At 42.1% G+C, this 144179-nt stretch overlaps 6 protein-coding genes and 2 pseudogenes across 19 annotated transcripts in view; 2 read left to right on the forward strand and 6 right to left on the reverse strand.

The window, feature by feature from the left end:
• The window catches only part of LOC115160767 (transcription factor Sp3), a 4955-nt gene extending 4938 nt beyond the window's left edge, over positions 1-17 (reverse strand). For all 8 annotated transcript variants that reach the window (XM_029711162.1, XM_029711161.1, XM_029711156.1 and 5 more), the window contains exon 1: positions 1-17. This exon is cut by the window's left edge. The gene's annotated coding sequence lies outside the window, so the exon portion shown is untranslated.
• Positions 18-12283: 12266 nt separating this feature from the next.
• LOC115160769 (obg-like ATPase 1) lies at positions 12284-57808 on the reverse strand. Of its 4 annotated transcripts, none has more exons than XM_029711166.1 (11): positions 57708-57808; positions 57245-57405; positions 52137-52280; positions 51073-51200; positions 33323-33498; positions 30259-30339; positions 29807-29904; positions 18523-18663; positions 17853-17949; positions 15578-15700; positions 12284-12795 (listed from the first exon to the last, which is right to left on the reverse strand). In XM_029711166.1, exons 4-11 carry the CDS (start codon positions 51077-51079, stop codon positions 12691-12693), a joined length of 828 nt encoding a protein of 275 aa, XP_029567026.1. In that variant the 5' UTR covers positions 51080-51200; positions 52137-52280; positions 57245-57405; positions 57708-57808; the 3' UTR covers positions 12284-12690. The 4 variants fall into 4 exon arrangements, with proteins under 4 accessions (XP_029567026.1, XP_029567024.1, XP_029567025.1 ...); XM_029711164.1 differs by lacking the exons at positions 57245-57405; positions 57708-57808 and adding exons at positions 53663-53754; positions 53867-54270; XM_029711165.1 differs by lacking the exons at positions 57245-57405; positions 57708-57808 and adding exons at positions 53663-53751; positions 53867-54268.
• Positions 57809-57913: 105 nt separating this feature from the next.
• LOC115160768 (transcription factor Sp9) lies at positions 57914-60675 on the forward strand. The gene is made up of 2 exons (XM_029711163.1): positions 57914-58138; positions 58685-60675. Exons 1-2 carry the CDS (start codon positions 58118-58120, stop codon positions 59969-59971), a joined length of 1308 nt encoding a protein of 435 aa, XP_029567023.1. The 5' UTR covers positions 57914-58117; the 3' UTR covers positions 59972-60675.
• A 2294-nt stretch (positions 60676-62969) lies between these two features.
• LOC115160770 (corepressor interacting with RBPJ 1-like) lies at positions 62970-68120 on the reverse strand (annotated as a pseudogene).
• A 1713-nt stretch (positions 68121-69833) lies between these two features.
• LOC115161485 (secernin-3-like) lies at positions 69834-78509 on the forward strand (annotated as a pseudogene).
• A 3557-nt stretch (positions 78510-82066) lies between these two features.
• On the reverse strand, positions 82067-95772 carry LOC115160771 (integral membrane protein GPR155). 4 transcript variants are annotated; one of them, XM_029711168.1, is made up of 15 exons: positions 95691-95772; positions 94411-94936; positions 93815-94214; positions 92869-93040; positions 92617-92772; positions 89726-89809; positions 89404-89524; positions 89151-89235; positions 88958-89048; positions 88650-88872; positions 86910-87040; positions 84426-84521; positions 84261-84325; positions 84025-84162; positions 82067-82315 (listed from the first exon to the last, which is right to left on the reverse strand). In XM_029711168.1, the coding sequence occupies exons 2-15, from the start codon at positions 94835-94837 to the stop codon at positions 82120-82122; spliced, it is 2385 nt and encodes a 794-aa protein (XP_029567028.1). In that variant the 5' UTR covers positions 94838-94936; positions 95691-95772; the 3' UTR covers positions 82067-82119. The 4 variants fall into 4 exon arrangements, with proteins under 4 accessions (XP_029567028.1, XP_029567030.1, XP_029567029.1 ...); XM_029711170.1 differs by having other exon boundaries at positions 94411-94928; positions 95691-95739; XM_029711171.1 differs by having other exon boundaries at positions 82144-82367.
• Positions 95773-96204: 432 nt separating this feature from the next.
• Positions 96205-102159, reverse strand: LOC115160772 (acetylcholine receptor subunit alpha-like). Its single transcript, XM_029711172.1, has 9 exons — positions 102005-102159; positions 101054-101196; positions 100904-100948; positions 100449-100558; positions 99869-100064; positions 99414-99651; positions 97702-97925; positions 96900-97139; positions 96205-96807 (listed from the first exon to the last, which is right to left on the reverse strand). The coding sequence occupies exons 1-9, from the start codon at positions 102048-102050 to the stop codon at positions 96676-96678; spliced, it is 1374 nt and encodes a 457-aa protein (XP_029567032.1). The 5' UTR covers positions 102051-102159; the 3' UTR covers positions 96205-96675.
• A 3959-nt stretch (positions 102160-106118) lies between these two features.
• On the reverse strand, positions 106119-121208 carry LOC115160773 (N-chimaerin). Its single transcript, XM_029711173.1, has 8 exons — positions 120974-121208; positions 120490-120819; positions 118655-118739; positions 110990-111163; positions 110263-110340; positions 109308-109445; positions 107179-107284; positions 106119-107032 (listed from the first exon to the last, which is right to left on the reverse strand). The coding sequence occupies exons 2-8, from the start codon at positions 120742-120744 to the stop codon at positions 106861-106863; spliced, it is 1008 nt and encodes a 335-aa protein (XP_029567033.1). The 5' UTR covers positions 120745-120819; positions 120974-121208; the 3' UTR covers positions 106119-106860.
• Between the last annotated feature and the right edge of the window lie 22971 nt (positions 121209-144179).

Raw genomic sequence — 144179 nt, forward strand, 5'->3', positions numbered from 1 at the left:
AAAGGGTGGGGTCTCCAAGATTGGGTAATGCACAGGAAATCCCGCCGTTCTTCTTAAACCCAATTGGCTACCGTATTTTATTCCCTACATTATCATTCGCCAGTGTACATGTCAGTCATCTTCTGACGAATTCCTTTCCTGTTTATTATTCTCTCAACAAGAAGAAATGGTGACAAAAAATAATATGGAGCCAGGAGCTATGCTGTCCATTGATAACCGTTAATGTATACAAGCGTTCTGCAGCCACAGTGGATTTTAAACATACTCTTAATTGATTTCAGTGACCTCTCAATTTAGGTAATTTATGCCTAGCTAAACTTAAAGCCAGCTAGTGTAACTATTAGCCAATTAATCTGTCATTGCATGGAGATTTTAGTGCAGGTCGACCCTTGGTTTATCAAAATAAGATGTGATGGCTGCATTTGTAGCTAGATACTTCCCTTGTGTTGGGCAGCTAAATAAAATAGATTTGCCCAATTTAGATGTCAATTTTCACTAATCATAGTATTGATTGTCAACTGTTCATCACAGTGATTTTGCCAGTCTGCCATGGGTGCATTCGTAAATTCACTTTGGCTATCTACTCTCGTCTGAGTGTGCCAGAGCGCAGAATCGCTGATTAATTTACGAACGCTCAACACCTGTTGAATATGGCCGGTGTCAGTAAACACCGGCAAAACTGTGTAAATAAATTGTCGTCAGCAGCACAGTTACCAACGCTCTGGATAACAGCTCTGCTAGAGCGAGTAAAATGGTCAGAGTGATGTGTTCTCTCATTTGTGTCTGGAAGTAGCTAGCAAGCTAGCCTATATATATATATATATATATATATAAGCTAGCCAATATTAGCCTGTTAGCTTGGGTGCTTGACTAACGTTGTGAGGTCAGAACGCTCGGATCAACCATATTCCTCTGCCAGAGTGTTCAGTGTGCGCCCCGAGAGCGAAACGGTCTAAATTTACGAACGGACAATCTGACAACGCTCTGAATTTGCGAACTCCCAGAGCGCACTCTGGCACAGAGCAGACCCTATGCTCAAAAGCTAGGAACACCAAAAGTAGTCATACATCATTGTACACTGTTATACTCTATGCACATTTAATATTTTTCTTTCTCTAATAAGTAAACTGTTCATTTATATAATGAAGTATGGCTGTGGTATTTTATGTTCATATTGAATGTTGATTTTGGAATTCTCACTGGGGTGAGCTCATGCACTAAAGGTGACCTTTCTTACAGTAAGAATAATACATTCTACCATACTTGTCATCATTTCTAAGGAAATGTCATTTCCACCTTGTTTCTATCATGGAAGTTAGCAAAGAGGTCCTTCAAAAATACTGGTACAATAAATAAACGGCTGCTATCCAGTTCACTGCTAGTGCTTTCCTGTAAAGTGAGTTATAGCATGTATCTCATTTTTTCATTAACTATCTTGTACATATAATGCAATATTGGCAAGATTGCGTTGAAATTGAATATAATTGTTTTGTATTGCCTCTCCTCTGTCTGTGATGCAAGGCCCTCACTTCTCCAGAGCATTATTTGCGGTGTGTCAGTTCCTCACAGAGTGCGACCAGAGTGGGGCCATTTCTCTCAACCTTCAATTCAAACTTGGCCCATTACAAGCAGACTACAAAAGCACTTTTCTGGCACTCAGGAGCTCACGCCAGTGAATGGTGGATATTTCCAATCACTCTGCTGTCAATCCAAGTGTCAGGTAAACACAGGCCTACGGAAACAGCCTTTAGAAATTCTTGCAGCTATGTCTGTCTGTCTTACTCCAGTCCAAGGAAAGTTATCAGCAATTTCAACAAAGAAATCCAAGTTAAAAGGGAAAGTCGAATATAGATCCTAATAAGAGCAGACATCTAATCCAATATCCTAGAAGACATGAGAATGCCATGAACAGACTAACTTTTCATAGCAATTACCCAGTGGGAGTTTTGATGCAACAACGAGCAAGCTGTTCAATACAATGGTCTGTATAGCTCTGTACAGTTCCATCAATATTCAGTTTTATCTTTCAATATTACAGTATATTTACACCAAATGTATGTTGAATTAAATGGCATCACATCTTTCACTACTACTGTATTTTAGCACTGCAATTGATTGCGTATTCAGTAACAACAATAGCTTACAGTGGGTTAAAGAGGAAAATGACATAAGTACAAGGTTAAACGATGCTGGATAAGATTAATCATATTAATTAAAGCAGCCAACCCCTGTGATATCTGTCATTGTCCAGAATTAAGCATTGAGGCAGAGCGTGTTCTTGGTCAGCCAGGATGAAAAGAACAGGATCAAAACTCATATTAACGTATTGACAGTTGTGTCATGAGGGCCAGTCCAAGAGAGAGGTGACCCCATGGGGAGAAACCGCCCTGCTGGAGACACCTTGTGGGACACTGTAAATGGCGCCTCAGAGGGAAAATGTAAAATGGTGCAAAGAGGGAGAATTGTGGGTAGAATACCAAATGGATCTGGATGACAACTTTGGGAAAGGCGTGAATACGGACACAGAAAAATTATCCTGTATTTCTAAGAGTCACTCGGGTTCAGCTGTGGAGCAGGAGGTCCAAAGTGTAGGTACCCACAAAGTGTAGGTACCCCATCCTGTATTGTAGCAGGTTGGATGTATTCAGTGAAAGTCACTCCCTGATCGTCATTTACGTCCAATGAAACCCGGTTTACTTTATCAAGGGCAAATAACACAGGCCTGCAATGTACACAACAGCCTCCTCTCAGAACTTGAAAAAGGGATATATTCTGGAATGATGCCCCTTTGGAAAAATAATCATATTTCTTTCCATTTTGAGTATAAAATGTTACTTCATACTTTCTGGGGGAGAATCATATTCAAATGAATTCCCATCTGTCAGATCAGCCTGTGACCTTTGGGTCTATCAATAAACAAACCGATTTGGTAAATGTAAAGGAATGCTAGATCTGTCAACATCTTGCAGCAAGCCATGGACACTCCCCCACATGATTTCTTAAAATGAGTAAAAAAAATGGCATTGACTTTATTGTAGGTTTGTTCAGCTTGAAGGTGACAGTAATAAATCAACTTTAATTTATGCTCTTCCTGTTGTAACAACTTCTAAATGGAAAGCTACTGTGCATCGGCTTTGACAACAGCATCATCCCGGATAACCTAGACCCACTCCAATTCGCATACCGCCCCAATAGAACCACAGATGACGCCATCTCAATCGCACTCCACATTGCCCTTTCCCACCGTGACAAAAGGAACACCTAAATGAGAATGCTGTTCATTGACTACAGCTCAGCATTCAACACCATAGTGCCCACAAAGCTCATCCTAAACTAAGGACCCTGGGACTAAACATCTCCCTCTGCAACTGGATACTGGACTTCCTGATGGGCTGCCCCCAGGTGGTAAGGGTAGTGAGACTAACGTCTGCCACACTGATCCTCAACACTAGGGCCCCTCAGGGGTGCTTGCTTAGTCCCCTCCTGTACTCCCTGTTCACCCACGACTGCCTGGCCAAACACGACTCCAACACCATCATTAAGTTTGCAGATGACACAACAGTGGTAGGCCTGATTACCGACAACGATGAAATAGCCTATAGGGAGGAGGTCAGAGACGTGGCAGTGTGGTGCCAGGACAACAACCTCTCCCTCAATGTGACCAAGACAAAGGAGCTGATTGTGGACTACAGGAAAAGGTGGGACAAACAGGCCGCCATTCACGTCGACGAGGCTGTAGTGGAGCAGGTTGAGAGTTTCAAGTTCCTTGGTGTCCACATCTCCAACGAACTATCCTGGTCCAAACACACCAAGACAGTTGTGAAGAAAACACTTTTTTTCTCCTCAGGAAAAGATTTGGCATGGGTCTCCAGATCCTCAAAAAGTTCTACAGCTGCACCATCGAGAGCATCTTGACCGGTTGCATCACCGCCTGGGATGACAACTGCTCGGCATCTGACTGTAAGGTGCTACAGACGGTAGTGCATACGGCCCAGTACATCACTGGAGCCAAGCTTCCTGCCATCCAGGACCTATATAGTAGACGGTGTCAGAGGAAAGCCCAAAATATTGTCAAAGACTCCAGTAACCCAAGTCATAGACTGTTCTCTCTGCTACCGCACGGCAAGCGGTATCGGAGCGCCAAGTCTAGGACCAAAAGGCTCCTTAACAGCTTCTACCCCCAAGCCAAAAGAGTACTGAATCAAATGGCCACCCGTACTATTTACATTTACAGTCTCCATGGAATTTCCAAACACATATCCCTTGTGTGGGCATTGTTTGTACTCAACATGTCAAGGTTATTTATGTGTTTATTTATCATCCCATAAATTCTTTGTAAATTCTCATTCTTTTGGGGTTAAGGCTGAACTATTATGACTATTGTGGCTGCAACCTGGACTCAGGGGTAGATGTAACATAGTAAATACAAATCTGGACACCCAAATTAGTATGATATGTTACGTTTGGTATGGTTTGTATTAATTTGTGGATATCCATCATCCATTTCATATGATATGTTACAAATTACAATTCATAATATGTTATTGCAATTCCAATTAGTTGTTGCTAACGTTAGGTAAGTGGCTAACGCTAACATTAGCTAGGTGGCTAACGTTAGCTAGGCTAGGGGTTAGGGGTTAAACGCCCACATCAGTAGAAATCTACTTTTTTTGAGCTGAAAGACGATGGCCAGAGCCTACCCATGATGTTGCACTACGATTTAAGTCAATAAGTCATTGTTTTAATCAAAGTAGAATATATTTGGGCTTGAATGCCAAATCCGAACTGCCCACTTCGTGCAAATCCATGTGAATGCCATATCTTTCCCTATGATATGACATACAAATAGTTTTCAGCCTACATTTAGTTTCAGGTCTGGGATTTATTTGAATGTTACCACCCACCAGCATGGCGTTGTTTATTAATCAGAAACAGCTGCAAAGTTCTTCCTCTTTGTGACTGAGATGAGCAAAACAGCCTTGTGTCCAATTGGCTGCATGAGCCAGGGAGCAAATAAAAATAAGGTGTGGTTTTTGCACCTCCTGTTTTTAACCAGAAAATTACAATAAATAATTGGATAATTTGTCAATTTTCACTTATTTTTGAGGTAGTCTGTAAAAAAGAATAATAATAATAATATATATATATATACACAGTATCAGTCAAAAGTTTGGACACACCTACTCATTAAAGTTATTTTTGAAATGTTTATTTTTAGTTTTTATTTAACTAGGCAAGTCAGTTAAGAACAAATTCTTATTTACAATGAGGGCCTACCCCGGCCAAACCCGAACAATGCTAGGCCAATTGTGCACCACCCTATGGGACTCCCAATCACGGCCGGATGTGATTCAGCCTGGATTCAAACCAGGGACTGTAGTGACTCCTCTTGCACTGAGATGCAGTGCCTTAGACCGCTGCGCCACTCGGGAGCCAGCTAGACTGACATGCATTGTAGAATAATAGTGAATCTAGAGGCGAAAGAAACACACACCTATTTAGGCGAGGTGCTGGCTAGCGGAGTAGAACACTTAAAAAAATACTATAATAGTGAAGACATCAAAACTATGAAATAACACATATGGAATCATGTAGTAACCAAAAAAGTGTTAAACAAATCCAAATATATTTTATATTTGAGATTCTTCAAAGTAGCCACCCTTTGCCTTGATGACAGCTTTGCTCACTCATAGCTTTCTCTCAACCAGCTTCACCTGGAATGCTTTTCCAACAGTCTTGAAGGAGTTCCCACATATGCTGAGCACTTGTTGGCTGCTTTTCCTTCACTCTGCGGGCCAACTCATCCCAAACCATCTCAATTGGGTTGAGGTTGGGTGATTCTGGAGGCCAGGTCATCTGATGCAGCACTCCATCACTCTCCTCCTTGGTCAAATAGCCCTTACACAGACTGGAGGTGTGTTGGGTCATTGTCCTGTTGAAAAACAAATGATAGTCCCACTAAGCACAAACCAGATGGGATGGTGTATCGCTGCAGAATGCTCAAGTGTGCCTTGAATTCTAAATAAATCACACAGTGTCACCAGCAAAGCACCCCACACCATCACACCTCCTGCTTCACGGTGGGAACCACACATGAGGAGATCATCCGTTCACCTACTCTGCGTCTCACAAAGACACGGCGGTTGTAACCAAAAAACTCAAATTTGGACTCATCAGACCAAAGGACAGACTTCCCACCAGTCTAATGTCCATTGCTCATGTTTCTTGGCCCAAGCAAGTCTCTTCTTATTATTGGTGTCATTTCGTAGTGGTTTCTTTGTAGCAATTCGACCATGAAGGCCTGATTTACGCGGTCTCCTCTGAACAGTTGATGTTGAGATGTGTCTTTTACTTGAACTCTGTTAAGCATTTATTTAGGCTGCAATTTCTGAGGCTGGTAACTCTACTGAACTTATGCTCTGCAGCAAAGGTAACTCTGGGTCTTCCTTTCCTGTGGCATTCCAAATGAGAGCCAGTTTCATCATAGCGCTTGATGATTTTTGCAACTGCACTTGATTCTTGAACATTTTCCAGATTGATTGACCTTCATGTCTTAAAGTAATGATGGACTGTCGTTTATCTTTGCTTATTTGAGCTATTCTTGCCATAATATAGACTTGGTCTTTTTCCAAATAGGGCTATCTTCTCTATACCAACCCTACCTTGTCACAAATGCATTAAGAAGGAAAGAAATTCCACAAATGTACTTTTAACAATGCACACCTGTTAATTGAAATGCATTCCACGTGACTACCTCATGAAGCTGGTTGAGAGAATGCCAAGAGTGTGCAAAACTGTCATCAAAGCAAAGGGTGGCTACTTTGAAGAATATAAAATATATTTTGATTTGTTTCACTTTCTTGGTTACTACATGATTCATATGTGTTATTTCATAGTTTTGATGTCTTCACTATTGTTCTACAATGTAGAAAATAGCAAAGATAAAGAAAAACCCTTGAATGAGTAGGTGTGTCGAAACTTTTGACTGGTACTGTGTGTGTGTGTATGTGTATATATATATATATATATATATATATCTGTATGTATATATATATATATATATATATATCTGTATGTATGTTTAGATATGTATACACACACTACCGTTCAAAAGTTTGGGGTCACTTAGAAATGTCCTTGTTTTTGAAAGAAAAGCACATTTTTTGTCCATTAAAATAACATCAAATTGATCAGAAATACAGTGTAGACGTTAATGTTGTAAATGACTATTGTAGCTGGAAACAGCAGATTTTTAATGGAATATCTACATAGGCGTACAGAGGCCCATTATCAGCAACTATCACTCCTGTGTTCTAATGGCATATTGTGTTAGCTAATCCAAGTTTATAATTTTAAAAGGATAATTGATCATTAGAAAACTCTTTTGCAATTATGTTAGCACAGCTGAAAACTGTTGTTTTGATTAAAGAAGCAATAAAACTTCTTTAGACTAGTTGAGTATCTGGAGCATCAGCGTTTGTGGGTTCGATTACAGGCTCAAAATGGCTAGAAACAAAGAACTTTCTTCTGAAACTCATCAGTCTATTCTTGTTCTGAGAAATGAAGGCTATTCCATGCGAGAAATTGCCAAGAAACTGAAGATCTCGTACAACGCTGTGTACTACTCCCTTCACAGAACAGCGCAAACTGGCTCTAACCAGAATAGAAAGAGGAGTGGAAGGTCCCGGTGCACAAATGAGCAAGAGGACAAGTACATTAGCGTGTCTAGTTTGAAAAAAAGATGCCTCACAAGTCCTCAAATGGTAGCTTCATTAAATAGTACCCACAAAACACCAGTCTTAATGTCAACAGTGAAGAAGCGACTCCAGGATGCTGGCCTTCTAGGCAGAGTTGCAAAGGAAAAGCCATATCTCAGACTGGCCAATAAAAATAAAAGATTAAGATGGGCAAAAGAACACAGACACTGGACAGAGGAACTCTGCCTAGAGGGCCAGCATCCCGGAGTCGCCTCTCCACTGTTGACGTTGAGACTGGTGTTTTGCGGGTAAAATGGTATAATTGCATGATATGATAGCATTGCAAACCCACTCCCCCCGTCACCCCAAGATGAATGGTTTTGGCCACTAAAGTATTTTTTCGTTACGCGCTTCACCGCTTTCTTTGGTGTAACGTTAGCTAGAAACCACAAGTGTCTATCCAGATAATGAAAAGGCACCCACAAAAGAAAATTCAAGGAACTTATAGTTGCAAGTCATTTGCTGCATGCATGATCATGAGCAAAGTCATTGTAGGCTATCATTTCACTTCCCATGTGAGAACCATGAGCACAGGCTGGCTTGACTTTGATGTACGGAGCCTGCCAGCAGCCTAGCTACCAAAGGTTACACTGTGTCCATTACAATGTAGAAAAACGCATATCAGCTATCTTTCAACAGTTATCCATATTACCGTAGCATCATCTCATCTCATAGAAATAGATCATAATCATCTATTTCTATGGCAGATTCGTGGCCGCAATTAATGGAAGATACCAAAACTTTGGATATAACAATAGATGGTGATGTCTAAAATAGGCCAGTGGTTTCCATCTGTTTAAATCCAGCTCCAGAACCAGCCATAGAGCCAGCTGTCTAATCTTTTGAATACGGTGTAGTAAAAAAGATAGGTTAGCAAGATAGCTAGCTAGATAAGGTTAGCATGCTAGCTATCTACACTGACAGCTGTCAGTGGCCTATTTGTTGATGTTAATCAATTCCACGTGGAAATTCTCCCGATTTGTGAATATGTATAAGTAACCTTCGTCATTCTTCGGAGGGGGAACCTAAACATGCGTTTCCTCACTATGACAGGAAATTACATCAAAATAGAGGTGGCAACTTCCTCTGTGGGGAGTCCTTTAAGGTTAAGGTTAGGGTTAGGAGTTAGGTTAAATGGTTAGGGCTAGGGGAAGGGTTAGCTAACATGCTAATTAGTTGCAAAGTAGCTAAAAAGTAGTTTCAAAGTTGCTAATTAGCTCAAATGCTAAAGTTGTGAGATTCAAACACGCAACCTTTGGTTTGCTAGTCTTTCACGTTATTTGTCATAAGTAACCTTCTGTCTTATGTAACCGTACCAAACGTAACATATCATACTAATTTCAGTGTCCCAGATTTTCATTTACTTTGTTATGTCTAGTCTATGAGACCAGGCTGGTGATTTACAATAGCAGGCTTTGGTCTTTCATGAGTGCACTTTTTAGAACTGTCTTTTTACTCTCTGCCATTCTTGATTTGGTGCCATTGTGGTTAGCCTCTGGGCGGAGTGGCACCACTTGATTGATGATGCTGACAGAACGTTTGTACCAATAGACAGAGAGGGCCCAAACAGCTACTAATCGTTGTTGATGTCCCTACATCCAACTACTGTCCTTCATTCTGTAAATTCATTGGAATTGATCTAGACTTAAAAATATAACTACTTTCAACACATTAAATAATTTCAATGTCAGCTATGATACCACAAATTGTTAAACCAAGTGTGAAATATGGGAATCATTTTTACAGTAAAGCAAGCAGAGAGATCACTGTAACGTCAAAGCTGTTCTCCAATAAAGTCTAAAAACATTCACTTTTTTAATTAAAAAAAAAATATTATTTAACCTTTATTTTATTTAACTAGGCAAGTCAGTTAAGAACAAATTCTTATTTACAATAACGGCCTACACTGGCCAAACCCGGACGACGCTGGGCCCATTGTGCGCCACCCTATGGGACTCCCAATCACGGCCGGTTGTGATACAGCCTGGATTAGACAGCTAAATTAGACAGCTTGAATTATTTGCCTTTTGCTAATGGAAACTATTTAACAAGACATGATACACAGGCAGATGTGGAGTTCCCTTACAGAAAGGAGAAATTAGCCCTGTTCTGGCCCTTTGATAGCAAGCTTGTTAGTATTAAACACTAAAATGGCCTACTTATGACATGATTAAAGACCATCATATTTTTATTGTGTTTTATCTTAAGGGGTACATCTGTATGATTCTAAATAACTTTATTACCTTTCCTAAGAAATGTACTGTCACTGCATTATATGAAAAACAAAACACTGAAGGCAGACCACAGAGAGCAATTTGTCAATCCAAGGACCTTAAAACTACACTAGATGAACGGGCCTCAAAGTAGGGTTTGGGGGTTGGCTAACAACAACAACAACACTCTTGCCTGAAAAGAATGTGAAGGAATGCCTTTAGCCCCCGCTGTAGTCCCTGGAGAAACTTCATGGTTTCACTCACACAATGATTAACCTAAAATACCCCCAGTAGCTTAACTTACACAAGCATATAGAACATACATGGCAACTATGATGGCTAGTGAAAGTTGTTGAGTGTTCTTAATGGGGCTACTGTAGGAGGAACATTTGTAATGCTGCAAGACCTACAATGGCGTGAAAAAGTATTTGCCCCCTTCCTGATTTTGTCTATTGTTGATACTGAATGTTATCAGATCTTCAACTAAAACCTAATATTAGATAAAGGGAACCCGAATGAACAAATAAGAAAAACAAAGTGTACTTATTTTATTTATTTAATGAACAAAGTTATGCAACACCCAATTCCCCTGTGTGAAAAAGTAATTGCCCCCTTACACTCAATAACTGGTTGTTATTCCTGTAGTTGTTGATCAGTCTCTCACATCGCTGTGGGGGGAATTTCAGCCCACTCTTGCATGCAGAACTGCTTTAACTCAGTGACGTGTGGGTTTTCAAGCATGAACTTCTCGTTTCATGTCCTGCCAAAACATCTTGGGATTAGGTCTGGACTTTGACTAGGTCATTCCAAAAATTCTAAATTGTTGCTTTTTAGCCATTTTCATGTAAACTTGATTGTGTGTTTTGGATCATTGTCTTGCTGTATGACCCAGCTACCCTTCAGCTTCAGCTCACAGATGAATAGCCTGATATTCTCCTGTAGAATTCTCTGATACAGAACAGAATTCACCGTTCCTTCTATTAAGGGAAGTCGTCCAGGTCCTGAGGCAGCGAGCATCCCCAAACCATCACACAACCACCACCATGCTTGACCGTTGCTATGAGGTTCTTACTGTGGAATGCAGTGTTTGGTTTTCCACAGGAAAAATGGGACCCATGTCATCCAAAAAGTTATACTTTTGACTCATCTGTCCACAGAACATTCTTCCAAGAGTATTGGTGATCTTCCAGGTGCTTTTTTAGCTAGATTTAGTCAACTTTTTGGACGAGATGGGTCTCATTATGTCTGGCGAAAACCAAACACTTGCCTTAATAGAAGGAACCATGAATTCTGCACTATATGAGAGAATTCTACAGGAGAATGTCAGGCCATCCATTTCCCCCCGCCCTCAACATCCCCCATCAAACATGATCCTAGTTTTTGCTCATTATTCTATTTTTGATTATATCTTGAAGACAATAATACAACTTTATTTCAATGCCAAACACTATGCTTTGTAGGGTTTGTGCAGTCTTTGTTTGGTCAACACACAATTTCTTTAAGCTAGTGCATGCAATGCACTTCCAAAGAAATGACCATTTTTATTCAATCTTTGTGCCTCCGTGAGAAGGCCATTTTGTTCTCTGCCGAGAGGGGTATTTATAGAGGCAAGATATTCAGCGAAGGAGCTTGATCCGCTCTGTGCTCTCACTCCTGTGGAGCAGGCAATTTCACTTTGCAGCACCGTCCGCAGCTCCAGCCATACCATTCCATCAGCATAAATGCCTCAAAAACACTTACACACAAAGTATACAGGTGAGAAAAACACTACTTCAGTGGGACTAGGAATGTTTTTTTTGTTGTTTTTTTTTGTGCTCCTGAATTGTGACTTCTATTTTCTTTTCAGAATTTGATGTGAAGACTATTCGAATGGAAAACAATTGGTTGAGTTGTTGCATTTTCCCGGTCATTCAGTAGCATGGCGACACAGAGGAATTATTACAAAAACAGCCACCGGCATACCTAAGTGTAATGATAATGGCTAATGGCACTCTCATTAATAATGGGGTGCACATTTATAAACAGCCTCTTTAAATAAAGAACATCTCAGAATATCAGGACTAACCATGGAGAGGAAAGGTTCATTCAAACATAATTTCACCTGACCAATTCTCTTGTATGAATAATCAATATCCCACACATAGCCCTCTACAATAAGAATCACTTCACAGATACAATTATGGCTGTCCCCTCTCTGCCAGAGCCACTGTCAACTGTGTTTTTTAATTCTGTAATCAGTTGCCAGCAGGACCCACTATCGCCGTCTGCAACCCGCGTGCCAGTCAATACAGACATCCCCAAACACACACAGGCTGGTTTTGTCAAATGTTTTATTGAGTATAGACATCTGGGCTACTGTAAAACATGCATTATCTCTGGAAGGAGGAGAGGAGCAGGTCGCATTGTCCCTGCTGTCAGCTGTGTCAGGCCTGGCACCAGTGATGGAGATTAATGAAGTATCAAGAGAGTAATACGCTTCTTCAAATGCTCCTACCAAAAGCTGTCAACGTTTAGTGGACCTGTTCTTTGGCAAGGGGGACTGTATGGAATTCTCCTGAACCAAAAACAAACAGGGATAATGTGGCAGAGTGGGCAGTAGGTAGGACTGAGCCGACCTGGCAGGTATCAATCACAATCTCCAGCTTCATTCTGTCTAAAACAAAGAAGAGGAATTATCTAACGGCACAGTCCATTCTGGTAGCCGACAGACCGCGACTGAGTCACTTCTTAGTCTTGGGCTGGTTCGGCGTGTTGAATTTGAAAAAGATGACGTCTCCGTCCTCCACGACGTAGGTTTTTCCCTGTTGTCTGTATTTCCCCGCTGCCTGTAAAACAGAGAAACACAACACCTAATTAATGACAGTAATGAAAAACAAGAAATAGCTAGAAATAGCAAATAAACAATGAACGCACGTGATCATCTCACTCTTTCCTGAAAACAGCATATATACACACACACACACACACACAGTCATGTTTTATTCATGGGGTGACTAGATTCCCACTGAGTGAATAACCCTCTTCTCTGTCAATTTCCATTCATATGTACAAGTAAAATGTTAATAACGCTCTTCATTATAGCAGCCTCACACTCCTCAAGGAAACAAAATTAGTTCCAACATTTCTTTTGTATACATTAGATCTGTTTGTTCCCCTTCCCGGCAAACTCAAAATAATTGACTTGAAGTGCTAATACGGACGGGTTTATGCATTCTGGTTCTGCACAGAGCACAATTAATTAGAAGAATCAATGTCCCTTTAAAGGCTCAGGAGACCATTTAATCCAGACTCTATAGCACCAGAAACACTGCTTGGAGAGGGGGGGGGATCAATGGCTATTTGTGATTCCAGAGTATGTATTAAACCAGACACGTCTAACTGGTTCATTTGCACTTGAAAGCAGCCATCTGGAGGAGCAAGCTTGGCTTAACCAGATATGATTACTAATAATGTGATATCCCTGTACACTGGCCTATTCAAACAGCCCATTCCCACGACTGACATTAACTAGCATTGGCCTTAATGCTGCAGTCAAAAATGCTCAGTGTCCATATATACACACGAGGGAACGGGGATTAGAAAGAGAGCATGCAACAGGACCTGAGGCTCTGATGTCAGGCTTCTATAACAATACTGTTCAAACCCCTAGAGCCCTGCACATTTCACCCTCCACTGACACATTAGGAACTAGTCACCAGCAATACATGACAGAGGATTTATACACATTTTACAAAGAATTGAGGTGAAATATTATTGAATTATTCAAATGTTTTGGTACTTTCCGGATCCCTATAGGCCTAGTAATGTAGTGCGTGAATATCTGCCAGACAGAGGATTTGGAGATCTACTGGGTGATATTAGGAGTCAGTATGCCAAGCTCTCACTACTTGCCAGTGCTAATCACACATCTCCTGCACGGGATTTAGGAGGGATTACTGTCTGATACTCATCTAGAAACTCTGTGATCTCGACTTTGTCCACAGCCCTAATTGTTTAATCCTTATACTCCATTGGTGAAACAAATTCTTACTGTTACTTTTAGACCTGCTGCATTTTAAACAGAACCCAGGCCAATTTCAGGTTAAAAAGTATCCAATTACCACATGGTTTGATGTCATCAACAGCTATTGGCTGGTGGTCAAGTTTAATCGTGTTTGAAGCTTAAGTACCACGACTATCTACATAATAGGACTGTGAAGGGCTTTGTACCCACTAATAACAGACGCCAGTCAAGGTTCTGGAGGTAAACCAATAGAGGCACTTCCTCCAGACACGTGCTAACCACTGACACGGACAGATTCATGTCCTGCTGTGTCAAGGGCAGGACCATACAAGACAAACCTACAGCTTCAGACACTAGTCACAGTGGGTGTCGGGAAATTGCTACAATCCATTGTGTGACATGGAACACTTTGGAATGTTGTTCCTTGCCCCCGAGCTTTCTTCTGAAAAAAGGAAGCGCAAGACCCAATAGCATTAAATATTGGCGGATGAGAGGTGTTGTAGATGAGGCCAATGTCTTACAGTTACCCTGAGCATTTCCACACACTCATAGACTGAGAATAAAAACGTTTAAAGATCCAATGCAGCCGTTTTTATCTCAATATCAAATCATTTCTGGGTAACAATTAAGTACCTTACTGTGATTGTTTTCAATTAAAATGGAGAAAAAGAAACAAAAATAGCTAGGACTGTTGGGGAGTGGTCTGAGTGGGGAGGGGCAAACTCAAAACTAGCTGTTATTGGCAGAGAGATTTGGATCTCTCTTTCTTATTGGTCTATTAACCAATTTACCGCCTGGTGATGTTACCAGACAGACCAAAACTCCATCCTAACAAAACAGGCTGAGATTTCAGGCAGTCTTTTCAAACTGCTCTTACACTAAAAGGGCATTATAATCATTTTCACAATTTCACAGTATTATTCCAACCTCATAGTGTGGAAGTATATACAACCACAGGCAAATCATGTTTTTGACTGCACTGGGCCTTTAAGCGCTCAGCGACGTAACCTGCTGTATTTATCGCAGAGCTATTGTCTTCACAAATTCACCATGAAGTACAGTGATTACATTTGACAGAGCAGAGCCCATTTAAAAGCCACATCCCAGTAAAAAGGTCAAAACAAACATTGGCAGTTATAAAAGAAGATATGCAGGCCACACTTATGCGCTGTTCATCTGTGAAACAGTCTTTATGTAAAAAATGTCACACTTTATTTAACTTGGCTCTTTATATCACTGTAACAGTGCTGCTACAGTGGCTTGGGGATTTGGCGGCAAAGAGTGTAAAGCTAACGGTCCGCTCTATAGATGTGGCTGGTTAACGCCTGGTGGGGTACAGAGAGCTTCCTCTGAGCGGCTGGTCTGAGGTATAAGAAAGGCCTACCATGAGCCTGTTAGAGCAGATTGGGATAAAGATATGCGCAGCAGGAGTAGAATTGCAGTGTTTAGAGACGGAATCAGTTGGCTTGTCAGGTGTGCTGGCGGAGTGTGTGCAGTAATTTCTTCCCCCGAGTAAAGGTGAAGAGCGTTTGCAGTGTGGCGACTGTCAGCTCCACTGATCACAGGAGACTTCCCTCAACTCCTGGCGCACCCCGACGGCTCACCTTGACAGCGTTCTCACTGCCTCCCTCTTTAAAATCCTCAAATTTCATTACTTCAGCCATAATGAAGCCCTTCTCAAAGTCCGTGTGGATCTTGCCGGCTGCCTGTGGAGCCTTGGTTCCTTTCTGTCAGGAGGAAGAAAGAGAAAGGACACACAAGGTAAATTAATTGTTTTGGAGAAGATGGATTACAGCACAGGGCTGACATGCTGTTTGATAGGGGGGATGGTGAAGTGAGCATGGCTAGGGGGTGTGTTGTGGGGTTATTCTTACCTCGCTCCTGATTTTTGGATAGCACTACACACAGTTGTGCATTGGTAGAGCAGCCTTGAGGCCGATAAGGAGTCAGAGCTGCTATCAATGCCCACCAGCAGTTTCTGATTCCCATTCCAGGGTGCTATTGATTTCTGTCCAAGCAATCTTGCCTCATTGTGGGTTGCTGCTCTGACCTCAGGTCGTCAGAGAGAGAGAGAGGCAGTGTTGCAGCGGGAGAGACACTATATTGACCTGGCTGTATCATACCTGACCATTTTGAAATGGAAACGTTCACTATATTTGATATACAGTGTATACTGTCTGCCTATGTATTTGTAGAATATTATACCGTCCTCTCCTTTGTCGTGTTTGAACTTCCTCAAAATGTTTTCACAGCACAGCAGATGATGAAAGGTAAAAGGTCCCTTTATGGAATATACATTTGAATTTAAACGGAACTTACATTATAATGGAATAACTATGGAAAATATCAAATTGGTTGTTTTAGATGTCCATTCCGAGAACCAAAAACAACTGTTTTCCCTTACTGTTTCATAAATTCTTTCTACATTAAATCCCATTTAGCACTAGAAGTCACAACTGTCTCTGATAAAATACGCAATTTATATGCATTGAAATAATGCTGGGGGAAATTGACAAATGACCCAAATAAGTGACATCCCTGCTCTGCATCATTATGACTTGTGCCTGTCGACCTGCTCTCCCCCTCTCTCTGCTCTGTAGCACTGTGCCTCGAAACTGTTGAGCACCTTTAATTATGTATATAATCAGGTTGGGGTCAACATATTTCATGCCAAAAGAATGATGTGTATTTAATGACTCCAATACATTACCATCCCTATGCAATCTCATTGACGGAGTGCTTGTAAGTTTAACTACCATTAATCAGCATCAAGGTTTGTCTAGGTGGAGAAAAATAGATTAGGGGATGATTTTGTCCTATGCCACACTACAAGAGGCACACATCATAGTAGTTAACAGCTATGCAGATCAGCCTGATAGATAATGGTCACCTCGAGGCTGCCTAATAAAGCATGCTAAAGGGCTTAGCAGCACCACCTTACAGAGTGTAGTTTTTACAATGTAAGATGTATTGGGTTAATATAGCTACTCACTGATGCTTACCAGACTAAATGCCTCTCACACACAATCAAGGCTAGCTGTAGTCAGTTATGTCAAAGGAGACAAGCCCATAGGAGAGAAAGGCTTGGAGGACTTCTGTTACTTTCCTAATCACACTGAGGACATCACTCATGTCTGGGAGGAGGTGGCTCATATATTTAACCACTATGTCTCCCAAATAAAATGTTGCTGTTTATTGTCAATCTAAAACTTTAAGCTCAAAGTCGTCTTTTTCTTAAGAACATACTGCACATACTTTCAGTTGAGTTAGTTGTCTTAAATACTGCTCACGTTACTTACACGTGTTAGGATGGGCCAATGCATCAGTATGCTACTCCTGACAGGTAGAATGCATTATTAGGACGGCCCTTAATCCTTTTATTCCCTCTAAAATATTTGCACAATACCAGTGTGCCGAGCCAACATCTGTATCGATGTCAATTCTCCTGTGATTCAGTGTCACCCAGGCTCTCGGCGGGCTCAGTAAACTGAGACACAGGGAGGAGGAGCCCCCAGCAGGGCCCACAAATGGTCAAATGAAAAGCCACATCAATTTCAGCACAGACAACCCCCGTCACACAGATTAGGCAGGCACAATGCTAGGGCCCCTTATCTCCCGCGGCAGGAGGAGGGCAGGCAGATCTGCGCTGGATGGAAACATTCTCAGGACGTAATGGGCAAAATCAATTGTTGCCCTCCTCAATCAATGTAGCCCCCCACTTTCACTGTTCAGCAGCTCACCAGTAATTGAAGTTATCCTTGGCCTGTAATGACTAGCTAAAGCAGGACCATGACAAAGTTGAAAGTGGCTGATATCAGGCTGGATGCCAGCAGAGTGGAACGGCGCGCGGCGCTGCCAGCCGCTGGGACAGGGTCTTACCCGGATGGTCCACGCACGGACCTCGTCTGGTCCAGCTGTGAAGAAGTACTCCAACTGTAGGGCTCCATAGCCAGCCTTGATGATCCTTGTCAGAACGCTGTCAGAATAAGCAGGGTGAAAGCAATATCAATTTTCATGTTGTTCACGGTGCTGTAAATGCTAGGTCATTTAGGGTATTTTAGTATTGCTTTGATTCGTAGCCACCTCTCTGGCAAGACCACATCAATCCCAGCATATAAACTCATTAAATAAATAAAATAGGATCACTTCGTTTAACATAGAGCATTTAATTCTCCAGTGATTTTTTGGGGGATTAATTGGCACGCTTGCCGTCTCATTTAGCACCTTTAAGAATTCATCCCAACGTCTCTCAGAGCTCGGGAGAAAAAAAATCTGCTGTCACAATTTCTCTTCCTCCATAGAGGTTTTCACATACGAACAATACACCCGAAATGCCCAAGTTATAATTATACCTGTAGATGACAGATGACAGTTAAAAACTTAATTTAGAAGAAAACCCTTTGACTGAGTTGTTCCCGTTAAGAGAGGGATCCTTGCTTTATAATGGTAATTACTCTACCATTTATTATTCTATCAGCGCACGCAATTAAAGGAGTGCGTGGAGGGCACAGTTGATAATAAAGTGTGGGGAGACTGAATGCTAATTAACCTCTGAGTCTTGTGCTCGGTGCAGTACTTCTGAATCTCCTCTTCACTCATGTCCTGCAGGACACTCTCCACTCCTCCGCTGAAGGGGATGACCAGCGCCCCGGGGTCGTGACTGTCCACCCACTCCTTGATTTTCACCAACCTGGACAGTAGACACAACAACACAGGCAGGATGGAGCTTCGTGCTGTTGGTGTTGACTGACAGAACAGAACAGAGTAGCGTTTGTTATCCGTCGGCTGGCCTATGCATATTCATGAGAGAACAGCCCGGCCTGTTTACCATGCCGTTTCGGAACATTGCCTTGCCAAGGTCGCCCTGCGATTGCACAGTTTCACTTTGTTGCTAAGTTTCGGTTATTAACAAGTTCCCAGTTCAGGAATACGTTTATGTGACATGTCATGTGTAGGTATGAAAGAATACACGCAATGACATCCCATTAAGAAAAAGCAGATTGCCATTTTAACTATATCACTGTCAACAATGTTTTACCCCAAATCCATCCTTACTGTAGGTTGAATCTTTACTGTAAAGGACAAGTAGATTTATTTCAAACCGTTAGCACCCAGTCCAATAATTGCTCTAAGGCCTGCAGGATGGACGGAAGTATAGTGTTCCCACTTATGAACGTCTTAGTCATTCACTTCCCTTAAAGCCCTTTTAAAGAGCTTTTTCTGCCCTGTGACTCAGCGGGACACCTGACATTGCAGGACAAAGATATCCTCACAGTTAATGGTAACTCTCTGCCAGAACAATGTGTGGGGAGGGGGGGTCGGATAATTATGAGATTAGCCCCACACGCTTTCAGCCTGGCCTGGGATTGGACGAAACCCAACGAGCAGCATCACACAAACCCATTTGAACACTTTGGGGCCCGACAGAGAGAGCTCCCAGACTTCTAGATTGATTCTCAAGGCCCCTGTCATTATCTGTAATCCTACTTTCCTGTTTAAAAACCTATAAGAAATCAAAGGCAGGGAGTGACCGCACAACCTCAACGCCACAGCTATTCCAATAACAATGTCAACCGTTTATCATCTGGCTATTGGATCACTGGTTCAGCCAATCAACTCTAGTGTATTTCTACCGCTTACAACTGAACAATACAATCAATGCTAAATATGGGAGAAGAATTACAACGTCAGGGAAATGTCATAGTAGCGTCATAGCGACGGTTGCTTGGATGCTTTTTTTGATCATTCGATTTATCTTATGATGCCAAAAGCGCATCTTACACCATCAATGGATTCTATGTGCAGTAAACATAACTATCTATCTAGAACCATCGCCTAATATTTCCCTTCCTGCTAAGAGTGAGGCTGTGATGCGCTTAGACTAGAGCTGAGGATTTGACAGGCGCCACTATGAGCTGGCCACCACTTCTCATGAAGGGAAAGAAATAACATTTAGTGGAAACCTCCAGCTTGAAAGCCAAAGAGATGACTGCCTCTCCAAGAGGGGAAACGAATCCAATCTGGGATAATAACAGCTGTAGCCTGTCACTTTTAGGAGCCCCGCCGTCTATTCGCTGGCAGATTATTTGCATTCCTCAGGTATCGCATTCTCTACAGGCAGCCGAATAATGATTCACAAATCACTCTCCCCACACCAGTCAAGGGCTGTGATCCTGTGAATAGACCATTGTACCTGCGACTGTAATTGGTGAAGACTTGACAGAAGCGAGCTTCGCCAGCCAAGTAACAAAGAGGCTCTTGGTGGAGCGCTGAGGGATGATTTTAATAATGCGGACGCCGAGATGGAGAATGTGAGCGCCAAATGAGCACGAGGGTCCCCGGGTCCTCGCATCGAGTGACACAGGAGCAGACAAACACCTTGCCACAGGAACAAGGTACACCCCCTTCTCCCAACAGAGGCAACGCAGCACTGTCAATTAAGAGATTTGATGTTCTGTCAACATGACTTCTCCGACCAATTTCAGGAACTTCACCACTGTCTAGTCACGCCACTTTACAGTAGTATTTACATCCTCTCCAATTATTTGTGTGAGAACGCATCTTGACAAATGAATCAGGTAAATGTTCATGCCAAAACATCAAAAATATTGCTTCTCTCCATATTGCTTCTGTTCCATCACGCATACATTGGTAAATAATGACGTACAAAGTGTCATGTGATGTCAGTCATGTCAAAGTCGGACCATGCGGTGAATAAGTGAGAAGTTGTCTGCAGTCAGATGGGTCTATGTCCTGTATCTTAATGTGCTGACAACTTGATACTGAGTCTGGGCCATCTGTCTCAACTATGCACTCTACAATCTAAGCAATGGCGAGCTTAATTCATCAGAAACCGGCAAATAAAATGTATATTCCATTGTGGAAATGTTTCACGTTCAGTATACAGTTTACACAATGTTGACTCAATCCAAGAATGCTTCAAAGTACCCGTACTATTTAAGAAACAAATATGTTCCTTAACATGCTGTGCAATTGAGAGTTCAAATGTGTTGTTTGTAAAAGCAGGGTGACCACTGTCAAAGATGCCAAAATATCAAAGTAGTTACTATACATTACTGGGGGAGAGAACAAAAGACTATGAAAGAAAAGACACTGTGTGTGTGTGTGTGTGTGTGTGTGTGTGTGTGTGTGTGTGTGTGTGTGTGTGTGTGTGTGTGTGTGTGTGTGTCTTGTCACTGTCCCATTATGCCTCAGTATAGAGTGCCATCTCTCACAGCTCTGCTAATAGAAAGATTCAGCACTTTCAAATCTAGATCTCCTTCTCTGAACAAATGACGCCTGAAATTTTTATTCTTTTTATAATGGAATTTCAATGGCCTTCGCTGCAAATCTAGTGGAAATTTTTGCATATCAAGTAGGAAAAATGAAATGTTAACCACGTTTTAATGTGATTAAGGGTGACAGGGACATTATTTCTGCTAATCACTCACCGGCCTAAAAGCCTCAAACAAGACTGGGGAACGAGCCAGGTTTCTGCTGCTTTCCCTGCTAGTCTCATAAAAAACAAGTATGTATATATATACCCAGTATATAATCATTTAAAAGCAAATATAATATATCAATATTTTCTTTAAAACCGGCCTCCTCCGACGATTTCTATTTCTAAATGTATTTATTTTCATCTCTATTCAACCTAATATATATTCGTCAAATGATGCATATTTCTGGTATGTCTTCTAAAGTTATTTTCTTCCGGTTGTTTAGATTATTCAAAACAACCACATCCTAAACATGCTGTTATTCGATAACCTAATAGCCTTTTTGTGTGTAGCCTACATATTTTATTCCACAATAAGCCGACAATACCTACACCTACATTAACACAGGTTGTTAGCTCTACAATACACGCCTGCAGCAATTAAAATACGTCTGTCTATTCAACGGAACAACCTACTAAAAACAAAAGAGCTTCCAACACACAGTAGGCTGGAATGAACACTTCCCACAGGGGTGCCTTGTCTATTTGTCTTGTTCTGTGAGAGAATCCTGAAGGGGGAATAACTCCTGTGTTTCCGCCTGCCTGGGGCTGCCCTTTGTCACAGCTTTGATCTGCTTAAACGACTCAGGAGGGAGGACACAATGGGAGCTCCTAAAGTACAGGTGCAGCTACCTGAGCCCGTGACCTGGGCCTGTGTCTGCCCTGCATTCATACGGACCGGCTTCATTATCACTGCTTAGTCAGGTAAGCCTGTAAAAGGTGGGGACAAAGGGACCCAGCACCTAGGCCCAGAGTGCCTCCTTTCAGATGCAATTGAATGCTGACAGGACTGAGAAGTAATCCTCTAACAATCTCTCCCTCTCCACTACTTCATTACTGACCCACCCACAGGTGGACAGACACACAGCCAAACAAAGCTCCTCAGCACTTGAACCTGGATATCACGCATGTGTGCGCACGCACACACACACACACACACACACACACACACACACACACACACACACACACACACACACACACACACACACACACACACAGCTGAAGGATTCCCCATCTGTCTGCTGTTGCTGGCTTGCATGCCATGCACCAACTAATACAATAACAACCCAGAGGCTTTTACCCCCCCCCCCTCTCTGTTTCTCAGTTCCCGCTGAACGCTCCGGAGCACACAGCATCTCGACCAGCTCTCCACCCCTCCTCCCTCAGTGGAGGGGGGAAATGAGAGGTATGAGCTCACGGTGCCGTTTGAGGCTGGGAAGTCAGGGGCTCTGTGGGACGCTTTTCATCCTCCCAGTGGTGCACTCCTGTGAGGACATGAGTGCAGAAGCTCTCTGCTCCTCGTGGCCACGGCTGGATGGAGAGGCGAAGAGAGGCAATACATACAGCCCTGAGAGGCAAGCAGCCAGCACAGAACCTCAGCCTCTCTCGCTACTTTCCTCACATCACAGCCAATACTGTGAACTTGTTTCCCTCTTCACGGCTGAGGGAAGCAGAGCGGTACCGGCACAATGGGAAGAGGCTTAATTAAGAGCATCCTCTTGCTCTCTTTTCTCAAGCTGCACAACAAGGCCATGCTAACAACGGGCTTTTTCGATTGTTTCTTCGCTAACAACTTTCTTTCGTGAAGTACAAATACTTGAAAACAAACAGATGAAATCCATAGTGAATTTGGCTTTATTGAATGAACAAACACTCAATTTAAAAAAAAAACGAATATCACGATCAGAAATTCAAACAGTAACTCCCAGGAGTACATACTACATCACCCTAAATAATTCTCTATACGGGGCAGCAGGGCTGTCATTCATTGCAATTGACTGCGAGCAAGAACACGAGGGGGGAGAAAGTCATCAAGATGTGACAATTGTGACAAGAGCAGGCAAAGTGTAGCGCAAGCAGCAGAATGTAAAGCGGTGGATTTCTCCATCTCTCCCTCTCTCTTCCTGGATGACAGCTTAATGTGTACCACATGCAATATTTATTCTCATCTTGTGTCAGACTGTCTACCCGTCCAAGGGAGTACAAAGAATGGCACTTATTAGAATAAAAGCAGAGGGAAGGTAATCAAGGACATATGGAACATCAGCCAATCATGCCCCCCCATCCTTTTTTTCCCTCCGTTTCCTTTTTCCATTCATAACAGTTCAACAATCACTCTGATAACAAGCTTTCAGGAGCTGTATGAGGCAACAATAAATTCATTAATTTATCTCATTAAAGCTGCCAGGCTGCAGGACACTTGCTGTGACATGTGTGTTTTGTTTTAACCCTTATCACAAAGATAATAAACAGCACAACTTGCCACAGCCAAAGCTATCAAAATATATCATTAGCCTGACTTAAAACACACAGAAATTCTTATGCTCTCAATAGCACAAAGAAGGCTTCCGAGGGCTTCTTTTTTTCCCACCACAAGAGCTGCTTCTGAATGCTTTGGAAGAGGTTAGCATATTGTGTTACAACAGAAATGGCTATTCTTCTCAAAAGAACAGGGACAGAACTGAATGAGGCTGTGATTATGTATTATATGCTGACACACATGCTTTAAGCAGCGGATTCAAACCAAATCCAGTGTTGTCACGGCAGTTGATCTAGTTAGTAACACAGAAAGTATGGCAAAAAGTAGTGACACAATAATCATTATGTGTCCTACGAGCGGGTCAAGAGCAAGAGGTAAGCGAGCTTTACTCAGTTAAATGGGACTTCTGATCAGTATCTAACCTGAAGCTATTCCCTCTGGTCAAGTACGTAGCCTGGTTCACCCACTTGGCATTGTCCCAATCTTTATTACACAAGGGGACCGTTTTGGGGAACAAGTCGCTGTCTCGTGAGGTCAACAGGGAACAAACGAGTGTCTACTTTGTTCCTATGGCCAGGAAGGAAGGCTGTGACACTCACCGTTAGGATCTCATTAGTGATAACAACAACCGAACAGAGCCGTCCCTGCCTGCATGTCTTCCCCAACAAGCCCCATCAGACCCCACCAGACCAGACCACAACAAAGGCAGCCAGGCTACCCAATGTCTTCTACTAATCCAACATGGTGAACAACAACAGTGTGATAGACCAGGCAGACAGACCAGGGAGGGTCAATAACAAAGCCAAGTGAACTGATCCTCCGGGACTTTATTAGAGACCATCTGGTTATGGTTTACTCTTCTCCGAGCCTCTCAAAGTCATCCACACTCATTACAAAGCCTAACTGAAGGCTTCCACCAGGAGTGTGTGTTTTCAGCAGGGTACATGTCTTCCTACCACGGGAACGTGGTTTTTTTCTCCAGGATCCCACAGTACACAAGGGGAGAGGGGATGGCTGTGGACAGAGTGAAAGGGGACCCACTGATCATATATCTCCCACATCGCTTTGAAAGACAAACCGTGACTCCCTAGACAGCAGTTCCTTAAAACTTGGATGGAGCCAGCGGTTTTTGCACTCAATAAATGTTCAGTTCTGTTTACGGGAATTATGGTTTGGAGTAGCAGAAGTGGGCTGCTGCCACCGCTTTCCTGTAACAGTTCTCAGCAGACCACAACAATGCCTTCCCTCGGTGACAGTCTGCCTCAAAATCTCATGGGGACCAAGATGTGCTCACTTGCCAGTTCATTAACAAATCCTCTAACATTAAAGAAAATGTACAGTTATCATTACTCTGCACCAAAATAAAAAAGTTAAACATAAAGTAAATCCTGAAATCAAATGAATAGAAGACCTGAACAAAACATGGATGAGTAGGTTGTAGAGAGAAACCGAGGGACAAACGGAGCACATCCTCTCAGACAGTGGGATCTTAAAACTAAACGTGGCTCGACCATCACCCTGCTGCAATTCACTGCAGAGGTGCCTTTACTTTAATTGTCAAAGCACCATCTACAGGCTAGCCGGGGTAGTTCACTAAGCAAACATACCTGCTGGTTCACTTTCCATATCAAGAGAGAAATGAAGAGACAGTCAGTAAGAACAAAGTAACATGTCTGGAGACGCACAACATAAGCAGAAAGGAAGCAATAAACATACGACCATTCCGCAGACAGACACGTGCCAGACACACACGCGCAGACAGAGACAGACAGACAGATACACCCCTTGCATGTAAAAGCCCCTGTGAAGAGCCGTACTACCCTGACATTCCTCTCCCCGCTCACGGTACAAACGCTGCACACTCAGAGAGGTCACGCTTTCCGGTTTTCTTAAAGGTCAACACACCTACTTAAGAGGCTCCAATTTACTTTAAAGCACATTATGAAGAGAAAAAAAAAACTCTTCAGCAAAACAGGCTGGCTCTCAAGTGGAGCTTTGCGTTTACTAAATGCGATGGCAGTTGGTTGTCTGCTAAGGACATTGGATTAAATATCTGATAATATCGAGGCTAATAAAAATATTAAAAAGGTTGAAAACTCCACCGACCAGGAGCTTTTAAATTACCAGCTTGTGCCTGACAAGTGAAAACATACAAACAGCAGACAAACACCCACATTATAAACTGGAGTAATGACCCTCTCTAATACACAAACTATGTAACGCAGACAAAAGTGTTCCAGGCAGCCTACTGACGCCGAGGGAAGAGAAAGCCTCTTGGTAGACTCTTGTAGATGCCATTTCCTATCACGCAATGCCTCTCAGTCATAAACACATGACAAATGCGGCCTTAATCATTTTTTACGAGCGGGGATGTGCAGGGGGCAGCGCATGGCTGGAGGGGAGAGGGGAGCGGCGCGAGCAGCAGGCAGCCCCCGCTCCACAGAGGAGAGGGCCGCGTGGTAAAGGCTCCTCTGGAACATCACTCGGCCAGCCGGCCTTTGATCTCCACACCGCAATTACGCCAACATCCAAATGAGCACGGAGTCGCCTCGGCAACAGACTTCAAACATGCACATGTACATTCTCATACACACGCACTGTACTGTACTGTATGGAATTATACCCACGTGCTCCTCTCTACAGTAAATGATGTACCATCTCCAGCAGAGAACCTTGGGATGAAAGGGGGCCCTGTTCCCTCTCTGATCCCACCATTAATGATGGCTGCTTGCTAACGCTAATACAGTTTATTCTTGTTGAAATGAGGTCAGCTTGGTATGTAGTGGTTACAACACTACACTCCAAACAGGGATATGATGGTCTAGCAAATGGATGTGTTTTCCTCTGGTAGAATTCTTTCCCTACGTTATATAACATGGAAGTATTTCGCTGATGTAAAGACATACCGTTACAATAGTAGGCCTATATCTGTCAGGGCCTTTCGGGGGGCAGGTCCAAAATGCTTACTTTCCTAATTCATTACTAGAAATTCATAAAATACAAATTGTCTCTGTATCAGAACATTTATATTAAGGCCTATTTATTTTCTGCAATATCACATTCGTCACTCATTGTAAGCAAGCTAGAGCCAGTGACTCCTAGGGAAGTGGCCCACTAACTAGAGATGAGATGAGTGACATCAGAAAAGTGTCTACCAGCTGACCATAACGGATGATGATGTAAATCTGCTAGTTCGCTAGCTACTTAGCGATGCTGTCAAAACAAATCATTTTACTTGATGTCAGTTTGTTCTGCTGATGACATTTGCTTATTACTACCAAACACTTGAATTGGCCTCTTCTCTGTCCATAACAGTGAGAGACACACATAACAGGTCCAACTCAAAAGTAGCCTACCAGTAGGCCTATTCAAACTATCCGCCCGGCGCCCGTAGCAAGCACAGTGCACTTCATGCAAAAGTCAGGCGAGTGCAAGCTTGATGCGGGAGGGCGGGGGAGGATTTATGAGCTAGTTTGAGTTGCAATTCGTTACATTTTTTTTTTTTTATATAAAATTAAAAATAAAATAATTCCACCTAGCTGCAAAAGCACTTTCTCATAGGAGGGCAAAAGGGCGGGTGCTCGAGCACTGGTTGAGCCCTATCTGTGCACGTGCCTGTCTGTCACTCAACAAAAGGCCTTTCCATTTGCAACGCTATCTGAGCATGGTGATCAAACAGGAAATGATTGAAAAGGAAAGTGTGTAGCCAAAACGTATGCTTGTGACAAAAATATGAGAACATACCATCAACAATAACAACTGAAAAGTCTGCCTGAAAGTGAATATGTGATTAACAGACATTGCAAACACTGTACTATGTAAGTGAACACAGTGCTGTGGGCCTGGAAAATGGCCCCCGAGTGTCCCGAACCTAAAAAAGACAAGACTGGCCTGTTTACCTTCTACAGCGCTCCTTTTTCTTCTCTGCTCACATTAAAAGCTGAGATTACAATTTGTCTTGCTGTTTGCTTTGAATAGTCTTTAACCGTATCATCATCTCAACTGTTCTGGGGGAAAACACGGGAGCATGGCGACAGCCAAATGGCAGTCTGGCGTCGCCACAGCAGACTGCCTGCTATTAGGGCTGAGAGCAGCATTTAGTATACATTTAGGGGCAGCTAAATCTACCTGTAATCATCTCCGTACAGGTGTGGGCTCCACTCTGGACAAGGGAAGTGGCCCATCACTTGTCAATCAGAAACACTTTGATGTCTGCATTGTTCCACGCTGAGCCCTCAGGATACAACGGCACTACTTTTTGCCAATTTGAAAACGCCCGAGATTTATTGCATTTCTCACAGTAAAAAAAAACCAGAGGTAACATAAAAATTAAAAGAATCCTGCCCATGATTTATGTTCCGCAACGTCATGATTCATCAGATTTATGTCTTTCTGTTGCAGCGTTCCCTCCTCCAGCTGTCTGTCAGACACAGACAGACAGACAGACAGACAGACAGACAGACAGACAGACAGACAGACAGACAGACAGACAGACAGACAGACAGACAGACAGACAGACAGACAGACAGGTCAGGAACATTTTGAACAGACAGTCATCAGATGAACAACTTCCCTCCGAATCGAACGCGTCTGCCAAGCGAAGCAGAGATAAACAAACGCAGGAACAAACTGTTTGACACCAAATCCTAGAGGGCAATTGAAAAAGTGCGATACCAATCCACAAGTGAGTGGTTATTGACAGTATGGGACTGTTGCGTAGATAAGACAAGTATCCCTTTCACCTGTAATGGCCATCTCCCACTCTGCTCTCCCTGTGGCCAGGGAAGCTCCACTCTCCTCAAGGTGCTCAAGTGAAAAAGCCCGGTCTCATCACCCTTATGGCCACACTAGCACTCTGCAACAGGCCACGGCTATAACATATGGCCCATATATCAGGTACTGCATGAATGGGACATCGAGAACACTGTTTACCAGACCAGAGCTACACAAATAGATTTGGAAACATTCTGACACAATCTCATTTAGTATGAGTTCACCTCTAGAGTTTATGAGACAGAGATAAGTCAGGCAGGGCTTGAGATGACAAGTCAAATAGAACCGCCTGATTACACCAAGAACCCCTCTGACCTGTTTACTAGGAAATAAATACAGTAGTTGAAAGCACATGTTTGTGAGTCACTGTGAAAATCTAAGCTGCAGATGTCAATCTGATCTCACTTGAATTCCATGTAAAATATGTATTTGGAGATGGCGAGTCAACCCAGTAAGACATAAAGTATTCATATTTTCGAAGAAGAGCAAACAACACACGTAAACAGTGAACTCTTCAGACAAAAGCAAACATTTGTGGGAAAACAATTGTAGACATCATAATATTTAAAGAGAACCATCCTTATAATTTATTGGCCCTCTCCATATGACATTCATTCCTATTTTGGCTTTGAGTCTATAAATGTTCATTTATGTTGTCATTTAAAGCCTTTCCCCCTTTGATATCGTATGGAAATGTGCCATTTTTCATGGAAAATGGAAACCATATGGTCTTAATACTTAATGAAGTGCAGAGTTTGGGGGCTGCTTTGGTTTTGCAGGGTTGACTGTGACTGGAGTGTCAGAGCGGACTGAGTGCCATCCCCCAGGCAAGTCCTGTCACAGAGAGACTATCTTATTGGTCTGGAGTCAGTGGAGCAGCGTGGGTACTGTAGTAGTAGACAAACCAACTCCACAGTGACTGAGGGATCACTTTAGCATGGGGAGAATAAAGAAGCTTCACAATAGGACTTTATTCTGAGCACTGTAGGCCTATTGTATCTAACATCACTCATAACTACCTGCAGTTACTGGTTAGAAGAGGGACACGCTTTAAAACTGTTTTTGAATATTGGAAATTGACAATGGAAGTTCTTTGGAAAGCATTTGTTAAATGTCTCACAGTTTGAGCTGGTATAACATAAACTGAAAATAGGAACCATCAATTCATGGTTATGGATGGGTGAGATGTCAGGGAGGCAACAATTAATCAGAAAATACACATTTTGTAAAAGGTCCATGGTTGTCCATGCTGTATGTAAAGTCAGTGGGGTTCCTCCCTATTTCTGAGCACTGACTTACCATTTGTTCTTTCTTCTGATGTAGTCTTTCTCTGAGAGGTTAATGAGGTAAATCATTGGCTTGGATGTCAAAAACAAGTATTTGTTCAACACTTCGATCTGTGAAAGAGAGCGAGAGAGAGAGAGGACAAGAACTGAGGATCCAAACTTTCCAAAGTTGCCTTTGAGGAGGATGCGGAATAAAAAGTGAAGCCAAATCAAATTAGGATCTTGTCTGGACTCTGCAGGGAGCCTCTATAAAGCGTTTAGATCAATATCAGGCCGGACTGATGTCATTAGTTTGTTAAAAAAGTAATATAGAAATACCCCCCAAAAAGACAGCATGCACATTCAATTGCGATTTGCATATCAGACCCATTTGGCTCAAAAGCAGGAGTCTGACTTTCAGGCCAGATGAAAAGATAAAGCTGATAAATGGCATTAATACATTTGAGTGTAACATCAAAGTCTTACCTCCTTCTCAGTCCAATCGCGACAGTAGCGGACATGTTTCTTTTCATCCGCTACCCAGTTCTTGATTTTGAGCATTACGTCCTGTTCGGCATTAAAAAAAAGAATGAACAAGAAGCCATTAAAGGAGATGAAAAAGAATATAAACCCAGCAGGATACAGGGTAATTATTTCCTAAATGCATGGCATCCTGATGACCAAATGAACAATGCCTGCTCGTATTGAAGCAGGAGAGGCCGGGCTTTGACAGGGATGGCACGCACAAGGCCCCCCTCGCTCTCTTAAAACAGAATAAAATGCCCTCTAGTGAGTCGCACTAAGTTCACCTGTTTGGCACACGCCATATTCAACAAGGACCATCCAATAATAAAAGTATGAAGAGAGAAAAGGTAAGGCTAGTTGGTTGGTAATGTGTGTGTTATTTGAAACCCCTCAGGCTCTCTGCAGTGAGCAGTCATTGAATGTGCACTAGTCAGGTACTAATTACACACCGTTCCTCGTGGAGAAAATATTAGGCTTTTCCAGCAATGTTTGCCACATTCATTACTGAAGCAGTTGTGGGTTGAGAACCCACAGGCAAGACTGGGCCATGACAGGATCTGGGAGCGGGAATGGGTGGGAACATGGGAGGGAGGCAGTTATAAAAATTTGTAATAAAGAAATTGAGCCTATTATTGTTGATCCGGCCCCCACAGAAATTAGCGGAACACATTCTTTTTTGTTCCTTTCAACTTAGCCTCCCCCTTCATATAAAACCTCCTCCACCCCCTGCAGCCCTCCCCCTACCTCCTCTTCCCTCCCCAAACCCTCGCAGCACTCCACAATCACACAACCCTTTAAAGAACAGAGGAAAAGAGCCTGCCAGAGCCTCAATTACACAATGGCAGAAAAAGCTCCACACACTGACCCCCAGGCAGCTGCATTCACTCTCTGCACATCTCTCTCCGCAGGAATTCTAAAGGCCTTTTAGTCAGGCAGCCAGAGTGCGGCCAGCAGGAGAGAGAGCAGGAAGAGCGCCGCACAAGTCTTCACAGAGAGATTAATCATGTGTGAAATGGAAACAGCAAACGGCCAGTGACATAGGCTGAACCCGCTCCAGGTTTCCCTCATCAGCTCTGGGCCTCCGTGCAGCGCTCCTCTAACAGGCAGGTGTTAATAAAAGGCATATGGGTCCCACAGGGGTCAAACACATACGCCTGCCACCAGGAAACACTGCTGGGGGTCTTAGCTGCTGACTATTATTGTTTGTTACGGACAGGGAATTCTGGGATGAAACATTGTCCTTGTTCAATGTACATTATGATCTCAAATGGATTGAAGTGATCATAACAACAATCTTTTAATATGAGTTCGAATAGCCCATTGTGTTGCAACATAAGGCCTATACAGTGTTCCACAATATACAAAGACATATTTGCTTGTGAACCCACAAATGCATACATGATTCAATTGGCCGAATATTCTCAGAAAAAGGCAGATGGCATGGTTTCAATCCCTTTTGAACAAGTGCAGATATCATGTCTATTTTATAACAGGAATAATCAGCTTCAGTTATAAAACACCCCATGTTTGTCTCAGTCCTATCAATACCGAACACGTGTAGGTAGCTATAGAATATTGAGTAACATCATTATTTTGTATAGAAATGTGTATAATATGTCACACTACAGAAATGTAAATATCTGTATTTAAATGCGTGTTAATTCAGTATTCAGGTGTATTTTCGAAAGAGAGAGGACTAAGTGAGGAGCTCTGGGAAAACAAGCTGCAGCTACAGAAATCAGTGCTTCGTTCTACGTTCTCGTTAATTACTCAGTAAGTGCTAATTATTACCGTTTAAATTCAAATACATGGTATTTACCTGGTTATTTTATGGTACTCAAGGCACTATAAAAGAACGTGCTGCTAAACCATTTATTTATTTACATTAAGGAGAATCATGGTATACGGTGGCAGAGGTACTGCCTACCCTAAACCTGGACATAAACAGAAGGACGAAGGATGCTCTCAGTAAAACAAAATAAAACTCAGCTGAACTTGTCAAATACCAAATTCAGCCTGTAAGAAATGCAGCCTTTGATAAGGACCATTCTCTCACTTCTAAAGGAGCTTTCTATAGATTTCACTTGGCAAGGCATACACAACCTTTGACAAGTAATGTAAATTATTTTTATTCATTGCCTAAAATTGTCAGCAATTATGTGTGTCAGCGGCCACCTGCCTGGCCTGAATGACTGCCCGTCTGCCGGGCTGCTAAGGGGGATTACTCTGAGGGGGACCGACCGGCCGGGGCCCCTGCAGCAGGTGAAATGGCCCCGCTCGTTAGTGTAATGAGCGGTCAGAGGCTCCATGTGCAGGGGTTCTGAAATTGAGCACGTCGCTCCCTCTGAAAGGCCAGATTACCTCGCTTACTCGCCCATTCTGCATTGGGTCACACTCCCTCTGCCCTGCACAGAGCACATCATACAATCACAACAGAAGCAGAACTACCGCAGTAAATACCGCAAAGCTTCATTATATATCAATATGATTACTTAGGTTTGGGCCCCACATGCATTTCGACATGATATACAGTATATTTCGACGCCCTCTAATCTTACCCAGTCTATTCTGTGTCTCACTGCGGAGAACCGAAGAATGTTCTGTCAAAGCACATTTATTGTATTCATATCTGGATGTGGGATTGTGGGTCACCCATTGTATGGCCTCACCCAATTTCCAGAAACTGCTGCGGGTGCGAGAGCGAGCTAGCGAGAGCTGTGCTGTGATTTGAGTATTACTTCAGATGAAAAGAGGCTTGTGAAAACACTTTCATTAGCCCAGCACTGTGACCCGGGGTTAGCAGCTGAATACCTAACTCTCTATTCATGATTTCAACAGCAGAAAACCCCTGACCCCCGATCACTTTCAATCTCAGAAAAAGAGAGAGAATGGCGCGAAGACAGGAAGGAGAACAGAAAAATATTTTTTTCCTCATTGACACTGTGTGTGTGTGGAACGCTGGGTTATTATTTGTGCTCACGTGCTGTGTGGGAGCTGCATTGGACATGCTGGGACATTGACTCACGTATTCAGGTTTGAGTTTCTTGTCGCTTCCCCTCACGGCCACCTTCTCCAGCTTCTCCATAATGGGCCCGATCATCTCCTCATCCTTCAGCCTCAGTTCCTCATGGATGATCTCAATGTCCCTCACTGGGTCCACATTCCCCTCCACATGGACAATGTCCTCATCCTCAAACGCACCTAGAATACAGCAACAGGATCACATCACTATAACACACTACCACATACACAAGTACTTGAACCTTTTTTGTAGCTACAGAAGTACACACAAGCACATACCATAGGAGGTTGGTGGCACCTTAATTGGGGAGGACGGGCTCGTGGTAATGACTGGAGCGGAATAGGTGGAATGTTATCAAATACATCAAACACATGGTTTCCAGGTGTTTGATGCTATTCCATTTGCTCTATTCTGGCCATTATTATGAGCCATCCTCCCCTCAGCAGCCTCCACTGATACACACACACACACACACACACGCTGCATCATCAGGATCAATGGCATCGACTGTTCCTCAGGTCACAAGTTGTACTATGAGTACTGAGATCACCAAAAATGATTACATTCTCAGGGGAAAATTGGAAAAATAAATGCATCCACTTCAAAAAGCACAGTGGGAGAAAACCATGGTAAATGTAATAGCCAAATCACAATACATTTGACTATTCTACAAAATGCATACCGTAAGCAAGCACACGTTTTGTAAGCACCACTATGAATCTTCAACTTGCAGTGTCATGATAAATTCCTCTAACAGTTGTGGGCTCCCCCTTTTACTTACATGGAAAACTTGAACTCTTTGCCAACTTTAGTACCACAATATGTGAGTTTAGCCAAAGGCGTTTCTGTTTTTATTGTGCTGAGAAACAAGACAACTTTCTGTACATGTGCCTGTGCCAGAATGTACATCTGTATGGTGTGTAGCTAGTTAATTTCTAAGAGGCTGTCTGGCACAGCCTCTTAAAATGGTGAGGTATAAACCAAACACAAACAGTTAATGAATGCCCACCTGGAAATAAAAATGTATTCATACGTAAAATGTTACTGTAAATATGAATACATAAAAACAGGGCCTTCCCTCTGCTAATCAATGGCCTAGTTGCAAAGGTCTTGATGGTGATTAGATAATGAAGCACTTAACCACACAATTTAGCCAGCCACTGATGATGTCCTCCTCCTGATTCTGGAGAAGGGCTCAGGGTTCCGGCCACGGGGCAGGAATGGAGGGGTAGTGGGGTGTGGGGAGGAATCTGTCAGACAGGGACTGACATCCTTTAACACCAGTCATGGCCATCTCTCTGGCCCACTATCTACTATGTCATTAACTAGTGTCAGCACAGTGATCGTTACCATTCACCCAACTGGCAGGTGACAAGAATCATTTATGGCTTCTCCGACATCCGGCTGATATTTTAACTTGTTTTCTGAAACTTTTACTTCTATTAAGCCACGAGTAAAACACCATGTAACTAAACACAAAGATGTTAGTTTCTGTGTATGGTTAAGCTCATTAGCAGCATACCCTACACATCTTCTTCTACCTGACAAGCATTAACAATGAGTTTCTTGAAAATCATCAAAACTGTTTTAGTAAAACACTGACATCTTCAGTTGCACTTGAACCTTACATTTTCACGATAATATGAAGCTTTATCATCCACCTGTGTAGCAGGGTTGCTCTAAATTCAAAATTGAATTGAGAAAGCCTCGGAAATTCCAATTAAATTCTAGAAGTTGAATTAAATTTGTCGTAAACAGGATACAGAATTGCAATTTGAATTTGAATTAAAATAAATAGAATTTAATTTAGTGAAATTAAATCAAACTCAAATGCCTCTCCTATTCTATATAAGGTGTAATCTATAACAATATACCTATTGTACATAAAACATAAAACGTGTCGTTATATACATGCATCGCTCATCCATATATTTATATGTACATATTCTTATTCATTCCTTTACACTTGTATGTATAAGGTAGTTGTTGTGAAATTGTTAGATTACTTGTTAGATATTACTGCATAGTCAGAACTAGAAGCACAAGCATTTCGCTACACTCGCATTAACATCTGCTAACCATGTGTATGTGACCAATAAAATTTGATTTGATTTGTTGAAACAATAGATTTTCAGGACAAACTCTTAAAATGAATGATTAATGAAAACAAAACCTATATGCGAATATTCAAAGTTATTATTTTTCATTAATCACAACAACAAAAAATATGGGGGAAATATTACATTTCCCAGGATCCATTACTTTAATCCTCAAGTTGGCCCTAAAGCTTTAAAAAAAAAAAGCCAAATAAAATTGCTTATTCTAAGCACTAACGTTAAAAGAGTACAGTATATGAACATTGTTTCCAGAGGAAAGTGATATACTATTTGTTATCTAGTGACCTGTCAGATTCAATGAAACTCGTGTTCTATGACTGAGTGGAATTTATTTGAATTGCACTGAATTAAATTCTACTTCCTGTCACTAAAATTCAAAATTCTACATCCTGTGGGGTTTGGCCAATTCAATTAGAATTTTAAATTGTGAGTTGAATGGGAGTCAATTCCAAAATTCTGAATTGAGCACAACCCTGCTGTGTAGTGTTTGTCAGGACATTGAAGCTCAGGTTAAAGCATTTCTGTGTTAATGGATGATGCATGTTACATCTGGCATCTGCGTGTTTTGGCGAAGAGTTACTTTATTCGAACAGCACTCCCGCTTGAAGTGTTGACACCTCAGTGGAGAGGACTGTTGACAGTTGAGGCCTAGTGAGGAAATACATCATTTGATTGATTCATGCCACTTATCATGGCTGTCATACTTCTGATTTAGAACAAGTTTCAACCATGATTCATGTTGGAAATATTGATGATTCATGGCGTGGACGGGTGTTTACACAGGTTTTACAACAACACTGCAGTTTCCTGAGATTTCCTCTCCCCTGTTTTTTAACTAATTGAGTTATGTGCTGTGTTATATTTAAGCAATAAGGCCCAAGGGTGGAAAAGTAAAAAGTCTTTTTTGGTCCTACCCGTGGTATATGGTCTGATATACACTACCGTTAAATTTTTTTGGGGTCACTTAGAAATGTCCTTGTTTTTGAAAGAAAAGTACATTTTTTGTCTATTAAAATAACATCAAATTGATACGAAATACAGTGTAGACATTGTTAATGTTGTAAATGACTATTGTAGCTGGAAACGGCTTATGGAATATCTACATAGGCGTACAGAGGCCCAATATCAGCAACCATCACTCCTGTGTTCCAATGGAATGTTGTGTTAGCTAATCCAAGTTTATCATTTTAAAAAGGCTAATTTATCATTAGAAAACCCTTTTGCAATTATGTTAGCACAGCTGAAAACTGTTCTGCTTAAAGAAGCAATACAACTGGCCTTCTTTAAACTAGTTGAGTATCTGGAGCATCAGCATTTGTGGGTTTGATTACAGGCTCAAAATGACCAGAAACAAAAAAACTTTCTTATGAAACTCTTCAGTCTATTCTTGTTCTGAGAAATGAAGGCTATTCCATGAGAGAAATTGCCAAGAAACTGAAGTTTTCGTACAACGCTGTGTACTACAAACGTTTTCAGCTGTGCTAACATAATTGCAAAAGGGTTTTCTAATGATCAATTAGCCTTTTAAAATTATAAACTTGGATTAGCCAACACAACGTGCCATTGGAACACAGGAGTGATGGTTGCTGATAATGGGCCTCTGTACGCCTATGTAGATATTCTATAAAAACTCTGGAATCTGCCGTTTCCAGCTACAATAGTCATTTACAACATTAATAATGTCTACACAGTATTTCTGATCAATTTGATGTTATTTTAATGGACAAAAAAAAGTGCTTTCTTTAAAAAAAACAAGGACATTTCTAAGTGACCCCAAACTTTTGAACGGTAGTGTATATATATATATATATATTCTTTATGTGCATGTTACACTGACTTCTTCTGACACTCTGACATTACACAAAAAACAAGCAATCTATGGAATTGCAACTGCTTACATCACCATTCAATCATTTTGAACTCTGATAGCGTGATGAGATCAACAACAAATTGACAGATTAACATGAAATCAAATTTGCCAGTCTCATCCGAGTCAACAGAAGCTCCACACCTTGGTGCAAGCAGTCATGATCATGCGTGTCGTTGTCATACTCATGGTAAAATGAACTTATCCAATTACACTTTGCCTAATCAGGCTGTTTTGGTTCCTCTCCTCTTCCAGAGGTACTCCACAGTATAAACAGTTCACTTACGCCACACAGAAAGAGGCCAATCAGTGGAATTATTGTTTTGCTGCCCCAATTTGCCAGCTCCCAGTTCTACACTGATTGGAATGAAAATGTGCTACTGTGTTCACGGTCCCTCCATGAACTTAAAGTGAAAATAACGCAATGTGAATCATCTGCGAGATGCATAAATGTATATACTGACAAAGGATTGTCATTCTTTTTGGGGGGGGATAGATAAAACAAGAATGTGTGTTAGGGTTAATTGTTGTATAGGCTATATCTGTAATATATATATTCGTTGGAAAGGCTGGACATAACAATAATATAACTATAATAGTCATATTTTGACATTGTTAATCTTCTATATAACAGCCCTCCCAACAAACGGATAGCTCGCTATTACACACCCAGGATTCAGAAGTGGATTGGGAGAAAGAAGCCGCAGCACTAGGTTGAGGAGCAGCTGATCCACCACCCCTTCAGTGATCTACCAACAGTCTTTACTGAACACCACATTCCAAAGTAATTTACTTTCATTTCCTCTAATTTCACATTTACATCACACCAGGCCCATTCAGGCCTTAGTAACTGGGCTACTATCTATGCATGAGGAGAAAGAGGGAAGAAGAAGAAGAAAAAAAACGGAGGAGGTAAATCTCCACAATTAGGCCTTTAACGACTGGGTCTGGGTAGGCCTCTGTGAAGACGGCACTTATGAGACTGCGGCGCCACACAAAGCCACAAGGAAGACAGTAAAAAAAAAAAAAAAGAAGAGGGGGGAAGAGAGCCTGGTTTCAGGAGTCAAGTCTATCTTCCAATTAACATTTTACTGCTTTGTTTCAAATACTGTATGTTTTGAAGAGACCATTAGCAGGTGTTCCTTTATTGACAGAACAAAGGGCTTTATCTTTTAAGGGCCCGAGTGGCACAACAATGCTCTGACCAGAGGATGCCGTAAGGAGAGGAGTCTGGGGAAGCCTTGCCTCAGCAAAGTCATGGGATAGGACTCTTACGTTAGACCACCAGTGAGAGCACCAGTAGCAGCACCAATGGGAGCACCGGTGGGAGCACCGGTGGGAGCACCAGTGGGAGCTAGGGACTAGGGAAACAGAGCAACAGTGCCTATCTCTAACATGCACTGCCTTCTCTTTTGTTAGCATGTCTCAATAGATTGACTTTACCTTTTACAGCATCTGCAATGTAGAATTCCATTCCCACAGTGAAAATAATACAATTCACAGACATAAGAAATTACAAATAGGTATTGAACAAGGTCTGTTACGTCTCTAGTTCAAATCGTTTGGCACAATAATGGGCTCATTGATTGTTTTTGGTTTTACAGCTTGTTACTCCTCTGAGGTGCTGACATGTGAGCTTTCAATGAACCAGGGGGACAACGGTTTCAAGAGGCCATATATTTTCAGTTTGTAGAGGTGAAACACTTGAAAACATGCAGCTAGTTTGAGGGGCTGATGTCATTACTTTTCTGTCAAGTACAAAGACAAGGAGAGACAGGAGAAACATGTCACAAGTAAATACTGATCAAACTGACTCCTCTAGACCTCCCGAGTGGCACAGCAGTCTAAGGCATCACTACAGACCAGGGTTCGATCCCTGGCTGTTTCACAACCGGGCCATGATCGGGAGTCCCATAGGGATTGGCCCAGCGTCGTCCGGGTTTGGCCGGGGGGGACTTTACAAGTAGGCTGTCAATGTAAATACAAATCTGACTTGCCTAGCTAAATAAAGGTTAAATAAAAAATAAATAAATAATGTTGCTACCTGGAGTGGCTATGTGGTCAACATAATTCAGTCAAATTACAGTCATCGCTGGGGCCAAGCTCCCTGCCATCCAGGACCTGTACTGTACACCAGGCAGTGTCAGAGGAAGGTCCATAAAATTGGCAGAAGATGGCTGACGTTTTACGTGCTCCTAAACAACTGTGTTATTTATTTTTAAAATTTGCGTTGTTTGTAACTTGTTTTTTTACTTATTTTGTACATAATGTTGCTGCTACCATCTCTTATGACCGAAAATAACTTCTGGACATCAGAACAGCGATTGCTCACCACGAACTGGTAGAAGCTTTTCCTTTAACGAGTCCGATGTGAAGGATATACTGCATTCCTAGGAACAGGCCCAAATCCATGTCATTTGCGTGAAGAGTTCATTGACTAGAGCTCAGCGTTCAACACCATAGTGCCCTCAAAGCTCATCACTAAGCTAAGGACCCTGGGACTAAACACCTCCCTCTGGAACTGCATCCTGGACTTTCTGACGGGCCGCTCCCCAAATGGTAAGGGTAGGTAACAACACATCCGCCACGCTGACCCTCAACACGGGGGCCCCTCAGGGGTGCATGCTTAGTCCCCTCCTGTACTCCCTGTTCACTCATGACTGCACGGCCAGGCACGACTCCAATACCATCATTAAGTTTGCCGATGACACAACAGTGGTAGGCCTGATCACAGACAATGACGAGACAGCCTATATGGATGAGGTCAGAGACCTGGCCGTGTGGTACCAGGACAACAACCTCTCCCTCAACGTGATCAAGAGAAAGGAGATGATTGTGGACTACAGGAAAAGGAGGACCGAGCATGACCCCATTCTCATCTACGGGGCTGTAGTGGAGCAGGTTGAGAGCTTCAAGTTCCTTGGGGTCCACATCACCAACAAACTAACATGGTCCAAGCACACCAGCACAGTCATGAAGAGGGCACGACAAAACCTATTCCCCCTCAGGAGACTGAAAAGATTTGGCATGGTTCCTCAGATCCTCAAAAGGTTCTACAGCTGTACCATTGAGAGCATCCTGACTGGTTGCATCACTGCCTGGTATGGCAACTGCTTGGCCTCCGACCACAAGCCACTACAGAGGGTAGTGTATATGGCCCAGTACATCACTGGGGCCAAGCTTCCTCCCATCCAGGACCTCTATACCAGGCGTGTCAGAGGAAGGCCCTAAAAATTGTCAAAGACTCCAGCCACCATAGTCATAAACTGTTCTCTCTGCTACTGCATGGCAAGCGGTACCGGAGCGCCAAGTCTAGGTCCAAGAGGCTTCTAAACAGCTTCTACCCCCAAGCCATAAGACTCCTGAACATCTAATCAAATGGCTACCCAGACTATTTGCATTGCCCCCCCCCCCCTTTTACACTGCTGCTACTCTCTGTTATTATTTATGCATAGTCACTTTAACTCTACCTACATGTACATATTACCTCAATTACCTCGACTAACCAGTGCCCCCGCACATTGACTCTGTACCGGTCTCCCCTGTATATAGCCTCACTATTGTTATTTTACTGCTGCCCTTTAATTATTTGTTACTTTTATTTCTTGCTCTTATTTTTTTTAAGATCATTTTTATTTGAGTTATTTTTTAAACTGCATTGTTGGTTAGGGCTTGTAAGTAAGATCTACACCTGTTGTATTCGGCACATGTGACAAATAAAATTTGATTTGATTTGACTGTTCTCTCTGCTAACGCATGGCAAGCAGTACCAGTCTGGAACCAACAGGACCCTGAACAGCTTCTGCCCCATAGCCATAAGGCTGCTAAACAAGACTGCTAAATAGCTAATCAAATAGCTACCGGCATTGACCCTTTATTGCGCTAACTCTCTTGCATTGACTCTATGCACACACACTGGACTCTACCCACACATACTTACACTGACATCCCAACACACACATACAGATGTAGGATCCTAATTTCAGCCAGTTTGGTACAGCAGGAGAATAATCCTGCAGCAACAGGAAATGTGAATTATTATGTGGATTATAATTTATGGACATTTTACATTAGGTCAAATCGAGTCTGAAATTTTAAAACTCAAATACATTAAAAGTTTGCATTTCTCAGCAACAAAAGAGCGATCAAATTAAGATCCTACATCTGTACACACACTACATATGCCCACACATACATAGCATGTGCACACATGCATACTGACTCCACACACACTCATTCACACGTACCACATACGCTGCTGCTACTGTCTATTATCAATCCTGTTGCCTAATCACTTTACCCCTACCTACATGTATATAGCTACTTCAATTACCTCATACCCCTGCACATCGACTTCGGTACTGGTACTTCCTGTATATAGCCACGTTACTTTAACTCGTTGTAGTTATTCACTATGTATTTATTCCTCGTGACACTATTTATATGTATTTTTTTATCTTTATCGTTAACTCTGCATTGTTGGAAAGGGACCCGTAAGTAAGCATTTCACTATTAGTCTTGTTTAAGAAGCATGTGACAAACAACAAGTTTAGTGATTTGATTTGATTCACTGGCTGCTAACTTCCTGTGCATGTTTTCACATGTGAGAGGGGGAAGAGCAGATCTAAAGAGCTTGCATTCCTGGCCCCACTTTTAAGATGTTCTATACAAATCTAATACCGCAATTCTCCTGGTATTCAAAGCAGTAAAACGACTTTATGAGTTTGTCAGGAAATGCCCATTATGGCCGTCTTCCCTGCATCAAAACACTGGCAATATAGACAGGATTATTTATGTTGATCTCTTTATATATATATATATATATATATATATATATATATATATATATATATATATATATATATATATATATATATATATATATATATATCATGAAGAAAATAAATGTTGATAGCAGACTTACATGTGGGACTCATCTCACTTGTTTTGGGTTATTTAGTTTCTCAACGGATTGCAAAAATGGAAAATACATCTGTATCTAAAAAGAAATGTTTAAAGACATCAGAAATTGTATGTTTGTATATCTAAAAGGACATTCTCATGTTTCTGGCAAGATACCATATTTCCAAATTGATTGTAAAGAAATGACAGTGTTTCATCCTATGAATATCAGTCGGCTACCTCAAGGTATCTCCCATTCCAATATAATCTCAAGCCAATTGCAGTACTTCCAAACAAACCGATGTAACAAATGTGTATCCTTTCAGCAATATTTTTGTCACTGAAAATAGGTGCCAAAGTGAAGAGCTGACATCTGACTGGGAAGATAACCTCTCAGTCTAGTTGGATATTTATGCAGTTGAAGAATGAATGTACTGGGGAGGCTCCAGTTTTCATTAACTCTGATAGACAATAATGGTGTTCATTCGCTTTTCATTTAAGTCCCCTCTGTCATTTTTTTTAAGCCAGTGGGTCCGAGAGCGCCTTGATTGAAAGGAACCATCATATGCACATCACTGTTGTCCCACATCATTCAGAGAACAAACCTTTTTAGATTCTTAACTACCATAGCGGTGCTGATTGCACAGGCACCAGCAATTTCCTAACCAACCGCAACCTGAACAATGATGTGTTCGGCTTTCAGACCCTCCAGCCTTTCAAAGGTGAATCATTTTACAGTTTGGAAAGGGATCACCATAGCAACTCCTCTTTGAGGGGTTTAGAATCACCGTCCAATAATTCTATGATCATCGGGCCCAGCCATTCCCAATGGTTCTTTTCACAGCAGACAAGGAAGGGGGGCAGAAGGAGGAAGGAGAAAAATTCTACAGTCTATTTCAGGCAATTCATCCGCCAGCCCCATTAGAATTCAAAATATTTCGACCTTCAATCACCAAGCATGTTATCTGGAGCTGCTGTGATCTCCAGTCAAGATGGGTAGACGTTTTAGTCTAATCACCCACGATGAGTGGAGGCTGACAAAAACTCTTCATTCTGCCAGAATCCAAATGCTCATTTAAACGGTGAGACAGTATATATCAACACAGGCCACAAACACGTTGGAGGAGGATTCATGGTCTCCACCGGTAAATAGAGCAAAATGCCGTGGATCTGCTCTGTGTCTCTAGGAAATCACATCACTCTGTAAGACAGCAGATGATATAATTGCAGGAGCACACACACACACACACACACACACACACACACACACACACACACAGACACATAGGCTGCATTTCTAAAAAATAAATGATTGCACTCTTACAGAACATAAATAGGAAGTAACTTATCCCATCGTCTCTTTGCTCTGCCGATTAAATGCAACTATGGAAATGCTGTAATAATTGAAAATACATACATAGAATACTTGGAAACTGGCCTGGGGTCACTTCAGATACTATTTCTCTGAATACTGGAAAGAGTTTGGAGTATGTTGTAATGACTACCGAGTACAAATCACACCGTGTTCAAACTGCTCAACAAAGCAGTGACAAATGCTCCCACATACAAAACATGAGTTTAGACTAGTTCAACATGAAGTGCCTCTCTAGTAACGGAAACAAAAGGTAAAACACAACCATTTGTGCATTTGGTGGCTATCCAACTGAACAATCATTTCTGTGAATGCAGTGCGACTAGCTACAAGCATTTCGCTACACCCGCAATAACATCTGCTAAATATGTCTTTGTGACCAATACAATTTGATTTGATTTGATTTACTAGGACGCTACAGAGTGCTGGCAATTCATTATGCTTTCATCACAGTCGTTTCCTTTCCATCACAAACAGTATTTTACAATGTTACCAGTGGATGATTCTGTCAGTCCTATTTTTACCCAGGGGACACAGACACTAGAAGTGCCTAAAGGTCAGAAGTGGGGAACAGGGTGAGTTGTCATCACCAGAGGTTCCTGTCTACAACTTCTCGGTGAGTCACATGATCACCCTCCGCACCAACACCAGAGGGGCCTCCACACAGGAAGACCAGCATTCAGTCTCATTCCCAGACTCCCTTTCACATCATTTGGCAGATAAATCAATGTGATGGGTAAATACTACCAGTATCTGGATTGTTGATTGGCAAGTTCAGATGTTCAAGTTCAACGTTTTTATTTATCAAATTACAGACAGCAAGCACTCCCTGAAATACTTGATATTACGGTTAAACATTCAATACTCTCTCAATATGTCCACATGTAAGATATAGTATAGTAATGCTTTGCTCTGCCTTTTTCCGCTGCTTAAACGTAGTAGTATGCAGGTGCTCAAGGCATTAGAGTGAGAAGAGTGGGAGACTGCCGTTTTCCAATTGATTGACCACATCCAGTCTTTGTGGATGAATGTACTACATTGTATGCTACTTCTTTGGCTACACACACTGAGCAATTAATACACGTGGATGAGAATGACTCACAACTACGTACAGTATCAGGCTATGGCGACAGATTCATAAGCATAAGATTTCTGATACTGCCTTTGGCCCGCTCATGCAACTACTAGGGACGAGTCTGTGAGCATCCTGCTTCTTCAATAAATAGTTGGAGATCAAACCAGTGCGAATTAGGCCGTGCGGGGAAGCATATGGTTGCTGGTGAGGGACACAGAACAGTCGAGCTAGAACGTGTCCGTGTCTGAGGAAGAGGATCCAACAGTGTTCCAGTCACTGTAGAAGCACTGGGAGGCCATACCCTTCAAACCATTCCCTTATGAAATATGGCAAACTAAGGCATTCAATAGAATCAGCTTTCAGGATGCCAAAATGCCCCTTAATAGTTTTTGGAAGGTTACGTTAAAAGCAAATCCACTGTTTATACCATTTTGTTTTTAAACCATAGGGGTTGAAAAATGTTCATAACATGCACACTACTGGGAGAATTGAGCAACTTTGTCTGACTCGACTTCAAAGTTCCAACGCCAGGCTGAAAAGCCTGTTTGACAACTGTCTGGCTTCAATAAGGCTCCAGCTGAAGTGTGTAAAGTCGGAGAATGCACTGTTTAGAATATAATCATGCTCTTCATCAATATGTCAACAAGTTAATGATACAAATATACATCAACAAGAGTGTTGTTTGACTATAAAACAAATCATAATAATATGAACCTATCGCTCTTGACAATAATTGAATTGAAATGCAGGGGGGGAAAAGTAGTGTCTAGTGTCATTCAAGGAAAAGGAAACAATAGCATATAGGCCTAGATTTACAAAGGGTTTCCATAATGGTCATTGGGAATGAACTGAAAGTAAAAAGGTTCAGTTTTACGGCTAATCTAGTGAACAGTATGGCTGAGGTTTCACAAACCTCCACTTCATTGGATCAGAATCAGGTCAACCAGACCTCTGGTTTGGCACAGGCACATGCACTAACAAGCACTTCACTGACACTCAGCTAGTGCTCTGCTCTGCAATGGAGCAGTAGCCCCTTTTGTAAGATGTTTGGAGAAACATGTTTCTAGTTTTCAGACAAACATACTGTTCCAGACAAGAAAAAGTGTGCTCACCCCAACCGTATAATCAAGCAATATAAAAGAAGTGCCTGGAATATTGCAGCCTGTACTGTAATTGCAAAACAAAACCAGCAATGTTTAATGGTTAACTTGTGGAACATACCGCTTAGTCTCGAAGGAGTCCACAGAGGGAAAACAATGGTATGTCAAAACAGATAGTCGTAAAGTCCCAGTAAAAGCATCCACATAATTTCATCCCTATTTAGAAAGACTGTTTTGTACACACAGAAACAACAGAGCTGGTTTTGGTTTGAGGATCTGCTTCATTCTTTGTGTCAATAAAAAAGCAAGCACAAACAGTGTCAAGTGAAAGCCTACACAACCCTGGCAAAGCTTTCACATTTTGCTGCCTTAAAATTAAATAAACATTTATTTTTTAAATTGGGGAGTTTCCGAGCGATCTGCATAACCTACTCCACACTTTCAAAGTGAAAGAAAAATGATAAAAATGCTCCAAATTAATACAAATAAAAAAACGAAGAAATCTTGATCGTGCATGTCCTCACACCCCAGAGGTAATACTTGGTGGAAGCGCTTTTGGCAGCCATTACAGTCCTGAATAATTTTGAATACGATTCTTCCAACTTCTCAACACCTCTTGGAGAGCCATTCTGGTATGTCTTCTGCATTTACATGTGTGTAATTGTCCTGCTGAAAAATATAACTCTATCCCAGGGTTAGGTATTCAGAAGACAGAGGCAGGGTTTCCTCTAATGTTTTACTGGGGCTTTCATTTTTATTTTGATCCTGACAAATTCCCCAGTCCCTTGTCGATGACAAGCATACTCATAACATGATGCTGCCACCACAATACTTGAAAATACAGAGGATCAACATTGCATTCACTCCACATTACTGGCCTGTATGGCAAAGTGAAAAGAAGCCAGTGTTAAAAAATCTATTCCAAACCATCCATTATGTTTGCAACAAGCCCATTAAGTAATACTGCAAAACAACACAGCAAATAAATTCACTTTTTTGCCTAAATTAAAAACGAAAGGTTTGGTTAGAATCCAATACAACACAACAGAGTGAAACTCTCTGCATTTCCAAGTATTGTGGTGGCAGCATCATGTTATGGATATGTTTGTCACTGGCAGGGACTGGGGAGTTTGTCAGGATCAAAGAAAATATAAAAGGAGCAAAGCCCAGGTAAAACTTTAGAGGAAAACCTGCCTCAGTCTTCTGAAAACTCAACCCTGGAATAGTTAGGAATAGTTTTTCTGCAGGACAATTACACACATTGTAATGGCAAAGACACATCAGAATGGCTTTCCAAGAGGTGTTGAGTGTTCCCGAGTGGTCCAGTCTCAGTCCTGGCTTACATTTGTTTGAAATCTGAGAAAATGTTTGAATATTGCTGTCCATCAATGATTATCGACCAAATTGACTGAGCTTGAAAAACTTTGACAAAAACAGAGGATGGGCCTATATGTTGCTACACAATGCTCCTCAGCTCGGCAACAAAAACAATAACAATGGTTTTGGGGCGGTCAGTGGCACTGTTACCCCCTACTGAGGATTCCATCTCTGAGGCAGCAAAATGTGAAGATTGTGCAAGGTGTGTGTAGACTTTCACTAGCGGCTGTACGTAAGCACATATCATTTGACGTAAAACCGAATAATAACATCGTGGAAATACATTTCAATGCGTCCATAAGTACAATGTCAAAACAAAGTCATTCAGGTAGATAGAAATATAAGCCTCTAAATATAAGCCTCTGGGAAGCCTCTAAACGGTGTTTAGAAACAATATTAACATGGTTGCTTTTCCCTGAGGCCACTGCAGACAGAAGACAACACAGCATCACAGGAAACATACTGTACCTGTATTTTTAGTCAGAATATGAAAGGGAGAGGAGGATACCTAGTCAGTTGTACAACTGAATGCCTTCAACTGAAATGTGTCTTCCGCATTTAACCCAACCCCTCTGAATCAGAGAGGTGCGGGGGGGCTGTCTTAATCGACATCCACGTCTTCGGCGCCCGGGGAACACATTTATCTAGTGATGTAACGTCTATACAGTACATGTTATAACTGTTAAAAACACTACGACCTCACTAGAACAGGGATTTCCCAGAGACAGTCGACAAAAGTAATGGTTACAATGTGTCCTCCGTAGGCAAATCTCACCTAACACGACTTTGTCCTAGTGAGTAAATCCTTGCTATAGCTTAGTTACAGCGGGTGGTCCTCAATTGCATCAACAAAAGCAGACAACCTCCTCTCAGACCTGTTGTCTAAGGGAACTATATCCTTCCATGCACAACACACCCTTTCATGAAAGTCATTTAGTGTACACTGACGCAGCCTCCACTTGATACTGTACAGTATATTTCAATGGTTTGTTATAATAGTTAGGAAAGGAGGCTGCATTGTGATGTGCTTCTGTATATTTGAAGAGAATATAACCTGATGCCTTCTTAATCACAGGAGAAATAGTAACCATGTAGAAAGCAAAACGGCAGCGGGATATCCGTTCCACGGCTGTGAAGAAATATGAAAATGTCACAAGCTATACATTTGAGATATTCATCAGAGTCCTGAGGTAGTTCACGACGTACAGTCTGTCACACAAAGTCAGTTGAAAGGCTATTGGAAAATGGCCTCGGATCTGAAATGACACACTTATACTGTCCACCAAGTAATCCCTTGCAGAGATGACCTGGGAACAATATGAGAAAGTGGTCTGTATTTGAACCCTGTCCATTTGACTGCTCTCTGCCTGCCACAGCCTAGTCACTAATCAGAGCTCTTTTCATATAATGGCAAAGTCAATAGCTGCATACAATCAGTAAACAAATTCAGCAATTTTTAAAATAGCCTCCATCCACATTTTTGTAGCAGCAATTTAAATTATTCTAGCGTGTAACACTTTAATTATGCAAGACAAAGACGATGTCGAAGGCACAAAAGAACTTCAGGCGCTGACCTAGACATGTGAGAAGTATTTTGTGGGGGTTGTTTTGCGAATGCACTCACATCTGTCTATTTACTGAGAATACAAAAGACTGTTAGTGGGCATGATAAACCGAAAGCAACAATGCTGAATTGTACTTGTATTACAGAAATGGCCTTTCAGCTTTCACTGAACAGCGCCAACTAACCCTAAAAAGCCATTTATCTGCACAAAAATGAGGGAAAACGCAGCAATGTTTCAATATATTCAGTGTGATGCAGGTTGGTATTGCATTGATTTCGTATCATCTAAAGGATATTTCATATAAAACACAAAAATTTGATTTTACTGTGTTATATATATATATATATATACACTGGAGTAAACAAAACATTAAGAACACCTCTTTCCATTACGTACTGTCGATTGACCAGGTGAATTCAGGTGAGCTATGATCCCTTATTGATGTCCCTTGTTAAATCCACTTCAATCAGTGTAGAGGACAGGGAGGAGACAGGTTAAAGAAGGATTTTTAAGCCTTGAGACAATTGAGACATGGATTGGGTATGTGTGCCATTCAGAGGGTGAATGGGCAAGACAAAAGATTTAAGTGCCTTTGAAAGGGGTATGCCAGGCGCACCGGTTTGTGTCTAGAACTGCACCGCTGCTGGGTTTTTAACGCTCAACAGTTGTTTCTAATGTTTGGTATAGTCAGTGTATATTTCCACACTATGAGGTTGGAATAATACTGTGAAAATGTGAAAATTATGATAATGGCCTTTTGGTGTAAGAGCTGTTTGAAAAGACAGCCTGAAATTTCAGTCCGTTTTGGCCTGCCTAAGGGATATCCTACATACCTGGTTTGAGGAGTTAGAGAGGTAACTTCGGTCAACTCTGAGTTCAACTTGGGATAACCAGTCATACGAAAGTGGCTCACCTTTTAGCCAGGTAAATTTCAATGGCAATGAATCCTTCAGAACTAACCTGCAGGCTAACTGCAGGCTAACTCACAGCTAATTCCCCTTACCCTAAATGAAATGACTGAGCCGCGAGTTGAGGACCAATGAAATCAGATTCCCTCCCTCTTGCAAAGATTGCGTCATCATCCCCTTCATTTGAGGAAGACGACTGATTAAATATTTTATTAGTCAAATGTTTTTTTGTGTGTTAGAAAATAGTAAAATACCTATCACATTATTTAGTATTGACAGAATGCATTCGAAACGTAAAACTTTTGTATGACTTAATAACATTATTTTATCGATAGGAGTGGGATGAAAGTTGCTCATGCATTGATAAGCACATCAAAGACGGCATTAACTATAAGTAATAAAATAAAGATGGCACTTCGACACAGCCTATTTCACACCACAGCCTGCTGAATTTGCAATATACATTTTCCTTCATTTTGATTTTGGCACAAGTGAAAACGTGGCCCTGACTTGCCCATGGATTGACGGTTTCAACATTGTCTCAATGAAGAGTTCGGTGTTCGAACAGCGACATGCACACACAGCTACAAGCCTCCCAGAGTTAGCGGCAGGCGGACAAGCAATATCCACCATCGTAGTACGCACTGTAGTTCGGATGAATCCTGAGCTGGAATGTGATGCTAACTGAAGCTGGTTCGCTTTAGAAAATGTTTGCTTCTCAGGATACCCCTCTGGTGACATCTCCAGGTGGTAAATTAGTTAATCGACCAATAAGAAATACAGTTCCAAACCTCTCTGCCAATAACAGCTAGTTTTTAATTTTACAATCCTAGCAAATTATTGCTTAAGAAATTGCTCTTTGCTAAGAAGCTATTTTTGTTTCTTTCTGACCATTTTAATTGAAAACAATCACAGTAAGTTATTTAATTGTTACCCAGAAATGATTTGATATTGAGAAGGAAACGGCTGCATTGGACCTTTAATCTTACTGTATTTTTGCCATATAGGCTACTTACCGTTCTTGTGCTCAACCATAATCAACTGTGACATTTTGGGATCAAGTTACAATAATCTGTGGTCACAGGAAGCCACTAAAGACATCCCGCCGAGTCAAGTTTTATTTCCCAACCTCAGAGTATGCTACCGATTGTGTGCAGAGAGTCTACCAAACCAGACACGGCTCCTTTCATTCCCTTTTCTCAGATTCCAATTCAGGGAAAAACTCTGGATAGGAATGTGAGTTTTGGGTCTGGCTTCACCTGCACTATCCCTGAATGTTGTGTTTATCTTGGAACCCAGCAGACAGAACCATTTAGGCCTCAGTAGAAAAGCTCTGTCAACTGCTTTCAACAACATTCTACAGGGAGGTATGAAGTACATTTTCAGTAATTCTTCTCTTTAACCAGATGAAAAGCGAGTCATTTTACAGAGTGATATACAGTGTGCTATAGTCTGACAGGTGGGACTCACGTGTCATGTGGAAGATGCCATCGCAGGCACTGATGTGGGAGAGGAAGGCGTTGCCCAGGCCCTGGCCAGCATGAGCTCCCTTCACCAGTCCTGCTATGTCCACCACGTTCAGGAAGGCTGGCACCTTGCTGCAGAACAGGTAGTGGGGTTAAGGCAGTGGAAAGGAAACAGGGGTTATAGAAGTCAGCTAATGTCTAACGTCTAATATAACAAAATACAGAGACAAGCCCACAGTTTGTGAATCAGTCTTACGTTTTTGGATATGGAACAACACTACCAGGGTAGATTCTTGGTGGTCAAACAGTTTAAGATTTCTATGAAAAATACACAACATTCATAACAATAAAAACAATATATGTTTTTTTGTTTTTCTCTGGCTACTGGGTATTAGCTATCTATCAGAATAAGTGGTAGCCCTTGAGCCTCATGGCTCTATCAGCCTTCCCACTCAATGTGGATAAATGAGAATAAAACCCAGCAGAAGCCTGTACACTAAGACTGTTTCTACACCTCGCAATTATACTTCTACTACAACAACAGAGGTCGGTAGTGGTGCCATGCCTTGATTTCATCATCAGGCACCTATACCCTGGAATGTACGGTTTGAGACACAAGAGCTATGACTAAAGGGTGATGGTGTTTATGTCATACTGCTCATGGAAAAGTCGTAGCAGAGTCATAATGGAACGTTTCACATTGCTCCGCGCTGAACATGTTATATTGCGCTACCGTCAACCCCAGAGACAGGGAGACATTGGTTCACTGCTGTGATTTATGACTCTCTCACATTAAACCAATAGGCCGGCCTAACCTCGCTCATAATGACATATGATAGCCAGCCACTGACACATAAATGCTATGGCCTCTTACTTAAGAAACACAACTAATAACACGAAAACCTGCAGTTATCTTTCTGTGTATCGTAAAGGACTGGCAACTCAATGTCAAAAACATGTCTGTATCTTCTCACGTCGCTGTAGTGTATACTTGCGGTGGCCTATACATATTTGGCAGAGATCCCAAGTCTGAAGTGTGAATAATACGTGAACAGTGAGACCCCATACCTGACAGGCTTGTGGAATTGGCACAGGAAATCGTAGCGTTCATCTGGAATGGGCACTCTGCTTTCATTTGGGTCAATGGTGCAGAAGGGGAAATTCTCAGCTGCAGCTTGACTCTTTGTCAGTACGTTGAAAAAGGTTGACTTCCTGGAAATAAAAACAGCACAGAGGTCAACGCATCCCAGAAACTGTTGGTGGATCCTGATGGGTTGAGAGTATGATGTTGGTTTATTCAAAAACCTCAGCAAAGCCTGCAAGGCAGAAAGACCATTTCATCTCCACTATGAGAAAGAAGTCAATCTAATATATTGAACATTTGATCTTCAGAATCATAAATGGCCTGATTGTGAAACACTAAGCCCAATTACAAGGTCAGATAATCCCATAATAGATCAATTGTGCTTGGAATCCAGGGGAAAATTACGTTCCTGAAAGATCTGAGCTGTTGAACGGGTACAGCCAAACATAGCCCCATGTCGTGCTCACTGAGCGATTTCTGTTCCACAGCACAAGCACCTCCAAGAGTGCTTCAGGTTGCACTGACTACCCAATGAATGCAAGTGTAAACGGCAAGGCAAGGCAGTTAAATATAATCCTGGACGTTTCTGTCTTTATCCCCTCACCTGGTGCGCTCCACATTTCAAGGATTGGTTTGGTTTAGATTCCAAAACCTACAGGACTGGAATTGACCGGATATTGTTGTGATAAAGCATGGATTCATCTTATAATCGCAGGATTATTCCGTTGTCATATATTTCAAGGATATTTTAGATCACCCTCAGAAAAATACAATCTGCTTTTGATTTACATTTGTTATTCTGCCTACAGTGGTGGACAAAAACATGTCACTTCAATCAGCTCTCATGTCGCTATTCATCAGCCCGTCACAGTGCATGAGGCCAGGTCAACAGTAGTGGGGGCTAGGCAGGGTGGGGAGCAGGGTGAGGACAGTGATCATGTTGAAGCCACACGCCTGCTATTATTTCATACGGGAGAAATGATCTCGAAAGAACACTCGTGCTACCATCCTGATCCCTGTACAGTGGAAATGACAGGAAATAGCAGAACACCATAGTGTGAGAGCTGTTGCTGCTTGGTAGGCTTTCGGATTATACACCGCGGTATCGTTTGTTGTATGTCTTTATCGGAGTAGGATCTTATCATTCCCATGTATCAATCCCAAGCATTTTGTGTCTGTTTGTTCTAAACTTTTACGTTTAAGAGTGGGTCAATATTCTGAATTATTGAATGAAATTAGGCAAATTAAATTACTGGTGCAGGGTTTGCGACCTTTAGGTTCACGTGTACAGTGAAATGCATGCACTCCACGACCTGAGTCCACTAGTCTAGTGAAAGCCTAATGGCATATGGCCTGTAATGAACTAGTCAATGAATGACCAGAATACCTTTACACTGGCTCATGGGAGCCATATGAATACATTTAGTACTGTACTTAAAAATGCATAGGCCATGTTGTTTAAGCAGTCTAATGTATATTTCCAGTTTGCATGTAACGACTATAGACATACCCTACATTGGGCAATCCGACGATTCCTATTTTCAAAGAAGTCCCAAACCGTCCAATCAGTGGTGGTGGCTGCTGTCCATCACCTCCCTTCTGCTAACAAAAACAACGTGTCAATGTCCATAGGGCGTCAGACCTCATGGCATTATGTAATCGGGGCTACACATTCAGCTTTGGCCTGAGCTACTATAGTATACACAAAACACACCTTCTTGGGAGCCATGTCCTTTTCTTCAGTTTTCGCTGCCTACTAAATCTACTCACAACTTAGTGAAAAAAACATATATTGCTGTTAATATAAGCTCTAGAGAAGAAGCTAATAGCGGTCTAGCTAACAGCAAGTTCAGTCGACCTCACTCACACTGGCTAACGCCTCACTCTCAAACTAGGACATGCGTCTGGTCGAAATGAAAGATGACACTGGTAGCTGGCTAGCTGACCCATGTTTCTAAATTTAGCAGACACTTGTTAATGTTAGGCCTACTGTACTTGTGAGCTGAGCGAACATCACCACAGAACATAGACAACATATGTACAAGCCAAAATCGGTAACTATAGGATTTATTACAGGAGCCTATCCAAGTGTCAGGCATGTAACCAAAATGACAGTCCCTCACGTACAATATGACAGTGGCAGGGAGTGCTGTTTTAGGCTGCACCTCTTATCAGGGAGGGTTAAATCAGTGCAAGTAAGCAGCTGTGGGATTATAGTGCCTTTAACAAGGCGAACAGGGGCAGATCGGCCATTTCATCTGGCATTTCGGGCAAATGCCAGATGTGCTAGTCCATTTTGTGGGGACCTCAAGGGGAAAAAATGGGCCGGTGTGTTTGACATGTCAGGGCCGATTTCTGGTTCCATTCCGCCCCTGAAGGTGAATCTTCTAGGCTACTCCTTGCAACAGACTGGTTTGTCGCTATGGTTTATCTCCCTCCCCATTAAAATTATATTTCATATCGAACAGGAATATGATTCTATATCTTCCTGTTATGCACCATTATATAGTGAATATAAGTCTTCCCGCATATGTTTTTTTTTGTTTTACTCCCTTGACAACCAGAAAAATTACAAACATCGGATGCAAAATGTAAAAGCTGTCCAACAATACTTACTGTGCAAGAGCGGGGCAGACACGGCCGAGAAACAGGTTGAATACTGTACATTGAAAATTAATGGAGAACAGCATGGCATGCAAGTCTTTGCATAAGCAAAATAGACTCACGTCGATGATCTCGTGCGTTAGTCTACAAATCGTGTAAAAAGAGATATGTTATAGATTTGACAACATACAAAAAAACACGAGTTTATGAGAAAATATTGTTTTCTATCTAAAAGGCAACCAATCACAATGACCCAAACAAGCTTGTAGGCTAGGCCTACTTGATTTAACATTTCTGTCGGATTTAGTAGACTCTCATACACCTGTTTTCAGATAATGATATCAATTAACATATAAAACTATTTAGAATTGAAGCATGACATCATTGCCCCTAAATTGTTTCCCCTCTTAGACAGAAACAGGTGTAGGGCCTGTGGACCTCCACCACTCTCGACCATGAGATTACACCGATTAGTTCATTGTCCACAAATAAACTTTCCTCAAAGCCAAAGCAAATGAATCCCTGCAGGGAACGACCAGAAGACTTGGTCTAATCCAGCACCCTGAGTCGTTTAACATGCAGAAAACGAGCCTCTAATAATCTAGATTTGAAGCAAGTCAAAGGCCTTTTGTATCAAGAGTTGAAATGAATAGGTTTGGATTAATCATTTATCTTTTGTCGTTGAACGCCTTGATGGATGCACCGTCACTTAGCCTCCCCACAATAGATGCACAGCGTTTTGTTCTACCAAATAAATCATTCTCATTGTTTAAGGTACATTGATCAATCTAATGACTTGTAATAGGCTCCTAATTGCCAAAGAAAAGTGCTCTCGGGTGGAGTCCTGCATGCGAGATTCAACTCCAAATTCCCACTTGAATGACACTGATCAAATATTTTTTTTATGACAAGATTTCGTCAAGGATGCTGGCATTGGGTAGGCCTACTACCAACTATTACGCAGGCTATCACATTGTTATTATGGTAGGCCTACATGATGAAATTCCAATTTACAATGGCATTCAAAAAGACCAGAAAGTCAACACAATTGAAAATGAGTATTGGCAATCATATGTGCACCAACACCTGTCATTTTGAAAGATAATCTAATCCTAATTGTTTTAGTGCTCTTTTGTTACTATCTGCCTGCACCTCTAAAGTTTATGTTCGTTATATATTTCCTTGCTTATTCTATTTCTAATAATCAGTTAGATGTTGAATAATGTGGGGATAAGCACTCTAATTAAAAACGAGCACTCCATCGAGGGCCTTATCTTCGCCTTGTTCATCGATAAATCATTTATCTTTATTTTCGAACCAATACATATAAATAAAACACGAAGAGCCAGATAATACCAGAATATACATAGCAAAATAAAAAATAAAAAAATTAACAATGACATGGTCCTCATTTTAACCAAAGGTGCATGACACGACAAAATACTTAGAACTGCAGTTTTAAAAAAAAGAAAAGAAAAATATAAAATAATAATTACACGCTCACACACTCACGCTGTTCGAGACACTTTGGCATTGCAATCAAATTTGTTAATGCAGAATCGACATTTAATAGTGCTAATAGCACACCACTAAAATTACAATGATTGCAAAAATGAAGCACTTTTCTTGGCTCCGTTCGTTGGATTTGATGAAATTGTTTTATATTCACCGCTCAAAAGGTGGGGATTTAAAGCAGAGAAAGCCTTTGAACAAATTGCGCTGGGTTGACTGGCAGCATTCAAGCTCAATAATGGTGCATTATTCGCCCGTTTTGAATACTGTAATACACATCTTTCGGCGAAGCCTTTCTCTGGAGAATTGCTTTAACTTTTTAAGGGATGATGAGTCACACCAAAGCAGGCCATTGTTACATTATGTCATTAACTCTAAATGTTTTAACAAGCTGTGATACACGTTGACATATATTGCATTGTGATCTTTAAAAATGTATAAATTCCAGAGGAAGAAAAAATATATAGTAATTTGGCGAATAAAAAGGTAAACGTTGATGCGCTCCACATGTTTTTTCAATGGTTCAATTGTATCTCCAAACGTTATATTCAGTTAGCCTAAATCTTTAGTGTGGAATGCGCTATGGTTTAATTGTGCCATATTAAATCAGCTTGCATCGTTGAATGAAATGAATTCGCCAGGCTGACACGAGGGAAACAACATCTCGTGGTTATTATGACTGCAATATTTTTCTAATATTTTTAGTTTACTGGCTGTAGCACTTAGAACACCAACCACTCATCGAGTTAATTGTCACTTTTTAATTAACCAAAAATCCCCACTGTACAGCCTCAACACACGCGCGTAAATTGGCACAGACAGGCAGGGGGACGGGCGCGAGCGCACTCCAAGCACACACGCGCGCACACACACAGAGATTAAAAACAAGTCCCCAATAGCCTCTTAAACGCACACATGGCAACACCGCTTGAGCCTATGGAAACTTTTAAGATAATTCACCTGTTGTATGACATACCTTGTATTGCAAGCGTCTTCACTTTAGTCAGCCATTATTTATTGATAATGGGTCGGCTTATTGCACTTCTGGCCCCCTGGTGAGTGTATGCGAACTTCTGCTTAACTTCATGGATGGTGTAAGCAAGCACATGCCCTGCGCCTATGAAGACGTTTCCATTCCTGAAAGTGCATGACATCTTTAGTTTTGACAAATATGAAGGCACCGCAATTCGTAAAGATATATTTTTTTCAATAATCACCAATCCCCTCATGTCACGACATGAAACATAAAACAATTTGGGACTCCACGAGGGATAAAAGCAGAGGCAGCTATACGTCAGAACATTATATTTTACAATTATGTCTATATAGGCCTCGAGAAACCAAGAACCTGCAGTTGAAAAAAAAGACAATTGGTCAGAAAGCTTTATGAAATGCAACAGAAACAAAATACCTCTAAATAAATCATATCAAATTCTTACCTTCTTGCAGAGAACTATCTTAAACCAAAATGATCTCGATTCTACAATAAAGAGCACATTGAGCCTTGATGGGAGAATACATAACATGTATAAAAATACCAAATCGTATCTTGCTTGACAGTCAAATCCGCACAAGAGTTATTGATTGACATGAAGCTTTAGCGTTTCTGTCCTTGGTCGAATCTCTCATTGGCTGACGACGTCTTCTTGCCAAGAATCCAGCGCTAAGATTGGCTGCTTGCTCTTGCCAGCTGTACTTCAAAGAACGCGCTCTCTACAACTAGGTAGTGTAGGAGCTCCGAGCCAAGAGAGAAATCGTGTGACTACGGAAAAGCAAAGTGTCTGAGTCGAATTGGAAAAGTACACTATTGCAGAATTGTGACCAATTCAACATAGCAAAGACCCTGGATATGGCTACGTCTATACTTGGGGTAAGCCGATAAAATATTGGTTTTCATGTGTGAAGTAGGCTTTATACATTCACGCTTATAGGCTACTTTGCGGTCATTGTTCTCTTATCGTTGAGCAATGTTGTTACTGTAGGTAGTGAAAGTGCTTGTTTAGATGTTGTAATTTTTCTCAATCAAAATAATTTTAGCTTTTGCCAACTTTCATAATAGGCTACCCACATGAGCAAACTTTCGAGACCTGCAGTAAACTCTCCACTGAGTGACATTACTCTATTTCCTCCATGTTTGTGTCTGTTTATTTGGTTCAGTGGATATTTAGTTCACATTTCGATACATTCTTTATGAATGAACATTTTCACTAAATGTAGGTTTGAATCCAATACGGTAAATAATTGTGTAGCATGTGCACTAATTGCTATCCAAACAAGCACAACAACCGAACGGTTGGACGACCACATAGGCAGACGCAAATTATACTTATAGCAAATGCATGCATCTTATTTACAGAAAGAAAATGGTAAATGTTGCTTGCAATGTTCTAAAGTACAGTGATTTATCTCTTTGCAGGAAGAACCACGATTTGGAACTACACCTCTAGCTATGCTGGCTGCTACTTGTAACAAAATTGGCAATACCAGTCCCCTTACCACTCTACCTGATTCCAGTGCTTTTTCAAAAGGCGGATTTCATCCTTGGAAAAGATCATCTTCTAGTTGCAACTTGGGATCCAGTCTCCCTGGATTCACTGTAGCAACAAGCCGCGGATCGACCGGACTTACATCAACTACTGGCACAGGCAACAGCGCGTTCTGCTTAGCCTCCACTTCCCCGACCACCTCTGCGTTTTCCACAGAGTACAGCAGTCTGTTTTCCAACTCAGCGAGCATTTCGTCTCAAGAGTCTGGGCAATCAGCCTTCATTTCCAAAGTCCACACATCAGCAGAAACCTTGTACCCGAGGGTAGGGATGGCACATCCGTATGAGTCGTGGTACAAGTCTGGTTTCCATTCAACCATCTCGGGCGATGTTACGAACGGAGCGTCCGCGTGGTGGGACGTTCATACCAACCCTGGCTCATGGCTCGAGGTCCAAAACCCTGCAAGCTCGCTGCAGACCTCCCTGCACTCCGGGACCCCCCAAGCCATACACTCTCAACTCAGTGGCTATAACCCTGACTTCTCCACGTTGACACACTCGGCATTCAGCTCAACCGGTATAAGTCCCACGGCATCGCATCTTCTATCAACTAGCCAACACCTGTTAACACAAGAGGGATTCAAAACAGTCATTCCATCATACACGGACGCCTCTGCCGCCAACGCTATGATTTCAGGTTCCAGTTCTGGTTCCTCAAGGTCATCCAGGAGGTACTCCGGCAGAGCCACGTGCGACTGTCCGAACTGTCAGGAGGCTGAGCGGCTGGGGCCTGCAGGGGCCAGCCTCCGGAGGAAAGGACTTCACAGCTGTCACATTCCAGGCTGCGGTAAGGTGTATGGCAAAACCTCTCACCTTAAAGCCCATTTGAGATGGCATACTGGCGAGCGGCCATTTGTCTGCAATTGGCTTTTTTGTGGCAAAAGATTTACAAGATCAGATGAACTTCAGAGACACCTCCGTACCCACACCGGTGAGAAAAGGTTTGCTTGCCCAGTATGCAACAAGCGCTTTATGAGGAGCGACCATTTGAGCAAGCACATTAAAACCCACACTGCCGGTGGTGGCGAAGGCAAAAAGGGAAGCGACAGTGACACCGACACCAGTAACCTGGAGACCCCCAGGTCCGAGTCCCCAGAACTCATTTTAGACGGGGTAAACCCCAGAATCAAGGATCCATCTCCTCATGACGAGCACTGAATGGCTGTTATTTGAATGACCTTGAAACTAACTTTATAAAGCAAATCACCAGTAGGTTATCAAAACTGGTACATGTATTAAAAACGGGTCTGGGTTTGAGAGATAGTATTGGAGGAAAATACGATTTTACGCAAAGCATTTGAAAACAAAAAATAATTCAAACTTAACACCATATTGAATATGTTCAACTCGTTATTTACCATCAAACGGAAAGCAGAATTATTCTATATTATGTGAAAATGACATAACTATAAAGCTGTCAACTTAAAAATGAACAGCGGAGTACTTTTTACGATCAGTGCTTAAAAAGGGGCGAGCTAACCCAAATGAACTTGGTTGGCCCATGTGAGTCGCCATCATATTGTACATATTCACAACAAACAATGTGTTATTTTCATGTAAATGTGAATTATGATTGTTTTATTCGTGTTTGGGATCCTGAAATTCAGGGAGTTTACTTTCAACGCACTTTGTGGATATGTATGTACACAGCTTTTTAAAATTCAGTTAACCATTTCATTTCTTTGCTAAAAAAATATATAAATGTTTACTTGTATAAAGTCACACGTATAAGACTTTCATTTTGTCATAATTAAAACGATCTCAAATCTGAGGCAGTAGTCGTGTGATGGGAATTTTTCACTATTTTGGGTCCCATACTTGTTTTCATTATGCGAAATGAAAATAAATTATGAACCAAGGTATTTTATGTGATGGTATAAATGGTAAAAATGAACGATTGCCAAACGTAAAATGTAGATAGGCAAGAGTGTTCCTTTACATAAAATCAATCATACATTGCTGATATAGGCAATCGCACATTGACGTGCATTCTCTCTGAGGAATAAATCAATAGTTAATGCCCCGGAAAAGACATTTCATGCCCAAATGAAAATCTTGTTAAATGGTATTAATTATGACTTGGAGCACATCGCAACCCCATGTGTCTTGTATTTGCGATTAGGGATTCGTGTCTTATCAAATATCTAATTAATCTCCGAGACATCATTTGTTCAGCTTTACTTTATCTGGGGGCTTCCAGGGGGTTTTGATGACAAAGGCTCCCTGAATATTTATTTTAATTGTCCAAATTAACTGCTTCAATTTGCATGTCAAACGGAAAGATGGCAGTCCAAGAATAAGGATAAAGCATCTCTAAGCTTTCCTTGAAACTCTACACTTGATTTGATGTTATGGGAACTGTTTCTAAACTTTTGAATAGGAAAAGGGGTAAAAAGCCATATGCAAATGATGAATTTGAAATGCTCTTGTCGCGGCGCAGTCAAATGGTTCCTGCATGTTATTTGAATATCAGTGGACCCGTATTGAAAGGGTTCAAGGATGCTCTCTGACTTCTTTGTGCTTACCCAGTGCAGCGTCCGATCTCAAAGAAAAACCCGGGGAATAATTACAGCGTGAGCCCAGGCCTGGGAATATGTTAGGGACAGGCATCTCATCTAGATAACCTCTTTCTGAAGAGGAAGTTAAATTGACCAGAAGGCAAAATAGGAAAATTATTTTCATTTCCTTTTGTGTGGCTGGCTTTGAGATCACGAAAATAACGATAAAAAATGAAATGTACATTTTTCTATAACCACGAATTCGAGTAAGAATAAACAGCTTAGAAAAGACAACATATTATAGACTATATTTTGCATTTAATATAAATGTGAACTTTTAAATGAAGCCTACAGGCAAAATAAAACAGGCCTATTCAATAGGCTATTATAATATAACCGAACATTCATGATAAATTAATACAACCTTCAGTTAAAAGTGTATGTTTATTTTTTTTAATAAAATGGCGGTTTATTTTGCAGTGACTATGTTCTTTGTTTTCCTTCAGAAAAAATGTTTTTGGTTATTTTGCCGCATAGGCACAACTAAGTAAATGACAGTTTTCTTGTGGGCAAATATATTTTCATCACACTTTAGTGAATTTGAAATTCGATCATTTTCATAACGACGGAAATAAGTATTAGGCTGTAATTCATGAGCACAGTTTGCTATTTTATGGCGTTAAATTCAACACGAGTTAAGTGCGCCAAAATGCTTCGGGAAGCGAGACGCTTGGGGTTGCGGACAGTAAAGTGCTGCCATTTATCGCTTTGTTACTTTTCCATGGAATGCCCTCTCGCTGAGCATTAGGCAGGAGTCATCTTTGTTTTCAAGCCACAATAAAGATAGATCAAAGAGAACCAGTGCGACTTTACTGGACACGGGAAACATCCCATTGCTCAAGGCCTCGGGCCACTCCTCTTGTCTCCAGGATAAAAATAAAAAGTCAATTTCACTATGGAAGGTCACACAAAATACTTGTATTGTGATAATGATAAAACTACTATTAATCAAACCAATTGGCATAAGTCTACAGTATTTAGGTGCACACCTCGCGGTATCGTGGCAAAAGGTTAAATGGTCGGTCTATACAGAACATACAAATCTGAAGCGACTGAAATAAAATAAAACATGCAAGAAATTCTCGATTTTCCTGATCAGGAATTCTTAACGAATCATATCGTCGCAGAAGTTGTTATTGCTTTACCATAAAAATATATGGCTCCAAAACAAATAGGAACTCGTAGGTTACACAGTTCAATATGTCAAATGAACCCCGATGTCTCTTCTGTTTTGTCCATCATGATAATGTCATGCAAGTAATGCAACAAGTAATCTCTAAAGGCCGATAGGCGCGCAATGTTGCGTAAATCATGCACTGGGTTTTGCAGAAAGAGTAAAGTTCCACGCATTGATCTCGATTCAGAATGAAGTATTCAGTATGAAATATTTGAAACAAACTTGATGACTCCACACTAATCACTCACGCAGGCCTAATCTTATGCGTCGCATAATGAACAATCACAGATTGATTGTCATCAGTCAACCATGCTCCCGCTTAGGCCACTTCCAGAAGACCACTTTCAAACAAGCCTACATAATTAGGCTAGACTTGTAACACATGTAATGAAGTACGGTCACAACCATGTGAGCAGTTTACTATATTTAAAGTTCGAGGTACAATAATATATTTTTTAATAGTATTCTCTGAAGAGGGTTCTCTGGACTAAAGTGACAACCATGAATAATAGCGCATGCAAGACATGCATTTGTTCAATAATCTGACGAATGCAAAACATTTCTGTGGTTCAAGTTATTTGAGGTCTTCTGCTGCCCTCTAGTGGATGGAAATAAGAACTATTTGAGGAGCAGGGGTGTAATCACTAGTCCTAACAGTAGCAAAATGGAACATTTTGAACAGTTTATTTGTCAAATTCAGGTAGGCCCCTCACCGTTTCATTTCATTTACTTCTGCTCAACATTTTGCAACAGAATCGGCATAATGAATACGCCCCTGCACTCTTTCTACTGTAGCAGCCAACTAGCATGTAACAAAACATGGTGTTACTAAAACTTTGGTTTCTATGCGTTTGTTTAATAATTGGGCCAATCAAGAAAAATGTACATATTAACGATAGCATCATAAAACCTTAAAAAAAATCACAATTTCGTGTCAAAAATGTTTGCATCAGCAAAATAAAATGGTTTCAATGGCCCACTTTGTAAGATTGTCTACTCTCACAGTTCAGTGCTTTCTCTCAGCTCTCCCTCTGGCTCTTTTCTCCCTCCCTCTGCTCCTCCCTTAGCCTCCCCTCTCTCTCCCTCCCTCAATCTAGGATCCTACTCCTCCCTTTGCAGCGCCTTTATTCTTTGCTCCATCTCTGCTCCTCCTTCTATCCATCTCTCTTCTACTGTTTGCCTCAACTGTGAACCTTGTCTTTATATCTCTCTCCTTCTGCTTCTATCTGGGCCAGGCTGGGAGCTGCTGCTGGTTCGCCGCCTCTCCCTGCTGTCGTGTCTCATCTCTACTGTTTCTTTCTCCTCTCTGGTATCATCTTTGTGCTGTTTCTGTCTGGAGGTTGGGCCTGGTCTTACTCATCCATCACTCTCAGTGTTGTCATCACGACAGGAGTCCTTTCTCTTGCCCTTCTTCTTTCTCTTCTGACTCGTAGTCACTGCTGCTGCTACTTCCACTAGAGCTGTCAGTCAGTCACTGCTGCTACTTCCACTAGAGCTGTCAGTCTGAGTCACTGCTGCTGCTACTTTCACTGGAGCTGTCAGTCAAGTCACTGCTGCTACTTTCACTGGAGCTGTCAGTCAAGTCACTGCTGCTACTTTCACTGGAGCTGTCAGTCAAGTCACTGCTGCTGCTACTTTCACTGGAGCTGTCAGTCAAGTCACTGCTGCTACTTTCACTGGAGCTGTCAGTCAAGTCACTGCTGCTACTTTCACTGGAGCTGTCAGTCAGTCACTGCTGCTACTGTCACTGTCAGTCAGTCACTGCTGCTACTACTTCCACTAGAGCTGTCAGTCAGTCACTGCTGCTACTTCCACTAGAGCTGTCAGTCTGAGTCACTGCTGCTACTTCCACTAGAGCTGTCAGTCAGTCACTGCTGCTACTTCCACTAGAGCTGTCAGTCTGAGTCACTGCTGCTACTTCCACTAGAGCTGTCAGTCAGTCACTGCTGCTACTTCCACTAGAGCTGTCAGTCAGTCACTGCTGCTACTTCCACTAGAGCTGTCAGTCAGTCACTGCTGCTACTTCCACTAGAGCTGTCAGTCAGTCACTGCTGCTACTTCCACTAGAGTTGTCAGTCAGTCACTGCTGCTACTTCCACTAGAGCTGTCAGTCAGTCACTGCTGCTACTTCCACTAGAGCTGTCAGTCAGTCACTGCTGCTACTTCCACTAGAGCTGTCAGTCAGTCACTGCTGCTACTTCACTACTATCACGGTTCTTCTTCTGATTCCTTCACTCTTCTTCTTTTGTAGACGATCAAGTTTCCTTTAAAATGAAAACAATTTGTTATATTAGTTGTTCCTGTTTATCTTTTTGTCTTATTTTACAATAAGCATATTATATTCAAAACAACTAAACGTATGAATGGTGGTGCTCTCCTACCTGAGGAGCTTCTCTTTCTGTTTAGTGGTCAACGGCTTCAGGAATTCAACCTCAGGATCCTCGTCTTCTTCATCGACAACATACTCCTATAGCATAAAAACAATTCGTAACAAATCAAACAATTACAATGTTAAAAAGCATGCATCAAACGCTAACAAAACATGAATAAAACTTCATGAAGAAGAGATGTCACAAATGGTTAGAAGCGAAGCAAGTAAGAGCAGAATAATCTCTGCTGATTTCTGTTTGAGGGGAGATTATTTGGGGTGGGGGTTAAACTATATACTGCTACATCTGGTGTTGCAACACTCCTATAATTTTAGCAGTTAGTCTCATCACATCTGCCCAATTGACTAAACTTGCAGCGACTGGAAGAGCTCGGTGGTTTACTCTGATAATTGGCCATTTTGCAGCAATCACATTTAGACCGGGGATCTGCCATGGATATTGTTGGTCTTTTTCTTCATGTGGGGAAGAACAGAAGATTACCTGCGATGGATCACAAACAGTAGAATTTCCTCCAAGGACATATTTCTTCAGGGCAAACCCACTGTTTCGCATCTCTGCCATTAACTCGGAGGGGTGCATCGACGGACCTGTTAACACAAATCACAGCCTCAAAGTCCCATTGACGCCTGTCCACATCCGCCACTGCTTCCACAGTGGGGAATTCAGGGCCGGCTTTGTTAACAGAAAGGGACACCAAATCAACTCACTCGTCTTCAGGCTGAGCAAATCATACAATATCATTCTCCCAAAGCAGTGGTTAGGGGAATCAGAATACACAATAAATGCATTTTTCTCCCAGCACAGGAGGGGATCCATTATCGCCCTCCACCATCAACTCCATGCGCAGGACTCTCCCTCTGTAAACATTACTTTACTACTTCACTTCCTGATTGTAGGAGTCAGAACCAGCTCCACTCTGGAAGTTCTACAGGACACCAGGAGTGATGCCAACTACTGCTACAACTATCGAGTTACCACAAATATCCAATGTAATACTGAATGCCCATTCTATTGAGGCACATTATTGTTGCAATTTGTCTGCAATAGCTGCATCATAAAGTTCTTTATTCAAATGATTTCAAAGTCAGGATTTTATTGTTGAGAATAAAAATATGAAGAAGAAAAAAAACTTGATAACATTTAGTTTAAAATAAACCATTAGCTACATCTGTGAAATATTATTTGGAATTACCCGTCAACTTGTTTCCTCTATTCATCCAGGTAGGTCAGATTGTTATTTGTACCTGCTTCCTCTGTGGGCGCAGCGCTGGCCTTGATCCCAGACAGACCAAAGAGAGGGCACTGTCTGTATTCACATGGCCCTATTTGTGACACATGATGCATCTCACGTTGCGCACCTGAGAATCACAGGTCATTAGACTGGACTTAAATCCATTCATTCCATCACTTATAACACCTCCCATACAACCCAACTGCGACGACGACAAGCAAAGCATATATACTACACAGACACCTGCCATAATGTAAATAAACACATCGTTATCCCGAGTTAGATATCATCCTTTGACTTTAGCACCACCAAGTGTCAAATGCAACACATGTATTTTGTTAATAGGACAATATTTAGCCTAGCAATGAGGGTAATCACATGTAACAGTAGATTGTCCTGAATAGGTATGTCATAAGTTAATTCAACACAAATGGGAAAACGGCACAATATACACAGAAGTTTCATATATTCACCTGAATTCCATATGGTTGATCCCTAATAGCCATGTCATCCTTGGCATACCTAAAAAGATGAAAGCGAAAGTATCACCAAATGCAAAGGTAACCTCTAATAGGAGGACTCAAGTCATCTGAATATTTATGTTGATCCACACAATTAGCTACTTACTTCTCTCGAGGGGACGTCTTTTGCCACTCAAACTTGTATTCTGATTCTCCTTCCTGTAAAATAATATAGAAATGTAACATTTTGAACAATAATAAACTAACACATGCCTTTCAATCTACAACATTTACCAAACTAGCAATGCTTGCTTTGAGAGACAAGTATGCAACTGTGAACAAGAGAGGGACTCTTATTAAACATCGTACCTCCTTGGTCTCCCCTTCTCAGTAGACTGCAGAGTGTGGGTGGAAGGAGTGGTAAAGATGCAGAACCAACATGGATGTAGTTACCTTTGTCTGCCCCAGACGGAGCTTCATACATGAAGTTGAGACCATTCTTCACACAATCATCTCCCAGGGGCAGTGCCCCTGTGACAACAATTTTGGACCCCCTAAATGTGGAGTATGAAATAATTTGTACATACATTTTTGCTATCGTTATTTTTTTCCATCTGTTATTAGACAGTGGCAACGCTGAACATGGTCTTTTGCCTGCTAATGCCTGCAATGCAGTGAAGAAAACGATATGACAACAATAACGTCTAATGTAACTGGCCCCTCTAACAGTACAACTGGCCCCAGCTTGGCCCCCCCAGTTGAAATGGTCTAGAACCGCCACTGCCTGGACACAGCCCTTAGCCGTGGTATATTGGCCATATATCACAAACCCCAGAGGTGCCTTATTGCAACTATAAAACTGTTTACCAACGTAATTAGAGCATTAAAAATAAGTGTTTTGTCATACCCGTGGTATACGGTCTGATATACCACGGCTGTCAGGCAATCAGCATTCAGGGCTCGAACCAACCACTTTATAATATACATTACAATTCCCAAGTGGGTTAACCCAGTTTAAATGGCGCGAAGCGTTGGGTGTTTGCCTTTTACTCCTGCGACCCGAGTTTGCACCCGTTCGCTACAATATCTTTCAGTGGGGAAATAACGAGAGGCGAATAAAAAGTCCTATGTAAAGGCATAGATGGAACAATGGAGATCAAATGTATCTGGAACATGTTCTGTAGCCACAGATCATTAGAATATCTGCAACCAACTGTTAGGTAGCTAAACTAGCTAGTATAGGTTACTTACTAGTGAGGAAGGCTAGAACAAATATTTAGCCACCGAACGTTACCTTTTTTTTATATTTGACTTCGATGCAGGATGGAAAATCTTTCTTGCACCTACAATTAGCAAATTACTTCCCAATGGTTGAAGAATAATTAGTTAGGTGATTAAAAGCCAAATGTTGGCTTGCCCGCGCTGAGAAAAACAAAACAATGTAGTTCAAATCTTCTTCCGGGTCAGCTCTGTGCGTGACCTCTGACGTACCACCAACAACACTGAAGTGTTCATAAATTGCGCACTCGTGAAATCTGGTAAATAACCAAATAAACTGAAAGTAAAAACGATATTGTCGTCTACAATTTGTGATCCGGTACTTGGCTGCTGGATTTTGACAAGCGAATAACGTTATCTGCCATCTGAGCTCCAAAAGTATTGGGATAGTGATTTTTCTTGTTTTTTTGGCTCTGTACTTAAGCACTTTGGATTTGAAATGATACAATGACTACGAGGATAAAGTACAGACTGTCAGATTTAATTTGAGGATATTTTCATACATATCGGGTGAACCGTTTAGAAATCACAACACTTTTTGTACATAGTCCCCCCATTTTAGGGGACCAAAAGTATTGGGGCAAATTCACTTACATCTTTATTAAAGTAGACAAAAATGTAGTATTTGGTCCCATATTCATAGCACCAAAAACTACATCAAGCTTGTGACTACAAATTTGTTGGATGCATTTGGTGTTTGTTTGGGTTGTGTTTCAGATTATTTTGTGCCCAATAGAAAGTAATGGTAAATAATGTATTGTCACTTTTATTTTTAAATAAAAATAGAATATATTTCTAAACACGTCTACTTTTATGTGGATTCTGCCATGATTACGAATAATCCTGAATGAATTGTGAATAATGATGAGTGAGAAAGTTACAGACAAATATCATACCCTCAGGACACGGTAACCTCTTTACCATTACAATATATTTATTTATTTATTTATTTATTTATTTCACCTTTATTTAACCAGGTAGGCCAGTTGAGAACAAGTTGTCATTTACAGCTGCGACCTGGCCAAGATAAAGCAAAGCAGTTCGACACATATAACAACACAGAGTTACACATGAAACAATAACGCGATGTTAGCGTTTCTTTTGGGGGGGTATGGTATTTCTGCATCTAACTTTCTTACTCATCATCATTCACGATTAATTCAGGATGATCAGTAATCATGGTTACATTCACATGAATGTAGCAGTGTTTAGAAACATATTCTATTCTTATTTACAATAAAAGCGACTTCAAAATGCCACAATACATTATTAACCATTCATTTCGATTGGGCACAAAATAATCTGAAACACAACCAAAACAAACAGCAAATGCAGCCAACAAATTAGTAGTCACAAACTTGATGTAGTTGTTGCGTGCTATTAGACCAAATACTACACTTTTGACTACTGTAATACACATGTAAGTGAATTTGTCCCAATACTTTTGGTCCCCTAAAATGGGGTGACTATGTACAAAAAGTGTTGTAATTGCTAAACGGAATGGATGAATGGATGAAAATATCCTAAAATTAAAGCTGCCAGTCTGCACTTTAACCTGTCCCGTGTGAATCAGTTGGTAGAGCATGGCACTTGCAACGCCAAGGTTGTAGGTTCGATTCCCATGGGGGGGACCAGTATGGAAAAAAAACAATGAAAATGTATGCACTCTCTCTGGATAAGAGCATATGCTAAATTACTAAAACGTAAATGTGACCTCTTCATCATTATCACTTCAAAGTGCTGGAGTACAGAGCCAAAACAACAACAAAAATACTGTGCAGTGTATGTTCATGTCTGTAGTTTGTTATTCTTCAACTAAGTATTGCTCCGGTATTTGTTAATTATTGCTTGTAAAATAAAAATGCATTGCACTATGAAGCAAATAATGGGGACAAGGTTGCAAAGAATGAGGACTCATCGATGTGATGGGTATGTCTTGCACACTTGGTCTGGAGAGAGCTGAGACTGCTGAGAAGGCAGAGCTGCTGGAGAAATTGCATGGAGGACCAGTCTGGCTTTGCCTACCACAATAGCTTCCTCATCTCAGACAAGACTGAGGCCTGGATGATTGAGGCGTCTGGGAAGTACTGGGCAGCAGAAATAGTGGAAGTTAATTAGCTATCTGGGTTTGAGTTTGCCCAACTTGAAAACTTGCAGACTGAGCAATAACAGTTTTTTTGTTGATAATATGTTGTATCCTCTGTATCGTAATATCTCCTATCAGTACTCAATAACAACCAAGATAGACAAGGAACACCCTGGGAGTATGCCAAGAGCCAAGGCTGGTGGGATGGGAAGGCCCCGTTCAGTTTCGCTGAGATGTACTCTTTCATGACTACAGCCAGAATAGGGACCTCTGGCAGCCGTTACTGTGAAGTGCGTAACCTACTGGAGAGAAGCAAAGGTTAGATGGTTAAATATGAAGATTATGTACGTCTTTAGGTTTAGTTGTTTGAGTCAAGTGTAGAAGAATTGAGTTTGATGGGATAATTTGAAACAGCATTGAATCCATATAGCTTGCGAACTATTGACAATGAATCTGAGTATTTAGGACGTATCACTGCTGAGACGATGATGGATATCCTGAGGGACAAGGAGAGTGGCATCAACATGGAGGGGATTTTTATGACAACAGGAAGCATGTCTGTCGTACTAATAGACCCCAACCTGCCGGGGGTGCACTACATCACTGGAACTCCTGACCCTGAGAGGTACAGTATGGAGCTGGCCACCGCTCACACACCCTACCTAGCCATGTTATTGTTCCATCTTAAGTTTATGCAAATGTATGTCAATTAAGGATCCTTTCTCACCCAACAGGTCAGTTTTCAAACCTTTTGTCTTTGTGAAAGACATTAAACAGTTGAAGCAGAATATCTCTCTAGGTTATGGTCCTGATGACACTGCGAAGAAGATACCTCGCTTCCAGAGCAAGCCACATCACAAACATCCACTGTTTGTCAAACATCAGGTGGGGGTGGTGGCTGCATCATTGATATCACCATGGTACAAAACCTTTCCAAATCTATACAGTACATCTTAACTCTTTAAAGTTTAAGCGAATATTTGGCTTAATTTTGGATTTGTATTATTTTTAAGATAAAGGAAAGAAGATCATGCAGAATATGAGAGAGTTAGAAAAAGATGATGGCTGAGATGGAGAAACTGTTAACAACTGGTATTGAAGACCCTACTTCGATTGGTCACGTGTTTTCTAACTCAATCCAGTAAGAAATGAGTGTTTACAGCAGTGGAGGCTCCTCTGACGAGGAAGGGGAGGACCAATCTCCTCAGTGAATTTCATAAAAATAAAAATAGTGAAACATTAAGATAAAACTATACTAAATATATTCACGTCACCAAATAATTGATTAAAAGACTGTTTTGCAAAGAAGGTCTACAGTAGTTTCAACAGCACTCAGTGGGGTAGCACCATGGTGTAGCCAGAGGACAGCTAGTTTCTGTCCTCTGGGTATATTGACTTCAATACAAAAATCTAGCAGGCTCATGGTTCTCACCCCCTTCCATGGATTTACACAGTAATTATGAAAACCTCCGGAGGACGTCCTGCAATCTATCAGAGCTCTTACAGCATAAAGTGACATGTCACCCCATCAAAGGATCAGAGAATGAATTTAGTACCGAAAGCATAAACTACAGATAGATAGCACTGCAGTGCATAACATCTGGTGAATAGTTGATTCAAAGAGAAAGACAATAGTTGAACAGTTTTGAACAAATTCATTTCTTAAAAAATGAAGATGAAAGCAAGAGAGAGAACGAGAGATAGATAGCTATATTTCATTGTATTTTTTCCCACTTTCACTTACTTAGCCAGCAACTGCAGCTAGCTAGTTTAGCCTACTCAAACAGAGAGGGATGCTATGTTAGCTAGCTGGCTATGGCTATCCAACACTGGAACTTTTCCAACTCAAGGTAAGTTTAAGTGGTGTAACTGCTAAACTGCTTGCTGACAGTATACTGTATGTACTGCATGATTGTAGCGGGTCGTCTAACGCATTAGTTCTAGTAGCAATGTTGATTATGACGTTAGCTAATATAGTGACTACAATGTAGGCTGTGTGTAGTGGCTATGGTATGAAGGTTTGCCTTGGAAAGGTTTTTTCGCCTGGTCACAGACAGCTGATGTGTTGTGCACGGAAGTCCACAAGCAAGGGAAAAGGTGGGAGGAAGAGAGCGCATAGACGTGAGAAGGAATTATGCTGATTGTATGTGGCTGCTATAACAGTGAACTGTGTTTGCATGTGATCAGGGGTGTATTCATTCCACTGAAAAACGTTTGTTAAACGGAAGGGGATAAACATAACTGTATACAGTTGAAGTCGGAAGTTTACATACACTTAGGTTGGAGTCATTAAAACTAGTTTTTCAACCTCTCCACAAATTTCTTGTTAACAAACTATAGTTTTGGAAAGTCGGTTAGGACATCTACTTTGTGCAAGACACAAGTAATTTTTCCAACAATTGTTTACAGACAGATTATTTCACTTATAACTCACTGAATCACAATTCCAGTGGGTCAGAAGTTTACATACACTAAGTTGACTGTGCCTTTAGACAGCTTGGAAAATTCCAGAAAATGTCATGGCTTTAGAAGCTTCTGATTGACTCAAATTATGTCAATTAGCCTATCGGAGGTGTACCTGTGGATGTATTTCAAGGCCTACCTTCAAACTCAGTGCCTCTTTGCTTGACATCATGGAAAAATCAAAAGAAATCAGCCAAGACCTCAGAAAAACAATTGTAGACCTCCACAAGTCTGGTTCATCCTTGGGAGCAATTTCCAAACGCCTAAAGGTACCACGTTCATCTGTACAAATAATAGTGCGCAAGTACAAACACCATGGGACCACGCAGCCGTCATACCGCTCAGGAAGGAGACGCATTCTGTCTCCTAGAGATCAAATCAAATCAAATGTATTTATATAGCCCTTCTTACATCAGCTGATATCTCAAAGTGCTGTACAGAAACCCAGCCTAAAACCCCAAACAGCAAGCAATGCAGGTGTAGAAGCACGGTGGCTAGGAAAAACTCCCTAGAAAGGCCAAAACCTAGGAAGAAACCTAGAAAGGAACCAGGCTATGAGGGGTGGCCAGTCCTCTTCTGGCTGTGCCGGGTGGAGATTATAACAGAACATGGCCAAGATGTTCAAATGTTCATAAATGACCAGCATGGTCAAATAATAATAATCACAGTTGTCAAGGGTGCAACAAGTCTGCACCTCAAGAGTAAATGTCAGTTGGCTTTTCATAGCCGATCATTGAGAGGCTCTCTACCGCTCCTGCTGTCTCTAGAGAGTTGAAAACAGCAGGTCTGGAACAGGTCAGGGTTCCATAGCCACAGGCAGAACAGTTGAAACTGGAGCAGCAGCACGGCCAGGTGGACTGGGGACAGCAAGGAGTCATCATGTCAGGTAGTCCTGAGGCATGGTCCTAGGGCTCAGGTCCTCCGAGAGAGAGAAAGAAAGAAAGAAAGAAAGAAAGAAAGAAAGAAAGAAAAAAAGAAAGAAAGAAAGAGAGAAAGAGAGAATTAGAGAGAGCATACTTAAATTCACACAGGACACCGGATAAGACAAGAGAAATACTCCAGATATAACAGACTGACCGTAGCCCCCCGACACATAAACTACTGCAGCATAAATACTGGAGGCTGAGACAGGAGGGGTCAGGAGACACTGTGGCCCCATCTGACAATACCCCCGGACAGGGTCAAACAGGAAGGATATAACCCCACCCACTTTGCCAAAGCACAGCCCCCACACCACTAGAGGGAAAACTTAATCCACCAACTTACCATCCTGAGACAAGGCCGAGTATAGCCCACAAAGATCTCCGCCACGGCACAGCCCAAGGGGGGGGCGCCAACCCAGACAGGAAGATCACGTCAGTGACTCAACCCACTCAAGTGATGCACCCCTCCTAGGGACGGCATGGTAGAACACCAATAAGCCAGTGACTCAGCCCCTGTAATAGGGTTAAAGGCAGAGAATCTCAGTGGAGAGACGGGAACCGGCCAGGCAGAGACAGCAAGGGCGGTTCGTTGCTCCAGAGCCTTTCCGTTCACCTTCACACTCCTGGGCCAGACTACACTCAATCATAGGACCCACTGAAGAGATGAGTCTTCAGTAAAGACTTAAAGGTTGAGACCGAGTCTGCATCTCTCACATGGGTAGGCAGACCATTCCATAAAAATGGAGCTCTATAGGAGAAAGCCCTGCCTCCAGCTGTTTGCTTAGAAATTATAGGGACAATTAGGAGGCCTGCGTTTTGTGACCGTAGCGTAAGTGTAGGTATGTATGGCAGGACCAAATGCTTTGTAGGTTAGCAGTAAAACCTTGAAATCAGCCCTTGCCTTAACAGGAAGCCAGTGTAGGGAGGCTAACCCTGGAGTAATATGATCAAATTTTTTGGTTCTAGTCAGGATTCTAGCAGCATTATTTAGCACTAACTGAAGTTTATTTAGTGCTTTATCCGGGTAGCCGGAAAGTAGAGCATTGCAGTAGTCCAACCTAGAAGTTACAAAAGCATGGATTAATTTTTCTGCATCATTTGTGGACAGAAAGTTTCAGATTTTTGCAATGTTATGTAGATGGAAAAAACTACCCTTGAAACAGTCTTGATATGTTCTTCAAACGAGAGATCAGGGTCCAGAGTAACGCCGAGGTCCTTCACAGTTTTATTTGAGACGACTGTACAACCATCAAGATTAATTGCCAGATTTAATAGAAGATCTCTATGTTTCTTGGGACCTAGAACAAGCATCTCTGTTTTGTCCGAGTTTAAAAGTAGAACGTTTGCAGCCATCCACTTCCTTATGTCTGAAACACAGGCTTCTAGCGAGGGCAATTTTGGAGCTTCACCATGTTTCATTGAAATGTACAGCTGTGTGTCATCCGCATAGCAGTGAAATTTAACATTATGTTTTCAAATGACATCCCCAAGAGGTAAAATATATAGTGAAAACAATAGTGGTCCTAAAACAGAACCTTGAGGAACACCGAAATTTACAGTTGATTTGTCAGAGGACAAACCATTCACAGAGAAAATCTGATATCTTTCCGACAGATAAGATCTAAACCAGGCCAGAACTTGTCCGTGTAGACCAATTTGGGTTTCCAATCTCTCCAAAAGAATGTGGTGATCGATGGTATCAAAAGCAGCACTAAGATCTAGGAGCACGAGGACAGATGCAGAGCCTCGGTCTAACATCATTAAAAGGTAATTTACCATCTTCACAAGTGCAGTCTCAGTGCTATGATGGGGTCTAAAACCAGACTGAAGCGTTTCGTATACATTGTTTGTCTTCAGGAAGGCAGTGAGTTGCTGCGCAACAGCTTTTTGTAAATTTTTTGAGAGGAATGGAAGATTCGATATAGGCCGATAGTTTTTTATATTTTCTGGGTCAAGGTTTGGCTTTTTCAAGAGAGGCTTTATTACTGCCACTTTTAGTGAGTTTGGTACACATCTGGTGGATAGAGAGCCGTTTATTATGTTCAACATAGGAGGGCCAAGCACAGGAAGCAGCTCTTTCAGTAGTTTAGTTGGAATTGGGTCCAGTATGCAGCTTAAAGGCTTAGAGGCCATGATTATTTTCATCATTGTGTCAAGAGATATAGTACTAAAACACTTTAGTGTCTCCCTTGATCCTAGGTCCTGGCAGAGTTGTGCAGACTCGGGACAACGGAGCTTTGGAGGAATACGCAGATTTAAAGAGGAGTCCGTAATTTGCTTTCTAATGATCATGATCTTTTCCTCAAAGAAGTTCATGAATTTATTACTGCTGAAGTGAAAGCCATCCTCTCTTGGGGAATGCTGCTTTTTAGTTAGCTTTGCGACAGTATCAAAAATACATTTCGGATTGTTCTTATTTTCCTCAATTAAGTTGGAAAAATAGGATGATTGAGCAGCAGTGAGGGCTCTTCGATACTGCACGGTACTGTCTTTCCAAGATGAACGTTCTTTGGTGTGAAAAGTGCAAATCAATCCCAGAACAACAGCAAAGGACCTTGTGAAGATGCTGGAGGAAACAGGTACAAAAGTATCTATATCCACAGTAAAACAAGTCCTATATCGACATAACCTGAAAGGCCGCTCAGCAAGGAAGAAGTCACTGCTCCAAAACCGCCATAAAAAAGCCAGACTACGGTTTGCAACTGCACATGGGGACAAAGATCGTAGTTTTTGGAGAAATGTCCTCTGGTCTGATGAAACAAAAATAGAATTGTTTGGCCACAATGACCATTGTTATGTTTGGAGGAAAAAGGGGGAGGCTTGCAAGCCGAATAACACCATCCCAATCGTGAAGCACGGGGGTGACAGCATCATGTTGTGGGGGTGCTTTGATGCAGGTGAGACTGGTGCACTTCACAATCATGAGGATGGAAAATTATGTGGATATATTAAAGCAACATCTCAAGACATCAGGAAGTCACAAATGGGTCTTCCAAATGGACAATGACCCCAAGAATACTTCCAAAGTTGTGGCAAAATGGCTTAAGGACAACAAAGTCAAGGAATTGGAGTGGCCATCACAAAGCTCTGACCTCAATCCTATAGAAAATTTGTGGGTAGAACTGAAAATGCGTGTGCAAGCAAGGAGGCCTACAAACCTGACTCAGTTACACCAGCTCTGTCAGGAGGAATGGGCCAAAATCCACCCAACGTATTGTGGAAAGCTACCCGAAACGTTTGACCTAAGTTAAACAATTTTAAGGCAATGCTACCAAATACTAATTGAGCGAATGTAAACTTCTGACCCACTGGGAATGTGATGAAAGAAATAAAAGTTGAAATAAATCATTCTCTCTACTATTATTCTGACATTTCAATTCTTAAAATAAAGTGGTGATCCTAACTGACCCAAGACAGGGAATTTTTACTAGGATTAAATGTCAGGGATTGTGAAAAACTGAGTTTAATGTATTTGGCTAAGGTGTATGTAAACTTCCGACTTCAACTGTACGTCCAATATAAACTCATTTGCAACTGTTGGACTAACGATTAAACCCTAGATCAGTGAGATGCAGGCAAGAGTGTGCAACACTGTATTGAATATGTCATTGTCACCTTGATTACTCACATTTTTTGTCTAGACCTGTGCACTTACGTTGTAAACTTTCATTCTTAAGCTAGGTTGTAGCAACCTCACGATGGGTATTGGGAAAATGAGTGTCATGTAATAACCTAAACCTACCAATGTTATATTTAGCTGGGTGAATGGAATATGAATGAGTCCTCCAATATGCTGTAATAGAAATAAGGCCATGATCAATAAAAAATAAATAGTCATCTCTGATCTTAAAATGACACCGGTCGGTGTCTGTCTATCTAAATGGCCAGGGGTTGTTTCAAGACCAACTCCTGCATGTCCCACTATGCAAAATAATACACCGAGTAAAGAAAGCATTAGTAGTGGAGGCAAGAGCTTGGCCTCGTTTTACCATTGAGCAGTTTACTGAGTGATTCGTATAGGTTTATTTGAAGTAAAAAGAGATGACATCTTTTCATTGTCACATTCGGTCTTCAGGCATCCTGTTCCACCCCGAAAGGCCCTGCAGGAAGAGCCACACCCGCACTTTACCACAACATGTATCCATCAGTTCTGTTTTAACCCAGTATAAAAGGAACCACATAAGCCAGAGGTGCAATACAGCAGTTTATTTGTTTAAAAAAAACAGGCATGGGAATCATAGAAGAACATGCAGCATTAGTTAGCTTCAAAGTGCATGATACCGTACATTCTCTTTTAGTCAAGTGACATGTAAAAATGTAAAGACAAAATCATCATTCAAACATTCATAATGCCAAACAAGGTGAATACATGGCTCAATTACCTTACTGGCAACAGTAATAAGCACAATCCCATTAAGGAAAAAGTAACATGACTCCAAAATAACTCCAATAATAAAGAATATTGCATTTCATCTGGCACAGTCGGTATTGTACTTTTTTTTCTCCCAACAAACCTAAAACCAAAACAAACTGGAATTATAGTTGTGTATTTAAAAAACCCAATATATTTATTTTTAGCCAAGAATCATTAAAATAAGTTAAGGCATCAGTAAACATGTTGTCCCCCATGAATGATGCAGAAATAATGAATAGAATGGGCGGAGCTTATATACTCAGCAAAAAAAGAAACGTCCCATTTTCAGGACCCTGTCTTTCAAATATAATTCGTAAAAATCCAAATAACTTCACAGATCTTCATTTTAAAGGGCTTAAACACTGTTTCCCATGCTTGTTCAATGAACCATTAACAATTAATGAACATGCACCTGTGGAACGGTCATTAAGACACTAACAGCTTACAGACGGTAGGCAATTATGGTCACAGTTATGAAAACTTAGGACACTAAAAGAGGCCTTTCTACTGACTATGAAAACACCAAAAATAAAGATGCCCAGGGTTCCTGCTCATTTGCTTGAACGTGCTTTAGGCATGCTGCAAGGAGGCATGAGGACTGCAGATGTGGCCAGGGCAATAAATTGCAATGTCCATTCTGTGAGACGCCTAAGACAGCGCTACAGGGAAACAGAATGGAGAGCTGATCATCCTCACAGTGGCAGACCACGTGTAACACATGCACAGGATCGTTACATCTGAACATCACACCTGTGGGACAGGTACAGGACGGCAACAACTGCCCGAGTTACACCAGGAACGAACAATCACTCCATCAGTGCTCAGACTGTCCGCAATAGGCTGAGAGAGGCTGGACTGAGGGCTTGTAGGCCTGTTGTAAGGCAACAACGTTGCCTATGGGCACAAACCCACCGTCACTGGACCAGACAGGACTGGCAAAAAGTGCTCTTAACTGACGAGTCGCGGTTTTGTCTCACCAGGGGTGATGGTCGGATTCGCGTTTATCATCGAAGGAATGAGTGTTACACCGAGGCCTGTACTCTGGAGCGGGATCGATTTGGAGGTGGAGGGTCCGTCATGGTCTGGTGCGGTGTGTCACAGCCTTATCGGACTGAGCTTGTTCTCATTGCAGGCAATCTCAACGCTGTGCGTTACAGGGAAGACATCCTCCTCCCTCATGTGGTACCCTTCCTGCAGGCTCATCCTGACATGACCCTCCAGCATGACAATGCCACCAGCCTGGCCATGTCAGTGTTCTGCCACGGCCAGCGAAGAGCCCGGATCTCAATCCCATTGAGCACCTCTGGGACCTGTTGGATCAGAGGGTGAGGGCTAGGGCCATTCCCACCCAGAAATGTCCGGGAACTTGCAGGTGCCTTGGTGGAAGAGTGGGGTAACATCTCACAGCAAGAACTGGCAAATCTGGTGCAGTCCATGAGGAGGAGATGCACTGCAGTACTTAATGCAGCTGGTGGCCACACCAGATACAGACTTACTTTTAATTTTGACCCCCCCGCCCCCCCTTGTTCAGGGACACATTCAATTTCTGTTAGTCACATGTCTGTGGAACTTGTTCATTTTATGTCTCCGTTGTTGAATCTTATGTTCATACAAATATAGAAGCATACAAGTTTGCTGAAAATAAAACGCAGTTGACAGTGAGGACGTTTCTTTTTTTGCTGAGTTTAGGTTCTTATGGGAAACATGAGGGGCTGCATATACAACAGTGCCTTCAGTATTCAGACCTCTTGAGTTTTTCCACATTTTGTTACGTTACAGCCTTATTCTAAAATTGATGAAATAGTTATTTCCCCCTCAATCAATCTACAGACAATACCCCATAATGACAAAGAAACAAAACTGTTTAGAAATTTTTGCTAATTTATTACAAATAAAAACCTTAAATATAATTTACATAAGTATTCAGACCCTTTACTCAATACTTTGTTGAAGCACCTATAGCAGGGATTACAGCCTAAAGTATTTTTGGGTATGACACTACAAGTTTGGCACACCTGTATTTGGGGAGTTTCTCCCAGTCTTCTCTGCAGATCCTCTCAAGCTCTGTCAGGTTGGATGGGGAGTGTCGCTGCACAGCTATTTTCAGGTTTCTCAAGTGATGTTCGCTCGGGTTCAAGTCCGGGCTCTGGCTGGGCTACTCAAGGACATTCAGAGACTTGTCCCGAAGCCACTTCTGAGTTGTCTTGGCTGTGTGCTTAGGGTCATTGTCCTGTTGGAAGGTGAACCTTCACCCCAGTCTGAGGTCCTGAGCGGTATGGAGCAGGTTTTCATCAAGGATCTCGCTGTACTTTGCTCAGTTCATCTTTGCCTCAATCCTGACTAGTCTCCCAGTCCCTGCCACTGAAAAACTTCCCCACAGCATGATGCTGCCACCACCACGCTTCACCGTAGGGATGGTGGCAGGTTTCTTCCAGACCTGACGCTTGGCATTCAGGCCAAAGAGTTCAATCATGGTTTCATCAGACCAGAAAATCTGGTTTCTCATGGTCTGAGAGTCCTTTAGGTGCCTTTTGGCAATCTCCAAGCGGGCTGTCATGTGCCTTTTACTGAGGAGTGGCTTCCGTCTGGAAGTCCTTCTGGAAGGTTCTCCCATCTCCACAGAGGAACTCTAGAGCTCTGTCAGAGTGACCATTGGGTTCTTGGTCACCTCCCTGACCAAGGTCCTTCTCCCCCTATTGCTCAGTTTGGCCGGACGGCCAGCTCTAGGAAGAGTCTTGGTGGTTCCAAACTTCTTCCATTAAAGAATGATGGAGGCCACTGTGTTTTTGGGGACCTTCAATGCTGCATACATTTTTTGGTACCCTTCCCCAGATCTGTGCCTCGACACAATCCTGTCTTGGAGCTCTATGGACAATTCCTTCGACCTCATGGCTTGGTTTTGGCTCCGACATGCACTGTCAACTGTGGGACCTTATAGACAGGTGTGTGTATTTCCAAATCATGTCCAATCAAATGAATTTATCACAGGTGGACTCCAATCAAGTTGTAGAAACATCAAGGATGAACAATGGAAACAGGATGCATCTGAGCTCAATTTCGAGTCTGATAGCAAAGGGTCAAAATACTTATGTAAGTAAGGTATTTCTGTGTAATTTTAATACATTTTAAATTAAAAAAATAAATAAACTGTTTTTCCTTAGTCATTATGGGGTACTGTGTGTAGATTGCTGAGGAAATTGTTTCATTTAATTCATTTTAGAATAAGGCTGTAACTTAACAAAATGTGGGAAAAATAAAGGGGTCTGAATACTTTCCGAAGGCACTGCATGTACAAAATGACGGGACAGGAGATATGCTTGTTCAAAGTTCTCAGTTGATTACTATAGCGCCCCCCTTGGGCCAATTAGTGTAATTTTGTAAATGCCGGGACTCTATGGCAAGATGCATCATTCATCAAAGTTGTCAAAATCCGAGATATCGCGTGACTAATAATGTACGAACAGACGGAGAATTCAAACAATAAAATTCTGCATTCATAAAATTTGACACCATTTTGTCTTCATTATTCAAATATATTAAAAATAGATCTAGCTGCCATATCTATTTTAAGTTATAAATTATGGCCAAATTAAGGGTATTTAGAATACACAGCAACATGCATTTACATTTTTTATTTAACTAGACAAGTCAGTTAAGAACAAATTCTTATTTACAATGATGGCCCACTTGTAAAGCCCCCCCCCCGGCCAAACCCTCCCCTAACCCGGACGACGCTGGGCCAATTGAGCGCCGCCCTATGGGACTCCCGATCACGACCGGTTATGATAGAGCCCGGGATCGAACCCGGGTCTGTAGTGACGCCTCTAGCACTGTCATGCAGTGCATTAGAACTCTGCGCCACTCGAGAGGCCCATTACAGACTTGCATTTTCAATACCTGACAAATACCATTCTTGCCATCCAAACGAAATAAATAACAATCTGAGCCTTACGGTATAAAAGTGTCATCAAGGGGATACAAGCTGGTCTGTATAACTTGAGACGATAATGCAAGATATTTGACATCCATAATTTGGGCCGGTCATTATTACCTCAGCCTCTTTGACAACTGTTAAATCTCGTTATGCATACAGTGCCATACAAAACCCACAAAGAAAATAGGCAGTTTAAAAGAAAACTAACAAGTGCTCAATGCTTCTACTGATGCATATTTCCATGTGCAAAACAATAAAAGCATAAAAAAAAGTCAACCCATACTGCTAGTGCTATGTATGTAGCCACCTGGATTCAGGTCTGGTAGATAGCTGATCTCTTTTTCATCATGTGCCTCTGGGAAACAGAGACTGGGCCTACCCAGGGGCCACCTTATGCTGTGAAGCAGTAGTGCAGGTTGTCATCTTTGAAGCCATACTCCTGGGTGATGTGCTGGAGCACCCCACCCTGATGCAGCCGGACCCCGTAGAGCAGCGCCTCTCCTCGGTCCTGTGACAGACCCACCTGCAACAGCCACTCTACCAGCTCACTGCCAAGAAAAGTGTCCGCCACCGTCCTCTCCCCACACCTGTGTGTCAGAGGAAGGATTCACCAACCGGCCAGTTAGGCACTCCCCACAGCTGACAGGTCCAAGTGGAATGAGAGAGAGAGAGAGGGAGAGGGAGCAGATAAAAAGAAAGTATTCTTTTTAAAGAAAGCCTTCAGAAAGTATTCACACACCCCTTTTCACATTTTGTTGTATTAAAATGGGATTCGAATTGATTTTGTCATTTTCTGTCAAGATCGACACAAAATACTCAAATGTCAAAGTGGAATTTGTAAAACAATGAATGCAAAATAATCCACTATATCTTGATTAGATAACTATTAAACCCCCGAGACAACCATTTGCATGTCTTGCCATATATTTTCAAGCTGATTTAAGTCAAAACTAACTCTGCCACATTGACCGTCTTCTTGGTAAGTACCTCCAGCGTATATTTAATCTCCTAGTGTCTGGTGGAAAGCAGACAAACTGGTTTTCCTCTAGGATAGTGCCATTCAGTTTATTTTTTATCCTGAAAGAAATCCAGAGTCCTTAATGATTACAAGCAAATCCATAACATGATGCAGCCACCATTATGCTTGAAAATATGGAGAGTGGTACTAAGTAATCTGTTCTTCTGTATTTGTCCCAGACATAACACTTGTATTCAGGACAAAAAGTGAATTGCTTTGCCACATTTTTTGCAGTATTACTTTAGTGCCCTGTTGCAAACAGGATGCATGTTTTTGAATATTTTTTATTCTGTCACTGTCAATTAGGTTAGTATTGTGGAGTAACTAAAATGTTGTTAATCCATCCTCAGTTCTCCTGTCAAAGCCATTAAACTCTAACTGTTTTAAAGTCACCATTGGCCTCATGGTAAAATTGCTGAGCGGTTTTCTTCCTCTCCGGCAACTGAGTTAGGAAGGACGCCTGTATCTTTGTAGTTCACCATGCTCAAAGGGATATTCAATGTCTGCTTTTTTTTTTACCCTTTTACCAATAGGTGCCCTTCTTTGCAGGGCATTGGAAAACCTTCCTGGTCTTTGTGGTTGAACCTGTGTTTGAAATTCACTGCTCGACAGGGACCTTAATAATTGTATGTGTGGGGTACAGCGATGAGGAAGTCATTTAAAAATCATGTTAAACACTATTATTGCACACAGAGTTAGTCCATGCAACTCATGTAACTCGTTAAGCAGATGTTGACTCCTGAACTTATTTAGGCTTTCCATAACAAAGGGGTTGAATACTTATTGACTCAAGACATTATCTTTTTAAATTAATAAAAAATAAATGTATTACTAAAATTCCACCTTGACATTATGTGGTCTTGGGTGTAGGCCAGTGACAAAATAAACAATCTCAATATTATCCATTTTACATTCAGGCTGTAACAAAACAAAATGTGGGAAGAGTAAAGGGGTGTGAATACTTTCTATAGGAACTGTAGCTAGGATGTCACACCGAAACAAACGCAAGAGAGAAGTGCTCAACACAACCCATGCACCAAAACTCATGCAAAAAATATATTCATATTAGGGATGATCAATGGGTATAATGCAGTTGTTACACAAACTGTGTTAGACTGTCAAATCATAAGCAAAGTTGTGAATTACTGCATAATATGGGAGGTTTCATATATACTGTGAGCCGTTTTAGGAAATACACAGTGGGTGCACAGTAAAAGCAGAGGGTCTATTGAATCCCCGAGCAGAGCAGCCCTGTAAGGTGACTAATTGACCCCTCACCTCTTCTGCTGAACAATGTCCTGGACACACTGCTCTTTGTGGTATCTGATGAATTGAGTGCAGGTCATCATGATGTCATCAGATACAACCAGTTGAGGCTGCTCCTCTGGCTTCCTTCTATGCCACAGACAGGATATCCTGGGCACAGGTCAAAATAAAAAAAGTATTCAAGGCTTCTTATTCAATACACAGCTCACTACTCAATCATATGAAATGCAAGTCAATGAGCCTCTTACTTCTTTTTAAACGGCAGTATTATCAAATGTTTGTCCAGGCCAAAAAGCCCGAACGAGATGAAGCCCTGAGAACAGCAAAACACAGATATGTAAACACCACCACCATTGAGTAAATACAGTGGCTCCAAATCCCAATGTGTCTATGGAGACCAACATGTACGGTACCTGTCCATAGTTGATCACAGCACAGAAGAACTGCAGCTCTAAGTAGAGTCTCCCAGGAACTCGACTAAAAAGCCACCACAGGCAGCTGGACAGGTTCTAAAACAGGGGAGAGAGATTGAAACAGGGATTGTCACACACACTCAAAATTGAAGGACAAGACAGTAGTAAAACAACTCAACATACAGGCTCTGTCGCACAAGGCCATTTCCATGTAAAAGGACCCATGAGCACCAACATGTGAAGTTCATAGGAGCACATCAAATTTGGTGTCAAATGAAAGCTAAGAGAATATTTTTGAGAAATGAAGGCATATACATTTTCCAACCATTCATCCTAAAATTAGGACTAAGCAAAGGCTTTGATTTCTGGTCAAACCTTAAAAAGGTATTAGAAAAACATCAAAACACAAATGTTAAAGTTAACAGGATAGTTCACCCAAATTTACACATTGGTTTCCTTACCCTGTAAGCAGTCTATGGACAAGGTATGAAAGCAATCCATGCTTTGGTTTAGTTGCCCTGGTACAGTTTCCACGTGGCACAAATCACATTCAAGTCATGGGACCGATATTAGCTTTTTTCACGCATTATGTCCAAATCACCCAAAAGTATCTAAAAATTATTGTGAAGCTTAAAGTCACTTATAGATGTTTTGAACATGTGCAAAAAAAATGCTAATATCATTCCGATGACTTGAATGGATTTGTGCCACAAATGCTAAAACATTAGCATGTGGAAACAGTGCCAGGGAAACTAAACCAAAGAAAGCATGGATTGAATTCATAGCTTGTCCATAGACGGCTTAGTGCATACAGGGTAAGGAAACCAATGTCATTTTGGAATTTGGGTGAACTATCCCTTTAAGACCCTTACCAACTAATATCAACATTTACATTTCATTTTGCAGAATTGATTTGCCTTCTGTAACTTTACGAAATATTGCCTAGTGTCTTCTCATTTTGTATCAAAAAACCCACATATCTTCAAGATATATTCAAATTTCTCTCCCTCATGAGGGAGGATAATGAAAATTCACTGAAGTAACAAGAAAAAGGTAAACCTACCAATTATAGTGTTTTTACTGATAACAATTTTGTTAATGATTTGTTATGGGATTTAAACGTGTCATTCTGTTAGGAAATCCAAAATAGAATCACCGGAAAGAAATCAGTAACAGACTGACTGCAATTAAATGAGCTAAAATGGGAAATGATAGTAGTCACAAACCACAGTTGGGGCACCTGTTACCACCCTCCCTTCCTTCCCCTGGCATACTGTCCAGCTGATCATTATGAAAACACTCTCACCCAGCCTTTCTCCTTGTCTACCTTTCTTTTCTCTCCAGTTAACCTTATCAGTCCCGAGACCCCAGAATTTTGGGGGGGCTTTTCATTTATCTGACTTTAATTTATCTGCATGTCCAGCCCTCATATTTAGCCTCAAAATTAAGTATTAACCATTCTATTTTCAGGACGACAAGTAGAACACGAAACAATGACAAACAGTTGTATTCATGAGCTTTAAATAAACACGTCAATAAAGGGCTCCCGAGTGGCGCAGCGGTCGAAGGCACTGCATCTCAGTGCTAGAGGCGTCACTACAGACCCTGGTTCGATTCCAGGCTGTATCACAACCGGCTGTGATTGGGAGTATCATACGGCGGCGTACAATTGGCCCAGCGTTGTCCAGGTTAGGGTTTGGCCGGGGTAGGCCGTCGTTGTAAATAAGAATTTGTTAACTGACTTGCCTAGTTAAATAAAATACATTTTAAAAAATGTACCTTTTAATCAGTGGGAAATTAAATATCAAACTAGTCAGTGACAACTGTGTGGAGATTGGAGTTTGTGACAGCAACTATGTGAGCTTATTACAGTATTATAGATACTGTCCTTGGATTTTCTAGAAGAACCCCATACCTTCTGACGACTGGTGTAGCTTGAGTGTCATAGAGCAAAACGTGCGTATTTGAGAGTCTCAGCTTTTCTAGATACAAATTTATTAAAAGCTATCTGAAAACATTTGGACTCGACAGACATTTTTGTAAAAAATAAATTATATATAAAAAAATAAAATCACTGATTAATGGATGAATACAACCAAGAAGTCTGTAGTTCAAACACACAATGTTTAAAAGTCCAATGTCCAAATCGTGTCAGCATCGCGGTGGGACTCATTGGGTCACCTCTCATAACTCATAATGTCACCTCTCTCGGCTCTTACTGACACCCATCCACGAGCCCCCTCGCTTTCCATTTACTGTAACCAGGGTCCTCACCCACTGAGCAGACAGACATCGGATGTCCATGGACGTAAAAAAATTGTTGACATCTTGTCAGTCCAAATCTGAACCAATCAAAGACCTCTCTGTTTCACAAAATTGGACAGCACATTACAGTACAGTAAAGAAAGAGGTCAGTAAAGTACAGTACAATAAGGTTTAGTAACAGTCTCAGCGTCATTCTGTAATAGTGAGTCAGTCACTCACAGCTAGTAGGCTGACGGTCAGTAGCAGGCACAAGAGCACATGGCGGGCCACCTGTCTGTCTGCCACCTGCCTCTGCTGCTCCTCCTGGGCCAGTAGACAGCCTGGTGACTCACAGCCAGGGTCACACTGACCTGAGGGAGACCACAGAGCAAACACACTGTTAGTGACCTACAGGGTGATGACTGACACTACATTACCAAAAGTATGTGGACACCTGCTCGTCAAACATCTCATTCCAAAATCATGGAGTTGGTCCCCCCTTTGCTACTATAACAGCCTCCACTCTTCAGGGAAGGCTTTCCACTAGATGTTGGATTTTTTAAAATTTTACCTTTATTTAACTAGGCAAGTCAGTTAAGAACAAATTCTTATTTACAATGACGGCCTACCGGGTAACAGTGGGTTAACTGCCTTGTTCAGGGGCAGAACGACAGATTTGTACCTTGTCAGCTCGGGGATTTGATCCAGCAACTTTTCGTTTACTGGCCCAACGCTCTAACCACTAGGCTACCTACCGCCCCACAGCTGCAGGGACTTGCTTCCATTCAGCCACAAGAGCATTAGTGAGGTCAGGCACTGCTGTTGGGCGATTAGGCCTGGCTCGCAGTCGTTGTTCCAATTCATCCCAAAGGTGTTCGATGGGGTTTAGGTCAGGGCTCTGTGCAGGCCAGTCAATTTCTTCCACACCAATCACAACAAATCATTTCTGTATGAACTTTGCTTTGTGCACGGGTGCATTGTCATGCTGAAACAGGAAAGGGCCTTTCCCAAACTGTTGCCACAAAGTTGGAAGCACAGAATCGTCTAGAATGTCATTGTATGCTGTAGCGTTAAGATTTCCCGTCACTGGAACTAACGGGCCTTGCCCGAACCATGAAAAACAGCCCCATACCATTATTCCTCCACTAAATTTTCAAGCTGGCACTATGGTAGTGTTCTCCTGGTCTCCGCAAACTCTGATTCATCTGTCGGACTGCCTGATGGTGAAGCGTGATTAATCACTCCAGAGAAAGTATTTCCACTGATCCAGAGTCCAATGGTGGCGAGCTTTACACTACTCCAGCCGACAATTGGCAATGCGATCGTAGACTTCATTTCACGAAGCTCCCGACAAACAGTTATTGTGCTGACGTTACTTCCAGAGGCATTTTGGAACTTGGTAGTGAGGGTTGCAACTGTGGACAGACGATTTTTACGCGCCAAGCGCTTCAGCACTCCCGTTCTGTGAGCTTGTGTGGCCTACCACTTCGCCACTGAGCCGTTGTTGCTCTTAGACGTTTCCACTTCATAATAACACCACTTACAGTTGACCGGGGAAGCTCTAGCAGGGCAGAAATTTGACAAACTGACTTGTTGGAAAGGTGGCATCCTATGACGGTGCCACGTTGAAAGTCACTGAGCTCTTCAGTAAGGTCATTCTACTGCCAATGTTTGTCTATAGAGATTGCATGGCTGTGTGCTCGATTTTATACACCTGTCAGCAACGGGTATGGATGAAATAGCCGAATCCTCTCATTTGAAGGGGTGTCCACATACTTTTGTATTTACAGTGCATTCAGAAAGTATTCAGACACCTTCCTTTTTCCACATTTTGTTACGTTGAGCCTTATTCTAAAATGTATTAAATAAAACTGTTCCTCATCAATCTACACACAATACCCCATAAGAAAAAATGTAATCAGCATTATACACTTGTTTAACTAGTATTATTTACATGACATAAATCCAGCTAACATGTACCTATGTTGATGATTCCAGTTCCGGCTGGCTCAAACATGTCATGGATATCTGGGATAGTTTGGGTATCTGGGCCAGTCTGGGGCCTCAGATCCTCAGTAGTGCCTAGCATAGAGTCTCTCTCCAGGACATGGTACTTTGAGTCCCACGTGCCTCGACGAAGGCCCACCAAAGAGCACCCGCCCAGCACTATGCTGAAGGCAAGCACAACTGAGGTGCAGATGATCTGCAGAAGACACAAAGACAGAAGGTCAGGATGATGAGGTCATGTTCTTTGAGAGGTGCCGTATCCTTTCCCCAGTCTGTCTCACCTGGGGTCTTCCATAAAAGAAAGCCGAATCGATGGTGTCAGGCATCCTCTCACCAGTTACGAGGAGCACTGCTGCCACAAGGGCTGGGACTCTGTTGACATCAGATACAAACTGTGTTTCAGCAGCAGATTCAACAAAAAAGGTCCCTTGGTTTCCAATAACTCAATTATTCAGTGGAAAGCTCCTGACTCACCCCCAGCCTGCAATCACCAGGAAGCCTGGCGCAACCTTCAGCTCACCACCGCTCTTCATCAACACAAGGGAAAGTGCTATCAGACCTAAAACAAAGCAACATGGACTCTATGGTGAGAGAATCATTGCTAGACACCGCACCATTCACATAAAAAAAAAAAAATCACAGTATGTTAACATACAACACAAAAGCATACTATAAGAGAAAATGGTGGTATTATAAATGTTGACGGTTGTGTGTGTGACAGACATACCTGGCCATACATAAGTACTGTACAGTGAGCCGTACAACAGTGTGAATGTCAACATGTGTCCAATGAAGCGGTCTTGTCTCACGACAAAGTTCCACATGATCATGCTAACACAAGCTAGAATCTGGACGCACGGAGAGGCAAAACGTCAATAGACAGCAGCAAGCAATCCTAAAACGACATTTAGACAGTGATATTGCCATTACGGCTTTGTACTATGGACAATATGATATGTACAACATTATTCGATGGACATACTGATACAATACGCATATGGGACGGGTGCTTTGTGAAAACTAACAGATATTCAAAAGGCAAGCCTTGCCTGTGCCAAGAACAGGTTGACGGTGAACATGTGAGGTAGTCTCTTAAATTTCTTACTCAGGAACATGACAGTAACTGTCCAAGCCTGTAACAAAAAGATAAGAGATCTCAACATCAGATATGCTTGTCTACACATACCATACAGAAACGGATAGCATACTTATGTAAACTGCAACGGCAATTTCATCATCTCAGATCCCAATAAACACCACATGCATTCTAGAGCAGTAACATTCAGTGAAACTACATCACAGGTTATAAGAAAGGTCATATGTCTAGACTGTCAAAAAATGGGCAGCCTAGAGAGAACAAGAGAAAATAACCCGTCCTAAATGAAAAGCTGCTCTCTGTGTTTTACTAGCATCATGTTGCCTTGAAGTTAAACGGAGGCAACATTATAGGAGGAAGTAAGTCTCACGTATCATATCATTGGCACCAGACAGAGACATCCTGCTGATGATTTTGAACTGCCTGGTTGTAAGTCATATCTCCACCCCTACTATTCATAGACTTCCTGCTCTAAGCTTTTCAATATCATTGTTTCCATTTTCAATACTGAATCAACTTAGCCTAGACAGTATCATCTAACAGTATCACTTGATAAACCCCCCCCCCCCCTCAACTACTGTCCCCCCAACTGCCCCCAAATAACACAATATGAATTAGAGGTCGACCGATTAAATCGGAATGTCTGATTAATTAGGGCCGATTAATTAGGGCCGATTTCAAGTTTTCATAACAATCGTAAATCTGTATTTCTGGACGCCGATTTGGCCGATTTTTATTTATTTATTATTATATAGATTTTTTAAGACCTTTATTTAACTAGGCAAGTCAGTTAAGAACACATTCTTATTTTCAATGACGGCCTAGGAACGGTGGGTTAACTGCCTTGTTCAGGGGCAGAACGACAGATTTTTACCTTTTCAGCTCGGGGATTCAATCTTGCAACCTTACGGTTAACTAGTCCAACGCTCTAACCACCTGCTTTACATTGCACTCCACGAGGAGCCTGCCTGTTACACGAATGCAGCCAAGGTAAGTTGCTAGCTAGCATTAAACTTATCTTATAAAAAACAATCAATCAATCATAATCACTAGTTAACTACACATGGTTGATGATATTACTAGTTTATCTAGCCTGTCCTGCGTTGCATATAATCGCTTAGGTACACGTTGCTCCAACCATAAACATCAATGCCTTTCTTAAAATCAATACACAAGTATATATTTTTAAACCTGCATATTTAGTTAATATTGCCTGCTAACATGAATTTCTTTTAACTAGAGAAAATGTGTCACTTCTCTTGCAAACAGAGTCAGGGTATATGCAGCAGTTTGGGCCGCCTGGCTCGTTGCGAACTGTGAAGACTATTTCTTCCTAACAAAGACAGCCGACTTCGCCAAACGGGGGATGATTTAACAAAAGCGCATTTGCGAAAAAAAGCACACTCGTTGCAGGACTGTACCTAACCATAAACATCAATGTCTTTCTTAAAATCAATACACAGAAGTATATATTTTTAAACATGCATATTTAGCTAAAAGAAATCCAGGTTAGCAGGCAATATTAACCAGGTGAAATTGTGTCATTTTGCGTTCATTGCACGCAGAGTCAGGGTATATGCAACAGTTTGGGCCACCTGGCTCGTTACGAACTAATTTGCCAGAATTTTACGTAATTATGACATAACATTGAAGGTTGTGCAATGTAACAGGAATATTTAGACTTAGGGATGCCACCCGTTAGATAAAATACGTAACGGTTCATATTTCACTGAAAGAATAAAAGTTTTGTTTTCGAAATTATAGTTTCCGGATTCGACCATATTAATGACCTAAGGCTCATATTTCTGTGTGTTATTATGTTATAATTAAGTCTATGATTTGATAGAGCAGTCTGACTGAGCGATGGTAGGCACCAGCAGGCTCGTAAGCATTCATTCATACAGCACTTTCGTGCGTTTTGCCAGCAGCCCTTCACAATGCATTGCGCTGTTTATGACTTCAAGCCAATCAACTCCCAAGATCAGGCTGGTGTAACCGATGTGAAATGGCTAGCTAGTTAGCGGGTGCGCGCTAATAGCGTTTCAAACGTCACTCGCTCTGAGACTTGGAGTAGTTGTTCCCCTTCCTCTACATGGGGAACGCTGCTTCGAGGGTGGCTGTTGTCGATGTGTTCCTGGTTCGAGCCCAGGTAGGAGCGAGGAGAGGGACGGAAGCTATACTGTTACACTGGCAATGCTAAGTGCTTATAAGAACATCCAATAGTCAAAGGTATATGAAATACAAATCGTATAGAGAGAAATAGTCCTATAATTCCTATAATAACTACAACCTAAAACTTCTTACCAGGGAATATTGAAGACTCATGATAAAAGGAACCACCAGCTTTCATATGTTCTCATGTTCTGAGCAAGGAACTTTTTTTACATGGCACATATTGCACTGTTACTTTCAACTCCAACACTGTTTTTGCATTGTATAAATCAAATTGAACATGTTTCATTATTTATTTGAGGCTAAATTGATTTTGATGTATTAAGTTTAAATAAGTGTTCATTCAGTATTGTTGTAATTGTCATTATTACAAATAAATAAATAAAACAAAATCGGACGATTAATCGGTATCGGCTTTTTTGGCCCTCCAATAATCGGTATCGGCGGTGAAAAAGCATAATCGGTCGACCTCTAATATGAATGGGATAATGTGAAAAGAAGCTTTAGTACAATCAACACCTGCTTGTAGGTTATAATTTCCTGAAGTCCGACCACCCTGACTGAAATAAAATAAATAACCAGCACAAAGCCAGTTGAAAAGTAAAGATTACAGTTAATGATAGTTCTTCTTTGATAATGATGGGAGGCGGGGGGGGGGGGGGAGAAACTCACCAGTGCAACTAAGCTGATGATGCTGACATTAAAGCTGACATTCTGCAGAGAATCCATCAATGGCTTAGGGTCCATCCATGGTATTGTTAGCAACCAAGCAGAAACATACATTATGGGAGCTGAGAGGAATGTGCTTATTACCATCCCTGAGGTAACCTGTTAGAAAAGAATACACAAGAAAATAATGTGACACTGTCCATGTCTTCATATGACATGCACTTCTATCCATATAGGAGAGAGGAGATGACTTACAACTTGTAGCTCCATGTTATAGTGAGCAGCATAGATGGCCACACTGGGGGCACTAGGGAAGACTCCATAGAGGAAGGCATAGTTGGAGAGGCTGGAGTGTTCGAGATTAGAGCTGGTGTTGTCAGCGTCCAGCAGCTCCACCGTCTCGCGACAGATCAACGGCATCACCAACCTCCGGAAGATCATACATGTTAAGTTTCATTGTAATGTTACGGTTGCGAAATGTTACAAGATAAATGCCTGATTCATTCACAATGAATCATCAGGTAAGAAAGAAAGAGACTATATTTTCAAGGGTCTGGCTTGTAGCCTGGTCCCAGATCTGTTTGTGCTTTAGCCTACTCCATTGTCATGGACTTGAGGCTTACTTCCTCCTATAATGTTGCCTCAGTTTAACTTCAAGGCAACATGATGCTAGTAAAACACCGAGAGCAGCTTTTCATTTAGGACTGTTTATTTTCTCTCGTTCTCTCTAGGCTGCCCATTTTTTGACAGTCTAGACATCCCTCAGCCGTTTACCAAAACAGTGGTGGGGTTTCCGCTTTGTTATCGTTTGAAATGCAGATTCTCCCTTTAAGATTGCATGAGAATAAATAAAAGGTTTGAAGGTCAAAAATACTGAAATGTGGATGGGTGACAGTATTCAAGAATGTTTGTATTACACAAAACAAAATGGTAGTCATGTGCCAAGGTTGCCTGGTGTAGCAGACCAATACGAATCCAGGTAGCTCTGAGTCAATAACAGTACACCTAACACTTAATTACAATGAGATGTGATCTCATGTCCTGACACTGTAGGTCTACAGTGTGTTTTTAAGTACAGTATGAATGTGTATGAACTGTACGCCATTATGAATATGAAATAATAGAAGCCTACATGTGTAATAATCTAACTTAACATTCTTAAACTCAAAACAATCCATCATAAATCCCCGTAAACACTCACAGTTTTGCTGTGATGAGCAGGATAAGGGCTACAACCGTGGACCTGGTGAGCTTCCCCAACTGGCCCACCATGGAGAGGCCCAAGTAGAACAGTGCTGCTCCTCCAAAAGAGTTGGCCAGGCCATCCACAAACTGCTCCATGAAAGCAGGGATCTTCTGGGCCAGGATGAAGTGGAAGATAATGCCAATAACAACCATGAAGACCATGGGGTTCTTCAGAACCTGCAGGATGACCACACCCACTATCTGGAGTTTGCTCTGCTGCCGGTCTCTCTGATCCCTCCACTTCTGGATCTCACAGAAGGCAAACCCAATGGGGTTGAGAAGCATGAGGGACACCGGTGCTACCAGGTAAATGTACTGTAGATACTCTGGGTGTGTGTTCTTGTACAAGGCCTCAACTGTGAAGAAAGGTACAGTTCAGGAAGTTCCCTTTTAGGGGGGAGAGCAGAGTGAATTAAACTTTTTGTCACAAACAAACAAGATTTTAAAGTATGACATAAAGATCTATTTCCTTTGTTCTGAGGGTCTGCCAGGAGGCTATCGATTTTAAAAGGACTGAAAGTGAAAGGATGGAAAGACTAATACAACACTCACCAATCGGGTATCCCAAAGCAAAGTCATTGCTTTGAGTAGCAAAGATGGAGAATAGGCCAGCTTTGCTGAAGCGAGTGTCAGGACTGGCAACCAGTAGTGTAATCACACACACAATGAAAAACACAGACACCTTGGCGATGAGAATACTCCACAAAAATGGCCAGATGACATTCCCAAAGTCCAAGAGTACCATGTTCTTAAAGAGCAATGCTGGGAGGGCAAACTTGGACACAAAGTTCCCCAATCCTTTGGCCTGTGTGGATGTGATGATGTTTGCTCGACCAGCAATGTAGCCACACAAGATGATCCCAAAACACTCCAGGAGTGCTGGGAAGAGCTTGTCAATGGACATGGTGGGAGGGGTGTCAGAGGGATCCAAGTCCCCATATGAAAGGTTGAGGTTGTTACTGATGGCAGGTACGTCCATTGTGGCGCTGGTGGTTTAAATCCTCAGATATCAGCTCTCATGCCTGGCCACGCTGATGGGGTTGCTGGTGTCACTACCAGTTACTGAAAATCTAAAATACTTGGAGAACAGTCAAAACTACCATTTCAATTTGGCGTCTCTAAAACTGCATCGTTGGAAAAGGGCTCGTAACTTAGTAAGCACTGTTGTATTCGGCCCATGTGACAAACAACACTTTATTAGATTTCGATTTGAACCCTTTAGACATGGTAGTTACATAGGTAAACCTTTCAGCCCAATGAATGTCCCAACAGACTCACGAAGTTGAGTCCTGAAGCTAAGGTATAACCACCATTTACAGGGGTTTCTAGATGTAACGTCAACGTTGAGCACAAACTCGTAGTTTATTACAGTAGCTACTTTGTCAGAAGGATACATCGCTACAATGTAAAATGTTAGATACAACGTATCACTCACAATTTTTTTTTAGATCAACTGTTCTATAATACACGTTAGTGAAAATATGGATAAACATGCATGCACCCAGCAATCTGAGCTAATTTATGTATGGTCAAAAAAAAGGCTAGCATTGCTATTAGCTTGATGAAAAATAGAGCGCCATTCTTTAAAAAGACAACTAACGTAGCTAGCTACCAGTACCTACAGATAACAAGGCATGGAGTTCGAGAGGGTTGGCTAACTAAATGACCTAGCTAGCTAGCCAATTCACCTAACTCTAGCCAGTTAGTACGTGCGCTATTTATAAATAGGTGACAACATGACACGCTAGTTTGCCAAATGCCAATATACGGGGTGCTATTAAGACTAGTCGACAAAATTACTGTAAAAAAAAAAAAAAGACAAGACAACTTACCGGTATCTCTCTATGTCACAACACCCCGCAATTTCCTTCTCGTTCTGACAGCAAACTACTTCACCAATCACATTAGACTACATGTGGGGCCGGGGGGCCTATCACGTGGTCACAATTCATTCGTTTGTAGTCTTCAGACCTCAGCGTTCCACAATGTTTCACATGCAGCAGTACTGTTGAGATACTATTGCATTTTTGATAGCATTGATTGTTCTTTCACTTGTCAATAAGCATTTTCTTTTATCCAAAATATGCGCAATATCCAACTTAGTAGACAGATATAGAAAATTGACAACCAGGGTCAAGTATAAACTTTATTTAAATAGTGAATTATAGATTACTGAAAACATATAAAATACATTGAGGACCTAGAACACATACCTTGATTACAATAAACTTGATTAGAATGTTGATCAACTGCTCTATAATTAATACACATAAGTGAAAATATGGATAAACATGCACCCAGCAAACTGAGCTAATTGTATGTTTCAGGTAAGACCCAGATGCAAAGTCAAAGTAACAACAGTTTATTAATAGAACAGGGCAGGGAAAAGGCAGGTCAATGGTAGGCAGAGGTCAGTAATCCAGATAGGTGGGTCAAAGATACAGGACAGCAGGCAGGGTCAGGGCAGGTAGAATGGTCAACACCGGGAAAACTAGGAAACAGGAACAATCAAGCGACAGGAGCAGAAGGAAAACCACTGGTAAGCTAGACAAGACAAAACAAACTGGCAACAGACAAACAGAGAACACAGGTATAAAATACACCTGGAGGGGGGTGGAGACAATCACAAAGACAGGTGAAACAGATCAGGGTGTGACAAATTGCAAACCACCCAATAATAATTAATGTTTATACTGTTAACATGAGGGTCAAAAACAGCAGCAAGCAAGTCTTCACACAGCAATATTTGACTTTTAGAGTCACTTGGGCCCAGGTAAATAAAAACGTCTGGCACTATACATGACACACAGCAGACCTCTAGGGCGTCATGCTCAGCTCAATGAGACGGCCTGCGAACACCCCCAGTGTGCCAATGATACACACCGCCATGAACACACACAGCAGAATGTGATCCAGCACCATGGCTACAAACTTCCACTCTTCAGCAGCCTGGGAAAAGAGGAGAACAGTTAGAAACACATAAACGGATATATTTAAGGAGAAATCTGTGGGAAGGACGGAAATTCATTCCAGAGTCTTACACTGTTGGACTCCTCATCAGATTTCATGGTCTCAGCGATGTACTTCACCCCCTCAATTGCACTGCGTACATCTGGGTTCTTGGTGATGGGGGACTGGTAGGTGACTGCAGTAGGGGTGGGTTTGCCTGAGATGTCTGAGATGTCAAAGTCAGCACCATAGATGTTTTTATCCTGTTTTTCCTTTGCAGGACGTTTCATTGTTGAGAAAAACATGAGGTTGGGAATGGTGTCAATGAAAATCTGTGAAGAAAAAATAAAAAAGGAAGTTATACTGAGACAGGTAAAATACCTACAATGTGCCAAATTCAGACACTTATCTGGCTCCTCAATTTAACAATATCATGGTCAAATCAGAAAATACAGTCAACTATATAGTTATACAATAAACAACTTCAGTCATCTATATTCTGTCACTAGATGGCAGTACTGGGGAGGGCACTTTTTTGTTGTTGGAACTGTTATAAAGACTTGATATCACAGTGTCTGCCATGTTGTTTCATGAACAATTTGTGAATACTGTATGCTTAAAAATAGATACATTTCTAAACTCTCACACACTCATAAGATTCACAAATCAGAATGCACAAGTCATCCTGTGTCATGTCATTTACCATGCAAATGAGCCCAAATGTTATTTTTAGCAAAGCACCGTGCTATTCAAACTTAATATTTACATTCTAGTCATTTAGCAGACGCTCTTATCCAGAGCGACTTACATTTAACTTAAGACACTCTAACACCGTTCATATGTTTTTTTTTAGATTTCAAAACGAATTGTTAGAAATGTGCCAGCTGTTCCAACCTTGCGAACCCAGGGGGACATGGTGTGAGTGCTGGGGGAACGGTGGTGGGTGTTGATGACGATGACAGTGATGATGATGGAGGCAATGACGAAAACCATGGTGAAGAGCATGTACTTCCCGATGAGCGGCACAGCACTGGATGTGGAGGGGATGAGCTCCACGATGACCAGCAGGAACACAGTCAGAGACAGCAAGACAGAGATACTCAGAGTCATCTTCTCACCTGAGGACAAACATGTTCACAACACTCAAGTCTGCAAAAGCAGACACATACAGAAGCATTCACCTATGAGGAAAGGCACAGTTGGAGTTTGCGATGAATGCAAACTATGTTTCGTTGTGACATAAGGTTATCATTTTCACAGTTATAATTGTCACATACTAAATCAGCCATTCATTCAGCACGCAGACAGCTTTCAACAGTTCAGTGGAGAACCCAGGCTCATGACAGAGACTGAACACATGCTCATAGGGAGACAACTAAGCTTCATAACATCTAACTGTTGTTGAACACTGTCAGAGCAGTTAATAACGAGGTAAGAATGGGTAAAGCAAATACTACAGTCACAGCATTGCTCCAGTGCAACTCAACTGTGACACCCTTTACAATTGAATTGAAAGAAAAAAAAATCAATAAATAGTCATTTGGTCTCAGGACTTGGGGAGCTAATCCCCCCCTCTGGTTGGTCCCCTTCTCTCAGATTAATTACATGAGGGTGTGAAGTGAGTGAAGTGATCATTATGATAATTGATCTTCTGCATCGCTGCACACTGCAGCTTCAGAGAGAGACTGATAGCGAGAGGCTGTCAGTGGCGTCACACCCTTTAGGGCACTAACTCCTTCTGACCACAGGGAGGAGTAGTCTCTGTCACAACTCTTACAGGCTTGGTTCCACTGACCTCCTCCAACCTCTCATTCAGTCCTCCACTAGATGGGTAGGAATTCTGCTTATAAAAAAGAACAGTGAGTTGGAGCCTGAACAATATTGCCTATACCATAGCTACAAGCAGGAGTAAAGAAATGAATCATTTAATCTGTCCCATCCCATGTAGCCTTCCTTACGCATAGGCTTACACACAAACAACCTCAGGTAAGCAAACAGACACACAGGCACACAGACAATACAATTCCTAGTATGTGTAATTTTTAGTTGAGCACCTTTACAACCAGAAGCCAATGTCCTGCTATTCTTCACACGTCTGCTGGGGGGTGTGTCCCCAAAACTTATTCACAGAGATTCTACAGTAGAATGTGAACTATGTGTTGTTTTTGCTGTTCAGTCAAATCAGTAAACCAAGAGGACTTCCATTTTGCATCTCAGACCCTCCACAGCATCATACTGTAGCCGCAGCCCTATCTGAGTTAGGCAGCCAGAGATGTATTATACATGAAAGGAAAGGCCTGCTCACAGACATGGCAGCACACAGGGTCTCTGGGTAATGAGGCAAGCCTCAACACTGGGAACAGGGCCAGATGCTAGCTGAGACACATCACTGTTACAGCTAATGTAACTACTAGGAACTTCTGACGCCCAGAGTCAGTTAGGAGGACAAGCGTGTAGTTGTACCAGCTGATACAGGTACTTCACAACCACTACATAAACGATCAATGTCGCAGCTATGATGACAACATATATTTCAGTTCATCTTCAGCCACTTGAAAAATAAAAGGGATTTAGAACTGAAATGATTGAAGTGATGCAATACCAACCAGAGTCAGTGGGCAGATAGAAGACGAGGCCAGTGAGAAAGGAGAAGAGCATGCAGGGGATGATGACGTTGACGATGAAGTAGAGGGGCAGCCGCAGCATCAGGAAGTGGTAGGTGATGTCCAGGTAGGGCGTGTCTGGGCAGCAGGCATAGTACACCCAGTGTTTCCAGCTGCGGTAGTCCTTCATCACCCACTCTCCACTCTCCATGAAGTTACTCAGGTCAGGACGGTCGCTGTCCTGGCGGAGACGGGTAATACAAATGTAATAAGGAAGCAACTGACCAGAAACGGCACAACCTTATAGGAAAGTTTTAGGACGTGGGGTGTTTTGTAATGGGACTTATAACAATATGTCAAATCAGCACTGGGCTGTATGTGCATACACAGCTGTATCACAGGAGATACACAGGGGATCAATTAGAGAAATATGACAAAATAGTGATGGTGATTATTACGGGATTGACGACAACCAAGTTGCCATCATAGGTCCAGGTACCCAGCTTCATGCTGCAGTTCTGCAGGTCGAAGGGAAAGTGCAACACGATGATCTCACAGTAGCTCTTGAAGATGGCAGGGGGGTTCCACGTGATCATGCCAGTGTGCTCCAGCAGCACTTTGGTCTCGTGAACGATGGCAAAGTCACCATCAGCGCTGTGGGCACACACAAACATGGGCATCAGCATGGGAGATAATGTTAACACAGAGGGACGTCACTGCCTGGGGCTTGGCATGGCCCTGCCATCACAGCATCCACACAGGCCAACCAACCAGAGCTGAGACTGGTACAGGTTGCTGTGGCATAGGAGCTGGTTGTCAGGGAGAAACAGCAGTGTGTCAGACGCAGCATATGGTGTGGGGGGAACCTGTGATATAGAAGCCAGATTTAGCCCGATGCTATGTGAGCTCTTACCCACTATGCACAGGGAAAGATGGGAAACATCATGACATACAGTCTGTCTGTCTGGTGACATTTTATCACAGTGAGAGAATGGTAAAAAATAAAGACATTTAATGCAAATATGTCCCGAATCTTACTTGTTATAGAGAACGAGGTCAGGGCGCCAAATGTCAGTGGAAGGCACTCTTATCTTTTTGATTCCACCATAATCCTCAGGATTCCATTGCAAGTTCACGTCCTTCCATTGCTGGAAAATGACAGTACAAGGTACAAAGAGCATACAAAGAAAATTTCAGAAAGACTATTTGAAGTTCCTGAAATTAAGTCTGATTGAGATGAAATTGACAAAGAGGGATCATTTCAACATGGAATTTTTCCAGATAATGTTTTGTTACAGTTTCTTTAAAATTGATATAAATCAACGGTTTATAGGGATTGTTTACTGTATCTTCAGAAATAATTCTGGAATTCCTTCTATTAATTACCCATACTTACAACTTCCTTATCATTACTCTCTTACAAAATAGCCAGAAAGAAAAATACTTTAATCTCATATTTATATTGCCATGTTGATACAGGAAATGGCAGAAACCTGTTTCAGTCGAACGTTGCTGTTAACAATCTGGTTGACCTCATCCTGCAGAGAAAGATAATTGATTTTAGTTTCTACATAGTGTTTGACAGTGATGTGAATTGCATGATAAATATTGATTGATATGGGATGGTATGATATCTTTCTTACCACACTGATGAGTTGAATGAGCTGCAGGCCAACTGTAACCACCACTGGGTCCTTGAAGTGAGCGACAGGACGCACCACCTTGTTGTAACCAGTGAACAGGGTTTTCACCAGACGGGTCTCATCATCAGAGCCCCAGGCAGAACCTACAAGGAACACAGAGACAGCTTGGTGTATGGCTCGCATGGTACAGTTTGGGGTTTACAGCATCAGAAGACTGATAGGCAGTGGTTAATGTAAGTGCAAATAGTATATTTATTATTAAAGGGCTTCCCTCCTTCCTTCCCTCATTCCTTCCTTCCTTAATTACTTTGAATCATACACTGTTATAGACCAGTGGTATACTATCATCGTGGGATGCTGGAGGTGATAGAGATGAGAGCTCCGTCAACACAGATAATGTTTCAGACGTGACATCCGCTATTTCCGCTACATATTTGACCCATGCCGGAGCTGTATCCCATTTCATTTTCCCGCCTGCCCTTGAAATGAAACCTATTTTGCGCAAGAACGTACCCCGAGAGCTTGAAAGACGTTTTGAGACATTCAAAACGATAAATCTATGAAAATTGGCTACAAATATACAGTGTATTTCACGAAACAATCGACTTGTGGAGTCAAACACAGATAGATAGAGCACACATGCCCCTGTCAATCAACAGAGCCTAATGCGGGATGCCTTTTAAACTATTCCAGCATATCCAACAGTCACTAGCTTAGCTAAAATATACCTCAAGTAAGATTTCAAATCTTATAGTTAACTAAAGGATAAAGCATTACCAAGAATCAATGAGAAATTATCTGATGTAGATATCCCATGAATGAACTAGATTTGTAATATATTCAAATATTGGTTTAGGATAGATTACCACCTAAAATATCCTGGCAAAGGTATGTTATAGTCGACAGAAGAACAGTCAGTCAGCCAACAGGCATGGTTAGAATATGCCTTACCTGCCAGAACGATAAGAAGATGAGACACAAAAAGCAGGCGATTCATTTTTGTGTTATTTTCCCATCAAATCTGGGGTGTCCAATGTCCTGAGTCTTCGAATAGAGGGTAAGCAACTAGTAAGGTGACAACATTGATTTAATGGCAACGCTGACTTGCTGCTTCATGTTCTGTAACGGGGAACAGTATTGTTGTTCGCTGACACCACATGTTATGAGCCACCACCAATAGCTGTCATTTGAGAGGGTCACATTCTTTGTCATCCCTCACATGTTATAAGCTCTACATGGCTGGCTAATCTGGCACTGAAATATCTCACAGTGCCATACTTCCCATATCATTAGACAGTAATAGCATATGGCTGCTTTCCCAAATCATGCCATTTGTTGTGATATATTGACAATCAGGCTATCAGGATATTTGATACGGGTCCCATTGGTTAACTTGTGTTACATTATAATGTCCTTTCCAGAATAATTATTTGGGAATCCTATACGAGTAGTTTGAGAAAAACACAATGATTTTACGTGTCAAATACAGTAATCAAACTGTCACCCAAGTTGTCCTGTTTGATCTCTTATAAATATGTTTTGTCTCCCTCTGAGGGTAATTTTGGACCAACATATCCACAACATCTATCCCATCTAGCTACTGCAATGAGTTTCCAGATGGCCAAGCATCACACCCCAACACCCCATCTCCACTGTACACCTGCCCCTCCCCACCAAGGCAATGATGGGACCAGGCAAATCCATTTCCCTACAGCCTCCACCTGTTCAATCAGCCAGTCACTCAACCAGCCGCATCATTCATCTTATTTAGTGGCAAATTGCAATTTTGTCAATGTCTGAATCAAGAGAGATCTGTCTCTCTACCCTCTCCACCCTCCCCATACCAATTATAGACCACCTGAATCCTACAACCTCTAAGTACCTCCTGCCTGGACCCAACCCATGTGACCCTGGAGAAACCCATTGACTCTGCTCATTCAACCTCACCGTGGTCAGGAAGTGGGACTGTGTCATCCTATCATTGCGGTTGAGAACCAGTTCATTCTTTCAGCAGGAGTCGGCCCTTATATAGCCCTGCGGGAGTTTCTCTCAGTCAGACCTGTTTTTAGTCTCTTTTCTACATGTGATTAAAACGCTCTCTTAATCTGAATAATAGTAATGTGGTGTGTGTGGAACATCTGCTCGTCATGGCAGTGCGTTGAGCATCTCCCGCTGCCTGTTTCTGCTCCCTACGAGATTCTGTGGATTACACTTTCCATGGCGTGTGTAACTGGGATATTTTGACACAATATTTAACCCCAAAAATAGCAGTTTAGTTTTACGTGTATTGTTTAATGTTCTGAAGATAAATTATATTTACAATCAATGTATTCTATAATTTAACATGAATTACAATTAAAGCTATTCTAAGAGCTCTTTGATGTTGTAAGGGTATTTTACAGTAGGTCAATTGTTTCATGTACATTTTGTTTTATGGGTATGATGGGTGGGGGAAGGGTCGCAAGGGCTGTATAGTATGGGATATTTGTATTTGGTGATGCAATTTTATTCAGTGTTGGCATATGCAATTTAAAAATGTCCCCAAATTTCTACAATATGATAGTGACATAGGCTATAGAAAAATATAGTAAATGTCCACATTGAGAACTCAATATACGACTACCGTATCTGGGACAAGCGTTACATACATTTTCACTTCACATGGCTGAACGGAATATTTCAGCATATTTTAGCATTTGGAAATGTAGGTCAGTCTATGCAGGGCAAAATGTCACACAGCTTCATCCAATCAACAGAGAGAAGACAGTTATCTCATGGATCAGAAGCACTAAAACATTTAGATTCATTAATGTGAATATGAATCAGCCATCCCATGGTATATTTATCAAATTCTATTTGATCTGCATGAAGATAGGTCTGTCATAACATTATCACAGCAGTGGTCTGAACACTTACATGGGTTTCTTGGTTTGGTCTACTACTGGCTGCAGCTAATAGAGACGCATGATAAATAGCTGAAATTAAATAGAATTACAAGAAATTACAATTTTGTTGACCAATCAACCAAAACTAGAGCTGCATTATTTCACCATTAATTCAAACCTAATGTAAATGATAAACCCCAGCGATAAAGATGTCAAGAATTCCTGAACAGGTATAAATCATACTGAAGCATGAATACAGTAGCCACAAAGATTTGAGTAGAAAATGGGAGGGCATAAAAAAGCATGAGGTGCTAAACACAGAAAAGCTTGGGGCAGGTTCAATTTTATCGTTTTTAATAATCCAACCTAAAAGCGTAGTGTTTCCACTACGAGAACAATGGCAGAGCATTTAATGGGATTTCACATCATGGGATTTCACATGGGATTTCACATGCTGTCATTCAGGATGGCTGTGGTTCTCCACCAGGAAACCATGGCCAGTGAGATCTCCTAAGGAGTATACTACAAAGCAGGATCAAGGAATTATCCAGATAACTTGCCTAAATGTTTTTGAATTAACTTTTAATTTTAAAGAAAGTTAAGCTTAAAATGGGTATGCTCTAATTCACTCAACAACCAAAAACACATATATAGTCAGGTCCATAATTATTGGCACCCTTGATAAAGATGAGCAAAAATTACTTTATAAAATAAATAATATAAATACTGAGGAATATTGTATGCAAAAATTGTTTGGGAAATTATATTATTTTATACTAATACAATTGCTCAGTGAAATAACATTTGTTTAACAAGTAATAAATAATGTGCTAAAAGAGATAGGTGTCAAAATTATTGGCACCCCCCCTGTTTTCAATACTCTAGCACCCTTCCCTTGCAAGGATAACGACACTGAGCCTTTTTCTAAAATGTTTTATGAGATTGGAGAACACGTTGGGAGGGATGTTAGACCATTCCTCTATGCAGAATATTTCCAGATCCTTGATATTCTTCATTTGCTCTTATGGACTGCCCTCATCAATTCAAACCGCAGGTTTTCAATGGGGTTCAAGCTCAGCGACTGAGAGGGCCATTGTAAAATGTTGATTTGTGGTCAATTAACCATTTATTTGTGGATTTTGATTAGTGCTTGGGGTTATTGTCTTGCTGGAAGATCCACTTGCGGCCAAGTGTCAGCCTCCTGGCAGAGGCATCCAGGTTTTTGGCAAAAATGTCCTGTTACTTGGTAAAGTTGACGTTAACAATGGCCCCATAACATCAAAGATCCAACACCATATTTTACTGTAGGTATGAGATACTTTTCTTCATATGCTTCTATTTTTCAATGCCAAAACCACCAGCGGTGTGCATGGCCAAAGAGCTCTAATTTCATGTAGTTTTTTTTGCATACAATACAGCTCAGTATTTGTATTATTTATTTTATACAGTCATTTTTGCTAATCTTTATCAAGGTTGCCAGTAATTATGGACCTGACTGTTTAGCCTTCTTAATGAATCAGAAAATCAAACGTTTTTTATGGTTGCTTATTAAAGTTAGCTGGCTAACTCATTGATCCTATTTTATAGTATATCCCCCAGTGGAAAGTGTTTGAAACTCAATCAGGAAAAACACACGAACCAAAATAACAACAGCTTTAGTTCACTGGCAGCACAAATGCAAGGGTACACTTTGATCTTATAATGAGCCGCGAGTAAGGAAGATAAGACATCACTGGCTTTTGGAAAATGTGTGGAAAGAAATTGCTTGTGGGTTAATTAAACCTAAAATGTATAAACCCCAAGTGACAATGTTTTCATATTTATCCAGCAATTAAAAATCTGGATGGAGAGAAGGCCGTGCCTAAAGGTATTGTGGGTTTGTTTTAATCTCCGAGCGAATCATTGTGATTGACGCATAGTTTGAGGGGACGCTGCACACAGTCATGTGGGCCATGGGCCGTCTATAGCACTGCCTGTTCATTCAATATGCAGATTGAGAGGAACAGCCCCCTTTATCAAGGTCATTTTGCAAGTGCACGCAAATATAGCATGCCATGTACCTCAATGTCTGGTGTCTGGACATATTTTGCCATATTCTAAAATGAACATACACTGCACTAAATGCTTATTCAATAGCTTCATTGTTACTGGAACAATTGAGATGACTCAGGGCATACCAGTGCATTTTCAGAAAGCAAGGTTTAATAAATTAAAATGTACATGAGCAAATTAAGTAAACAAATATTACAATAAAAAAAAACATTAACTGCACAAATGTAGTAGTTTGAATGCAAAACAGTTTTGACTGTCAGGAAATGTAACAGAACATTTAAAAGTACACTGATTACTTGTTTTCTGATTGAAAGAGGCTTTGAATTTCCCCTAAAGAAGACTTGCATATAAAACAGCTGAACAGGCAAAAAAAGACAGGATCAGTCAGAGATCATTACAAAGGTTCAGAGAAGATTCAGTAGTCTATTTCACATCCAGGTATACAATGTTTCACAAAAACAATTGCCTAATAGGCAACCGGGCGGGAGATACTGTAAATCTACAGGACAAATAATAGCAGAGTAACAATGTTTCACAAACTTTACCACATGCTGGGTTACTTCTACAAAGCTATACAAAATAAAGACACGGCCAAGTCTGGTCCATCAGTGTTCTACACAAGCCCCGACAAAAATGGGGAGACAGACATGCAAGTTTAAGGTACATCATCATCCACACCCGTTACAGGGGAAGAAAAAGTGTGGTTCAGCACTAATCCACTAGAAGTGGAAATGGATATATAACAAATGTAATACAAAGATTTCTTACTATTCAAGTCCTTGCACAAAAAAGTGATTAGGCAGCATCAAGCTGTTTTACAAAAAAATGTGGCTCTTTCCTTCCATATCTCAGCAGAATGGATGTCTGTTTTCAGAAGAGGATGTCTTCATTTTTTATGAGGAACTCCACCACCTGCCGTTGGTAACGGATGTCGTTGAGTGCCGTCATGGCGTCCAGGTTTGGGGCACGCAGGAGGGTGGGCCCGAAAACAATGCCCAGGTTCTCGGCATTCATCAGGTTGTCCTTCTCATTCAACGTTACCCTGTAGAAGAGGCACATCAAGGAGAGGCAATTAACAATCTGAGCATTCAATTATAACCATATGTCTCAGATAAACAAACATGCTCTTACAAATCACCAGGGTAACACATTGTTTTGTAGAGAAGCTAGAGGTTGTCAATAACTCACCTCTTTAAATGGACCATGAGGTACCTCAGGGTTTCACTGTGTGCTGCAGGCAGCAGTTCCAGAGCCTCACGGAAGGCTTCTTGCTGCTTCTCTGGGTCTTCCAGCTCTGAGAAGCAAAAATCAGCACGGGGTCAAAGCAGAGCAGTCTCTCTGTCAACAGACTCTCACAAGATACTCTCAAAACCTCCCATAGAAATATCCATGCTCAATGGTTCTCACTGAAATGATTTACTATCATGTGGGTTGTTCCACCTCAAAAAGCATAAGAAAGATGATTTTGAAACTCACCATCTCAGATTGTTCTGAAATTGTTTCTGTAGTTAGAAACAGATAAGATAAGCATTCCTGAAATCTTATTTTGTTGAAATATAATTTGATCTCTGAGAAATTAAGCTAATTGATTGCACCCAAATTGGCCATTTTAATGTATAGCTGAAGCTGTGGCTCTATATGTATTGTGATTAGTGACATTTACCATTAAACCCAACGCAACCCAATTCCATTACAATTGCAGAACACTATACAGTATGTGTTTGGGCCTTTTACCATTGAAGACCATTAGAGACCATAACATTGAAACCATTAGAACTGCTGTAGCCTAATGGTTTGCTTGTTCACCAGGAATGGTCTAACAGTAACTAATCCAGACCTTTTTTGAAGGGGTCATTTCCTGGACACAGGTTAAAGCGTAAAAGAAGAACAAACTGATTTGCTTTCATGGAGGACTGGCTTGAATTGTGAGGATGACCACACAATTTATTTTAATCATGAGCCAAATCTATTGGTTTTCTACCCAAAGTTACAAAGGCAATGTTGTGAACTATTGAATAAAACAAATGAGACAAGTATTTGGATAAAAGAGTGTGGCGGTATAGCAGGTACAGTGGCATCTAGTGGTCAAAACATGGTATTTTCACACTACTTTATGGTAAATAATGCAAGTGAATTCAATTACTAATTTCTCTGAACAAGGGAAAAAAACATCACCAGATTCACAGAGAATACATTTCATAGTATGGAGAAGCAATACTCCAAGCCGCGGCTTTATACTACTTGTCAAACATAGAGAACTGATACTGTATACTGGTTGTTGGGGTGGGGTTGGCGTGGGGTGTGGGGTGTGGGCGTCCGTGGGTGGCTTTTGATTATTCTTTTGGAGTCACTGTGTCTTACTCATTGGTAGGAAAAAGTTTGGTCCAAATCGGATGTTGGGTACTATATTTATTGAATATTATCTGAATTCTATAAATTAAAATTGCCAATTTGGGTGCAATCGATTAGCTTAATTTCTCTGAGATAACATTTAATTAGCAGTAGCATTCCAGGGGGGGGGGGGGGGCAATGCAAATTGATTACCTGTTCAGGAGTCTTATGGCTTGGGGGTAGAAGCTATTTAAGAGCCTCTTGGACCTAGACTTGGCGCTTCCGGTATTTAATTTAATTTGTAAGTCGCTCTGGATAAGAGCGTCTGCTAAATGACTTAAATGTAAATGTAAATGTAAATTTCAACAAAATAATGTTTCAGGAATGTGAATCCTACCTGTTTCTAACTACAGAAAGAATTTCAGAACAATCTGAGATGGTGAGTGTCATGGCTTGGCGAAATGACATGGAACGAGGGTTTTCCACTTCACATCAGAGTGCACTCAAGATGTGTTGTTGAAGTCGATATAACTGACTACCACACAAGAGTCATTTTCTAAAACAGAACCATAAGAACTTCAAAGGGAGAGAAGCATCTGATGCTCATTTTATGTGGACTGCATGAAAGTACATTACATTCTCCACTGAATGCCCAGGATTGTTAATAATGATACATAAAATTGTGGAAATTCAGTAAAGCACAACAATGAAAACTCAAAAACATCCTGATCTACTTTGCAGACTCATTTCTGAGCACTCACAGAGCAAAAAGGAAGACCTGGATAAATGTTCACTGAATGCTTCCATAACGGATCATGGCTTTTATGTTGAGGGATTTACATAATTCAACCACATATATGAAAAGGCACACCAATGGTAGTTCTTCTTTCATGGTACATTTTCCGTGGTGCTGGTGCGTGACTGAAACAATTATACATCGTTTTAACCAGCAGAGAAGAGGAAAAAGCTGTTTTTGTTGAACTCACTTGCAACCTCAATGAACCTGGGGTAGGCGTCGTACGAGATGACAGGAATGGGTAAATCCCTGAGGTACAGTTTAAGTGCTCCCGTGATGATGTTGATATCTTCATAAGCGTTTGCAGAGATGTCTGTCTTCTCACCATCTGTGAAGAGACATAACACATTTGTTCGAAAAGAGGGTAAAAACTGGATGTGCATGAGACATTGCATTACATTTGTCTTGCTGATTGGACTCAAGGAAATTGAGTGTGCTTGTGGTGTAGTGTGAGGTGAGGACTAAAGGGATTGTGTCACTGTGGGGGATGAAATCTAGGCTGGTCCTCTGCTTTGATTAGCCTGGCCTGCTTTACTCTGACTGTTCCTGAGTCCTACACAGTATCCAGAGCAGGCCATGGCCTAATTCTGAGGGTCTACATATCACAGTGTTGTGAGCTGGAATGACACTCTTGTCATAGGTGATCTCCCATACACTGGTCTAGCTAAGGTTTAGCCCATAGCCCCAGGGTTCCCCCAATCCATTTTCTAAACTCATTCTGCACTGGGCAGAGAACGAGGCAGACTAACTACCTCTTTAACTGGAGTAGATAAATTAAGTTGGAGGTTTAATCCTACGGTGGATTACATTTCGGTCAGCTACGGCCTTTGGACTAGTCCAATAATTTGCCATCCCCAGAGCTGGCCCATGGCCCTGTCTGTAAATCTTGTGAGTGGACCGTGTCAGGACAAGCCATGCTCTCCAGATGGAGATTAATCCCTCCCCAAATGTGTCACTTTCCCATTAATCACAAATATGCAAACACATCGCATTGCCAACATTTAACTCAAAGATTAGTTAAATGTAAACCATCACATTGAGTACACATGGAGGCGCTAAGAGCTGACAAGCATGCTACTGTGAGAGGCACCCGAGGGGTTTGTTAACACCCGAACAGAAGGATAGGGTGTCAAAAGAAGACATACCTCTGTCAAATGCCGACTTGACATCTTCGACTGAATCGCTGAATCCAGACATTCTGTAGAGCCCTTCAGACTTCAGACCTATGACAGAGGGATAGAGAGGGATTAATGAAAAATTCTGCATTTACATAACATAACATAGGACTGAAGTGGGCATCCAAGAGCAAAATAAATAGAGGCAAATTCACCTTCAGCGGTCACCTTGGGCAACATAGAGAATGTCATTAACAGCTCTTCAATATGCATGAGAAATTAAGAATGTCTACAATAGCACACAGGGAATAACATGGACAGATGCAAATAGTTTTCTGCACCATTGGACAAAATAATAAAGACATAAATCAAACATAGCATTAGTTACAGACGTAGATTACCGGGCTAGACAATGAGGTAGAAATGAGGGTTTTACATCGTTGAGCGATTCAACAGGAATGCAATCAACTGAGGCAGCAGCAGCAACACAGTAAACTATTCTCCATTACACATGTACAATTACCAGGCCTCCCATCAGCTCTCCAAGTCATATTAATGGATAGGACCAACATTACCATCATTAGTCCTTCACCTTCTACTACTTCCACTGATTTGGGTTTGTGTGCATGTCCATTACATTACATTACAATTCCGTTACAATTCTCAAAATATAACATTTCCTGAAAAGGAAAGAGGGAGTAAATGGTGTAATTTCCAAGTATTTTAATAGAGCCATGGCCATCGATCTTCTGCTCACCTCTTGATTCAATCTCCCGTATGCACATGTCCACTACCATGGGTCGCTTTGTGTTGTGAGCTTTCACCAGAGTTGTGAGCTCACAGCTGTATACTTTCTTGACGTGTTTCAGGTCTGGCACGCAGTTGCGGGGTACCATAGTGGAGCACTGCTTGTGGACGTTCAAACCACAATCTGAAAGAAAAGAGGAAGAGGAGAGTCAGAGTGGACAACTTAAGAGGTTGATACTATAATGATACTATCTTCCAGAGAAATAATAGACCTGATTGAGCATTGAAGTGTACCAAAATGATTAACCTGCATCCCCCAAATTGCTCATTTCATTTTAGTTGACTGGCTTGTTTTGTTTTTGCTTGCTAAGGCCTACATCTTCTTGATCAATATTTGCCGTCAGCATGTCATTGGACCACTGGAGAATTCTGTCCTAGCTGTTGACTTCACTCACTGGTCAGCTGCCAGGGGTGTTATTGGAGTCACCTTGAGCACTGGAGTGGAACACAGGTCCACAAACAATCACTCATTCAGACAGTGTGCCATTTATGCATAAAAATAAATCATAACAAATTCCACAAAGTTTGATCTTATAGCTACCAAATTTATAGCTACCAAATGTATTCTTCATTTTCCTATGTGGCTTGGTTTGTTTTGTAATTTTTACACACCAAAATAATTTGTAGCCCAACACACTCCTCATTTATGCTCTTCTAAGCAGTGAATATGTAGTATTAATGAGCATCCCACGCTGCTTTGGTCTTCAGTACTAGTGATTGGGGCCTGAGGTGCAACTGCCTGCCTCAGAATCAGAGCAGGTTTCAGCTTGTAGGGAGCACAGCACACTGAGCACAGCACAGCAGCCTACAGAGAACAGATGCAGAGCGACTCCTGCTCCGCTTTGTAATAGAGGCTCTTAGAAGGAATTAGAGGCCACTGAAAACAACGTGGCCTGGAGGAGGGAGAGTCAGGCATGCATGCTCCATTCTCCTCCAGAATCTGGGCTCGCGCACAATGGCCGTGCAGGCAGAAAGTCCTGCCGCGGCGGGAAGCATTAGACCTAGATTCAGAGGAAATATGTCATAATTTTTGCTCCTCAAACATCAATAATTAAAAATCACAAAAAGACTATGATCTACTGGTATAACTATACATATTTTGATTAATATGGGCCCTCAGAGAAATTTCACCAGGCTTTATTCATGTGCATTGATGCAGAAATGTAATTACCTTTAAGAGATTATTCTCTTAAGGGTATGAGACAGGCAGTGTAATAGAGGGCAGCCTCTCACCAGGCACAGGGCTGCTGAACTGGTGTTGTGCATGTGAGCACGCTCGCACACACACACACACACACTGATGTGGTGGGAGAGCCCCAAGGGAGCCTAGGAGCCTGCAGAAAGACACTGCTTTACTGCACTGTCAGCTCTGTTGCCATGGCGAGGAGAAGACACTCCAGTGAGGATAAGCTCTGCTCTGATATGGCTAAAAGGGTTTGACACTGGAGGTGGGGAATGAGGTAAGGGGCCAGTCCTGCTGGTAGCCAATCAAACACATTATCATGTAGTTTAACCTTTACCGTGCCTGGGATCCCCAGTGGTTCTCTATCTCACCATCTCTAATGGCAGCAGCATAATACACCATCTCTAATGGCAGCAGCATAATACACCATCTCTAATGACAGCAGCATAATACACCATCTCTAATGGCAGCAGCATAATACACCATCTCTAATGACAGCAGCATATATAATATTATATGTAGTTTTCCATCATCAAATCAAATGTTATTTGTCACATGCGCCGAATACAACAGGTGTAGACTTTACAGTGAAATGCTCCTTACAAGCCCTTAACCAACAATGCAGTTTTAAGAAAATAGATAAAAGAAATGTTTAAAAAAAGTAAGAGTAGTGTTTAAACAATAGTAAATAACAATAGCGAGGCTATATACAGGGGGTACCGGTGCAGAGTCAATGTCAATGTGTGGGGGCACCAGTGTCGAGGTAATTGAGGTAATATGTACATGTAGGTAGAGTTATTAAAGTGACTATGCATAAATAATAACTGAGAGTAGCAGTAGCATTCCAGGGGGGGGGGCAATGCAAATAGTCTGGGTAACCATTTGATTACCTGTTCAGGAGTCTTATGGCTTGGGGGTAGAAGCTATTTAAGAGCCTCTTGGACCTAGACTTGGCGCTTCCGGTACAGCTTGCCATGCGGTAGCAGAGAGAACAGTCTATGGCCAGGGTGTCTGGAGTCTTTGACAATTTTTAGGGCCTTCCTCTGACACCGCCTGGTATAGAGGTCCTGGATGGCAGGAAGCTTGGCCCCGGTGATGTACTGGGCCGTACACACTAACCTCTGTAGTGCCTTGCGGTCAGTTGCCGTACCAGGCAGTGATGCAACCCGTCAGGATGCTCTCGATGGTACAGCTGTAAAACCTTTTGAGGATCTGAGGACCCATGCCAAATCTTTTCAGTCTCCTGAGGGGGAATAGGTTTTGTCGTGCCCTCTTCACGACTGCCTTGGTGTGCTTGGACCATGTTAGTTTGTTGGTGATGTGGACGCCAAGCTCTCAACCTGCTCCACTACAGCTCTGTCGGTGAGAATGGGGGCATGCTCGGTCCTCCTTTTCCTGTAGTCCACAATCATCTCCTTTGTCTTGATTACATTGAGGGAGAAGTTGTTGTCCTTGCACCACACGGCCAGGTCTCTGACCTCCTCCCTATAGGCTATCTCATCGTTGTCCGTGATCAGGCCTATCACTGTTGTGTCATCAGCAAACTTAATGATGGTGTTGGAGTCGTGCCTGGCCGTGCAGTCATGAGTGAACAGGGAGTACTGGAGGGGGCTGAGCACACACCCCTGAGGGGCCCTCGTGTTGAGGATCAGAGTGACGGATGTGTTGTTACCTACCCTTACCACCTGGGGACGGCCCGTCAGGAAGTCTAGGATCCAGTTGCAGAGAGAGGTGTTTAGCCCTACGGTCCTTAGCTTAGTGTTGAGCTTTGAGAGCACTATGGTGTTGAATGCTGAGCTGTAGTCAATGAATAGCATTCTCACATAGGTGTTCCTTTTGTCCATGTGGGAAATTGCAGTGTAGAGCGCAATAGAGATTGCATCATCTGTGGATTTGTTGGTGCGGTACGCAAATTGGAGTAGGTCTAGGGTTTCTGGGATAATGGTGTTGATGTGAGCCATGACCAGCCTTTCAAAGCATTTCATAGCTACAGACGTGAGTGCTACGGGTCGGTAGTCATTTAGGCAGGTTACCTTAGTGTTCTTGGGCACAGGGACTATGGTGGTCTGCTTGAAACATGTTGGTATTACAGACTCAGACAGGGAGAGGTTGAAAATGTCAGTGAAGACACTTGCCAGTTGGTCAGCGCATGCTCAGAGTACACTTCTTGGTAATCCGTCTAGCCCTGCGGCCTTGTGAATGTTGACCTTTTTGAAGGTCTTACTCACATCGGCTGCAGAGAATGTGATAGTGCAGTTGTCCGGAACAGCTGATGCTCTAATGCATGTTTCAGTGTTACTTGCCTCGAAGCGAGCATAGAAGTAATTTAGCTCGTCTGGTAGGCTGGTGTCACTGGGCAGCTCTCGGCTGTGCTTCCCTTTGTAGTCTGTAATAGTTTGCAAGCCCTGCCACATCTGACGAGCGTCAGAGCCGGTGTTGCATGACTCGATCTTAGTCCTGTATTGACGCTTTGCCTGTTTGATGGTTCGTCGAAGGGCATAGCGGGATTTCTTATAAGCTTCCGGGTTAGAGTCCCGCTCCTTGAAAGCGGCAGCTCTCTGATTTAGCTCAGTGTGGATGTTGCCTGTAATCCATGGCTTCTGGTTGGGGTATGTACGAGTCACTGTGGGGACGACATCATCGATGCACTTATTGATAAAGTCAGCTTTGTACGAGCCTCTGTGTGTGGAGTAACGTTGGTCGAGAATTTGTTTTCCTCTGGTTGCACATTTAACATGCTGATAGAAATTAGGTAAAACTGATTTAGGTTTTCCTGTATTAAAGTCCTCGGCCACTTGGCGCGCTGCCTCTGGAAGAGCGTTTTCCTGTTTGCTTATGGCGGTATACAGCTCATTGAGCGAGGTTTTAGTGCCAGCATCTGTCTGTGGTGGTACGTAGACAGCTACGTAAAATACAGATGAAAACTCTCTAGGTAGATAGTGTGGCCTACAGCTTATCATGAGATGCTCTACCTCAGGCGAGCAAAACCATCGAGATTTCCTTAGATATTGTGCACCAGCTGTTGTTCACATACATGCATAGGCCCCCGCCCCGTGTCTTACCAGAGGCTGCTGTTCTGTCCTGCCGATGGAGTGTATAACCCGCCAGCTGTATGTTATTAATCTCATCGTTCAGCCACAACTCGGTGAAACATAAGATATTACAGTTTTTAATGTCCCGCTGGTAGGATATACGTGCTTTCAGCTTGTCCCATTTGTTTTCCAGTGATTGAACATTAGCTAGCAGGATGGAAGGCAAGGGCAGATTAGCCACTCGTCGCCTGATCCTCGCAAGGCACCCTGATCTTTTTTCACTAAATCTCAGTTTCCTTCTCCAGCAAATCACGGGGATCTGGGCCTGGTCGGATGTCTGTAGTAGTATATCCCTCCCTTCCGACTCATTGAAGAAGAACTCTTCGTCCAGTTTGAGGTGAGCAATCGCAGTTCTGATGTTTAGAAGCTCTTTTTGGTCATAAGAGACGGTAACAGCAACATAATGTACAAAACAAGTTACGAACAACGCGAAAAACAAACAAAATAGCATGGTTGGTTAAGAGCCGATAAGACGGCAGCCCTCCCCTCCGGCGCCATCGTAGTTGCATAGAATGGGGATGAATAGAGAATGGACTGTGTGACCTAGCTCTCTGGTTTTTAATGCGGGTGGAAATGGAGTTCCTTCCCAGTGCTCAGAGCCCAGAGCTTTGTTTTCTTCACGGGCATGATGGTATGAGACTGGGGGGCGTCCTCTTATGAGGACATGTGGCACAACAAGCACTGGCAGGGTCTGGCTTCCTGGCGCTTGCCCAAAAACACATACAGAAAGAAAAGGGGGAGCACATTTTTGGAATGCAAATTCAAACATCGCATAAGACTTCACTGTCCTAGATTCTGGTCGCCATGGGTTTCGTCTGAAGGAATGGCAAAAAACTCTATAGAGAATCTCCAAAAATAGGCGCTTTTCATTCGATTGTCAGCTGCTTTCTAAGGCAGCGCATAAATTATTCATGGCTCAGCTTCCACAGACATATGTGTGGCTCACTGTGACCCATCAATAATATATTAAAGACACACATCAGTCCACGTTAATACCTTACTGAGGAATTATCAACACCTGGGATCTTCTGTTTAAAACAATGATACAAAAATCCCATACATTTTGTACATGTGAAATCAGACACGTGGTTTTCGGACACGTGAATTTCTCACTTGTTTTCTCCCCACATTACATTTATTTTCACATGATTATGTTCACCACTTCCAGCTACATCTGGTCTCCCGTCCAGGGACCAACCAGAACCAACGCTGCTTAGCTTCAGAGGCAAACCAGAAGTGGGATGCAGGGGGCTATGTTGCTGGAATGAATGTGCCAAAACTTCAAAAAGGCACTGAAAGCAAAGGCCAGGGTAACAACAAAAAAGTTGCAGAAAAGAGGGAGGCGTTATATTTAATTGCTTTATCGTTATTATTATTTTTTATTATCACTGAATACTATTTTTTTACCCTCACATTTAAAAAGGATTTCCTTGCAATATTTGGTTTTGCTATTAATACTTTGGGGTTTGCTTTCAATATCATTATTTTTGTTGGCAATTCGAAGAATGTTGTTCTCGACTTCAGAAGTTTTGCTTGATATTAATGGCGCAAAAGTAACTCACTTAACAGAGGATTACACCATATAATAACACTATTACTCTATTGAAGGTGTTTCAAGCCGCAATCCTTAATTTAAACATTAACAAAGTGTACTCCCCGCCACAGTTTCGGTAAAAAGCTGAGGGATGGGGCTGGAGAAATGCAACCACTCTTAAATCCATAGATTACGCTAAGAATGCATGGAATAACCATCCATGATATCAACATTTTCTTTTAAACATGTTTGTTTACATTTACTTTGCATACTAACATTGGAGTAAATATCAAGTTTTCTTACATGTGAAACAATCACGTGAAAGTTGTTCACATATGAAACTGCAAATTTGATTTTTACATGTGATTGTTTTTCACATGTGAAACTGCATATCCAATTTGCACGTGAAAGTTAGCATGTGAAACCACACATTTCATGTGAAACTGCAATTCACATGTAAGGTGAAAACATGTCATTCTCCTCACATGTTAAAAGGTGGTGTTAACATGTGAACTCTAAATGTAATACATATGAAAATATGGTTTCACAAATGAAGGAAGTTTAAGCTCAACATGTGAAAACAGATACTGTATTTCATATGTGAAAGTGCGATTTCACATGTCAAAATACGATTTGACAAATTTAATTTTTTTGTAACGGTGGTGTGTTCCAAAAACTTTTGCTCTCAAGCTAATTAGTTAATCCTTTTTAGAGACCTTTACAATGGCAAAGCATGCATTCACTGTAGAAATATGATCCAATTTTTGACATACGACATTCATGGGATGCCACAAATATGCCACATTTTTACGTTATCCTAGCATTATAAAATGGCTTGTTACCTAATATCCTGTGATTTAAAAATGATATAAAATCACTATAATACATTAAAAAAACGCTTTTAAAACACTTAGATGGGAACAAAGGAATCTCCTGACTACACTGTACATCTTGTAAATGGCACCAAAACATCAGCTACTGGTTATTGTTCACAAGGCAGCAAAATCACTCAACTAGTAATATCAGCCCTGATTGGATAAATAGGCCTCGGCGAACACGTGTTAGAACATTGTGAATCTATTCAGAGACCATCAAGTGAGTATTTCCGCATGAATCCACAGAGGCATTCTCAACCCCCCACTTCCACTGCAACTGGAGCACAGAGAGAGAGAGAGAGAGAGAGAGAGAGAGAGAGAGCGAGAGAGCGAAGAGAAAAGGGAGAGAGGACGAGAGAGCGAGAGAGCGAGAGACAGTCTGAGTCCGAACGCCACTGTACATTATGATAATGGACTGATCAATATGACAGGATATAGATTGGATATAGAGTGCATATAAGTACGCTATTAGTCTGACGTTGAGTGGAAAACAACTGCTTTGAACATTACGTGAGAATATGGGAATATTTTCATTATAGCTTGTCATTTGAACAGTGGAATAGCAGCCATAAGCAAACTCATCAACTTGACCTCTCATTCATTAGCACAGTAACACACAATCTGCTCTTAAAGCATGCCTTTCACATTAGTGGGAGTATGGATTACATCACACTGAGTAAATGCTTGATATTGAGTTCTTATTTCACTCTATTATACAACTCCTCTAATCTATTCCCAACACATGGTGGGATTTTAGATTAAGGGACGCAATGTGACACATACTTACAAACACTCACATTAAAAACCAGGTTACCCACATACTGGGGTGAGAACATCAAAGTCCATTTCATAAATAGAGAACAGCGTGTTGTTAAGTAAGAGCAGCAGCTGTATAGTGGCTGTCTACTGTTAAGTATAGCACAGTACGTACCTGCACACTTGACTCCCTGAGCCTTCAGCCCCCACATGAAGTTGGCACAGTATTCACACCAGTGAGGTCCCCGGAACGTGTGGACCTGGAGGATAGAACGAGAGAGAGAGAGAGAGCGAGAAAGAGAGCGAGAGAACTGGCAGTCAAAAGCTAGAGTCATGTACTGCACAGGTACCACACCTTCCCCAGGTTGCCCTGGAGAAAACCACGATGCCGGCGTCTTAAACTAGTCAAATAAAGGGATTATCTCTGTGTGTGTGTTTTAGATTAGGGGCGTTTAGAGCCCAGTCAAATCTGACAGGATGCCTAGTCCATGCTAACCATTAATGAGTGTCCAGGCTGAATAGTGGTGGGGGTGATGTGATGGTGATGCAGACCGGGGGAGGATGGGTGGGCACCGTTGACCCTGTGGCAGTGTGAGGGGGCATGTTGTCATGGAAATGTGCTACGGCAACGGTTAACGGATTCTCACGCAGGGAAGGGAGCTCCCACTCCGCCAGGCAACATAACAACAGCTCAGCCAATCAGGAGTGCCTGATTCAGACCTCTGGGGAGGAGGCAGTGCTGCCACCCTCTGAGGTGTTTTCCTACACGACGGAGGCAATAATGGCCCCTTTGATATGAGGTGAGAATACCAGCGCCATCACCAATACACTGTGTAAACTCACTATGGGAGCAGGGAAAGCATGAGACGATAAGCAGTAAAACAATCCGCCACGGTATACAATGGAGAAGATGGTATCAAGTCGGATGAACTGTGAGTTCTATACTATTTGCAGGATGGTCAGAATCTCTTTTGTGATTCATGGTTTACAGGGAAAGAAAACCTTATTCTATTTGGTTTGAATACCTGAGCCGACAATGTGAAAAATCTGTCGATGTGCCCTTGAGCAAGGCACTTAAGCATAATTTGCTCCAGGGGCGCCGTACTACTATGGCTGACCCTGTAAAACAACACATTTCACTGCACCTATCTGGTGTATGTGACAGTAAAACATGTTTTTTTGAGTGTGTGTGTGTGTGTGTGTGTGTGTGTGGAAAAAACAGAACATTTAATTAACCCGTAAAACTTAGCACTGGTTGTTATGTCTGGCCTATTTGGTTAAATTTGTCTTCAATGTTCATTTTTTAAATCATATTTTGTAATCATAACTTCAAAGAGATATCTTGGTTGTACAGAAGGTTTAGGATGATTATTCATTTTAATGCTCTGTCAATAACTATTACACTCTAACCATACCAGCCCAGACTGCTTCCTGTTGTGAAGGGATCTTGAAACAGTTGTATGTGTGACAGAGCCTTAAAACTATTTAATGGGGCATTCAGCATGGACTGCATGGCAGAGTAATAAATAAATAAGGAAAGAGGGAAGCAGGAGTCCTGTAACTGTCAGCAGTACTAGAACCTTTGAGGGAATGTTTCTCCTCCAGCTCCCAACTTCATTAACTAACCCAAACAGTCAGAGCAGAGCAGGGGCTAAGTCTGCTGACTGGAGCCTAATGGGGATACCACTCCTCCACTGCCCCCCCCCCCCCCCTTCCATCGCCTAATCTCCCCATCTGGTGCCCGAACCAACAACAGTGGACTACAGACCGCCCAACAGATTTCCTTTTGAAAAAGACACAGTGGACAGATCCAAAACAGTCCTGTTTTCTCAGGCTTTCTCTCGCCCCATAACCCCCCAAACAGACCTTCTGGTGGCCAACTGCCACCACAGCAGCATACTACAAAAAACACCGCCTGTCTACAACATGCTGAAATACAAGCCATATTTTAGAGTGGAATGGCATGAAGAGGTGCAACAGAACTACTGTTCCTGTGGCGATCTGTCTCACCTTGAAGTTGTGGACTTTTTCGTACTTGTGCGGCAGGCTGTTGTCCTTCAGCGTGGCTTTGCGGACCAGCGAGGTGAGCTGTGAATAGGCAAACAGTTTGAGAGGCTGCCAAATTGTGGCTGGAGGTTTTTGGGGTCCTGAGATCCTCATCCCCAGAGCAGCTGCCAGTATGTCCTGCTGGTTGGCCTCCTGCTTGGCCTTCTGCACCAGGGACTTCTCTCCCTTCCGGACCTCGTAAGACTCCCTGGATGGCATTCTGACACTCAGGTTGGCCAAATCAGATGAACAAGCAGCAAACCTTCTAGCGCAGTCCAAAAAGTTAGAGGCCCCCTGGAAAAAACTGGATGCTTAGAGCTAGTTTAAACTATGTAATATTAATTGCATTGTTCCAATTTGACAATTCTCAACTAAGTGAACAAAAACAGCACACACAAATCGCAAAATCCAATACGCAAAAAAAGTGCCCTCCTTTAAATCCTCTCACCACAGTAAGAATTTGATGAACGATGCTCCAACGATGAGAGTCTCAAGTCCTGTGATGGTTGGAGTTGGATAGAAAAGAGAAGAAGCCTTGGGTGCTCATTTGTTCCCTGAATGTGTACGCAGATGAGCTGATGTTGTGTTAATCCTCTCCTCCCTGTGCAGAAGTGATATATTCTCTCTGGAACAGAGACAGCACAGAGTGTACTGTGGATGGATGCTGCCAGCATTACCAGAGTGAGGGGAAAGAGGAGTAGTCACAACAGATTAGATGGATCGCACTGGCCAATCACAGTGAGGCAGGAGGCTGCTTATGCTTCATCGTTGCCGTTTCCCCGCCCTCTACAACCCCCCTCTCAGATCCAAAGCAGGAGAGCTTGTGTCGGAAGAGTCAGAGTGAGCGTGGGCTGATAATGAGCAATGAATGAGTCACGCATCATCAATGAGCTGCCACTGCTCACAGCTAACGACAGAGGTGGGCTGTTGGAGAAAGGGTTATTTTCAAAATCTGGTTACCAACCATTTCCTGTTCCAGGGACCACAGAGATCTGTCCCCACACTCCAATATGATATACAGAAAAACAAATAAACATCTCATATTTTCACCTAGAATCTTTTTCGATACATGTTTAAACCACATGAATTTAGCACATGAAACATTTAAAACATATGCATTTTCACAAATTAAAATTCACAAAACTATGAATAATTTAGTTGGAAACGCTATGAATAGGGAGAGGTGATGCAAGGCCATGTTTTTCAACTGCAATAGTCTGCCTGTAAGCCTATATTTCAGTCACCATGCAGACAACCCAGACAGAATTATCCCAGATGTGCTCATCCCACAAAATTACAAGCTCCTTGGGGTACCTTCGAGCTTTGTTTTGTTTCCTGGCTTCAAATACATAAACAGATTAAAGTAATATGTCTATGAAGGAAATCATGAAATACTAATTAATCTAAATTCTGTTGAAGAGCAATATCGTTTATTTTTCCAATATCGGCTATGGCAAAATAATACGCTGAATATTGAAACATTAATCACAGAATTATACTGAACAAATGTACATTTCTCTAATACCAAAATTCATAGATACTTTATAAAAAAGAAAAAATCACAGACGACTTGTATGATATTTCTTAATTACTATAATGAGAAATGGAAGAGGAAAACATTAATTGAGCCTCTCTGTTAGTAGGATTCTGTCTGAAATTGTGCTCATTTATTTTATTACTGATGCCAGCATGGATGGTATGCAAATTCTGCATCACATACAGAGCACAATTAAAGCGCCACGTTGGGAATGATCTGAAACCTGCTACAATCCACACAGCGAGTCAAATGTGATTATACTCCCCCATCCCAGAGGCTGATTTGGGCTCAGCTGTTAGAAAGCCATCCTCACACCTCTTAAAAGAGACTGGAGGTGGAGTAGCCCAGTATGAGTGCACATAGACTCACTCTTCATGCAATCAATAAAGGAAGAGCTTATTGACGGTGTGTGCATCCCCCAACACAGAGAGATGGGGCAAAATGAGAGCTGCTAGAGACGAGCTGGCTTTGAAGATCACTGCAGGTATGATGGCATCGCATAACTGCTGTGTGCATAACTGAAAGAGACTTAGGCTGGACATGAAAGACATGAAACAGAGGCTTCCAATGGAGCGCTCCTCTTCCACACTGTGGAACCCTCTCACTTCAGGAGGTAGATAGTTACATGTAAGAGGCGGATGAAAGGCAGCCCTTTCATATGCAGCCGTCCACACTCACAGACCCCGGGTTCTTTAGGAGGCTGTGCAGAGTAATTATGTAGCCTGCTGTTAAGTATGGAGAGAACATCTGACACCCAGGATGTGGCCTTACTTTGAACGCTCCTCTTAATTGACACTGATTGACGGGACTTGTTTCTCAAACATGTCCCAAGTTGGGCCTCTTGAAGAAAGGATGGATGCAAAAGCAGTTACCTTAATAGCTTTTGCTTCTCCACCTAGACACATGTCCATCTGGGCAAGTCTGGGCATCTGGGTTCATTTGTCTCCCAATGCACCTGCCATGTCTCTGATGTGGTCTAAACAAGATTTCTGTACAACCATCCAACAACAAGCATTTTGTGTGGAGTTTCTAGAAATACATTTCACGCAAATAGAAAATACATTTCTGTTGCATTGAAACTCTTTTGGAATTTCTGTTGCACTAATACAAATGAACAGTTGTGACCAAAAGTTTTGAGAATGACACAAATATTACATTTTCACAAAGTCTGCTGCCTCAGTGTCTTTAGATATTTTTGTCAGATGTTACTATGGAATACTGAAGTATAATTACAAGCAAGTGTAAAAGGCTTTTATTGACAATTACATGAAGTTGATGCAAAGAGTCAATATTTGCAGTGTTGACCCTTCTTTTTCAAGACCTCTGCAATCCGCCCTGGCATGCTGTCAATTAATTTCTGGGCCACATCCTGACTGATGGCAGCCCATTCTTGCATAATCAATGCTTGGAGTTTGTCCGAATTTGTGGGTTTTTGTTTGTCCACACGCCTCTTGAGGATTGACCACAAGTTCTCAATGGGATTAAGGTCTGGGGAGTTTCCTGGCCATGGACCGAAAATATCAATGTTTTGTTCCCCGAGCCACTTAGTTATCACTTTTGCTTTATGGCAAGTTGCTCCATCATGCTGGAAAAGGCATTGTTCGTCACCAAACTGTTCCTGGATGGTTGGGAGAAGTTGCTCTCGGAGGATGTGTTGGTACCCTTCTTTATTCATGGCTGTGTTCTTAGGCAAAATTGTGAGTTAGCCAACTCCCTTGGCTGATAAGCAACCCCACACATGAATGGTCTCAGGATGCTTTACTATTGGCATGACACAGGACTGATGGAAGCATTCACCTTGTCTTCTCCGGACAAGCTTTTTTCCAGATGCCCCAAACAATCGGAAAGGGGATTCATCAGAGAAAATGACTTTACCCCAGTCCTCAGCAGTCCAATCCTTGTACCTTTTGCAGAATATCAGTCTGTCCCACAAACTGGGGGCTCAGCTTCCAGCAGGGCAGGCGTAGCGGGAGGTTCCAGGTGGAGAGCCAGACGTGATCACCAGGATGAAAAACAGGTGCCTCACTGTGGTTTTGGTCCGCCTGCTCATTCTGGCGCCTCACGTGGGCAGTGTCCCAAACATTACATTCACGCCGGAACCACTCATCCACCGCAGGGGTTTCGGTCTGGCTCGGGGTCCACAGAGCCAGGGTCGGCTGGTACAATAGGACACACTAGAAGGGAGACAACCCAGTGGAGGAGTGACAAAGTGAGTTCTGGGCATACTCCACCCAGGGAAGAAACCGGGCCCAGTCCCTCTGCCAGTCCTGACAGTGACTCCTCAGGAACCTCCCCAGCTCCTGGTTGGTCCTCTCCACCTGCCCGTTGGACCTAGGCCTGTATCTGGATTTGAGGATGACCGTGACCCCCAGCTTCTCCACAAAGGCTCTCCATACACGTGACGTTAATTGGGGACCATGGTCAGAGACGATATCCTCCAGAAGGCCATAGTGCCGGAAGACCTGCTGATCAAATTGTATGCACTCCGCAGGTCCAGCTTGGTAAAAAACTGGGTCCCGCGGAGCTGTTCAATGGCGGCCAGCACAAACGGGAGGGGGTAGCGGTACTTGGGGGTGATGGCATTGAGACCTCTCTAGTCAGTACACGGATGAAGACCCCACTCCTTCTTGGCCACGAAGAGGAAACCAGCCAAAGCAGTGGAGGTGGATGGGCGGATGAAACCCTGTTGGTTTCAAACACCGACGGGGGATAGATGTGGCTGCAGAGGAGTAGTCTGTTAGCAGGTCGATGGCACAGTCCCAGGGGCGATGAGGAGGGAGACAGGTGGTGCAAGTCTTGGAGAAAACCTCACGGAGATCCTGGTAAACTTCCGGGATGTCGGCCTGGATGGCAACCACAGGACTCTCAACCGATCCCAGTGGTCGGTTGTCCAGTGTTTGAACCGGAAACGGAGAGGAGAGCGGGTATGATGTTATGTTCAGGGAGGAGGCAAGGGCCTGGTCAATAAAATTTCCCGCAGCTCCGGAGTCCACTAGAGCTGTGGAAACAACACATGAGGGACAGCCAGCTAGTGAAATCTGTACTAAGAAGGCTTGGTGGAGAGTGAAGATGATGGGATACTCACACCTACACCAGGAGACGGATGATCACTGGACCGTCCCTCTGCTCTAGTGACTCTCGGGTTAGAGCGTAGCGGACACCGTTGAAGCTGGTGTCCCTCCTGGACACAATAGGGACAGAGCCCAGTTGTCTCCGACGGCATCGCTCAGCCGCAGGAGAAGCCTATGGCGACTACATCCATGGGTTCAGGCACTGACTCAGATCGGTCAACGAAGGAGGGAGAGATGCGATGAGGGTGCTGACGCTCCCAAAGGAGGTTATCCAGAGGTTATCCAGATGGCCATCGCGATGAGTGTCCAATGAGAGGGTGTCATCTCGGCATGCCAGCTCCGTCTGGACCTCTTTTGAATCAGGTGTGGAGCGCCGGCTCATTCCATCGGCTGGATGCTGCCACTGTACGAAAGGTGAGGACATATACTCCACAGCGGTCTGGTTCTCCTGACGAAGTTCCAGTAGGCGCTCACGCCCCTCTCTGCCCTCCGGTGGATGATTGAAGACTCCTCTGAACTGAGCCATGAACCTCCCATAGAAACCCAGCTCCTCCTCTCCTTTCTCCCAGACGGCCGTAGCCCATTCCAACGCCACCCGGTCAACTGGGAAATAACCATGGCAAACTTGGAGGTGAGGGCTCCCGTTTGATGAGCAAAATAGAGGGAGTACTGGAAGAGGAAGCCACGGCATTTGGATGGAGTCCCGTCATATTTGTCTGAAAGGGACAAACGGGCATCGCTGACCTAGGCAGACTGCTGAATAGGCTGGGGTACTGGCTTGCTGGGTCGACTCATGGTAGAGGATCCTCCGCTCGTTGGGAGTGACGCCCCTTGGGGAAGATCTAGACATTGAAGAACGCAGAGGACCTCATCCATCGCCATCCCCAGTTGCGCCAGCTGATCGTGGTGTTGGCGAAGTAGGTCTTCCTGTTCACCGCGAATCTGGGAGATGTCTCGGTTGGCTGCTGCTTCTATTCTGGGGGCAATATTCTGTAACGTAGATGCAATGAGTCAGGAAGCAAGAGTTTAATGATGAAGAACATTGAACGAACCAAAACAAGAAATGCATCTAAACATGGAAACATAAACAATATTGCCTGGTTGGTGATAACAACGGAGTGCTATATAAAGGGGCAGTAATCAGGGAGGTGACAAAGTCCAGGTGTGCCTAATGAGGCGCAGGTGTGCGTAATGAAGGTTGCCAGGTGTGCGTCAGGATGGGTTGCCAGGACCAGTGGTTAGTAGACCGGCGACGTTGATCGCTGGAGAGGGGGAGTGGGAGTGGACATGACAATTTCGTATTATTTAGTACATAAATCCGAGACACTTCATTTAGTATGATATGTTAAGTTTTGTATGGTATGTATTAATTTGTGGATGTCCATCACCATTTTTCATATAATACAGTATGTTACTAGTTGTATTATAGTTTAGGAAATTGCTAAACATACAATATGTAAAATGTACAATATGTTACGAATTTGCTAAACGTATGATATGTTACGAATTCTAGCTATGTGGCTAGGTTGACAACATTAGCTAGGCTAGGTGTTGGGGTTAGGGTTAAGTTTAGGCTTAAGTTCAGGAGTTAGGTTAAAGGGTTAAGGTGAAATAACATGCTGTGTAGTTTCTAATTAGCAAAAGTTGTCTGTGATGAGATTTAAACTGCTAACCTTTGGGTTGCTAGACGTTAGTGTTATATGCCCACCCATCCACCCCGACCAACGACCATACTTTCATTTTTGCCTTAAGTAACCATACATGTATGTCTTAGGTAACCATACCAAATGTAACATATCATACTAATTTCAGTGTCCCTGATTTACATTTACTATGTTACGTCTAGTCTATGAGACCAGGCTGGGGGAACAGTCTGTTTAGGTAACATTCAACTCCTTGTACTCCATGTGATATGTTGGCCTTCTGAGTGGCGCAGCGGTCTAAGGCACTGCATGTCAGTGCTAGACGTGTCACTACAGACCCTGGTTTGATTCCAGGCTGTATCACAACCGGCCGTGATTGGGAGTCCCATAGGGCGGTGCACAATTGGCCCAGCGTCGTCTGGGTTAGGGTTTGGCCGGGGTAGGCCGTCATTGTAAATAACAATTTGTTCTTAAATGACTTGCCAAGTTAAATTAAAGATGGCAAAGAGTGTTTATCGTGCAATGATAGCTAAACAGACTGGTACCCAGACTAGTACCACTCTAAATTGGGGCTTGTCAATTTTTTCATAACTAATGTCTTCATTAGGAACAGTGATGGCTGGAATCAACTATGGCCTAATCTGGCAACAGAATGAAACCATTCCTACTGTACCTGCTCATTACGCATCCCCCCACGTCATTGAGAGCTTCCATAGAGGGGAAGACTACAGTTCAGTATTGATATCATTACAGCTGTGGCTTGGGCAACCTTTCCCCGGGAAATGGTACTGTTGCTGAAAATCTCACCATTTTTGCTTGCCTAGCAAAAAAGAGAAACCATTCAGACTGTATTTCTCCAAGACAAATACATTACCTGGCTGTGATTTTGGCTGTTGCCTCGACAGTGATGTATGGTGTGCTGCTATCCCACTTTGCCATCCACAGTGGAGTCCACACAGCAGGGTTATACAAGGACACATCCACGCAGCTTATGGGATGCATAGGTACTGTACTGTGTGTTAATCCACACTACACTGGTATGTGGGGTATAGGGTAATACAGTATCTCTCTCCTGAACAAACGATGACCTTTCATCAACTCGAAACACATGCTCATTTAGCTATTTTAGAGAAACTGTACCAGTCAACCTTGATAAGAATGACTTGTCGATCTCATTAAATATGTTAAATAACCAGCAAATGTAAACTCAGACTGACCATTCTCTGGTCAAACGTCTACTATCTTTATCCATGTCTAATATTAGGGCAACGATGCTCTGTCTCTGACTGAACAACGGATGACGATCAGCATACACTAGCAACATTAATCCTCTCTAAAAAGCAATCAAATACATTGTCCACAGATTTACACTTATCTAATCCTAGTTATCAGATAAACTCTTCTGCCTTTTGATTTCTCTTCATGAAACTGATGAAGGATAGCAGGGAGGGATTACAGAGAGCGTTGGTTGAGAAGTTCACCGATCATACAGTACACAGAGGCCTTGTATTAATGCCTGCCTTTGTAGCGACCACTCTGTCCATCTCTCTGTGTCTGTGTTCTGTGGTTATGCAACCGTGCTACCTGTGTAACACTCCCCCGCATGACCAGAGAGAAGTTCTCACAGCTGCAGCTCCCTGCACATTAAAGTTACAAGGAATGTTTCATAAGCGCTAGCGCTGACAGTGCTTCTGTAGGCTGCATGGCCATTTTCACATAGAGACAAGATGTGCATTTAATTGTAAAGAATCAGAGAGCTCACCAAGTCAAAGCTAGGAAGAGACGGGATGAATCAGGGGATTTCCATGTAAAGGACCCATGAGCACCAAGTCATTTCCATGTAAAAGGACCCATGAGAACCCACATGTGAAGTTCATAAGAGCACATCAAATTGGATGTAAAATGAAAGCTAAGAGTGTATATCTATTTTTTTTTAAATGAATGCATATATACATTTTTCAACCATTATCTATGCTAAAAATTAGGAATGAGCAAATGCTTTGATTTCTGGTCGAACAGATGGAAAAGGAGTCTTAGACAATTGTAACGATGTGCGCTGAGAGTCGGGAAGCAAGTTCAGGGAGTAAGTGTTTTAATAAAATAAACGGAACTTAATACAAAACAAGAAACACTAACAGCACACACATGAAACAGAAACAATGACGACTGGGGAAGGAACCAAAGGGAGTGACATATATAGGGCAGGTAATCAAGGAGGTGAGTGTCATAATGCGCGTAACGATGGTGACAGGTGTGCACCATAACGAGCAGCCTGGTGACCTAAAGGCCGGAACGGGAGCACATGTGACAACAATACTTACCAGAAAAAGTCTTAAACGGTATTAGAAGTACACCAAAACACAATAATGTTGAAGTAAAGTAAAACAAATCTGTAACATAATTACTGCAATTGAATTTGCTACAATGGGAAATCATAGTAGTCACTAACAGTTTGGTCACAGTTGGGTCACCTGCTACTGTCCTCCCTTCCACTTACATACTGTTATGTTCAGCTCATAACTGTTTTTTTCTCTCTTTCTGTCATCTGGTCTTCAAAGCAAGAGTGTGAAAACAGTCTGGACAACTCCTCCCTCTCACTCTCCCTCTTCTGCCCGCTCTTTCTTCTCTCTCTCTCCAATTAATGTCACTTCTCCTGGCTCTTACTGACACCTACCATCTACCCTCTTTCCATTTACTGTAACAAGTATCCTCACCCACTAAGCACCGACCGACACCAGACGTTGTGTTGTCCATGGACGTTGAAACTTGGTTTAAATTTGGTCAGTCCGTCCTGGCCGGACCAAATCTGAATCAATCAAAGACGTCTATGTTTCACAACCCATCTATCTACCTACCTCATCCCCATACTGTATTTATTTATTTATCTTGCTCCTTTGCACCCCAGTATCTCTACTTGCACATTCATCTTCTGCACATCTACCATTCCAGTGTTTAATTGCTATATTGTAATTACTTTGCCACCATGGCCTATTTATTGCCTTAACTTACTTCATTTGCACTCACTGTATATAGACTTTTTATTTTCTTTTGTTCTACTGTATTATTGACTATATGTTTTGTTTATTCCATGTGTAACTCTGTGTTGTTGTATGTGTCGAATTGGTATGCTTTATCTTGGCCAGGTCGCAGTTGCAAATGAGAACTTGTTCTCAACTAGCCTACCTGGTTAAATAAAGGTGAAATAAAAAATAAATTTAAAAAACAAGTTGACAGCATGGTACAGTACAGTAGAGCACAGTAGAGAACACTACAGTACAGTACAGAACAGTACAATTAAGTATTATACTGTACTGTACAGTAGAGTTCAGTACAGTAGAGCACTCAAGAGTACAGTATAATGTACTGTATTGTACTGTACATATCTACTTTACTGTACTGAACTCTACTCTACTGTGCTGTACTCTATTGTGCTTTACTGTGCTGTACTGCGAAATATAGACGTCTAGGATTGTTTCAGATTTGGTCTGGTCCGGACCAACCAAATGTTGTCTTGTTTGGGGGCGGAGAGCATTACAATAATAGCCAGTGTGTAGAATAATACCCAAACATGCAAAAGAAGGATATTGCATATTTCTACCTTTGTGTATCTATTCAGGATACATCACCATGAATAGAATGATATTCATATTCATCATTATTAATTTCTGTGTAGTACAGATCAGGGACCCATGATGGGCTTCAGGTAGCCTTGTGGTTAGAGTGTTGGGCCAGTAACCGGAAGGTTGCTAGATCAAATCCCTGAGCTGATAAGGTAAAAATCTGTCGTCCTGTGCCTGAGCAAGGCAGTTAACCCACTGTTCCTTGGGTGCCGAAGATGTCGATGTCGATTATGGCAGCCCCCTGCACCTCTCTGATTCAGAGGGGTTGGGTTAAATGCGGAAGACACATTACAGTTGAATACATTCAGTTGGACAACTGACTAGGTATCCCCCTTTCTGTTACTGGATTTAAATTCACTTCACCTACTGTAGTTCAATAACCAACATCGATTTTTGTCTTGTCATAGCTGACACCCGATTCTTTCTGCAGACATCTTTGAATCTGAATTAGGAGCAGAGTTTTTGGAAAACGTTCGCATAAAAATGGAGGGAAATTTGACTGTAATTCTGTTACCAAACATTGCATCTGCACATTTCTTCCAGTAAATGTGTTTCTGTGAACTTTTCGGTGTACATTTCAGTAGTCCTTGAGCATAGAGTTGTATGGTTTGTCAAACTTTTAAATCAATGTTTTTTGTTTGGCATATATTTTAATGTAAAAAATCTGAGTCAAAACCTAATTCCGTTACCCTGGAATTGCCCATCACTATATAATCTATAATCACAAAAAATCTATATATATTACACTACCGTTCAAAAGATTGGAGTCACTAAGAAATGTCCTTGTTTTCCATGAAAACATATTTGAAATGAGTTGCAAAATGAATAGGAAATATAGTCAAGACGTTGACAAGGTTATAAATAATGATTTTTAATTGAAATAACAATTGTGTCGTTCAAACTTTGCTTTCGTCAAAGAATCCTCTATTTGCAGCAATTACAGCCATGCAGACCTTTGGCATTCTAGTTGTCAATTTGTTGAGGTAATCTGAAGAGATTTCACCCCATGCTTCCTGAAGCACCTCCCACAAGTTGGATTGGCTTGATGGGCACTTCTTACATACCATACAGTCATGCTACTCCCACAACAGCTCAATAGGGTTGAGATCCGGGGACTGTGCTGGCCACTCCATTATAGACAGAATACCAGCTGACTGCTTCTTCCCTAAATAGTTCTTGCATAGTTTGAAGCTGTGCAGACCTGAGCACGGGCGTTTCCTGTTTTAGTTTATGTCTATAGGCTGGGAGCAACAAAATGGAGTCGTGGTTAGATTTTCCGAAAGGAGGGCGGGGGAGGGCTTTGTATGCATCGCGGAAGTTAAAGTAACAATGATCCAGGGTTTTGCCAGCCCAGGTTGCGCATTCGATATGCTGATAAAATTTAGGGAGCCTTGTTTTCAGATTAGCCTTGTTAAAATCCCCAACTACAATAAATGCAGCCTCAGGATATGTGGTTTCCAGTTTACATAGAGTCCAATGAAGTTCTTTCAGGGCCGTTGATGTGTCTGCTTGGGAGGGATATACATGACAGTGATTATATTCGAAGAGAATTCTCCTGGTAGATAATGCAGTCCGCATTTGATTGTAAGGAATTCTAGGTCAGGTGAACAAAAGGACTTGAGTTCCTGTATGTTGTTATGATCACACCATGTGTCGTTAATCATAAGGCATACACCCTCGCCCTTCTTCTTACCAGAGAGATGTTTGTTTCTGTCGGCGCGATCCGTGAAGAAACCAGGTGGCTGTACCGACTCCGATAACGTATCTTGAGTGAGCCATGTTTCCGTGAAACAAAGAACGTTACAATCTCTGATGTCTCTCTGGAAGGCAACCCTTGCTCGGATTTCGTCTACCTTGTTGTCAAGAGACTGGACATTGGCGAGTAGTATACACGGGAGCGGTGCGCAAAGTGCCCGTCTCCGGAGCCTGACCAGAAGACCGCTCCGTCTGCCCCTTCTGCGGCGCCGTTGTTTTGGGTCGCCGGCTGGGATCCGATCCATTGTCCTGGGTGGTGGACCAAACAGAGGATCTGCTTCGGGAAAGTCGTATTCCTGGTCGTAAAGTTGGTAAGTTGACATTGCTCTTATATCCAATAGTTCCTCCCGGCTGTATGTAATAAAACGTAAGATTTCCTGTGGTAACAATGTAAGAAATAATACATAAAAAAAAAAAATGCATAGTTTCCTAGGAACGCGAAGCCAGGCGGCCATCTCTGTTGGCGCCGGAAGTCTAAAAACCAGTCTGCTGTTCCCACATGCTTCAAGAGGGCCACCATTGTTCCTGTTCCCAAGAAAGCTAAGGTAACTGAGCTACATGACTATCGCCCTGTAGCACTCACTTCCGTCATCATGAAGTGCTTTGAGAGACTAGTCCCACTCCAATTTGCTTACCGCCCCAATAGGTCCACAGACGACGCAATCGCAATCACACTGCACACTGCCCTAACCCATCTGGGCAAGAGGAATACCTATGTAAGAATGCTGTTCATTGACTACAGCTCAGCATTTAACACCATAGCACCTTCCAAACTCGTCATTAAGCTCGAGACCCTAGGTCTCGACCCCGCCCTGTGCAACTGGGTCCTGGACTTCCTGACGGGCCGCCCCCAGGTGGTGAGGGTAGGAAACAACATCTCCACCCCGCTGATCCTCAACACTGGGGCCCCACAAGGGTACGTTCTCAGCCCTCTCCTGTACTCCCTGTTCACCCATGACTGCGTGGCCATGCACGCCTCCAACTCAATCATCAAGTTTGCAGACGACACTACAGTGGTAGGCTTGATTACCAACAACGACGAGAAGGCCTACAGGGAGGAGGTGAGGGCCCTCGGAGTGTGGTCTCAGGAAAATAACCTCACACTCAATGTCAACAAAACAAAGGAGATGATTGTGGACTTCAGGAAACAGCAGAGGGAGCAGCCCCCTATCCACATCGACGGGACAGTAGTGGAGAAGGTGGAAGTTAAGTTCCTCAGCGTACACATCACGGACAAACTGAAATGGTCCACCCACACAGACAGCATGGTGAAGAAGGCCTCAGAAGGCCTTAATTTCTTCAACCTCAGGAGGCTGAAGAAATTTGGCTTGTCACTAAAAACACTCACAAACTTTTACAGATGCACAATCGAGAGCATCCTGTCGGGCTGTATCACCGCATGGTACGGCAGCTGTTCCGTCCACGACCATAAGGCTCTCCAGGGGGTAGTGAGGTCTGCACAACGCATCACTGGGGGGCAAACTACCTGCCCTCCAGGTCACCTACACCACCCGATGTCACAGGAAGGCAAAAAGATCATCAAGGACAACAACCACCCGAGCCACTGCCTGCTCACCCCGCTACCATCCAGAAGGCGAGGTCAGTACAGGTGCATCAAAGCTGGGACCGAGAGACTGAAAAACAGCTTCTATCTCAAGGCCATCAAACTGTTAAACAGCCATCACTAACATTGAGTGGCTGCTGCCAACATACTGATTCAAACCTGTAGCCACTTTAATAATTAAAAATTGGATGTAATAAATGTATCACTAGCCACTTTAAACAATGCCACTTTATATAATGTTTACATACCCTACATTACTAATCTCATATGTATATACTGTACTCTATACCATCTACTGCATCTTGCCTATGCCGTTCGGCCATCGCTCATCCATATATTTTTATGTACATATTCTTATTCATTCCTTTACACTTGTATGCGCATAAGGTAGTTGTTGTGAAATTGTTAGATTACTCGTTAGATATTACTGTATGATCGGAACTAGAAGCACAAGCATTTTGCTACACTCGCATTAACACCTGCTAACCATGTGTATGTGAAAAATGTAATTTGATTTGATTTGGGTATTGTCCTGTTGTAGGTGGAAATTGGCTCTAATTAAGCACCATCCACAGGGTATGGCATGGCGTTGCAAAATGGAGTGATAGCCTTCCTTCTTCATTCCTTTTACCCTGTACAAATCTCTCACTTTACCACCAACAAAGCACCCCCAGACCATCACATTGCCTCCCCCATGCTTGACAGATGGCGTCAAGCACTCCTCCAGCATCTTTTCATTATTTTTTTTTCTTTGTGATCCGAACACCTAAAACTTAGATTTGTCTGTCCAGTGTCCATCTTAATCTTTTCGTTTTATTGGCCAGTCTGAGATATGGACTTTTCTTTCTCTTTTTCTCAGTCGCCTCTTCACTGTTGACGTTGAGACTGGTGTTTTGCGGGAACTATTTAATGAAGCTGCCAGTTGAGGACTTGTGAGGCGTCTGTTTCCCAAACTAGACACTCTAAGGTACTTCTCCTCTTGCTCAGTTGTGCACCAGGGCCTCCCACTCCTCTTTCTATTCTGGTTAGAGCCAGTTTGCGCTGTCCTGTGAAGGGAGTAGTACACAGCGTTGTACGAGATCTTCAGTTTCTTGGCAATTTCTCGCATGGAATAGCCTTCATTTCTCAGAACAAGAATAGACTGATGCGTTTCAGAAGAAAGTTTTTTGTTTCTGGCCATTTTGAACCTGTAAACGAACCCACAAATGATGACACTCCAGATACTCAACTAGTCTAAAGAAGGCCAGTTTTATTGCTTCTTTAATCAAAACAACAGTTTTCAGCTGTGCTAACATAATTGCAAAAGGGTTTTCTAATGATCAATTAGCCTTTTAAAATGATAAACTTGGATTAGCTAACACAACGTGCCATTGGAACACAGGAGTGACAGTTGCTGTTAATGGGCCTCTGTACGCCTATGTAGATATTCCATAAAACATCCGCGGTTTCCAGCTACAATAGTCATTTACAACATTAACAATGTCTACACTGTATTTCTGATCAATTTGATGTTATTTTAATGGACAAAAAAATTGCTTTTCTTTAAAAAACAAGGACATTTCTAAGTGACCCCCAATCTTTTGAACGGCAGTGTACGAAGAGTTCACATTCTCTAGATAATATTCAAACAAAGACGATTTCAAAATGTATGAAATTAATAAAATACTGCCTTTTGAAACAGCCTGACTACTCTGTCTGTGCAGTACAGGATATAAATATGTGGAGTACTGTACTGTACTGGCCATATTGTGGTTATCACGTTTGGTTGGCTGTAACAACATCTGTTCAGGAGTACAAGGTTCCCATGGGAACAGCACTGGTGTTTCTCCACTTCCGCCATACACCAGCGCTTATCTTGTTTGCTGAAATAAGCCTGCCAGTCCCGCGAGGGGACAAAGTTAATGTACGCTTCAGAGCTAATAATGTTAGAATAACTCAATCTGTGAACTTCATACATGGAACGGATATTACATCCTCAGCAACAGAAACACGAGTGAATTTCTGTAACGCAAGTATGCCTCACACTCGCAAAGCCCTAGTCTATTCCAGGAGGAAAACAAAGCATCATTACTTATTCAAAGATGAATCAAGCACAGTAAATATTAGTGCCATTATCACAATTGATATGCAATAAACAAGCAATCTACCGCAAGCATGCAGCTAGCATCGAAGAAGTGGCATCCATTGTTGTTTATCAGTGGCATCCGTTGCTGTTGAGAATACATATGAAACTACTAAGGAGACCTGTATGTGTTGTTTGGCTTGAGGCAGTGTTCCAACCAACAGGCACCAGGCCAGGAATATCAAATAATTCAGATTGACAAATAACAGACCGGCTGGTGGACATCTGGCCATCTCATGTCTAAGGATGATGATGTCTCCATGTTATCTGCTTGTTAGCATATCCAAGGCAGAATGGCAACCAGCTACGTTAACACACCATAAGGAGAAGGAAAAAAACCTACCAACATGTTTCAGAAAAACAGACTGTATTGAACATGGAGGAATAGGACAATCTGGTGGAGGGAATAAACTGGTGTGTGAGAATGAGATGGAATGAAAAGGCAGACATTTTCCAGAAACACAAGTATTTGAGAATTCCCTGGTTGACCTAACTAGCCGTCGGGCACTACAACCAACTGGACGATCGAGAAAGTATGGGGCAATACACAGTACAATTTCATACAACCCAATCAGAAACATCACCCATGTTCTGTAGCCAACCATTTCAAATGACCATGGCTGTATCTCCATGGATTTTCTAAATCAGGCCAAAATGTTATGACTGCATTGTTTTGGGGATTTTACTGAGACACTCATTTTTTCCATGGTGGTCAATAGATAGGCTTTGTGCATGGAGGCTCTGTGCAGCTATAGCAAGGTTACACAACACAACACACACTGAGGCAAGTTCGCTGTAGCAGCAAGTCAGCAGTAAGGCATTTCCTGGACCCAACTCTCGTCTCTCAATTGTTTTCAGAGCCATTTGCGATGGTCAGTTATGACATAATCTCATCTTGGGCTGTTAAACAAGGACAATCCCTCCGCTGTGTAATTCCGTTGCCCTGCTCCTCCTTGGCTGACAGTCAATTGTGAGAGAAATGTGTTTTTCCTTTAACTGTCTTACTGGGAACCAGGGCTCATTTACTCTCCTTGTCTCCACTGGATGAATAACCCTATGACACAACCACTAACACACACCCTGGCTTGTCCTAGCGGTCTTGTGATCTGGACCCAGCATTATTTAAAGGAGTAGTGCCTGGAGTCATTGCAATTCTGCATAATGCGAGCTAACAAAACTATTGTTATTGTGTAACAGTTCAGACAATAACTTGTTATGCACAACTAAATGGATAACCCTTACGGAACATAAAGTAGAAGTCAGAAGTTTACATACACCTTAACCAAATACATTTAAACTCAGTTTTTCACAATTCCTGACATTTAATCCTAGTATCAATTCCCTGTCTTTGGTCAGTTAGGATCACCACTTTATTTAAAGAATGTCAAATGTCATAATAATAGTAGAGAGAATGATTTATTTCAGCTTTTATTTCTTTCATCACATTCCCAGTGTGTCAGAAGTTTACATACGCTCAATTAGTATTTGGTAGCACTGCCTTTAAATTGTTTAACTTGGTTCAAACATTTCAGGTAGCCTTCCACAAACCTCCCACAATAAGTTGGGTGAATTTTGGCCCATTCCTCCTGACAGAGCTGGTGTAACTGAGTCAGGTTTGTAGGCCTCCTTGCTCGCAAACACTTTTTCAGTTCTACCCACACATTTTCTATAGGATTGAGGTCAGGGCTTTGTGATGGCCACTCCAATGCCTTGACTTTGTTGTCCTTAAGCCATTTTGCCACTACTTTGGAAGTATGCTTGGGGTCCTTGTCCATTTGGAAGACCCATTTGCGACCAAGCTTTAACTTCCTGACTGATGTCTTGAGGTGTTGCTTCAAAATATCCACATCATTTTCCATCCTTATGATACCATCTATTTTGTGAATTGCACCAGTCCCTCCTACAGCAAAGCACCCCCACAACATGATGCTGCCACCCCCGTGCTTCACGGTTGGGATGGTGTTCTTCAGCTTGCAAGCATCCCCCTTTTTCCTCCAAACATAACGATGGTCATTATGGCCAAACAGTTCTATTTTTGTTTCATCAGACCAGAGGACATTTCTCCAAAAAGTGCAATCTTTGTCCCCATGTGCAGTTGCAAACCGTAGTCTGGCTTTTTTATGATGGTTTTGGAGCAGTGGCTTCTTCCTTGCTGAGCGGCCTTTCAGGTTATGTCGATATAGGACTTGTTTTACTGTGGTGTCGTGTCTTTGGCATCATTAAATTGAACTGTTATTTTATCAAATCAATTCTTTGTAATTATTATTACGTGATTAAACTAATCATGTAAATGTAATTAACTAGGAATTCGGGGCACCAAGGAAAATCTTCAGATTGCAAAGTTATAATTTTCCTAATATAACTCTTCAGATATTTTAATATCTGATCAATTAGTCTTCTAATTAATGAATTATTCTTTACCTCACGTTAGTCTCATTCCGAAGTTGTAAATCGTTGGTTATCTGCACGAAGCCAGCCTTTACTATGAATCATCCATACATCAATTGTCTTAATCATTTATTTACTAACTAACTATATAATCACAGAAATGCATAAACAAACAAACAGTAGATATGGTTACAAGGAAATGATCCCTAGTGGGCTAAGCTGATTTGACGGCTTGGTGGACAAAGGGTTGTGGGTGTGGACTGAGAAGGGCGAGAATTACAAGAGTCACTACACAGTTGATAATTATATTGATTTAAATGCTAATCCTTTGCACAGCAACGCTCACTCATTCGGGAATAATTGCAATCAATACATATTTACGCTCAGTGTGTCGTCGTGATCTCTATTGGAATCGTCCATCTTTCTGTTGGAAAGTTCATCCGTCCGTCTCTCTCTGCTCCCATAAAGTCTCTCGTGGTTAGAATGGATACTTCAGAGACCCATTCAGAATTGTTCTTATATCAAATCAAATGTATTTATATAGCCCTTCTTACATCAGCTGATATCTCAAAGTGCTGTATAGAAACCCAGTCTAAAACCCCAAACAGCAAGTAATGCAGGTGTAGAAGCACGGTAACTAGGAAAAACTCCCTAGAAAGGCCAAAACCTAGGAAGAAACCTAGAGAGGCACCAGGCTATGAGGGGTGGCCAGTCCTCTTCTGGCTGTGCCGGGTGGAGATTATAACAGAACATGGCCAAGATGTTCAAATGTTCATAAATGACCAGCATGGTCAAATAATAATAATCACAGTAGTTGTCGAGGGTGCAACAAGTCAGCACCTCAAGAGTAAATGTCAGTTGACTTTTCATAGCCGATCATTGAGAGTATCTCTACCGCTCTTTCTGTCTCTAGAGAGTTGAAACAGCAGGTCTGGGACAGGTGGCACGTCCGGTGAACAGGTCAGGGTTCCATAGCCGCAGGCAGAACAGTTGAAACTGGAGCAGCAGCACGGCCAGGTGGACTGGGGACAGCAAGGAGTCATCATGCCAGGTAGTCCTGAAGCATGGTCCTAGGGCTCAGGTCCTCTGAAAGAGAGAAAGAAAGAGAGAATTAGAGAGAGCATACTTAAAATTCACACAGGACACCGGATAAGACAGGAGAAATACTCCAGATATAACAGACTGACCCTAGCCCCCCGACACATACATTTCTGCAGCATAAATACTGGAGGCTGAGACAGGAGGGGTCAAGAGGCACTGTGGCCCCATCCGATGATACCCCCGGACAGGGCCAAACAGGCAGGATATAACCCCACCCACTTTGCCAAAGCACAGCCCCCACACCACTAGAGGGATATCTTCAACCACCAACTTACCATCCTGAGAAAAAGCCGAGTATATAGCCCACAAAGATCTCCGCCACGGCACAACCCAAGGGGGGTGCCAACCCAGACAGGAAGACCACGTCAGTGACAACCCACCCAAGTAACGCACCCCTCCCATGGACGGCATGGAAGAACACCAGTAAGCCAGTGACTCAGCCCCTGTAATAGGGTTAGAGGCAGAGAATCCCAGTGGCGAGAATAGATGTTTCAGCGGTTGTCGGTCTTCGCATTCAATGGTACATAATTTCTAGCTGCAGACTAGTAATTAGTATCGAAAGAGTTGCTCTTATTCTGTCAGATCAATAATCTCAGAGTTTAACCACGTGGTATGGTTAAGAATTCAGCAACCATTACAACCTTAGGATATACTGAGGTTTTTCTGGTCTCTACTCCAACCTTTGCTCCCTCAGCTGACCGAGGTATGCATGGTCTCAAGTGGGTTTCTTCAGGTGGGGTTTTTATTCAGAACAGTAGAAAAGGGCTGTCCCATGAGCCAGATCATGTCTGTGTTCATGGGGGCAGGCCAATGACTAAGTTAAACTTTAAAGGTAATACAATTCTCTCACATGAAGTTTTTAAAATCACATTACATAATTTCACAAATAGTTTCATCTTTACTCATTCATTTTATACAATAATTAGACGCAACCCTCATAACAGAGGCTCCTGTATAAACAGAGTTATGGTAATGTGGCTGTATTGTCTTTCATGAGGTCACAGCCTGAAACAAAACGGACCGGGTCGTAGCTGGCTACTCCACCGAAAGTTTACACGTTCTCCAAAACATGGATATTGTTCAGTTCTCAAGTTCTGTGGTGTAGAAGAAGTTCCTTTGTTCTACTGTGAAACTCTCTCTCTCTATACTGCCTGGCCAGGGGGAGAGAGTCTCCTCCAGGAATTTATGACCTGAGATAACAGAACCTGGGTGTAGGAGAAGGAGGGAGAGGGGGAAGGTACTCGCTATACCCAAAGAGGGCCACATCATGACAGTGGATATAGATACTTTGTACCTGTTTTCTCCAGCATCTTCACAAGGTCCTTTGCTGTTGTCCTGGGATTGATTTGCACTTTTCGCACCAAAGTACGTTCATCTCTAGGAGACAGAACGCATCTCCTTCCTGAGCGGTATGACGGCTGCATGGTCCCATGGTGTTTATACTTGCGTACTATTGTTTATATAGATGAACAAGGTACCTTCAAGTGTTTGGAAATTGCTTCCAAGGATGAACCGGACTTGTGAATGTCTACAATTAGTTTTCTGAGTTCTTGGCTGATTTATTTTGATTTTCCCATGATGTTAAGCAAAGAGGCACTGAGTTTGAAGGTAGGCCTTGAAATACATCCACAGGTACACCTCCAATTGAATCAAATTATGTCAATTAGCCTATCAGAAGCTTCTAAAGCCATGACATCATTTTCTGGAATTTTCCAAGCTGTTTAAAGGCACAGTCAACTTAGTGTATGTAAACTTCTGACCCATTGGAATTGTGATACAGTGAATTATAAGTGAAATAATCTGTCTGTAAACAATTGTTGGAAAAATGACTTGTGTCATGCACAAAGTAGATGTCCTAACCGACTTGCCAAACCTATAGTTTGTTAACAGGAAATTTGTGGAGTGGTTGAAAAACGAGTTTTAATGACTCCAACCTAAGTGTATGTAAACTTCCGACTTCAACTGTACTTAATGCCTTGTCATTTTAACATAACAGGAACATGACATATTAAAATACTTCAGAGGTATATAAGGATTACAACATGCGCCATAAATGCGACAGACACCGCCTGGTATGACAGCTGCTCGGCATCCGACTGTAAGGCGCTACAGAGGGTAGTGCGTATGGCCCAGTACATCACTGGGGCCAAGCTTCCCGCCATCCAGGACCTATATACTAGACGGTATCAGAGGAAGGCCCAAAAAATGTTCAAAGACTCCAGTCACGCAAGTCATAGACTGTTCTCTCTGCTACCGCACGGCAAGTGTGCAAGCGCACAGCAAGCGCCAAGTCCAGGTCCAAAAGGCTCCTTAACAGCTTCTACCCCCAAGCCATAAGACTGCTGAACAATTAATCAAATGGCCACCCAGACTATTTACATTGACCCCCCCCCCCCCCCCCCCCAAATTACCCCGATTAACCTGTACCCCTGCACATTGACTCGGTACCTGTACCCCCTGTATATAGCCTCGTTACTGTTATGCAATTTTATTGTGGTACATTTTATTTTGTTTATTTAGTAAATATTTTCTTAACTCCATTTCTTGAAATGCATTGTTGGTTAAGGGCTTGTAAGTAAGCATTTCACAGTAAGGTCTAAACTTCTTGTATTCGGTCCATGTGACAAATAACTTTTGATTTGATACCTAATGGGGAAAAATAACAATAGCAGGTTTTGTTTCATTCTGCACATGGATTCAACAAATGCACTCTTTTATTCCAACCATAAAATCAATGCTGCTTTCTCACTTTTCCAATTTCCTGAAACATGGTTCCAGTTTATGGGCAAGGAGAAAGGCTTTCTAATTAATACCAATACCAGCACGAAGGTGCTGTGCTTAACCCAGTGTGAAGCCACACAGCAGAACATCCGTACCTTTATGTTTTTGACCTCACAAACACAGACCCCCACATGACTAACAATACAACCCAGCTCCCTTTACATTCCACCATGGGTCAGAGTTGATGACGAGAGGCCAGCCTGGAGCCGTGCCTTTATATTGTGCCTAGAAGACTATGAAATACCATGGCTTCGGCTTCTATGTGCTGTGGCGAAAAACAGAAATCTAGTCGGTGTGGTAAGCAAGACTAAGATGGACATTCACCTAACTCCGTTATTGCTTTTCTAGTCAGAACATAGCGGTGACATTTGGTCTGTTTGCAATGGACTATATTCCCAATAACCTTGTGACAATATCGGTGTGTACTGAGCCAGAGCCCCGGCCTGACAGAACTGTCAGAGACTAAAGACCTTTATTTGAGGATTTTCATTTCTAATTACAAGGGCTTTAAGATATTAGACTCCAGAAATACCACCTTTCTGGTCAAACCCACAGAGAGGCCATTTCATTTACACAGAAGCTTCAACAGAACATCCCTATCCTCTCATAGTCACCTTGAACCACCTCACATGATCTGTGCACCACAACAAAGCCTATACAAAGAATTCCATACAAAGCATCCAAAGGAATTTACCCTTGTGACTTGTAATATCCCATCACAATATTGTACCTCTGACCATCAGAAATCTTGTATTATTAGATTCTAGATTATTTTTCTCCTTCTTTTTGGCTATATTTTCGTACTCAGTTAGGCATACGGTTCTTCAATTACTGCCTAGTCACAGCTGCAAAAGCCCCATGTCTAAGAATAATGACATAGGCACCAGTTAGCTATTAAACATCTCCAATAACATTAAATGCAAATATTGCTGACACGAGGAGGATGTTTCCATGTCTCTAAATGGTTGAATCATTTCACTTAATGTAATGGCTGATTGTTAAAAGATTGATTATTGCGTCTTTGTTTCCCTAATTTATACATTGGCAGACACCAGACGTAAATGTGAACAGCTGCATGGCTGCTAACGAGTTGGAACAATCCACACTAGATTACGATCTTGACCACAGATTGGAGTTGGACCAATGTAGACATTAGGGAAGACAACTGGTCAATTTACTAGCCTATATGAAAGGACTAACTGCCCTTGTCAGTGAAACTACGGTTTAATCTACAATAAATTCTTCCTTATAAACCTAGGAGTTTGCAGTGTGCCGAATGTAATCCTAAATGCTCATTTACCATATTGACACTGATACTTGCCATGATGGTGACTGCTGTGTGCCAAGAGATACATCTGCAGATGCATGCGATACACTTGTCTTTTCTAATCCAAGCACACAATTGAAAACCAGCCACAATGAACTAGATAGCACTGCAACAAATTGCTAGAAGATTAGGCTAATTGATCCTGAACAACACTGATTCTGAAATGTGTGCAGTAATCAAGGCAAGTTCACCAAAGACAGCGACACCATCTGGATTTCATAACATGACAAACAAAGGGAGTTGCAGCACCTGGCCTATAGAGTGTAGAAGCGTTCGATAAAAGCAACAGTTACACAACGTAGAAAATGCTATAAATAACGTATTATCTTCTGACCTCAGATCTTTGAGTGGTAGACACACATGACCCCTTTCTGACAGAAGAAGAAGAGAAACCACCACAGAGTGTCTAGTTTGCTCGTTACTTGTTCTTGTCATGAGGAATCCATTTCCCCTTCAGCCTAACCTAAGAGTCTTTTGATGACATGAGAAGTTTGCTGAAGAGGGTGTTTCAAGATATGTCATCTTATTGACATCACTTAAAACAAAAGAGCTATTCGGAAAAACAGGTAAGCTTGGCGTAACCAACTCTGCAGGAACACAGAAGTATTATTGCATGTCAGCATCTGTATATAAAAATAAAGTCAACTCGATGCATACGGATAACATTCAAAAGCAATCTGCAATATACCCAACAACCAGACAGGTTTATGTATAAAGGACCAACACTGAAAAGTATGATGTTAAA

This window comes from Salmo trutta, chromosome 24 (genome assembly GCF_901001165.1).
Source record: "Salmo trutta chromosome 24, fSalTru1.1, whole genome shotgun sequence".
In the NCBI taxonomy this organism is placed as follows: Eukaryota; Metazoa; Chordata; class Actinopteri; order Salmoniformes; family Salmonidae; genus Salmo; species Salmo trutta.

Excerpts from the sequence above, each read along its gene's own strand:
- LOC115160769 (XM_029711164.1), bottom strand. Across the intron at positions 33,499-51,072 it reads TGGCATCTTCCACATGACAC|GTGCGTTTGAGGATGAGGAC; the intron begins GTGAGTCCCACC and ends GCTGTATTCTAG. Across the intron at positions 18,664-29,806 it reads ATCAGAAGAAAGAACAAATG|GTTGGTGAAAATCAAGGAGT; the intron begins GTAAGTCAGTGC and ends TCTACTGTCCAG.
- LOC115160768 (XM_029711163.1), top strand. The coding sequence starts at position 58,118 with ATGGCTACGTCTATACTTGGG. Across the intron at positions 58,139-58,684 it reads TGGCTACGTCTATACTTGGG|GAAGAACCACGATTTGGAAC; the intron begins GTAAGCCGATAA and ends ATCTCTTTGCAG.
- LOC115160771 (XM_029711168.1), bottom strand. The coding sequence starts at position 94,837 with ATGGACGTACCTGCCATCAGTAACAACCTCAACCTTTCATATGGGGAC. Across the intron at positions 93,041-93,814 it reads CTGCTCATCACAGCAAAACT|GTTGGTGATGCCGTTGATCT; the intron begins GTGAGTGTTTAC and ends GATCTTCCGGAG. Across the intron at positions 84,326-84,425 it reads CTGTGATCAACTATGGACAG|GGCTTCATCTCGTTCGGGCT; the intron begins GTACCGTACATG and ends TGCTGTTCTCAG.
- LOC115160772 (XM_029711172.1), bottom strand. The coding sequence starts at position 102,050 with ATGAATCGCCTGCTTTTTGTGTCTCATCTTCTTATCGTTCTGGCAG. Across the intron at positions 101,197-102,004 it reads TCTTCTTATCGTTCTGGCAG|GTTCTGCCTGGGGCTCTGAT; the intron begins GTAAGGCATATT and ends TGTTCCTTGTAG. Across the intron at positions 96,808-96,899 it reads CTGATGAGGAGTCCAACAGT|GCTGCTGAAGAGTGGAAGTT; the intron begins GTAAGACTCTGG and ends CTCTTTTCCCAG.
- LOC115160773 (XM_029711173.1), bottom strand. The coding sequence starts at position 120,744 with ATGCCATCCAGGGAGTCTTACGAGGTCCGGAAGGGAGAGAAGTCCCTG. Across the intron at positions 111,164-118,654 it reads TCAGGGAGTCAAGTGTGCAG|ATTGTGGTTTGAACGTCCAC; the intron begins GTACGTACTGTG and ends CTTTTCTTTCAG. Across the intron at positions 107,033-107,178 it reads CTCATGGTCCATTTAAAGAG|GGTAACGTTGAATGAGAAGG; the intron begins GTGAGTTATTGA and ends CCTCTTCTACAG.